Raw genomic sequence first — 103,931 nt, forward strand, 5'->3', positions numbered from 1 at the left:
TTACCAGAAAAGGTAAGCCTATCTTTGCAGAGAGTTTATTAAGCAGTGGTTAATGAACTCATCTGCACTGATATGCCTAGAGAAAAGGACACATTTGAGGGCGTTTCACACGCCCAATGCACTGTAGCAAGGCAGATTAAGGAAAAACTTATGGGGACAAACCAATGAAGAATTGTGGGGAACTTTTTGGGGAACTGTGGAGCTTTTGCTGAAGAACAGAGCGGCCGACTTTGTTTTTTTCTTATGTTGGATGAGAGCTGTGATGTACATGACACCACCCATATGCTCATCTTCTTACATGGTATAGGAGGAGTTGGAAGCCATGCAGCCGATAAAAAGGACAACGATCGATAATGACTTGTTCAGAGAAATAAGTCATGTTTTGACACGTTAGGACTGAAATTGGACAAGCTTGCTTGAGGTTTTCCAAATCTAATGGGGGAAACATGTCGGACTTTTAAAGAGAATGCAGGATAAAGCAAAAAAAATAACCTTGTGCAGAAATTGACATTTTAGCATTGTATCATACAGCAAAAAGTACTGTGTAAGACAGGGTTGAAAATGAAGCGTTGTTGATGTTGTAACTAAAACAATTGCATCGAAGCGAGAGCATTAAATCACAGGTAGTTTGTTGTTTTTAAAAAGAAAATGACTTTGAATATAGTGACATAAGTTATCACTGCGCTGTTAGGTGGCTCAGCTTTGGCAAGGTACTGAAAAGTGTCAGGGAGTTGAGAGACCAGATTCAGAAAGTTTGCGTTGAGAAAGGTCATGACATACCAGAACTTTCAGTAAGGAATGAGTGGCAAACCTCAGATTTGCTGTGGATGTGTGGTAGATATGAAAAGCCGAACGATTGAATGACTGATCAGACCGAATATTTTTGGGAGTTGCCCTCCTATGTGACTATTTAGGGATAAGTGCAACTCAAACTTCTGTAAATAAAGAGCTCAATGAATTCCGCAGAAACATTTTAGAGGCTGTTGTTTATTTTCGCGCCAGTGAAGCACGCTGTGAATAAAAATATTACATATTCAATCAAAGTATTTTGCTGTCACTAGTCCAGTCCGTACTTGCCTTACCTTTGACAGAAAAAAGAGAAATACCTGGTAGAAGCAAAATGTGTTTCATTTGTTCAATATTATTGTTAACCATTGGTGAACTAGTAGCTAATAACTATCCACTGATCAACACCTGGTCGGTCTGAAGAGGTTTGCCACTGGTGCAAGAGGGTGCCCTATTAGTGTTGACCCTACTTTTAATGTAGGAAACTTCTATGTTACTCCAATAACGTATAATAACTTATTTCTTAGAAACAGACAAGGCACCAATGTAATGTTTTGTGGTTCAACGCTCATACATTACCGTAAAACACAGTATAGTTATGGCAGTCTGATGGAATGCCTTTTAGTTTAGGCCCCAGAGCTCAGTTATTTGACAGCATTTGGTACTGATGGCAAGTCAGAGCTTATGAAAACTCAAGGGAATGCTTTCCCTGAAGCAAAAGCATTACGATGCTTTCTGCACACTCAAAAGAACATACAAGAAAAGTTGAAGTCTTTAGGCTCGAGCAGCATTTACCATCGGCTTGTTAACAGACTTAAAAGTATGTTGTTGTCCAATGACTTTAATGTGTTATTTAGAAATATGTTGATAGAGTATTATTCTATATATCTTGAACTGTATCTATATTTGAAAGAAAGGCAATCAGTAATCAATTACTATGTCCAAAATGGTCAATTATACTATACTAATGCATCTGAAAGTGTGAATTCTAAACTCAAAGCTTTCTTGGGTGGCAAACCCTTACCACTTATGGAATTTTTATCTAATGTACTCAGTTTCTTTGAACAAAAAGTAGGTAAAGCACTTGATGGTTTGATAGGTGATAGTCAAGTCTATCAGCTCAAAATGGAATACCGGCCTTATTTTAAAACAGAATCATGGTACTCGCTTTCAGAAACTGAAAAAAACTCCACTCCGAGTATATCAACAATGTTACTGTTGAAGAGGTCTCACAGGATAAGAAGATTGGTATTGTGACTAACTTCAGTGTTTTACCCGAAGCCTGTAATGTAAATGTTCCCTTAGACAATCTGAGGTTGATGTTAATGAAAGCATGCCAATTGATTCAAAATCTTGGTGTGATGCCAGCACAATCATGTGATGGTTTTCCAAATTATTCATGCGCTAGTGCAGAACCCAAGACTAATCATAATGTAGTGATTAGAGAGAGCGATTACCGAGTAGAATGCCCTTGCAAGGGGTATAAGATCTACCATATTTGCAGCCGTGCAATTGCTGTGGCACATGTAGACGGAACACTGTTGAATTACATACTATGGCTTGGACATAATAAAAAACAACGCCATTCTGTTACTCTTCTCTCTCAAAGTGTGAACACTTGTAGGTCTGGTCTGAAGCATAACCAAAAGGTTAGCCAAAAATGCACACAGATCATACTCACACCCTCATACGAGAAAACTTGTAGTTACCCTCAATAAAGAATGGAGTTATTACCATGTACCGTACTTTTCGGATTATTAGCCGCTGCTTTTTTCTGATGATTTGAGCTATGAGACTTATATTAGGGTGCGGCTAATCTGTAGCTTTTTCTTTCACCGCTAGGGCGCATTAACCAGAATCTCCAGTTAGTGTGCCTCTAGCGGTGAAAAAAAAACACAAAACAATGCCTAACGGTACTGTTCCGTTAGGCACTAGATTAAAAAGCGTTGGTTAATACAAAACAGTGCCGTTAGGCACTGTTCCGTTTTAAACAGCAAAGTTGCTGCCGCGTTAAAAAGCACAGTCCTGAGTTCTGCGGCCTATACAAAGGGGCGGAAAATAAAGCAGATGCGGTTTATATAGGGGTGCGGTTTATAGCCCGAAAAGTACGGTAAATAACAAATGTCTGCCAGCCTGCTCAGTTCATGTCTGCCCAGATGAGTTTGATAGTTTTCCAGAGGTGGATGATTTTCAAACAAAACAAGGTTTTTCAGCTGTCTAAGTCATCCATTGAGCTCTGCACTCTGCAGTAAATACTAACCGGCTCAATGGGATATGTGTTGATGCCTGGTCTCACACATGAAGTCAAGTTAGGGACCTAGGACTCATTTAGCAATTATTTTTATTTTAACAGCTTTGTCTAGAGTATCTGGATAAAATAAACTCTTCTCTGTGTCAAGTTGAACATCCTTGTCTGTATTGACATGATTTTTCTATTCAAATAATTTGTAGTAGGCTCTTTATAATTTTTCATATTAACAAAGATAATCAATTATATTAATAAATTGAAAACTACAGTTTTATAGTTGTCTTCATATTGATATTATTTCTTGTACTGGTGTAACTTGTTGATTTGGTGGAGACTGGACTGAGGGTATACAACTTTCTTTGAGAAGCTCTACTGTGCGAGTGATGCTCATGCTGAGCGTTCTTTGAATTCAGCTCAAATCCAGTGTAAGTTGTCTGCTCTTTGACCAGCCTTCCATACGAGAGGGCAACTCCCAAAACATATTCGGTCGATTCAGTCATTCAGTGCGTTTAGCTTTTTGTATCTAGTGTAGATGTGACTGCATTAATGAACGAACTAAATGTCAAAATGCAATGCAAGGATCTTTTCATCCGTGAGCGGTACAGTGTGGTAGACTTTCATGAGAACAGTGCAGCTACTCTCAAGCCAAGTGAAGGACAATATTTTGACCCACTTACTAACACTAAGCGAAGGTAAAAGACCAGGAGATCATGTCATAACTACACAACCATGTTAAAAGCCTTGCATGCAAATATTTCAAAGAGATTTCAAGATTTCAAAAACTCTTGAGTGTAAAATGCACATGGCTCTTCTCTATTCAACTGCAGTGTCGATGATACACCAAGTGAAGTCCAGATAAAACTGATTGATCCGCAGTCTGACACACTTTTAGCAGAGCACCTTAGATCAGTCTCACTGCTGGGTTTGTCTTCTTTCCTCAAAAAGAACTTTCTACACCAAAGGAGACATGCTAAAAAATCCTAGGTCTCTTTGGATCTGCCTATCACTGAACAAACATTCTTAGTGATGAAGTTTAACAAATCCAAACACAGATCCTCTTATGACTGAAGACCGCCTCACAACTTTGTTTAGGATAGCCACTTCAAACATGCAGCCAGATTTCAATGCCGTTGTTCAAGCCCGGAACAAAGTGGATTATTCGCACTAAAGAAGTAACAATTGGTGAAAAACATTACAAACTATTTTTGTTTTATTGGTGGATTTATGTAAATTTTTTCAATTGTTTGTTGTTTTTGAAGATTAACAAGTTAAAAATGAATTGCACTGATTCAGTAAATTTGCTTTGCTAACTTCACACAACCTAATGCAAATACAGAAATTTACAATTTAATCTCTGTACTATTAATTACTAAATAAACTTATTTTATCATAAAAAGCTATTTAAAATATTTAATTCAGAGCATTTTACAATGTAACAAAATGGGCATCCCTCTGACACAAGTCAGGTTTCTCACGTGGCCCCTGTTAAAAATAAATTGCCAACACCTGTTATACATTGCACGATGCACAGATAACTATACTGATGGTTCTCTCGTATAACCTTGACACTAAACGGCCTACATAATGGCACTTATTGTTTAACCAAACTTTTCGCATAGCTGTTTTGCCCTGCTTGTTGTTTCCATATTCAGTTGTTAGAATACACCTGAACAAGCTGCAAGACATGAAAATTCTCGAACCTTTTATTGCAACTAAATACTAAAGTACAACGAGGAGAGGGCAAGAAGTTGTACGTGCTTTCCCTTTTCTTAAAATGAGAAATTTTTGGCCAAAGATGAATTCTTTACAAATCTTTCTTAATGGAATGAAGAATTCCCTGATGGTTTTATAGAAAGTATATCCCTTTTAAATAGTACTTCAGTAAGAGGAGCTGCAGATCAAAACGGCTGCTACTAATTAGATCCCAGTTTAATTTTGCAAAAATACTTCCAAAACATGCTCACTAAGCTTCACTAACCACAAATGAGTAGATTTTAAAAAAGTGGTATAATCAAAGCAATAACCTCACCAAATATTAATTGGGTTGGGATAAAAGACCTAACAATTTTTGAATAAAAATGGTTCAGCCCCTGAGGTCAAGCCATTCTCATTCAAAAATGCTTACATTCTCAGTTTTTTAGATATTTGTTAGTCATTAAAAGTTACAGCAGCTTTTATGCCTAAAACAAAATAATGAAATTATGTTGTATTAAATAAAAACTAAGCGAATCATCAAATTAACAGAAAAACTATTTTGATGGCATATTAGAGCATAACCATAGAATCTTATTTGCATTGGTAATTATCAGTTCATTATAATGTTGATATACAGTGGAACCCCGGTTCTCGAACGCTTTGGTTCTTGATTAACTCAGTTTTCGACCAAAAAATTTGGAGATTTGTTTGTCTCGAATCTTGAACATAAACTCGGTTCTTGACTAAACAGGAGCACGCACATTGGAATTAAACATTGGGAACAGCTCTGACAACAGCATGGAAGCATCCGTTACCATGGCTCCAGAAACAAAGAAAGACAGGAAAAAAACAAAAAGTGGTTTGCAAAAATATTGAAGTTAAAAATGATTTCATAGCTAAATATGAATCTGTTGCGCGTGTATCTGTGTTGGCTAAAGAGTTTGGCAAGGTGAAATCGACCATAAGTACCATCGTAAAAAACAAAGACCATCTTAAAGCAAGTGATGTCGCTAAAGGAACTAGCATTTTTAGCAAACAAAGGCCGCAGGTATTGGAAGAAGTAGAAAAACTTTTGCCTATTTTTGTAAACGAGAAACAGTTACCAGGGTACACTCTGAGTGAAGATTACTTGTGCCAAAGCAAAGCTTTTGTATAAAGATTTGATAAAATAAGAACCTGCATTCGTTTTTGAAGGGTTTGATTTTAAAGCTAGTACAGGGTGGTTTGAAAAGTTTAAGAAAAGAAGCAATATACGCTTCGTTGTTCGTCATGAGAAGGCAGCAAGTTTGGACAAAAAGCTGCTGATGACCTCAAAGTGGAAATCAAGCAATATGTCAATGCCGAGCAATATGCTCCCCAACAAGTGCTCACTACAGATGAAACAGGACTTTTTTGGAAGAAAATGCCACGAAGAACGTACTTCATTAGCGAGATGTCGATGCCAGGCCACAAACTAATGAAGAATAGACTAACTCTCTTGTTGTGTGGGAATGCTAACGGTGACTTTAAAGTAAAGCCTCCTCTTATTCATCATTCCGAGATTCCAAATGCTTTCAAGGCTAACAATGTTATCAAAGGGAGATTGCCTGTTATGTGGAGGTCAAATACAAAGGCTTGGCTGACTAAGCAAATTTGTACTGAGTAGGTGGATAAGGTGTTTGGCCCCACCGTAAAAAAAATATTTGGTGGAAAAGAAATTACCACTTGTTATGCTGTTAGCTATATTGAATGTGTAGAGAAGACAGTGTTTGTGTAAAATATGTGTGTAAAGTTAGATAGCAAGACAACGACTGCACTTCAGTAATGTATAACACTCATGGGTATGGAGACATAATTAATCTACCAGAGCTACATTAAGACAGGCTGTGGTATGGGAACATCCTAACACCACTACGCTGCTGTTTTTTGAAGGATTATGCTCCTGCCCGCACTTCCAGGTATTCCTGCATTCCAGGTATACAGGAAGACGACAGAGGAATTTGATTTTATCAAGAAAGTTTCTCCCTGCAAATACCACACCTCTGATTCAACCTGTGAACCAGCAAATCATGACAAATTTTATAAAGTTGGACACTAAAGTCCTGTGTCAATGATGCTTCAGGGTGACTACTGACACAAACCTAAGGAAAAATCATTTCAATATTTATCACTGCGTCTCACTGCATCTCCCTCATTGATAAAGCGTGGAACCAAGTGTTGTACAAGACTATGAACTCGGCATAAGAAAATTGTGGCCTACTTGTGTGACTGGAACAAAGTTGGAAAGGCTAAACAGTGTTGCTGGTACCAGCACAGCTTATGACGTCGAAGAGGAACTGCGAGAAGGCATTCAACTGAATGATGAAATTGTCAGTATAAGCCAAAATCTTGGTTTAGAAATGGACAGTGGCGATGTCGAGGAGCTCCTCAACAAAAATCATGACGTGCCCGTCACCAAAGAGCTTGTGCACCTTCAAAAAGAAAAAAAGACGTTGACAGAAATGTCTTCTGATGATGATGATGTAGGAAGGATACCTCTACTGTGGATATGAAAGAAATTTGCGCAAGATGGAATGATCTGCAAAATTTTGTGAAACTTTACCATCTAGATAAAGCCGCAACCAGTAGGGGAAGGCGGGGCAAGTTGGGCTAGGTCTAATATCAAAAGTTGCTTTACCTCTTTGCTCTCTGTAATATTGTCACTAAGAATGTTTTAGGTCAAGGTCATTTTCCACCATTACTCAGAAATACAAAGTTGGCAGGTAAGAATTTTATTCAACTTTTCCTGTAATTTTGCTTTAAATGAAAATTTTAAAAATCATGTTGACTTAAGTTTTTAATATAGAAAGGGCAGTGTTAGAGTAATGTACTTTAGCATGATGGATGGCTGAAAGGTGTACTTTTATTTAATGGATTAAGTTTTGGCACTGTATAAAATAAAATAAAGCACATGCTAACTTTGTGATAAAATGGAGGACGGGGCAAGTTGGGCCAGTGGCCCAACTTGCCCCTCAGATCTAGGCGTATAATATTCTAATTCTAATGTTCTAAACCTACAATATTATAGTGGTTAGTCACAATATTGTTTTAGTATGGTGAGAAATAGATGCAGAAAAACGACAAAAGGGGTAGATCTTGATAAACTGAGACAAGCAGCCATTGAAATGAAGGAGCGTGATGTTTCAATTAACCAAGCAGCAATGGCCCTGGGCATACCAAGAACAACACTCCAACGGTATATGAAGGCATCTAGTCCTGCGAAGAAAAACTGAAAAGGGTATGGAAGTGTTGCAGATGCCCAAAGGACTTTCAGCCTGCTGCAGGAGAAAACATTAACCGATCACGTCAAACTGCTGGACAACATGTTTCATGGCCTCTCGGCTGAACATTGCAGACATCTTGCATATCGCTACGCTTCTGCAAATGGCGTGAATATCCCACCAATTTGGAAAGAAAAAAACTTAGCAGGTGAACAGGCTAATTTCTCTTATCTAAAGGGCGCAAATGGCAGGCTTATTTAGCTTTTGGGCGCATGTACTTTCTCATTTTTACCCATACCTATACATATACCTTCCAATGTGTATCTTTCTTGATGTAGGTACAGACTGGTTCGAAAACTTTCGAAAAAGAAATGGACTGGCAATAAGACAACCAGAAGCTACATCCCTAGCTCGGCAAATTGCCTTTAACCGTCCCGTGGTGTCAGAGTTCTACTTAAAGTTGGCTGATGTCTATTCCAGGTACCATACTAAAATGTTGTATTGTCATTCAAGCTGTGCACATCTCCCATTGGTATTGCATAGCAGAAGCTGGGATAAATTTAAGTAAAGGAACTCACAATCTTGCCTTTTATTGCTGTATTTTGGAACCAGCCTTTGCATTGCATTGGATGTAGCCTACATGTTTAGTTATAGTTATTATTAATTCTATTGCAGGTACAAGTTTACCCCACGGGATATTTACAACATGGATGAGAGCGAATTCACAACCGTACAAAACCCGGGAAAAGTTGTAAGTTCTAAAGGAAAGAAGCAGGTGGGTGGCACAGTATCACAGGAGCGCGGGAAACTTACCACAACGGCTTGCACCGTGAATGCGCAAGGGAATGTTCTACCCCATTCAGAAGGGTTAGATACAGGGTACATATGGGTACATATATAGGGGTACATAATCAGAAGGGTTAGATGGAATGATGCTTTCCTTAATGGTGCTCCCCATGGATCTACAGGCACAGCAAACAAATCGGCATAGATGACAGTAGATATATTTTCTCAGGGCTACCTGCCTTTCTTCATCCAGCAAACTAAATGCTCTCCCGAACACCCTGTTCTACTTATTCTTGATAATCATTGCTCTCATGTCTCGATAGAGGCTGTTCAACTTGCCAAAAGCTCTGGAGTAATTCTCCTCACCATACCACCTCATACATCACACCGCCTACAGCCCCTCGACACAACAATCTTTGGTCCGATAAAAATCTATTTTAATAGGGCTCTAGATGACTTTATGAGAACCTATCCAGGCCGAAGTGTCACCATCTATGATATCGGCAGGCTCACTGAGCGATCATTTGCTCAAGGAATGACAGTAGCCAATATCACATCTGGCTTTCGGTGTACTGGTACATACCCCTTGGATGCTAATATATTTTCCGATGCAGACTATCAGCCCTCAGATGTGACAAATCGCCCAGTAGCAGAAGCATCAGAGCAGACCGGCCTGAATGATCCTCAGCACAGTAGTATGATCCCTCATCTTGCAGAAGATGAACCCCAGTCAAGCACTTCTAGCGGTAAACTGAGTTTACCAGTATGTTCGCCACAATCTGCCAGTGAAGTCAGCATGACCTATACACCAGCAGATCTACATCTATTGCCGAAAGCAGCACCCAGAACATCAAAGGGCAAATGAAGGAGGGCTAAGACTGCCATACTTACTGACACACCAGAGAAGCAGCAGCTGGAAGAGTTTGCTAAATCAAAGGTGCGCAATCTGCATAGGAAGAAGCGGCGTGCAGTGTCCCTATCCTCTTCAGATAATGAGGAATTGGTAGTTGGCATGATAGACTCTGACAGCGATGCTCCAACAGAGAATGAAGAGATGAGTCATGATGGAGAGGAGCCTATTGAGGTTGGAAAGTTTTATGCTAGTGAAATTTGCCGGTAAGCGCAAAACCTTTGGCTATGTTGGGCTGGTTACTGCCAATCAGGGATCGAACTGGCTAGTTGAGTTTTACAAGTGCAACCCACAAGGGGCCTATGTTAAACCTGAGAAGGATGACATATCTATTGTTGAGCCAAGTCAAATTGTAAAAGTATTGGGAGCACCGGTGTCTACTGGCATCACTGCCAGAACGCTAGGAAGTATCGGCTTCGGTGAAAAGTTGGCTTTGGAAAACAGTTCGCTGGAATTGCGCTAATTTAATGACATTGTCACCATTGGTTGAGGATATTCACATCTACAAACTTGTATTATAGTAGTCTTTATAAAACTGTTATTTCTCAAACGATTCTCAACTTCATAATAATATTCATATAGAATTCAGTTAAAACGAAAAGTACCTTTCCGCAGCATATACATATTAATTAGTGCATTTCCATAATAAGGCCTATACACATTTAAATAATACAATTTTCATTGTACATAATGTAATAGTACTGTATATCATGGTAATTAATAGTTATACAATAAATTAATATGCTACAGAAAATGCAACATATGTAGATATATAACTTCTAGAAATTTTTTACACTGTTTTATGTTGGCCCAACTTGCCCCAGTCACTGGCCCAACCTGCCCCGTTGGTGGGGTAAGTTGGGCCAGAAGACAAGACATTTTGAGACAGAAATATTTTGATAGTGACTGAAGGTACATCAATGTGACTTTCTGTTGGTATAGAACACACATCAAAGTATTGCTACAAAAAGTCTTGAGAACATAGAGCTTGTCAGCTTTCCATAATAGGTCAACATGCGATTTTTGGCCCAACTTGTCCCGCCTTCCCCTAGAGCTGTTTATACGATTAACGACGTTGTTATGAGCAACATTCGAGAGGTTTTCAAATGAAGGGAGAAGCAAGTTACGCTTCATAAATTCTTTACAAAAACGAAGGAACCATCTGGGACGACATCTCCTATTTGGGACGACATCTCCTCTACCAAAAACATTTGCTAAGGAGACAACTCCATCAGTCGAGTTACCCTAAATTGTTTTGGAAGAGGATTCTCCTTCAAAGATGTGAAGTAAACGTCATTGTTGTTTATATTTTATTTTTCACACGATTTTTGATGCAACTGATATGTTTGCATTTTTTGCTGTTTCTTTATCAATTTATGCAGTTTTCGATATTGTAGCTTAACCTTCAATGTTTTCGATGTTTTCGATGTTTTAAGAGCAAAACATACGAAATGCTTGCTTTTTGTTTTTTTCCATCATGATAGATAAAAAATCTTTTATTAAAATTAAACACAATCTATATCTACCTGTTTTTATTTATAGTATGCGGTATACAGTATAGTTTATGGTGTAAAATGTTTAATAAATACTTTACCAAAGTTGTTTACTCGACTCGAAGCAGATTAAAATTTACATACATTAATTCTAATGGGAAACATTGTTTCGGATCTCAAACAGCTCGGTTTTCATGCAACCTTCTAAAACAGATTATGTTCGAGGACCGAGGTTCCCCTGTAAACAAAGGTTCCAGCTTTTGGTTCTCGTCGGCGGTGCCAGCCTTCGGTCTATGTCAACCAGCCAGTTTTCCATCAATGTTCACAGCGCCAATATTCGGTCCAAATAAGGTAAGTCAGCTTTTGGTTATGTATAACTGTGCATGTATATACAGTCATTACTTTTGTAAGCTAGGTAGGCTGTGCTTTTTATCACTCATGTTCTTTCTCTCCAATGACTAATTTTATCACACATAACCAATAATTAGTTTACAATCACTGTCCATATTTGGGCTCTGCTCATCTCCTATATAAGTTGATGTCAGGCTTTAGATAGTTCAGAACTCTACCAACTATTTTCTTCAAATAACCTTGTCCACGGGTTGCACCAGTAGATTGTAATGCACCAGCATTTGTGCATATAATGGTGAGCTAGCCAGTTTCTTCATGCACCAGCAGTTGACCAAGATATTAGCTGATTGCACCAATCAACCCTGTTGCACGAGCACAGCAGCATTACTTGCACCTTATAGCCAGGCTAAATGCCATTAATTATTATCTCCTGCCACACCCTAGATCAGGGGTCTCAAACACGCGGCCCGCAAAGGCATTTCATGCGGCCCGCGACATATTTCTGTTGTGGGTGTTTGAACTCTTGCAAAAGCGCCATCTTAACCAGGAGAAAATCTTACCTACTTATTTATTCGTAGTCTTTCCATTGATTTCCGTGTAGCGCTTAAAGCATACATCCGGTTTATTATCGCTCACTGTTGATTGCATCGTATAAATTTGATTTTACTATATTTTTTAAAACAAGTGCCCATGTCTTCTGTTTCGAAAAAAAGAAAACTCGCAGATGAAAAGAGAGTTTTTCAAGTCAGATGGGAGGATTTATATTTTGTGACTGAAGTCAGCGATAAAATTCATTGTCTCGTTTGTCAGCAAACGATAGCGGTTCCGAAGGAGTTCAATGTGCGTCGACACTACGAAACAATGCACCGTGTGAAATATGACGCGTACACCGGCAAAGTCAGACAGGATAAAGTTATTCAACTTGAATCAGCATTATGCAAACAAAGAAGTTTCTTCACCAAAATTAACCAGTCCATCAAGGATTCTGTGAGAGTAAGTTTTGCATTAAGTGAGATGATAGCGAAGTCATCACGACCCTTTACAGAGGGTTCTTTTATAAAAGAATGTCTTTTAACTGCAAGTGACATTTTATGTCCGAATCAAAAGAAACTGTTTGAAGGCATAAGCTTGTCAGCCAATGTAGTAGCCAGCAGGATTACAGATTTAGCAGCAAATGTGGAGATGCAATTATCTGAGACAGCTATGGACTTTGAAGCATTTTCAATTGCTCTCGACGAGAGCACAGATGCTTCAGATGCCGCACAATGTGCTGTGTTTATCAGAGGTGTGGACCGCAATTTAAATGTGACAAGAATTTCTGGAACTATTACCATTGAAGGGTACTACAACTGGACGTGATTTATTTCAAGCCCTGGAAAAATGCATTGAGAAGTATAACTTGCCATGGGATAAACTTGTATCTTTGGCCACAGATGGTGCACCGTCAATGTATTCTCAAAATGTAGGTGTTGTTGGATTGGTGAAAAACAAATTAAACAGCCTTGAAACAGCAGGAATCAATTTCACTAGTATACACTGCATTTTGCATCAAGAAGCCCTTTGTAGGAAAAGCCTACAGATGAAAGAGGTGATGGATGTAGTAATTAAAACAGTCAACTATATACTGTACGTTCTTGGGGGCTGAATCACAGGAAGTTCACTTCATTTCTTGCAGATATGGAATCTGAGTATGGTGAACTTATTTATCACACTGAAGTAAGATGGCTAAGTCGTGGAAAAGTTTTGAGGCGTTTCTTTGCACTTAGACATGAAATCGCTTCATTCATGACAATGAAAAATAAGGCAGTTCCTTTACTGACTGATTCTACATTTCAATGCAACCTTGCTTTTCTACCTGATATTACGGATCACTTGAATACACTGAACATAAAGCTTCAAGGTAAACAACAGATTATTACACAGATGTACGACAGTGTGAAATCCTTCAGAGTTCAACTACGTTTGTGGATGAAGCAACTTAGTGAGGGCAATTTGGCCCATTTCTCAACTCTGAATTCCTTAGGCAAAGTTTAGACCAAATGCTTGAAAGAATATGCAGACTTGATGTCTGAGTTACTTAAACAGTTTGATGTGCGTTTTGCAGACTTTAAGTTACTGGAGCCACAATTTCAACTTTTTTCGACGCCGCTTGCTGTAGAAATTGACGCTATTGCAGAGGAATTGCAAATGGAGTTGGTGGAACTCCAGTGTGATACTATCTTGAAACAAAAATATGCAGAAGTAGGGATACCCGAATTCTACACATTTCTTTCACGAAAAAGATTTCCAAGGTTACTCTCTGCTACTGCAAGGATTCTTGCAATGTTTGGCAGTACGTTTGCATGTGAACAATTTTTCTCATCCATGAAAGTTAACAAGTCTGTACTGAGGTCACAGCTCACTAATGAAGATTTGCAAGCAACACTGAGATTGGTTTCTTCTCATAAAATCAAGCCTAATATTGATGCCCTTGTTGACGCAAAACGCTGCCAGGTCAGCAGTCAGTACAGAAAGTGACTGAAACCTAAGTTAACCAAATACAGATACGCCAAATACGGTACTTAAATTGACTACACTACATTTGCAATAAATGGATTTTAGAAAGTTTGTAAAGCACTACGTTCTTATTATGTTGTCTTGTTTATTAACTTTTTATAATTTTAAACAATTTCTGGCTATGCGGCCCTCGAGGTACTTTAGAAGTCATCACTTGGCCCCCGGAGCAATTCAAGAACAAATAACTTCCAACTAAATGATATCACACTTATTTCAGTAGTCTCTTCAATCTTGGAACATAATGATAAATAAATTGTGAATATTGTTTGTGGTGAACGAATAAATGACTAACGTAAATTGATCATAAGATAGTTCAATAACAAAATATAAAATTTAGATGCTACTTTTTGACAACTTTAATGTGTACTAGAACAACTGTAACTACAAGATTCGTAAATACTTTTCAGTAGTATCGACATAAATGTTAGACAATTCAAACTTGGATCAACATACATTCAACCTGAGAACACAAAAAAAATGAGAAACTGCCCTCGAACAAATCAGCAAAGCAAGAGTAGGGGTGCCTAATCTCAACTCAAATGCACAGAACTAGCTAGACTAGGAGACTTCAATGCAAAGCACCCAGTTTGGAATGACTGCAAAACAAATGCACTTGCCCAACTGCTTTTTAACTAATGCAATAACTAAAACTTTGAATTGATAGACAATCACAAAAATTTAACTTTCCTCTGCAGTAACGGCGAAAGTGTTGTAGACTTAATCACAACAACTAAAGATACAGCTAGGATAATAAACAACCAATACACAGATGACTCCAATGAACTTTTTCTGGAGCACTAACATGAGACTACACTCTGGTCTGGACAACATTCACAACACAAAAATGAAAATGGAGCTGAAAATCTCACACTCTTGGAAGAGATATCAGTGGTCTAAATACTAGGCAATTAGAGATACTTTTAGTGGAAAGAATCCCAGAGATTGAAACAGAAACAAATCTAGGAATTAAATGGAACAAAATTCTCACCAACCTTGTCTGCTTAAAAGAGTCAAATCTTCCAAAAATTTAGCTTTCAGAACACTGCAAACCTTATTAGACCGAAGAATTATCAACTCTGTCAAAAGCACTGGGACAAGCTGAAGCAAAATGCAATACAGCTCTTTTGAGAACGGTGATACACTAGAATTGTCGACACAAAAATTCAAAAAGCACTAGAAGATGCAAAAACTTTTTTGGAAACAAAAGAAGGCACGCACAGCCGCAGTGACAGCCATGAAAAATTTTAAGCAAACCTTTTATGACACTACTAATGCTAAGCACGAGTGATTTAAATCAATGATATACAGCCCAAAAGGATAGCCGACGGCTATCATATGGGCGGGGTTTAGGGATGGAGCTCTATTAGGATTGTGCTAGCCTGGGTTTCAAAGCAAACACAACTCTCGCGGGGCGGTCGCGTTGCCTTGTTAGGTTTTAGAAAACACGAATCGCTGTTATCGTTTCATTAGCTTATTCAGCCAGTAGACCCCGCGGGTCACAATAGCAAACATTGAATTTCTGCAATGTAGGGGTAATACCTAACCAAAATAATGTATCTATTCAAAATAAAACATTTCAAATTACCTACTTTTAGTAATTTTAAAATTAGTAAAGGTCGTAGTATATGCCTAAAGTTGAATATAATTACCCGAACAACGGCATTTTTTTCCTAGTTTTTGATTAATATTTTGCCACCCCTAATATAAAATGACAAAGTCTTTCATCGGTTTCACATTGTTTTACCTTGCCAATAAGATGGGACAGCAGGCAAAGCTGTGCAGTGTAGTTTTCATACTCAAAATCTAAATGCAAAACCGAATTTGAGCTATTTTACGATTGTGACTATTAATATCACGAATGCTTGTGAATGGCAACTGACTGATCATAACGGTGACAATATTGGGATACTATATTTATTTGACAACAAAATGAATTCAACAGATAAGTAAAATAACCACTATAGTTCGTAATATTCGTAAATTTACAAGGTGCTTTATTCAGCATATTTGTTTGTTCGGGTGCCGTGTTCGGGTTAATCCCAACAGAGCTTCATCATTAAACCCCGCCCATATGAGCGCCGTCGGCTATCCTTGGGGGCTGTAAATCATTGTTTAAATACTGACGACACAATTGTAACCATGGATTCAAGTCAACCAGAACTCTTTTATGAAAACATATTCAAAGGCAAACACCTCAACATCAACTTATTATCACACTGCGACCCAAGATTAGCATATAAGCAAGAGTCGCAGAGGTATTGCAATACGAAACAAGATTCTCACACTTGACCGCACCAGTAACAATGAAAAATAACAAAATCCATACAGTAAATTAACACCAGAAAAAAAGGACCAGACTATGATGGAATACATCTCCTTATGATAAAAACTGGAAGTTTTCTGTTTCAAATCACACTCAAAACCTTATTTGACCGTATTCTCACTTCAGCCAAATGGCCATTTTCTAAAGATGTAGTTATTTTTATGAGATAGCCTGGAAGAAAATACTACACTGCAACAAGCAAATATTACTCAATCACATTAACCTCTATACGTGGCAGAATTCTAAAAAAAATTTGAGCAAAGACTTTGAATTCGAACAGAATCATAGGGCTGGATATCAGAATAGCAACATGGATTCCATTAAAACAGATCTACTTCTATGTACCTATGAAGGTAGGAATTTAACACAAGCAACCATATAAAAACGAACTCGTGGGCATCTTCATATACCTGCAAAAAGCATTTAACAGTGTATGGCACCTAGGAATGTTGTTTAGACTCACTGATAAGGGACTAAATGGGTCCTTGCATTAACTAATATCTTATTTTCCCACACAACGAACGTGGTCAGAATTAAAATCAATAACCATCTTTCACAACCAAAACAACGTGAGCTAGGGACACCAAAAGGTACAATCCTATCCCCTCTACTTTTTGTAGAGGGGATAGGATTTTACACAGGAGACTTGCTGAGCTCATGGAATAGAACTCAGCTCCAATATGCCGATGATTGTTCAGCCATCTGCTCAAAACCAACTGAACATTTATTATATAAAACAATGGAAAATAACCGCATGATTTCTAAACACTGGTTAAAACGATGGCGCATGAGAGCAAACTGTTCCAAGACAGATACAACTTAGTTCAACTGCAATCCAAAACAAATTCAAATCAGCGGAGAAAACTTGACCGCTACAAATTCAAAAAGTCTTAGGTCTAACTATAGACTCGGTCATCATTCAACTTACAAGGAAAAGTAAAAGCCAATTAAATCAAGAAATGGAGGCTGTGTCTTTCTTTCATTAATGCAGAATTAAAACCATGTTGTTCTAAAAAGATTCTAGATACATTCAAAATACCCAGTGCTTCAAGACGGTTATATATGGAACCAAAACATTGACATCTCCCTCCACTGCTCAAATTTTCTGCAGACGGAATATATCAAGTTTTGACAATAATTATGCAACATTCCTATGACACCTCAACAGTTCCCTTTGACTTGTGAAATGCTCGGGTAGTGCCTATTTTTAAAAATAAAGGTAGTAGAGAGTGTCCATTGAACTACAGACCCATTTCTTTGACCTCAATAACCTCAAAATTAATAGAACACATTATCGCACATGACATTCGTAGATATCGAGAGTCCAATAAAATTTTGTCAGAAAGACAGCATGGATTTAGACCAAAACACAGCTGCGACTCGCAGCTCCTTAAAACAAAATCCGAATTGAAGAGGCTAGTGCTAAAAGTGCTCAAGTCACAAATTCAAAAAATTTGAGTTGTCATCTTTTGTAAATTTTTCTTGGTGTAATCAACATAGAAATCAATCACTTGTTTTGTATGAAAAAAGTGCCTAAGTCCCTGTTTAAAGCAGTGAGATTATGAGGGGTGGATCCCACTCCTAGTTAAAAGTACTTAAGTCCAAGGATTGTATGCTATAAGTTCATAAGTCCATAGTTGGCCAATCATGTGTATTGTTGAAGCCATGTGACTCATTGTTGATTCTCAAAATGGCTGACAATGTTAATATAAATGAGAATAGAGAGAATGAGCAGCCAAAGTCAGCTAAGAAGAGACAATATACCTCAAGCATGTGGAAAAGAAATGAAATAAAAACAGCCAAGACTGCAGGTAATTTGATAACAATACAGCCAATGGCTATTTCAAAGCTTTTACCAACCTTTTTGAAACTAGCAATCTGCCTTGTCAGTGTGATGTGAGTGTGATTCACTCATGGGCAAGCAAACAAGCTGACTCTAGTTCATCTATCATTCATTACAGCTTTATTTCAGTGAATAGAAGGATGGATTATATGGAGGCTATGATAACGAGCCTTAAAATAAAACCTTTACTACTAATACTATTATATAATTCTGGATAAATTTTATAATCAATCCTGCAGCTTCCTGTGTCACTGTAACTGTCAGTGCACCTAGTGGAGTGCAGTGTCTGCTTTGTGATTTTTGTGTCAAGTTCATGTTGTTTATATTAGGATTTGTGACCCCGGCCGTCAGATTGTACAATCGTGCGGTAATCGCATTGTCCACAATGGCGCGCTAAGCGTGCTTTACGCTATTATATGACTCACCGTCACTATTTTAGTGAACAATGGTTTATAGCGCATTCAACCCTGCTCTTTCACATGGTCTTGTTTATTTTTGTGTCTAACCAATCATAAAGCCAGAATTGCCATTTAACTATACCCATATCGGGGGTTGCTATGGAATTTTTCATAACCCAAGATCGTAAATATAGGCTCTAACTGCGGGTGCACGCATGTATGAAGCTATTTCCTGTTTTAATGCTTCAGGCTAGAACAAAATAAAACCGTCGCAAAAATTACGGCTAGTTGATGCTAGATGAGTATTTCTACTTAGAATCTGAGTCAGCTGCCTCAGATCATAGTGAAAGCGATGATGAGGATTGTAATAAAAGGGCAACCTTAGAAATACAGCTGCTTACGCAATATGTGGCTGCTAACGATAATGCAAATGAATTAAATCAAATTACAGAGAATGACGATCAGCCTATCACTGCTGATAACATTCCCATTCTAGCTGTTGACATCAAACTAATAAGTGGGTGCAAATGTAGGGAATTATTCACTAGTTTTAAGTCATCTGAACAATTAACCCTCATTAGAACTGTGTATCAAGGATTACCGAAGGAAACATTGGATATGGTTGTGTTGGGACAAATTGCCACTAGCATAACAAACAAACCCCTCCAATACGCTACAATAAATCTCTCCACCGTACTCGTGATACTCTGTGTGAGTATTAAACTATAAAAAGAGCTCTATATTGAATGGTCACTTGATGAGTTGGGTTGATATTTCCGCATCTTGATGCCCTCTGTTGTCACTTTTCGTTGACCTCACACGACCTTCTGTAGGCCTATAGGTGGACAATTCTGAATACATTTCCAACTCTTTGTTAAGTTGTTGGACTGTCATTATATGCAGTCATAGCGATATAGCTTGATAAGAAGTGTCCAGTTTGTAGCATACCCTTTTAATGAATATCTCCAGGATGGTGAGCTTTTAGCCACATACAGTCAAACATGGATAACTCGTCCACAGATAGCTCGAACACATGGTTAATTCGAACATTTCCTTTGGTCCGTTCCCACGTAATGATAAATTGCTATAGATAACTCGAACTCAACACTGTTAATTCGAACTGTTTTTTTGCCCAACGGCTACCGAAACGGTTGTTAACGCTTTAGAAAATCACTTTATTCAAAGCCATAAAGGTAAACTTCATCTTTTCGTAATTCATAAGCGTCGTTATTACCACCATCGGCAAAATATTGTTGTCAACGACTTTTCTAAAAGTTTAGTGAAATTTGATTTATACTGCGATACGATGAATAGCACGGGCTAGCCGGGTCACGCGCGTAAGAATTTTCGCCACGCACATACAAAACAAAAATCGCATGTTGTTTTGTATGTGCGTGGCGAAATTCCTTGAGTGCGTGACCCGGCTAGCCCGTGATGAATAGTTTTCCGACGTTGATTCCGTGTTGAATCAACGTCGGAATGTTGAATGTTTAAAACGTCTTAAAATTGTTGTAATACGTTGTCTGAGCTACAAAAAACTATTCATCGTTTGACCTAAACACAGAATACGTGTGTACATTCAATAAGTATCTATTAAAAAAACGTGAGTGATATAGAATGTACCGTAAAACCTCGTAAAACTTCTAATTGAACTGCCTCGGAGTGTTGCTCTTAACGAATCCCAGGTAAAGTAAGGTAATCTGCATAAACTTCAAGAAAAAACGGCAAAATTGATCGTGGGTAAAACCCCAAAAGAAAAAAGTGTCTTTTCTTTTGAGCATTTCAACGACGATCAAGTTTTGCCGATGTCAATCTGAAAAACGTCCTGGCAATAACATCACCTCAAACAACAAACCAATCTCAAGTGATCGAAAAATCTCTATACTTTTTCATGAAAACGTTTTAAACTTTACATTAGAAGCATTTAATTTGAAACAAGCCATTTGTGCTTTTGATTTATATTATAGTTTGTATATGTACATGTATCTACTAATAAATAAGTAAATATATGGACTTGTGACAGTGCTCTGATAACTTGAACGCTCTGATAATTCGAACACTTTTGCTCGGTCCCTTGAAGTTCGAGTTATCCATGTTTGACTGTATATTGTTAATCTTACCATGACCTTTGGGAGGTCAACCGTCAATCGAATTAGAATAAAAATGCAACGATCATCTTTTTCAGGGTGTTATAGTAGAGAATGCCAGGTTTCATCAATATAGGTTGAGATTAAGTGGTTGGTTGCTATGGCATTTTGATTTGTGAACAAATACCATGATTTACAGTTCATGAACCACAAACTTTATCTTGCTTAAACTCAAAACAACAGTTTTAGTTCATCACGAGACCTTCTCTACTAAATCTTGCATAACCTGGGCATAAATAACCTAATTTAAAAATTTTTAAATGCATTAAAATCCTCAGAATTTGCTGATTTTAAATCTTTAAATAACTCAAAAATGTGGTTTTAGCACGATTGTACATTCTGATTGCCTGGGTCACATTTCTTATATCTGTTCTAGGGAAGCAGCATGTATCTTATGGAGGCAGAGCGGTGGCTGAAAGAGTCCAGGTGCTGGTGCAGTGTCGCTGCAAGTGTAACACTAAGTTTTCGCCAGCTGAACTGTCTAAAATCCTTGAAGACTTCAATGCTTTACCAGATCACAATGGACAAAATATATATCTAAGTGGCTGCATACCAGTGACACCTGATGCCCAGATTAGAAGAAGACCACGTAAAGATGACGCCAAGAAGCGCACTAGTTACACGTACTCTATCCCATTACCAACACGTACAGAAGATGTCTGCAAGTCAGCTTTTTGTGGCACACTTGGCATCAAAGAGTCACGGTTGAAGAAAAAGGTTGTCGACTTTGCAATAGACCTCAAAGATGAACGTGGCAATCATGGAAACCATCCAAAGATTGCAGAAGATATTCGAGATAAGATAAGATGTCATATCAGGCAGTTTCCAGCACGTGAGAGTCATTATAGTCGCTCAAAAAATGAGAATAAAAGCTACCTTGATGCCGAACTCAGCATTGCTGAAATGCACCGGCTATTTATACGAGATACGCCAGAGTGTAACGATGTCAAATACTGGCTGTACCACAATATATTTAACTTTGAGTTTAACATAGCATTCGGATATCCCCGCAGTGATATTTGTGACAAATGTGAAAAGTTCACCGCAGATATTACAGCTGCCGAGGCGGGTGGGGATCCTGGGAAAACTAGAGAGCTGACGGCACAACACGAGCTCCACATTCGAAAGGCAGACGTCTTCAATGTCCAAATGAAAGAAGATTCGGAAGCAGCGAAACTGGCTGGAAATACAGATGTGATATGTATGGACTATGAAAAGAACTTACCACTCCCATTAACTGGAATTGGCCAAGAATATTACAAGCGGCAGCTATGGATACACAACCTATGTATACACAGCATGATTACCGATCAGCCCTACATGTACTTATATGCGGAACATTATGCTGGGAAGGGCCCTAATGATGTAATTTCAATCCTTGACGATTACATATCTAAGCTTCCGGGCAATATTACTAAGCTGACCATCTTTGCTGACAACTGCTTCTCGCAAAATAAGAACAGGTTAGTATACGTCATGACAGTGTTAGTTACACATATCTCATTTTAAAGCGTTGTACTGTTATATTTCTAGTATGAAAATGATAGGCTTATGCATGTGTTCTATTTTTTTCAGATACATCTACACCTATCTCTGTGGCCTAGTCAACAAGGCTGGATGCACACTCAAGGAGATCGAAGTAAAGTACCCTTTACCAGAACATAGTCGTATGCCTTGTGACCGGTGAGTAGATGTTATTACTGGTTATGTGATTCTAAGTTCACGTTATTACGAGAAAAAATATATTGCAATCTTGTAATCTTACACGTTCACCAACGTGAGGTGTTTATTATACAGCGGCTTTGGCCGCATCGAGAAAAGAAGAAAGAAAAAGGACCGTGTGACTTTACCGTCAGAGTGGGTCAACCTAATAAAGACGACAGACCAACAGAAACCATTCCAGATAGCCTTTGTTGAACACCCGTTGACAGATGATATGCTACCAGATGACACACCAGTTATAACTGTCATGAACTATAAAGATGCTTACGAGCCTGTTGTAAAAGCAGTAACTGGTATTGCGGCATTTCGGGGGGTTCGATTCCAACTTGGAAAAACGGTGACAAGCCCAACTGCCATGACAGCTGACTGTACCACTCCAGTTATCATCTTGAAAAGAGGAATGAAGATGGTGAATCTCACTAACCCTACCAATCTTTGCCAGGCCTACCCACCAGGAAACTTCCTCGCGATCAAAGAGGCTAAATACAACGATGTGAAGGCGCTTCTCGCCCACGTACATCTAGATGCGAGGGTCACTTTTTATGACAAACTTAAACCATACAGTGCTGCCATTGCAGATCTAGATGATGATGATGATAGGGAGTAGAACGCAGAACTTTTACTTTATTACATAGTTTCGTTTTATTATTTTAGTCACATTATACTCTCCAGGTCGCCCCTTTTAGCATTAATTATCTCAATATTTTAGTCTCATATTCCAGTCATGTATCATATTATCATAATATAACCTCATTATATATTCTGATCATACATTATATTGCACAGTCTCGTATTATGTCGGATACTAGCATTTTAGCGGATTGTATTAGGCCACAGCGATATGTCGCGGTGCAAGAAGTACTCAAGTCCGGAATTTGAGTGAAAAATACCCAAGTCCATAATCAATTTTTTTGCTCATCCGCCTACCGTTTTTAAAAAAACCTCGTAACTCATGTCAAATTAACACAGTAGTCAAGGAAGGTGTGAAAGATGTTTCAAAAAAGCTATTAGTATGATTTACCATAAACTTTAAATCTTTAATGCGCTGCTGATGGAATTGGACATTGTGTGACTTAGGCACTTTTAGCGCTAGGCTCTTCAATTGGTCAACAACTATAACAACAATGAACAAACAGACTTGATAGTGTTGGACTTTTCAAAGGCGTTCGATGTTGTCCCTTTTGCTAAATTGCTTTAAAAACTAAAAATAGTAGGAATTAATGACAAGACTATCTATTGGATAGCAAACTGGCTTTATGATAGGCATATGTCTGTGGTTGTTGAGGGTGTTGACTCAGACCCACGCCTTGTAACATCAGGAGTTCCTCAGGGTTCTGTGTTGGGGCCTCTTCTCTTTTTATATACATTAATGACATGCCTAATGTAATCAAATATGCCCAACTTAGATTGTTTGCTGATGACTCATTACTTTATCACAAAATTAAAAGTAAGCAAGATCAGTTACATCTTCAAGAAGATTTTAAAAACTTGGAGAAATGGTCAAAAGACTGGCAGATGAACTTTAATGTCAGTAAATGTGAGCACTTGTCTATAGCAAGAACTAATCCCATTGTTGCAGTCTATTCATTAAATGAGAAAGACGTACAACAAGTAACATCAATAAGATACTTGGGTACTAATATAGACCAAAAACTAAATAATGATGAACAGGTTCAGTATGTAGCTAAAAAGTTAACCTCTAATTTATATATGTTAATGCGGGCACTAAACAGAGCATCTAGCGAAACAAGGTCACAAGCTTTTAAATCTATCTGTAGGCCCATAATAGAATATGCTTCATGCTCATGGTCTCCTCATCAAGCAAGGCATATTCAAAACATGGAGAGCATTAATAGAAAATCTTTCTGATGGGCATATAAGATCAAACGGAAAGACTCAATTTCATTGAAAATGAAAGTTTTAAACTGGCATACTTTAGGAGACCGAAGATCAGAAATAGATAGAAATAAGCTCAATATAATTTTTAGTAATAACATAGCCATTGGTATAAAGAACCATGTACTACATAACAAAATGAGTGGAACTCGAGGAGAGGTAACTAGAAAAGCAATATCTTTTGATGTGGCCAAATATTGGTACTTCAATCGTATTTTGGCATTGATTGGATCTGAGCCCAATGCCTTGTCAGCAAGCACAGTCTCAGAGTAAAACTCTGATGATAATATTCTATTTACTATTTATTTGTTGGTTCTCTTGTCGCCTTGTAGAATTTGGTCGTCTTGTCATGATATCAATAGCATAACAATAATAACAATAACATAAATATTTGTAAATAAAAACAAATAAATAAAAGAAAAAAAACAGCATTGACATTTACTTTATTCATTTTGTTCTTACTCCTTTGATCAAAGATCCTAATTTTAACATCCACAATATAACAATTAACTAAAAAAGGGAAAAAATGAACGAGCTGATATCTCTATAACGCACCCACACGGGAGCGAATGAGATGATCAAGTAGACTAGACATAGCTGTATGTAAATATAAATCTATTTTACAAATCATATGTAATATCAGGCTTGCAAATATAGGCAATTTATTTATTTTTTCTTGTTTATGATTTAAAATAAAGAATTAACTAACAGCTTTCATACGCAGGGCCCGTAAGTTCTATTTCAATCGCAAATTTTGGCAAGTATGTCAGCGATTTTGATGGCAAATTTTGGTGTTTCAGTTTGGTAGTATTGTCAACTTACGTATATAGTCGACTGATTTTTCGTACAACTATTTTTGGATTGACCAATTTTCTTTTAAAACTCGCGGATCGTGCATACGGAGCAACAGCAAATGCCTATACAGTGCAGTAGTCGCATAGCCTTTAGTCTGCGTGGAACAGCTGTTACTGGGCGGTCAAGCAAACGTGCGCTTTTTCGTAATCTATCCTACTTTAACCTTTTAGAGTAAAGTCTTCAAGGACAACATTATGTAAGGGAACTCCGTACTAGCCCAATCAAAATGTATGCGGTATATATTTTCAGCTAGTATTCCATAAACTGCCAACACAAACTTTTGTTGTTTTGAGCTCTCACACAAATGGCGAGCGCGATGATAAATTGTTTTTTTATTTATTACGTAAAGTAGTGATGATAGTTTAATTTCTGAGACTCCCTAGTTTAGGCTCGTTTGGACCAATGAGTAAGGTGCCCCTTATTATCCTTTAGGTTGCATGGTTTGTTTCTCAGTCCTAAGTGAAACAAATAAAAGCAGTTTATATTGAATATTGGTAAAGGAATATCTAAGGGATTTATAAACTCCCACTGACATACCAACGGTATATAAGTGTTGGCCCACGAACGCAATTTAACGTAGGGTCCGTTTTAGCATTTAAACCTTAACAGTATCGAATTAAGAAAAAAAGGAAACGGGGCAAAACTGCTTCGTGAATATCTAATGAGAATGGTTATTGACCGGTCAAATCTTTTATTTTACTTCGCTAACTGTCCAGTTCATATGTTGTCGTTTTCATCGTGGTTTTTGTCGTGAAAGAATAAAAATATATGGTGGTATAGTTTAAAAACATCGTGAAACTAACCGAGTCATCGTATTTTAGGCTGCATAAAGAAGTTTGCAAATTATACTGTCAGATATGAACCCATTTTCAATGGTATTTCGGTATTTTAAAGGAGTCAGCTGGTGAACAGTTTATAACATTGATGCTGTTCATTGTTTACATAAAAATTTCGTTTTTTAAACAAAGTCGTCATTTAATTTGATCAAACAAGTTGCCTCAAAAAATGCTAGCGCTGTGACAAATTCTCATTTTGTAATATTGCACAAAAGCTTATTTGTTGCATTAAACATTTTTAGTTAATGGCAATGCAACCTCCAGAGTTTTCCTCTTTGCTGCAAACATAGTTAATGGAGTTATTCATAAACTTTGTCTCCATCTATTTTCGAATTCTCAATGGCTAAAAATTTTCAAAAAAAAAGCACCACAGCAAGTTTATGTGGTTAGTTGTAGAAAATATTTAGAAATAATCTATCAAAGGCAGCCTACACTTTAACTCTTCGAGCATTAACTCTACTATTTTCTGATCCTTAACACAGGCTATGATCACATGGACATTGATGATGTATATATTCGAACTGGGGAATTTGGAAGATTTCAGTGGCAAGCCTTTGCCGCCTGCTGCCTATACAGCATCTATGCTGGAACACAAATGGTTCAAAACATCTTTGCTGGCTTTATTCCCGACCATATGACATGCTCTGACAATACGCTGGAAGCGTGTGACAAGAGGTGCCCACTCATCGACTATTCTGAAGGAAATAGCATATCCTATGCCACAGAGGCAAGTATTAATGTTAGAAATGATAACAAACATTTCTGGCTTTGCTCCTTATCAGGTATTGGAGGTGTTTTAGCTAGTCAGATCATTTCTATTCTACCTATTGTAGTTTGCTGTCTCAATTACTTTAGGCATGAAGCATCGAATTATTTTATAGATAATGGAACTGTCTAAAAAGTTATTCATAATTCTTACTGCAAAAATTTCATCATATTTTGTTTTTTTCTACATTGTAGTGGAACATGACATGTGATGCGAGTACCACTAAGATTCAGAGTACGCAAGCATTCTTTATGGCAGGTGTCATGGTTGGGTCCTTCTTTATGGGTAGTCTAGGTGACAAATACGGCAGGTTGCGGGTGCTTTTATCATCTTACATTCTGAGCTGTATAACTGGTTTCTTCAGCTCCCTGGCTCCTTCTTGGATAATATACGTTGTTATTAGGTGAGTTTTTCCTTTTTAGACATGTACAACTTTTATACTTGTTGCTAGTAACGATAATGGCTTATTTAGAGCATAACTGGCAGTACGTGACCTAAATAACCTTTCAATAACCACTAATACCAAAACGTGTAGCTTTCTTTTAACTTTGAAGAATGTTCTCTAAACACTATATTGTAAAAGTTTCTCTAGTTAGCCCAAACCTATAGCCACAGCAGTTGAACCACTCGAGATCATTCAGCAACCTTTGAATTTGTAGGAGTTATCTGCTTAATATCTTTATTTTGACCCGCCAGAAAATTCATTAGTTCATTACAAGTAGGTTTTTTGATATTAGACGTTTAAGAAAACTATCTTAATTTTAATTGTATTGATTAATTTGATTTGTATTCATTTGATTGTATAAAGAAGAATAGTTTTCTCTTTTGCAGAAGTTTAACTGGGTTCTTTCTTAGTGGAGTTCTCCTAGTCGGGTTTGTTCTAACTTCTGAACTTGTTGGTCCGAGTAAACGTGGTGTCATCGGTACCATACCTGCAGGTGCCTTTGCCATTGGTATCGCTCTTCTCTCATTGGCTGACTGGTACATTCAGAGTTGGAGGATTATGACAGGCGTGCTCGGTGCCTTTGGCTTTGTCCTAATTCCTTTCTTATTCTGGTAGGTCTATCTCATCATTTTTATTATTTGCATTTCAAAGGTTTTTGTGAAAACTTGTCTTGTTTTTAACAAGCGCACATCATTTCATAAAAGAACCAGAACTGAATTTGCTAGTCACATTTCTTTTCGAGTTTAGAATTATATGCTTACCAAAAGTTTTTGCACCTGTTCAAGTTTTGCTATTTCCAGGGAATTTGTTATATTCATGTGGAAATTTCGATTGGCAGTTCGTTTTAAAATTACCTTAATTTGTTGAAAAGCTGGCTTGTCTCACTAAATAGCTGTTTGGCTCAAAAGCTAATAGAGAAAGCTGAAAAACAATTGAATCTAGCCACTCAAGATATCTTTCCCTGTAGTTTACCTGGTTAGTTAAGCATTTGGAAACTTATTTTGTGTTATGTATATTTTATCACAATTTACCACTTTTAAGATTTTGATATTATTTCTTAGCTTGTTTACACTGGTTTGTTATTGTATGTTTCTATTTGCTCAAAACACAAAAGTTGCTCAAAGGCTCTGTGGTATTCTTTATCTAGTTGGAATAGTTGTTGACTGCCCACATGCATCTGTGAAACTGGTTACTCCTGGGCCCCTTGCTCTGATGTGTTATATAGTTGGAATAGTCATTGATTGTCCATCTGTATCGGTGATACTGGTTACTCCTGGTAGAAATATTTGGTTGGAAAATTGGCAATTGTTCGTTAGAAAATGGTGAAATTTCTAGAAAATTTCAATTGCTGTTGAGTTGTTTAGTTTTCCTTTGGGTATTGCGACAAGATTAGGCCAAAGGTTAAATTTTGCACCTCATTTGGTGCAAGGCTTGCGTATAAATGAGGTAGTCCATAGGCAGGCTTACATGGTTGGGTATGGCAAATGCAGGTGGTATGAGGAGAGCCCCCGTTGGCATCTGGGAAAAGGCAACATTGTTCAAAGCCAGGATGTACTGAAAAAAATAGCTCGCGTTAATGGGCATGAACTCAGCGATATCAATCTCAAGGTAAGCACATCTGAATACACAATACAGGCCACACTCATTGTTGTGATGATGCTCTAGGTTTATATTAACAATGTCACATTACAGTTACGTCTATAAAATATAGACAACTTGTTGCTTCAAGCTCGAAGATGTATTATTGAGCATAAAATGTTCATATTAAAGATCTGATGTGGTCTATTTATATGTTGCTATTTTGGCCAGATTTCAATTTTTAATGCTTCCACTATTTGAGGCCTTAAGTTTGATATCTAGGTTATTCCAACCTCAGCTGCTGCCAAAATAAGTTAAATGTGGTTTACTATTATCTTTAATGTTACCAATTATTAACATGATGTGTTTTTGTTCTGGCTGTATATGTCCCAGTTGTGGTAAGTTAGTACATTGATCATATGGTTTTATACAATAGCTGTTTTTGAGCTTGTAAATTTCAAATAAATTTGATTATATTTCAAAATAATAACTTAAAACCACTTGTAGCTCACTGTCATATCCTATAGCGTAAGGCTCAAATTATGTCTGATTCTAGAATGCCATAACTTTACAGGCATTGACAAGAATTAGCTGGTAAATATATCATGTTTGCTTGTGTATTTATAATAATACTTTGTTTAGAGTCGTATATTTAAGAGTTAACTGTTTAAGGTATTTGGACTAAATAGGAAATGGGTAGTGTCACAAAGATGTGTATTTCCTACTCGTACTACACTGGGTGCATGTAAAATCTATCACTCAAGGGATATGCAGTAATACCTATAAACTCTGTGTTTACTTACTCGTATGCATGTTTTTATTCAATATGGAATAAACACAGTAATTACTTTATCGACTAAAAAGTTGGCTCACTGTCAACAAAGTCCTTGCGACCTTGACATTGCTTATTATGATGTATCCAAGCCATCGCAAAAACTATTCATCATCCTTCTAAAATTGTAAGGGGTATGTGATGAGAATCTAAATTTACGATTGAGGTCAAATGAAATGTGGACATTTTACTTTTTTAGTTCACAAGATGTGATAGGAGTAGCGGTATTTTTGATACAATGCAGTGTTCTGCTGTAGACATGTTAGGCTGACAGTAGTGTGTCACCTGCCTACTCTTATTACATTTCAGCTTAGCGCAGCCGAAGGCAGTCATTCAAAACCCTCTCTCCTCTCTCTACTAACTAATTCGACCCTCCGTCGAATTACCTTCATACAAGTATTTTCTTGGTGAGTACCTTTTATTTTGTCCTGCTATTTTTAGTTTGGTCATTTGTCTTCGGCTTTTTCTTTTGGCGTTTCTTGTTTTTTGTTGCATTTAGTTAAACCAGTTTAATTCTTTTACAGATTCATTAATATTATGATACTCTTATTTGTAAATTTTTCAATAAAAAGACTTTTCTTTTCTATATGTGCCACAGAACCAAAAATATCTCCTGGTCGGATTTTCGATAGTGTTGTCATGTTTAGATGGCTAAACAAATACTGTTCCGATTGGAAGTTGTTGTCTCTCAGTGATCACTCGCTGCTGTAGGTTCAGTGTCAGCGCTGTTTACTACGGTCTAACTCTAGCTTCTGGGGATGTCGGTGACAGCAGACACCTCTCAGTAGTGCTTAATGCCATGGTAGAGATTCCTTCCAACTTTGCTATTCTCTACATTATGAACTTTCCAAGGTTAGTTATCCTATATTTAGCTTATATACTTTGCAGGATGAAAATATTCGATGGATTTAATAATTCGCAAGTTCGCATACAGTCAAATCCACAAATTATTAAAATCCGCGAGCAATTAGTTTTATTTTTAACACAAGGGAGAATAACTACTACCTCAAATTAAAGACTAGCCGCTAGGCAGGGTTACTAAACGTAGCCGAGTTCCAAACTCTTTTAAAATCTTCGCCGGGGCTTTAAGTTAAGCCCATCGCCAATGCATCAAATCTTTACAAAAATTTTCAAGGTTGTCGCAAGTTATTCGGAATTCGGCGCGATGTCATCGAAAAAAAGTCTCCTGCAGTTATGTTGAAAAAGCTCATAACTTAGCACAAGTTGTTGGTTCACCAAAGGAATCCAAATCGATGAACATTCATGAAAACCTCTGGATGCAGCTAAAAATTTATAACTTAGCATGATCGGCATAAAATTCTTAGCAAAACAGAAACCTAAACATGTGGTATACGCACAAGTAGGTTTTACTCTATTGCTAGCTGCTTTTTCGGATTAATTTATTCACAAATATGTTCATCCGCAAATAATTTGGTCCGCGAATATGCTTGAAAAGACAATTTTCGCGAAATTGAACTCCGCGAATAATTTCATCCTGTAAGGTATATCTCATTGTTTGTCTGTCCTCCGAATGTACAGTTAAAGCGATAACGTATTAGTAAAGAAAAATCACCTTTGCGCTGGATTTAAACTGGTTACATTCAAATCGCCAGTTTGCTAACAAGCGTTTGTAGCCACAAGGCTACGCTGTTCTTATCACACCCACCGCTCTTTCCATGTACACATACTGCTTATCCTTTTGGCGATCGCACAGGTTAAATTGTTAATTAATGCAGTGCGCCCTCAGGTTGCGAATTCCCTGTTATAAAATTTTTTGCCTCACTATATGGAACACAATGTTTTTTGTCCCCGCCATATGAGAATGAAAATTTTTTCGAGTTTTTTCCGTCATACGATATTAACAAACGGTTTTTTTTTTGGAAATTACAATTTAGCAGTCGGTGTGCTGATTACGACGAAATAACGTAAATGCCGATATGTTATTCGTCGAAAGCACTCCCACAACACCTGAAAAAGATACGATGCTCGCTCTTTCAGTTCAGCATTACTCGTTGTAAGTTATAGTAAAAACGAAACCCTAAACAAATAAGTGATAAAATTTTAGCCTATGACAAAGGTGAAGTTTAGTTTAGAAGAGGACATACTAAAACTTCGCTTTATGTATGTAAATAAATAATACTTTAAGTAATACTTTCAATAGCTAAATTCATTTAAGTTAAATTCAATGCCTATCTTATACGTCTGTCTCGAAGATAGGAACTCCCCACGGTATGTAGTGCACATAGTACATTGTAATGTTACATTTTATTGCAGATCATAACCAACTAAGTACACTAAATTTACTGTAGGTAACTATAATTATTAAGGTTGATATACTATTTTGTTACTAACTTTTAATATGTACAGTACTTATATAAAAATTTGATGATTTTTACTAGAGGGTGTTTGCATTATATAATTACTATGGGTTTCTATACCACTCTATACGACATTTTCTATATACAATGCCGGCCCTGGAACAGATTAAAATCGTCTGGCGAGGGCACTGTAGTACGCTATGATGGCAATATGATCACGTGCATTTTATGCATGTCACGTGTAATTGAATTAATAGTATGGTTAGCGCCACTAGTACATATATATAGTACGCACCGATATATTAATACAAAGTAAAAGATGTTACCAAAGAAATGTCTGATTTACACATAAAAAGAGACGAATGTCTTACACTGCTTTTTTAATAAAGGTTATCAATCTCATTAAGCCTTTCGCTATCGAATAAATTTTTCAACAAGTCAATTAAGTACTCGATAAAACCAAATATTTGGCGCATATAACCATTGGCGCATATAACCAAATTAATGAACAAGTTAATTAGCACAAAAGTTTGCATCTGATGCCATGAAAAAACCACAAATGTGTTACAGAATGAGTTCGGACACTTTTTTCGTCTTCTTCATACTACCATGGTTGACAAGGTAAGTTTGTTCTAAGTCCGAAGATCTACCATTATTACGATAGCTTATGGCATCATTACCCTTGTTATAATAAATACTCAATATCGCTACTACTATAATTTGCCCTATAGATATTCATAAGAAGTCTATTGATCTACAATTCGTGAGTCCTACATAGCTGTAATGCTGTCTGATCATCGCGAAGAAGAAATGGCTATAAAAACGTTTTTGCCAAGCAAGACTAAGATCAGCATGAAGTGCAAATATGTTTTCCATTGGCTTAACACAAACGGATGATTGTTTCCTTTTGATTAAGCGGAGGTACGAACAGAAACAGAAACGTTTTGTACTAAGCCTACCAAATCCACTCTACTTCTACAACATTTTGCTTTGATAGGTACGTATTAGTGCTGCACGATATCTTTGCATGTACATTCGATTATTTGGTCTCAAAATATATCGAATATCAAAAAATGTCGAACATTGGAGTTGTCTTCTTTCGATATATAGTGTTAGGCTTTAACATGAACGATAATAAAAGATATTGGTTAGTATCCGTTTAAAAACAGGAGTTGTCACCTCGTTACAATAACGAGAATAGACAACTCCATTTTTGCAAAATAAAATAAGCCGATATTTCAATAAAATATCGGCTTCGGTATTCATATCGACTTGAAAACTGACCAAATATAAATTTATCCACTGAAATATTACGTCATATCGAATAATATCATGTTATCGTGTAGCACTAGTACGTATAGTGTGTTACGATTTATAAGGTCGACTTGTACGCGGATTCTTAAAAATTACCTGATTTCAGGGCTGTTTATCTAGGGCCGGCCTATATACGAGATAGGCTTATATGTGGGGACATTTGGCACATTAATGCAATTATGTTTAAAGACAGAATACTATTAGTAAAGAGTACATCTGGTAAAGTAACTTTTACACAGATATCAACATTATACCTGAAAAGGTGTTTATGACATTAGGTTTCGTATTTATGTATATTGTCCATGCAGCTGTTTGTTCTGACATCAATGTTTCCCTTGCCATTTACATAATGCAAATGTTAGTTCTGGCTCTGACTCAGTTCTGAAATTTTCCAACACTGAGTCATTACAGTGCCCTGTTGTTAAAGGTGAAGTCTAGCTCAGTATGAAACCTGGTTGGGTAGACGTAAGACAATTGTCATATGCATGCGTGGGTACATAACTTTTTGCAGTATAACTTGGATGTCGCTAAAATGGTTTCACTTATTAATCAGACTATCCTTCGTTTTTTCGTGACGTCATTGTATCGTTGTCAGCCATCTTTATAAACAATTTCATCGTTAAAGCTGAAGCGTTTCATCGAAGCTTCTGCAATGAATTTTTGAAAACAATACTTGACTTTGCAATTTCTTTATTATAATATCAAAACAACACCAAAAAGTACTGTTAAATAAAAGAAAAACGATCGTTTTCTACAAATATGGCGGCTTTTTCGTGAACGAGCGCATGTGCAAACGACTCGATGACGTCAAAAAAACGATGGATAGATAAGTAAAATCTATCATTTTGTGTGTGTCTGAGTTAGTATGAATGTTAAAAATACGTCGGCAGGCAGCGTTACTATGTGTTGAGCTATGCTGAATGACGATTTTTTTTTAATATCGACTTGAAGCCTTACGTCTCGAGAGAATTTTTAACAAGGTGCTTTTGTTTGAAAAAGTGTGAATTCTAGTTAAGTTGACAATAATTTTCAATGAAGCCACTTCTACTCGTGTCTGTATGTTTGTGCAGATGACTCCAAGTATTATTTGGAGTTATTTCTACTAATGTTTTTATTTTTTGTTGGCAGTTGTTTTTATAGTGTCAGTTAGTTTGCCCGTTGTTGTGGTGGTTTCTTTTAGTTGAGCTTTTAACGTCTTTCTTGTTCTTTAAGATGGGTAGATACATAAATAGAATAGTTAGCCATACGGCTACATCACTCTGTTATATATGTACAAACTATAGCCTGTGCTCACACCATTATGTATTGACTCTTTAGGTTTGGTCGAGTGAAGAGCTGTGTGATTGGAATGCTGGCAAGTTCTTTCTGCTGTTCCAGCATCTACTTCATGAAAGAACGTAAGTTGAGAAGGACTTTGATTATGTCATAGATGCACTCAGTCTGTAACAATTTTGGTCTGTTTTTTAACTACATTGCTGGGTTTTCACTAAAACAGCCCTCTATATTTGCTGAAGCTGTGATGTTGCCCACAGGTTATTGCTAAAAGTCAAAAGTCCACAGCTAGTACATTATGTATGTACAGTATTCATTCATGAAAACAGGTTTGTCTTCTAGTTGGCTAGTGACTAACGGTCTGATGAGCTAGTAACCAGTGGTCTAGCGAGCTAGTGGTCTGGTGGGTTAGTGCCCAGTAGTCTGGTGGGTTAGTGACCAGTGGTCTGGTGGGTTAGTGACCAGTGGTCTGGTGACCTTGTAACCAGTGTCTTGTAGGCTAGTAACCAGTGGTCTGGTGAGTTAGTGCCCAGTAGTGTAGCGAGCTAGTGCCCAGTGGTGTAGCGCGCAAGTGACCATTGGTCAGATGGGCTAGTGACCATTGATCAGATGGGCTAGTGATCTGGTGAGCTAGTGACATGTAGTCTGGTGAGCTAGTGACCAGTGATCTATTGAGCTAGTGCCCAGTGGTGTAGCAAGCTAGTGACCAGTGGTCTATTGAGCTAGTGACCTGTAGTCTGGTGAGCTAGTGACCAGTGATCTATTGAGCTCGTGCCCAGTGGTGTAGCAAGCTAGTGACCAGTGGTCTATTGAGCTAGTGACCTGTAGTCTGGTGAGCTAGTGACCGGTGGTTTAGTTGCTAGTAAAGGTATCCTATCAAGGTATCCAAAACCTAAAATACTATCACTCTGTAAGGTAGTACTTCAGAAGCCTCTTCTATTACTGTAAAGGCGAATCATTTCTACATAAATACTTTTATGTCATAGATAAACATCTTATATGATATATTTAACTGTTGCCAAGCTCTTTCCAACAACTTGTAGCCGGTTTCCTACAATATTAGTTCTCTCTTTCACTTCTCTTTTTTTCTTATGACCGTAAAACCTTGTCTAATCCAGGTACATAATTATTATAGTTGCTATGGGAACTATAAACGCACTCGTTATTATCTAAAGACTGTATGAACTGAATTCATATTTTTACAACTTTGCAGATGATCTGACAAGTTCATGCTAGTTGAATTACCCTTGGCAAAGACTTCCTCGCTAGTTGCTATGACTGATTGCTACTCAGTTGGGTGCCCTGCAACTCTCTTTTAGATTTGGTAGGATATTACTGTGGATTTTGATATTGTAGATGGAGGTAATGTGGTTACCCTTGCTTGTGCTGGTAAGTTCTTCATCGTAGGGTCATTCGCTATCATATATGTGCAAGGCGCAGAACTCTACCCTACTCCAGTCAGGTCTGTTTCATCACTCTTACATTCTTGTCTAAATTGACTGTCATTAAAGGAGTTGTCCTCTATTTACAAGATATTGGAAGGCAACTCATCATGGTGACTGCATTTTAGCTAAAACAAATTATTGTTAGCAGATATCCAAATGCTGTTCTTATATCAATCATATCAGCAGTTTGGGTTTCACTTTATAATTAAAGATTCCTTTAAATCGTTTTCAAACTGTAGGTTTAAATCTTTCACAACTCTATGAAAACTGATTGGTGTGAGCCAAAGGCTTGCATATTTATTTTGTAATCACTTTGGTCATTTAAAGTGTAGTTGAGAAATGTTTCACATTTGTTTGGATATTTCTAAGGTTGGCCTTTTTGTTTCAAATCACTGAAGAGGTATTTTAGTTTGACTTTTCTACTTATATGAGTGTCATATCTATTAATAGTACAGTGTCATACCTATTAATAGTACAGTGTCATACCTATTAATAGTACAGTGTCATACCTATTAATAGTACAGTGTCATACCTATTAATAGTACAGTTTCATACCTATTAATAGTACAGTGTCATACCTATTAATAGTACAGTGTCATACCTATTAATAGTACAGTGTCATACCTATTAATAGTACAGTGTCATATCTATTAATAGTACAGTGTCATACCTATTAATAGTACAGTGTCATATCTATTAATAGTACAGTGTCATATCTATTAATAGTACAGTGTCATATCTATTAATAGTACAGTGTCATATCTATTAATAGTACAGTGTCATACCTATTAATAGTACAGTGTCATATCTATTAATAGTACAGTGTCATATCTATTAATAGTACAGTGTCATATCTATTAATAGTACAGTGTCATATCTATTAATAGTACAGTGTCATACCTATTAATAGTACAGTGTCATACCTATTAATAGTACAGTGTCATACCTATTAATAGTACAGTGTCATACCTATTAATAGTACAGTGTCATACCTATTAATAGTACAGTGTCATACCTATTAATAGTACAGTGTCATACCTATTAATAGTACAGTGTCATACCTATTAATAGTACAGTGTCATACCTATTAATAGTACAGTGTCATACCTATTAATAGTACAGTGTCATACCTATTAATAGTACAGTGGAATCTTTATTATCTATTAATAGTACAGTGGAATCTTTATTATCTAGTAATGGTACAGTGGAATCTTTATTATCTAGTAATGGTACAGTGGAATCTTTATTATCTATTAATAGTACAGTGGAATCTTTATTATCTATTAATAGTACAGTGGAATCTTTATTATCTAGTAATAGTACAGTGGAATCTTTATTATCTAGTAATGGTACAGTGGAATCTTTATTATCTATTAATAGTACAGTGGAATCTTTATTATCTAGTAATGGTACAGTGGAATCTTTATTATCTATTAATAGTACAGTGGAATCTTTATTATCTAGTAATAGTACAGTGGAATCTTTATTATCTAGTAATGGTACAGTGGAATCTTTATTATCTATTAATAGTACAGTGGAATCTTTATTATCTAGTAATGGTACAGTGGAATCTTTATTATCTATTAATAGTACAGTGGAATCTTTATTATCTAGTAATAGTACAGTGGAATCTTTATTATCTAGTAATGGTACAGTGGAATCTTTATTATCTATTAATAGTACAGTGGAATCTTTATTATCTAGTAATGGTACAGTGGAATCTTTATTATCTATTAATAGTACAGTGGAATCTTTATTATCTATTAATAGTACAGTGGAATCTTTATTATCTAGTAATGGTACAGTGGAATCTTTATTATCTAGTAATGGTACAGTGGAATCTTTATTATCTAGTAATAGTACAGTGGAATCTTTATTATCTAGTAATGGTACAGTGGAATCTTTATTATCTAGTAATGGTACAGTGGAATCTTTATTATCTAGTAATAGTACAGTGGAATCTTTATTATCTAGTAATGGTACAGTGGAATCTTTATTATCTATTAATAGTACAGTGGAATCTTTATTATCTAGTAATAGTACAGTGGAATCTTTATTATCTATTAATAGTACAGTGGAATCTTTATTATCTAGTAATAGTACAGTGGAATCTTTATTATCTAGTAATGGTACAGTGGAATCTTTATTATCTAGTAATAGTACAGTGGAATCTTTATTATCTAGTAATGGTACAGTGGAATCTTTATTATCTATTAATAGTACAGTGGAATCTTTATTATCTAGTAATAGTACAGTGGAATCTTTATTATCTATTAATAGTACAGTGGAATCTTTATTATCTAGTAATAGTACAGTGGAATCTTTATTATCTAGTAATGGTACAGTGGAATCTTTATTATCTATTAATAGTACAGTGGAATCTTTATTATCTAGTAATGGTACAGTGGAATCTTTATTATCTATTAATAGTACAGTGGAATCTTTATTATCTAGTAATAGTACAGTGGAATCTTTATTATCTAGTAATGGTACAGTGGAATCTTTATTATCTATTAATAGTACAGTGGAATCTTTATTATCTAGTAATGGTACAGTGGAATCTTTATTATCTATTAATAGTACAGTGGAATCTTTATTATCTAGTAATGGTACAGTGGAATCTTTATTATCTAGTAATGGTACAGTGGAATCTTTATTATCTAGTAATGGTACAGTGGAATCTTTATTATCTAGTAATGGTACAGTGGAATCTTTATCATCTAGTAATAGTACAGTGGAATCTTTATTATCTAGTAATGGTACAGTGGAATCTTTATTATCTATTAATAGTACAGTGGAATCTTTATTATCTAGTAATGGTACAGTGGAATCTTTATTATCTAGTAATGGTACAGTGGAATCTTTATTATCTAGTAATGGTACAGTGGAATCTTTATTATCTAGTAATGGTACAGTGGAATCTTTATTATCTAGTAATGGTACAGTGGAATCTTTATTATCTATTAATAGTACAGTGGAATCTTTATTATCTAGTAATGGTACAGTGGAATCTTTATTATCTATTAATAGTACAGTGGAATCTTTATTATCTAGTAATGGTACAGTGGAATCTTTATTATCTAGTAATAGTACAGTGGAATCTTTATTATCTAGTAATGGTACAGTGGAATCTTTATTATCTAGTAATGGTACAGTGGAATCTTTATTATCTATTAATAGTACAGTGGAATCTTTATTATCTAGTAATAGTACAGTGGAATCTTTATTATCTAGTAATAGTACAGTGGAATCTTTATTATCTAGTAATGGTACAGTGGAATCTTTATTATCTATTAATAGTACAGTGGAATCTTTATTATCTAGTAATAGTACAGTGGAATCTTTATTATCTATTAATAGTACCGTGGAATCTTTATTATCTAGTAATGGTACAGTGGAATCTTTATTATCTAGTAATGGTACAGTGGAATCTTTATTATCTATTAATGGTACAGTGGAATCTTTATTATCTATTAATGGTACAGTGGAATCTTTATTATCTATTAATGGTACAGTGGAATCTTTATTATCTAGTAATGGTACAGTGGAATCTTTATTATCTAGTAATGGTACAGTGGAATCTTTATTATCTAGTAATGGTACAGTGGAATCTTTATTATCTATTAATAGTACAGTGGAATCTTTATTATCTATTAATAGTACAGTGGAATCTTTATTATCTATTAATGGTACAGTGGAATCTTTATTATCTAGTAATGGTACAGTGGAATCTTTATCATCTAGTAATGGTACAGTGGAATCTTTATTATCTATTAATGGTACAGTGAAATCTTTATTATCTAGTAATGGTACAGTGGAATCTTTATTATCTATTAATGGTACAGTGGAATCTTTATTATCTAGTAATAGTACAGTGGAATCTTTATTATCTATTAATGGTACAGTGGAATCTTTATTATCTAGTAATAGTACAGTGGAATCTTTATTATCTAGTAATGGTACAGTGGAATCTTTATTATCTATTAATGGTACAGTGAAATCTTTATTATCTAGTAATGGTACAGTGGAATCTTTATTATCTATTAATGGTACAGTGGAATCTTTATTATCTAGTAATGGTACAGTGGAATCTTTATTATCTAGTAATGGTACAGTGAAATCTTTATTATCTAGTAATGGTACAGTGGAATCTTTATCATCTAGTAATGGTACAGTGGAATCTTTATCATCTAGTAATGGTACAGTGGAATCTTTATCATCTAGTAATGGTACAGTGGAATCTTTATCATCTAGTAATGGTACAGTGGAATCTTTATTATCTAGTAATGGTACAGTGGAATCTTTATTATCTAGTAATGGTACAGTGAAATCTTTATTATCTAGTAATGGTACAGTGGAATCTTTATCATCTAGTAATGGTACAGTGGAATCTTTATCATCTAGTAATGGTACAGTGGAATCTTTATCATCTAGTAATGGTACAGTGGAATCTTTATTATCTAGTAATGGTACAGTGGAATCTTTATCATCTAGTAATGGTACAGTGGAATCTTTATTATCTAGTAATGGTACAGTGGAATCTTTATCATCTAGTAATGGTACAGTGGAATCTTTATTATCTAGTAATGGTACAGTGGAATCTTTATCATCTAGTAATGGTACAGTGGAATCTTTATCATCTAGTAATGGTGCAGTGGAATCTTTATTATCTAGTAATGGTACAGTGGAATCTTTATTATCTAGTAATGGTACAGTGGAATCTTTATTATCTAGTAATGGTACAGTGGAATCTTTATTATCTAGTAATGGTACAGTGGAATCTTTATTATCTAGTAATGGTACAGTGGAATCTTTATTATCTAGTAATGGTACAGTGGAATCTTTATCATCTAGTAATGGTACAGTGAAATCTTTATTATCTAGTAATGGTACAGTGGAATCTTTATTATCTAGTAATGGTACAGTGAAATCTTTATTATCTAGTAATGGTACAGTGGAATCTTTATCATCTAGTAATGGTACAGTGGAATCTTTATCATCTAGTAATGGTACAGTGGAATCTTTATCATCTAGTAATGGTACAGTGGAATCTTTATCATCTAGTAATGGTACAGTGGAATCTTTATTATCTAGTAATGGTACAGTGGAATCTTTATTATCTAGTAATGGTACAGTGAAATCTTTATTATCTAGTAATGGTACAGTGGAATCTTTATCATCTAGTAATGGTACAGTGGAATCTTTATCATCTAGTAATGGTACAGTGGAATCTTTATCATCTAGTAATGGTACAGTGGAATCTTTATTATCTAGTAATGGTACAGTGGAATCTTTATCATCTAGTAATGGTACAGTGGAATCTTTATTATCTAGTAATGGTACAGTGGAATCTTTATCATCTAGTAATGGTACAGTGGAATCTTTATTATCTAGTAATGGTACAGTGGAATCTTTATCATCTAGTAATGGTACAGTGGAATCTTTATCATCTAGTAATGGTGCAGTGGAATCTTTATTATCTAGTAATGGTACAGTGGAATCTTTATTATCTAGTAATGGTACAGTGGAATCTTTATTATCTAGTAATGGTACAGTGGAATCTTTATTATCTAGTAATGGTACAGTGGAATCTTTATTATCTAGTAATGGTACAGTGGAATCTTTATCATCTAGTAATGGTACAGTGGAATCTTTATTATCTAGTAATGGTACAGTGGAATCTTTATCATCTAGTAATGGTACAGTGGAATCTTTATCATCTAGTAATGGTACAGTGGAATCTTTATTATCTAGTAATGGTACAGTGGAATCTTTATTATCTAGTAATGGTACAGTGGAATCTTTATTATCTAGTAATGGTACAGTGGAATCTTTATTATCTAGTAATGGTACAGTGGAATCTTTATCATCTAGTAATGGTACAGTGGAATCTTTATCATCTAGTAATGGTACAGTGGAATCTTTATTATCTAGTAATGGTACAGTGGAATCTTTATCATCTAGTAATGGTACAGTGGAATCTTTATCATCTAGTAATGGTACAGTGGAATCTTTATCATCTAGTAATGGTACAGTGGAATCTTTATTATCTAGTAATGGTACAGTGGAATCTTTATCATCTAGTAATGGTACAGTGGAATCTTTATCATCTAGTAATGGTACAGTGGAATCTTTATCATCTAGTAATGGTACAGTGGAATCTTTATCATCTAGTAATGGTACAGTGGAATCTTTATTATCTAGTAATGGTACAGTGGAATCTTTATTTGCAAAAGACTGCATGCGAAATGTTCAAGTTACGAAACACCTTTTGGTCGAAATTTGGCTAAATTTGTTTTTTGAAAGATATTTCTAGATACAAAAGGTTGAAAGATCTTTCGTATTTTGGACCGTTTGTTAGTTTCGTATTTTGGCCCGTTTGTCAGTTTCGTATGTTGACCTGTTTGCTTTCCGTAGGTATGACTTAGTTTGTTTTGCTAGTAAATGTCAGTAAATATCAAGTGTTTTCATTTTGTTTGTTGTATAATTTGGAGTTGTCAAGTATCACCTACAGGGTAGGGCAAATTTTGCTTCTGGCATTTCAGCTTCTTTGTTTTCTGTATAATGGTTGTCTTTTCTAAAGAAATCTTTCTACTTAGTTTTTAAAAACATTTGTTTTAATTGAAACAAAACCGAGACAACAATACAACACTGACCTCTTCTGACCACCATCTACCAACCTCCCGTTGTTTTTTTGCCTCGTCTAAACGGCCCATGCAAACTGTAAACAAACTGTTCATAGTTTTTATTCATTGTTTCCCATCTTTAAGTTAACTAACGGATTTATATGGTAAAATCGGTTTCTACTCACAAAAGTTTCTACCTATGAAACGGCTTCTGGAAGGAATTACATTTGTAAGCAGAGGTTCCACTATGGTAGCAAATTACATGGCTGTGCCAGTGAAATATTTCGCAGTAAGCCCAAGCCCACAGTATAACATGACATCAAGGTATTTACCGCAGTTCACCTTTGATATAACTTTTATTTAATATACCTCGTCACAGAATTAATTTGCACAATATAAAAATATGTAAATAATTATATCTAACGTTTTGGTAATGATCAATTATCATAGGTCTGGTGAAGAATAAACAGAACTATTTATAATATTAAATATATTATGTAACACCAGTTTTCAAAAATTATTTGAATTGCTGGCTATCATTATCTAATGATGATAATAATAATTGTAAAGAAAAATCTTGAATCTAGAGTAACACAATACTTTTGGCACCGACAGCGTATGTTTTTGCTTCTTTATGCAAGAAGTGTGAACTTCTTTTGTATTCTCTGTATTTTCTATACTTGCTAAAACGATACGTAGCGTAAAGGGGTGGACAAATACTGACCAAAGTGAAGCTTCCGGCTAGGAACCTCCTCTTGGGAGAAGCTTGACATAATTAAAGCCCAAAAGCAACCGAATAACTTCTGTCATGCTCAATTCGTTTCCCATTTAGGGCTATTTTTGCCGTCAGCTCAACAAAAATTATTTTATTCGAACAAACTGAAGGTTTCAAATGCTAAACATAATTTAGAACACCTTGGTTTGAGTTAAAAATTTATATATTTGCTGTCTAAATGTTTAAAACTAGTACAGATCTGTAGCTGTGCTTCAATTAACTTTGAAAATGGAATTTGTTAGCTTGGCATTCAAAATGTGAAAGCATTGCTTTTCGCTCAGTAAGCAAATCAAATTGGTTATTAGTCTCATTGGCTTCTAATTGAGTAGTTACGTTACATGTATATAATCCATGTTAGCTTACAAATGACTGAAAATCCTTCATTTATGTCTGTAAGATTTTACAACCCTAGATCATATATACACTGTGTCAGTCTCCTTTGTCACAGCTTCGAAGAATAGTTACTTTCCATCATGAGATGGTTCGTGGTAGATTTGAACAAGGTAAAAACAGTACATATCTTAAGAAATTTTATTTTACTTCGTGGCTAAGCACTTTCTGTCACTCTTCGGTTTTGTCATAGTGGGGTACTACATGAAACCTGAGCTGAAGGGCTGTGGGTGATGTTAATCAGACTATGCGTAACTTCAGCACAATTTCATTAGTAATTCATCTACCGCAGTGTTGGTTATCAAAATGAGTAGTATAATAGATTATTGAAAGCTCCGTTAGGTATTTTACAATCTCTGTTTGGAAATATCACTCACTTTGGGTAAACTGGTTGATCATTCACTTCAAGTAAACTGGTTCACTGTTCACTAAAGGTAAACTGGTTGATTATTCGTTCGAGGTAAACTGATACCGCATGAAAGCTGCTGAAGTCCATAGGAGTTTTCCTGCTTTTGATTTAAGCTGTTGTTAGCCTGATTGAAATTACTATTCATTAGTACTTTGTCCTTCACTTGAGGGTTAAGGTCGTGATAGCCTGTCAGCTGTTACTTTCTGGCCTTTAGCTCTATTTGGAGTTTAAACATTTGTACAAATCCACAAACCCCAATTGTTTGAAGATGCAGGTGTCAGAATATGACAAGCTGCAATGACAGTCCAATAACTGTGGCCATAATAGTATTTTTATTAACTGTCCAAACAACAAAACTAGACTATATAAAAACTCTTAAACTGTATTCACATTTTTAGACTCTAAGTGATACTTCTAGCCAGCACTCAAGCCATATTCCGTAATAAAAAGTTATATCTATTAATCGCAGACCTAATCTAGATATTCAGATGAGAAATCCAAAGAGCTAAGCTGATTATTTATCATTATTGATGATTGATTATTACTTTTATTACTATCATTATCCTTTACTAATCAAATTCACCAGCTAGAAAACGTCATGTAAAAAAAACACATGTTCCACCAAGTTGAAGAAACTGCATAAAAATATCTATGCTTTCATCTTATATCATACGGGTGCGTAGATATTTTTTTGTTTTTTTGGAGATAAGAGATTGTCTTCAAATATACATGCTTGTGTCCAGCTGTGAGGTGAAGCTATTTGGGTGGACAGATGTCATCTCCAAATAGATTTGTGCGTACTGTTAGCTCTTGTCTACCTTCTCCTTGGCAGGAATGTCGGACTCGGAGTGTTGTCCGTCTTCTCAAGGGTTGGAGGAATCGTCGCTCCTCTCATAGTAAATCTCAATTCAAGATTCTTTAACTCACACTTCTTAGTCTTTGGGATACTAGGCTGCTTGTCGGGGTTTCTCTGCTTACTGCTGCCAGAGACTCTAGGTCGACCCTTACCTGACACCCCTGAGCAAATATATGGACAAACTGGAAACTCAGCGTCTGAAATAATGATTTTAAGAACTGCAGACCAGAAACAGCCTAATGGAGGTTTCGCTTCTCCTAAGCATCAAGCAACAATTAATCTCAGCTAGGATATTGTTCGATTGTTTTCTGATGGTCTACCAGACGGCAAACCACTTGGCTATAAACTTATAGAAATACTAGTTAATATGTATTTACGTGTCTTTAAAGTCCTTCTCATAAAGCACTCCTGGGCTTATGACATCGGTATAGTTGAACAAAATGTTATTTCATATTGAAGCCTACGCTTTAATGCTTGACTCTATATTTTCAAGATTAAAAAAATGTTGAAAATTGCTAAGTTAAGCTAGGTGGGTCCAAGCGAAATTCTGTGTTTTCACTGCATATATAATGTTTATGACATTTTCGTGGCGTGAAGTGGTTTCTAATTTATTAAACTTTTGCTTTTTTATTTAATTTGAATTTCAGCTAAATTGAAATAAGAAACAAAAAAGCAACTTCTGAAAGAATAGGTATTACATGGTTGTGTTTAATCATGGCAACTCCCTTGGCAATGCATTTTAAGTCACTGGTGCTATATGTATCAGATCTGAAACTTTAGACAGCTTCATGGCATAATCACTTCAATCTATTTTTCCTTTTTCGCTGTGTTTGAAATCTAGCATTCCAAAATTAATCATTTTAGCTTTTTTTTCAATTCTACTGAAATTTATTTGCTTCATTGATATTTTTAATAGCCTTCCTAATTTCTCAAACATTAGTTATAGAGACTAGAATTATTATGAGGGTTCATGTGGTCTAATACTCGCTCAATCATACTGTTCTCTTTGTAGCCAGCTTTATATGTTTTTTTTCAAAGATAGCTTTGCTGTTACAGAGCTCAATCGCAATATTTTGTGAACTCTCAGCTTCAGCTATATTGACTTTATTGTTTCCTGTTTGTCTTTTTCAATTGCAGCCTTTCTCTTTCATATTTTGTTGTAGTTTTGATAGAAAATGCAACTCTCTGATCCAACTCCAAAACCTGATTGCTTTTGGTGCTATCTCAGACCAACTCTTTATCAATTAGAATCGTATATTTCAGTGTGGAAGAATATCTCCAACTGCGATTTACACTTGTTATATGATTGAGCTGATATCTCTATAGTTCTCTAGAATTCATCTGAGCTATTTTTATCAACTCAGATGAATTCTCTCAACTTTTACCTTTGTGCTAATTAATAAAAAACATCCAATGCTAGTTAGTACAACTAGATGACTAGAGATATAAGTAGCAATTATGGGATCATTAACAGAAGATTTTTTCATCAAACTTTTTCATTTTAAAGCACATCAGAAAAAAGGTTGTACCCGAGACTACATGTTCTTTTTGTTACATTTTAATGAAAATCTTCTTTTCTTAATTCTGCACCCCTGTATTTGCTCAATCATAAAATATCCATAGATTTTTCACTGAGCATGTTTGTGCTAGCAGTGCTTTCAATGTTGAGAAATTTATAACAAAATTATCAGCATAGCGAGTCATGATACATACTCGTGCTGAGTCAAAACCTATTTACTAAAAATTTGAAAAGTCAAAGTGCTCTTGTTTGATTTGTCAGCGAGTCATTTAAAACGCATAATCCTATCAAGTTACGGCTGTTATACTCAGATGACTATTCTGTTATATCTGTTATACTCGGATTACTATACTGCTATATCTGTTATACTCAGATGACTATACTGCTATATATGTTATACACAGATGACTATACTGTTATATCTGTTATACTCGGATGACTATACTGCTATATATGTTATACTCGGATTACTATACTGCTATATATGTTATACTCAGATGACTATACTGCTATATCTGTTATACTCAGATGACTATACTGCTATATATGTTATACACAGATGACTATACTGCTATATATGTTATACACAGATGACTATACTGTTATATCTGTTATACTCAGATGACTATACTGCTATATCTGTTATACTCGGATTACTATACTGCTATATCTGTTATACTCAGATGACTATACTGCTATATATGTTATACTCAGATGACTATACTGCTATATCTGTTATACTCAGATGACTATACTGCTATATATGTTATACACAGATGACTATACTGCTATATCTGTTATACTCGGATTACTATACTGCTATATCTGTTATACTCAGATGACTATACTGCTATATCTGTTATACTCAGATGACTATACTGCTATATCTGTTATACTCAGATGACTATACTGTTATATCTGTTATACTCAGATGACTATACTGCTATATATGTTATACTCAGATGACTATACTGCTATATCTGTTATACTCGGATGACTATACTGTTATATCTGTTATACTCAGATGACTATACTGCTATATCTCTCATACTCAGATGACTATACTGCTATATCTGTTATACTTAGATGACTATACTGCTATATCTGTTATACTCAGATGACTATACTGCTATATCTGTTATACTCAGATGACTATACTGCTATATATGTTATACTCAAGTGACTTGCTCTGAACTCGACTTGAATAAATACAGTTAATGTTAATATTTAATTTATCTTGTTTGTACATGGAAAGGTAGCTGATAATAGATACAAGTTAAGTTGATATAAACATAGTCTTGTAGGCAATGTTGGGACTTGTCACCTCGGCACTTTATATTTTTCCTCATCATATTCTTGGAGCACCTTAATGGATCAAGACTCCAATTTTTTTAAGTTTTGTTGTTCATATATTTTACACCTTTGCAAATTGCTAGAAAGGTTTTTGCTATATTGTTTTGTTATTGACTTTGAGTTACCTTATCGTTAATCTCTAGATGGCTTGTACTTTTCCAATATTTGATCTGCTCATTTTAGTCATAAAGCAATGATATCTGCAATGTAGATTCTAATTAATCAAAAGCTCATCACACAGTAGAATAATGATTCAATACTATAGACAGCCACAGATAATAACGGACGCACACATATTTAGTTAGCATCCAAAAAACATGTTGGTAATGAATATAATCTTATGTTAGCATTCATCTGATTCGTCTTCAGTTAGAATAATACCAAATTCCTTCACAGTTCACAAAGCATACTTGCGTCCATTATGGAATTCTGTGCCAGTAAGGAATAAACATGTGGGTTGTAAAAATGAGGATAATCATCTATTGTGCATATCAGCACTCAATACTATATCAAATCTTAAATGATGGCTGTTATTAGTAAGCTTATAATTAAATTATTCTTCATTCCAGTATCTGCGTTAGTAAGCACCAAGCAAGTACTAAAAATACAGACTGATCTTCCATAGCATACCGACTCTACTGTATCAAAAACACCTTCCAGTGCTCAATAGAATACTAAGATAGCATCTAAAAATCATTTCAAGTCTTCATTATATTGTTCTAGCTTTTACTGTTCTGATATAATAGCTAATATTTTATGAAATTGGGTCAATCCCGCCCAGCTCACAAATATACAAATACTAAAATGTTGGACTTTTACAAAAATAAAGCCTTCTCAACTCGTAGTTTCTTGGGAGACAATATTTATCACATCTTTTTTTTCAATGTTTGAAAACTTTTATAACCTAAATTGGTTTTTTATCATTGATGTTATTTTATATTGACCATGACATTCTAACAAAATGTGCCATTTTGATACATGATAACCGCAGATTGTGATATTTTTATTTGTTAAACCTTTACGTTTTAGAACTCATAAATATGAATAATCAGAAGAGTTTAGTTCAACTCTCAGCAGCAAAGCATCACCTAAGCACATATTAGTGTTCACTTTAATATCATAGTACCAATCATAATATCATAATACCAATCTACCATTTTCAACTTTGTTATACCCAACAGAAATATGAGATCAACTTTTTATGTGCCTACATCATAAATGTGCAATACCATATATGGTTAAAATCTATTGCATTATTAGTTCTCTAGGTGGTTAGTATTAGATGTGACTATATAAATGATGTTTTCTGATTGACAGTATTTGTTTTGAGTCATGAAAAACAAGTCAGCAATCTGAAAGGAGCTACTGAAAAAATTATGAGCGCTTATGCTGGCACCTATCGGTACCATCAAGTGACCTATTTTATGTTGGAAATGTCGCAAACATCTTATTATGCACTTCATTTTCTTTCACCTGCATTTGCATGTCATCATTTGCATGTAAACGCATGAACCTATCAAGAGTAAAGAAACATTTGTCGGTGTGGTTTTGAAATCTGTGTTCAGTTGCTACAATATTGATGTGTGTAATATTTTTTGCATGGACCAAAATATATGTGATACAGTGCATCTCTCTTTTGCAAACTGAGATGCTTGTGATGTCAAAATAACATTTGAAATGTAAGGACATGTTTACTTGTTGGAACTAAGTTTTTACTGTTTTCAGTAGCGCAAAACTTCATCACAATATTTACAAGCTCCCACCTCACCAGTTCGTTAAAACTGGGTTTCGGGAGTATTTTAGAATTTGTTACACCAGATCGCAACTGTTAATTTTTTCTGTTTTAGTGCAAATATTGCAACGGAAGTGGCAAAGTGTTAAATTGCTAACGAGAGTAGAATGTGGTAATTCAACATCATTTTGTAAATAAAATCCATAACATCAGCATGAATGAAATAGTAGAAATGCAAATTATAAATACTTATCTGATAAATAAGTTGTATTGAGGTCTTTCATTTTTACTGCAAATTTTTTTATTTATAGATTTTATCAGTATTTCACATTTTAATGGAATGCTCATGAGGAATTGGCACAGTGCCATTGTGCATGTCAGTCTTATATCAAGGGTGACACTGAGCTGGCCACATAGTCTTCAGATAGTGTTTATTTTATTTTTTGTGAGCATATACATTTCTGTAGTTCATATGCTCTCACCTTTATTTCTCCTTAATCATATTGTACGCTGTTGATCTGAAAGAATTTGCCCTTCAGGAGGTATATGATAAGTTATTAACTGGTTATTGATCATTGCCAGTTCAACTTTCAACCAAAATAATTGTAAATCTGTTTTGAATCTATATTGATTGGTTCAATGTACTCAGCACTACTAATCCTTGCTTACTGGAAACTTACATGCCTGAATGTCTATGCAATGAGGGAAATATTTAGTAGTTTTTTTTTTCTCCTTAAACACGTGCCATTGTACATCTAGTCATTTTGCGTGCAGCAAAGTAACATGTTTTTGCCCTTGAGCCAACAGGCTCATCTCAAGAATTTTAACTGGCACTCATTGAACTTCAAATTTGCAGAAATTTATTTTATTTTATTATGATGCTTCATGGGTAACAGAAAGTTTTCAGCTCGTTTCTATTACTTAGTAGCTTGCCAGTTGGATATTATTAGCTGGTAAACTTTATTTGACATAGATTATTGGCTGGTAATGAGTTTGGAAAGCATATTATTGGTAATTGATGTTAAAGGCATGTTATTGGCTGATAATTAATGTTAAAGGCATGTTATTGTCTAATAATGGACAAAAAAGGCATATCATTAGCGGATGATTTTGACTTGGAATTATTAATATTTAGGTGGTCCCCTAGTTCTTTATCTTATCGATGAAGAAATACAAGTAATACTTGAAATGAAGCCCTCTCAACACATAGCTTCTTAGAAACAAGATTTATCACATCTTTATTTTTTCAACACTTGAAGACCTTCATCACCTAACTTGGTGTTCTGTCTTAAGTTTTAATTTTATGCGGAATGTGACATCACACAGTTATGATCTTTTGATTTTATTTAAATTCTTACGTTTTGTTGAAAATATTGATTCTTGACAGTCTCTAAAAATATCTCATAAAATGACTCGCACAAAAAACTTTAGAGCTAATAAAAGTTTAAAAATGGCTCGATTATGTTTTTTATAGTCCAGAGCAGGGATCGCTAAACATATTATGGAAATGTTTACTTTTCCATATCCATTTCCATAAACATAAATATTTCCATAATTTTATGGAAATGGATATGGAAATTTTATTTTAGAAATATGGAAATGTTATGGAAATGGAAATAATATGGAAATGAATTATGGAAATGTTATGGAAATGGAAAAAATATGGAAATGAATTATGGAAATGTTATGGAAATGGAAATAAATTATGGAAATGTTATGGAAATGGAAAAAACTATGGAAATGAATTATGGAAATGTTATGAAAATGGAAATAATATGAAAATAAATTATGAAAATGTTATGGAAATGGAAAAAAATATGGAAATGAATTATGGAAATGGAAATGAATTATGGAAATATTATGGAAATGGAAATAATATGGAAATAAATTATGAAAAGGGTATGGAAATGGAAATAATATGGAATTGAATTATGGAAATTGTAACATACACGTAATCCAAGATATAAACAGAGGGGAGTTATATTGTATAGACTAGGCTACATGAATAGACAATGGTAATACACAAACAGCTAACATCAGTGGTATTACAGAAACTATTAAAGGGGTCTGGAAGAAACTAACTCAAATTGTCTCTTGCTCGGCTACATGTATAGACAATGGTAACACACAAACCCAGCTAACATCCGTGGTATTACAGAAACTATTAAAGTGGTCTGGAAGAAATTAACTCAAATTGTCTCTGGACTTGGCTACATGTACGGACAATGGTAACACACAAACCCAGCTAACATCAGTGGTATTACAGAAACTATTAAGGGAGTCTGAAAGAAACTCTCAAAACATCTCAAATCGTCTCTGGCTTAGTTATAGGCAATGGTAGCATACAGTTTTGATGTTGCCTGGACCCTAAATAAAGTATATTAGCAAGCAAATATCATATTCATATTATGTATAAATTAATCACATATTCGGGAAGAGTTGACGATTGCACACACACACACACACGCTCATTTGACACGCAAGCGCGCACACATACGTACACACCAGGGATCGCTAAACATATTATGGAAATGTTTACTTTTCCATTTCCATAAACATAAATATTTCCATAATTTTTATGGAAATAGATATGGAAATTTTATTTTAGAAATATGGAAATGTTATGGAAATGGAAAAAATATGGAAATGAATTATGGAAATGTTATGGAAATGGAAAAAATATGGAAGTGAATTATGGAAATGTTATGGAAATGGAAATAATATGGAAAGGAATTATGGAAATATTATGGAAATGGAAATAATATGGAAATAAATTATGGAAATGTTATGGAAATGGAAATAATATGGAAATGAATTATGGAAATGTTATGGAAATGGAAATAATATGGAAATAAATTATGGAAATGTTATGGAAATGGAAATCATATGGAAATGAATTATGGAAATGTTATGGAAATGGAAATAATATGGAAATAAATTATGGAAATGTTATGGAAATGGAAATAATATGAAAATGAATTATGGAAATGTTATGGAAATGGAAATTGTGACAAACACGTAATCCCTGGTCCAGAGTAAGACAATTTTTAGTATTTTGATTATCTTTGTACCAGACAAATGATAAAACTATAAGACTACGTAATTGGATGTACTAACACTTTGTTAAATTTAGTGGGACAGATCTCTTAACTATATAAAAGCTCACATCACTTGTCAGTAGTGGGCCTACTGTACAGTATTTAAGATGCTGAAGGAAGGAAATGTTTTTTTTAAATAGAACATCAGAAAATTTAAAGAAATCACTGATATTGCTGGTATTTATTAGAATTGCTGGTAGTTACCTGGTAACTATCTGTGATGAAAAAGGTTTTGATTTTTTGTTTGTTCTACAACTAAATTCATTACATCATCCACCTCAATGGTCAAAATATATAGGTTGGCAGACATAGTTTCGTTTATAAATCCTGAACTAGTGTCAACAACAGTTCTCCAAGGCATAGCAGATAAGATATTGCTTTTGGCTTTTTCCATATTTTAGATGAGCTAATAAGGTCCAAGGTATAGCTCCATTTCTTCTACCATGGACATTGACGATGTCTACATTCGGACTGGAGAGTTTGGCAGATTTCAATGGAAGGTTTTCTTTGGCTGTCTCTTAGTGAATTTTTATTGTGGTACAGAGATGGTTCAGAACATGTTTGCTGGAGCTATTCCCAAGAACCAGACTTGCATGAGTGACCCTAGTCTAGAGGCCTGTGATGCGTTGTGTGACTCCATCGAATTTCATGATGACTTCATTTCGTATGCTACTGAGGTGAGACACAGGTTTATCACATTTCTCAGTGTGTACTTACGCCAATAACAGTGTTTTGTTGGTTTAGCTATTTAGAATGGCGTGATGAAAATTTCAAGTTATTAACAACTTAATCATTTGGGTTGATATTTTGGAGTTTCCCAATATGTTTCTGTCAGCAAATCAAGATGTACCACATTTTGTGAAAAAATATCTATGTGTGGTTCTCAGTGAGCATGAGGGCTAATTAGCATTGGCCTGTGATGTTGTTTTAAATCACTTCATTAGTGATTATTTTTTGTGGAAACAAGCCAATTTAAAGTTTTAGTGGATATCTTATCTGAGTTCAGGATTCACAATTTTTCAACCTTAATCCTTAGTATGAAACTAGTTGATAAGAAAAATAAGTAGCAGCTATGACACTTATAAATAAAAAAACTTTATTTTTGTCCAAATTGTCATTTTTTAGTAAAAAATATGTGTAGTAATGAAATAGGAAGGTGGGAGGTTCAGATGGTTTGTCGGCTTGTAGAAACTATTAATCATATGAAACGTATTACATTTCTAAATATGGTAATATATATAATTTGTAATCTGTTTAAAATCAGGTGTATGTGTATCTTTTAAATAGTTCTCAAATTTTAATAGTGTCAACCCATTTTCATTCCTTCTGCTGCTATTTGAATCAAGGAGCATTATTTGCAAAAAATTCAACTTATTGTGTTCTATCATAAAACACGATAAGTTTGTGCTTATGTTTGATTTTCTTCAATATTTTTATTCAATATTTCATTCGTATCTATATTTCATATATGTAACCGTCAGCATAATTTGTAAGCAAACACTTTAGATGCTTTTATATTATCTGACCAAATATCTCGAGTTGTTGCATTGTTTACCAACAACCTTAAATTGATCTTATGAAGTCTATTGTAGTGGGAGGTTACGTGTGGTGGCACTGTACAGACCACTCAGTCGATATACATGACAGGTGTCATGACAGGCTCCTTCTTCATGGGTGGGCTTGGTGACAAGTTTGGAAGGTTTCCTGTCCTTGTCGCCGCTCAAGGTTTATGCTCCTTATTAGCTCTGCTGAGCTCATTTCCTACCTCATGGATTTTATACGTGGTATTAAGGTATGAGTTTTGGGGTATTTTATCACTCTTTCTGAAGCCTCGTGTATGTATTACTTCTAACAAAATGCATAAATAATCCTATTCACACATGGATTTTATACGTTGTATTAAGGTATGAGTTATAGGGTATTTCATCTCTTCATATGAAGCCTTGTGTGTGTATTACTTTTGACAAAGTGCATAAATAATCCTATTCGCTCAAGAGATCACAACTTCAAATCTCATTTAGTTGGCTCACTGCCTGTTTAACTCCGGATGGCTTGTCATATAATTTTTTAGTCTATAATCAAAAGCACAAAAAATCACTATTGAAACTATGTTGGAGTTGTCTCCCTATTCCATGAAGGCGCAAATACAAAACTAAAATTATCCTAAATTTGCTTTTGTAAAGTTACTTCTATTTGCAATTGATTAATTATGACATGAACAAGTAAAATTATTTTGCATAATGTTTGTTCCATAAGATTACAACTGTGCTCTTCATCGCATTTTTTTATGAGGGAAATAGTTGTATTATACTATTTCTTAATAATCTATATAAATCGCAAAGTTTGTCATCTGTCCTTCGATATGTCCAGCTATAGTTATTCAAATCTTGGAATTAAAGTTTAGCGTTCTGCTGGAATCAAATTTATGAAGATTGCAACCACACATTACTAGCTCTTTACCACTGAGCTATATGAGCTTTATTAATCCAAGCCTTTATCATATATCATGTACCGTATGCACACGATAAATGATGCATTATTTGATCATGGATTGCACCAACGCGTTACGATGCCCTCGTGTGAAATATTTTTCGCCTAACTTTATGAAACGCTATTCTTTTTTGTTCAGGCAGTTTTTTTCTGCCACACGATATCCACAATAATTTCTCTCAAAATTAAAATTTGGCGATTTGATTACTGATTATATACGTCCTTAAGAGATATGCGTTGCTCGCCATAACGAGTCCGGTGTTATTCGTTATGATATAAACAGATAAAACGAAAATAGATAAGTGATAACATTTTAGTTAAAAGTTTGAAGTTTACTAAAATACATACTAAAACTTCCTTCAAGTGTGTGTTTAGTAAACTAAATTCATTTAAGTTAGATTCAGCGTTTATGTTACACGTCTGTCTTGCAGGTAAGAACTCTGCACACAGTACATTGTAATGTTATATTATCTTGCGGATCATAACCAGATCTATATACGTCTATGACCTACGGTATTTTTGCATTATGATGCTAACACGGAACCGAACTAAAATCATATAATCATTACCAAATAATTTGTTATTGTAATCATAGCAAAACAGACTATATTTAGCCATTGTATGCTAATGATTTCACATTCACATTTAAAGACCTTTACATTTTTAATTTTTTTCCTAATTTATTTCATCGAAACACTTCTTTCAAGTTATGAAATTTGACAGTTACAGTTGTTTTAAAACCTTTGCAGTTGTTTTATTTTTTGTCTTAATTCATTTGAACTGCAGAAAAATACTTTTCTCATGATATGAAATTAAAAATTTAGAATGGTAAATGTTATATATAAATAAATTTTATTTCCAAAGATGTGTTTATTACCAGGGCAGCGCCGGGTGTTCTCCTAACCTAATTTATATATAAATCTAAGTGTTTGTTTCTCATTTGTTGGTCTGTCTGTGTGTCCAGTTATAGCGATGAAGTTATAAGAACAAGAAAACTGTTTCACACTGGAATTGAACCCGGAAAAACGGTTCTGCAGACAAGCCGGCTATCCACTACACCACACTGCGTACTTGCGGAACTATAAAATAACACTTATAACTATACACGCACGCCTAAATAATTCTAGCACCCTTATAGATCATGGTTGCATGTGAGATCATGATTATACAATTATCAAAAATTAGTAAAATTATTACAATCCGTCGCAAGATTGATGCCGACCGCCGGGTATGCAGCATGTCAGTTATACTTTGCTGGTTAACTTCTTTGTGACCTTGACATTTTGTTTCAGATGTAAGTAACTGCACACTTTCGCCAATATTCATTTGTGTAACATCTACTGGTGGTATCACTTCAGGATGTTGATTATGACTGACACTCCATACATTCTGCAGGTTTTTTACTGGCTTCTTCCTCAGTGGAATTATAATCGTAAGCTTTGTACTGACTTCCGAACTTGTCGGTCCTAGCAAACGCGGGCTTATTGGAACCATGCCAGCTTTAGCCTTTTCCCTTGGCATTTCCTTGCTCGCCTTCACAGCCTGGGTTACACAGAACTGGAGAACTATGTCTATCGCTCTGGGCGTCCTTGGACTAATTATTACTCCAGCTGTTTATTTGTGAGAACCTTTATTTCTTATCATTACTGTTATGGGTCCTTGCTTTTTGGGTCTTACAGATTTTCATTAATACAAGCGAAAAATTTGTATGGATAAGTTGAATGCATGCAATTTTTTACTACAGTCATATTTCTGCATACGAGTGCCTCAACAAGCGAGAAACTCAAGATACGAGCTGACTTCCTAGCAAGTTTCTTCCTTGAGATACGAGTAATCTTTGAGATACGAGCCAGTTGTCAATGGCCACTATATGGTCAAGTATGCAAGAGGCTGTTTTCAAGAACAGCGTCGCTTGGTCTTTCTCCTCAAATCAATTTGAAAAAGGTTTTAAAAGGCTAGCTAAAAGTTATAGTGAACGCGAGGCAAAACGCGGCTAACCAGAGACGAATACTAAAAACGTAAGATGACAGAATTAATTTAAGTTTAGTGAAGTATTAAAACTTAGCTTTAAGTGGGTCTTTAGTAAGCTAAATTAATTTAAGTTGAATTCAAAGTTTCTGTTATGTAGGGTCACATAAGTTTAGTGTACCGAACTCGTTGCTCTCGAGTCTCTCTCAGACTGTAGTTATCAACTATGTCTGTCTCGAAGGTAAAAACTCCATAAAGTAGTGTACGTAATGACGTTGCATTTTATTGCAGATCATAACAAATAAATAAGTATTTTTTGCTTTTTAACGCATGTACTGAATTACAACAATCCAGTTTAGGTGTGTTTGACATACGGGTTCAGTCCCAGAATGCATTTAGCTTGTATGTCGAGGTATGACTGTATTCCATTTTGGGGTATGAGCCACGGGTATTACATGTTTGTACCCTATCTTATAACAAAAAAGTTGTTTTGGCTGGTATCATTACACGTGTTCATTAATTTTGCTTGGCTGTCTTTACTTTTTGATATCAAGCATCCAAGATCAAAGGAGATTACATTTATGTAATGAACAGTGCCCAGCAGGAATAGTCAGGAGATGACTACTCCAAACAAAGTGATAAAAGCTGTCTCTTGTTTGTTACACATTAAGTAGCATTAGAATCGCAAGAGGTTGTGCATTTACATGTACCAAAGGCTAATATATGTGTCTCCCTAGACTTGGCTATTCATTAGTTGTCAAATTTGTTTTTGTATCTATGATAGCCCTGAATTCTTGTGATTTTATATAGAATAAGAAGGGTGCTACATAGTAATGTTTCCTTACAAATTGTTATCATAAAATGATCTTCTTATGCCTATCTCTTTTTTGTTATTTGGTGTATTATCTGTTATAGTCTTTATGAAGAGAGTCCTCGGTGGTACCTGGGTAAGGGACATACAGATAAATGCAAGGCAATTCTACAGAAAATCTCTAAAACTAACAGACATGAAATAGGAGATATAGAGCTGAAGGTCAGTGGCACGGCAAAGGTCAAGTAGAATGATCTGTTACCTTAGTACTACAACAATGAGTCTGTACAAAATTTTAGTAGATCTTATCAGAAATTATTTTTATTTTTCTATAATTTCTGATTCTTTTGGTGTCTGAGGTGATCTGACTGCCAGGTCGTTTCTAGATTAACATCGACAAAACTTGATCGTGATTAAAACACTAAAACCGTTTAAGCTGTTAAAATCTATTAAAATTTTGTATGAGCTCATCTTAAGTAGATTTACTCTAGTAAGAAATACGTTCAGCAGCTTTTGCTGTTTATTCCACTATCATACACACTAGCTGCTCAATTGTGTGAGAAACATGGTTTCATAGAATTCAGGCGAGGAAGAATTGTTATAACTTTCTAACTTACGAGGAGATTACTGCTAATTTAAAAATTTATGCATGGAGATTATTTCTAAAACAGAAGCCATTTCATGTCAATAAAAACTGTCAAAGTTAAATATACCAGAGTAACACAATAAATGGTTTTTAGACACTTAATATCATGCACTAGTGTAATTATATTTATATTAAATGTGAGTAGAAGTAGTAGTAGTAGTAGTAATAATAGTATTAATAGTAGTAGTAACAGTAGTAGTAGCAGTAATAGTAATAATAATAGTAATAGCAGTGGTAGTAGTAGTAATAGTAGCCATAGTAGTAGTAGTAAGAATAGTAGTAATAGTGATAGTAATAGCAGTGGTAGTAGTAATAGTAGCCATAGTAGTAGTAGTAATAATAGTAGTAGTAGTGATAGTAAGAGTAGTAATAGTAGTAGTGATAGTTTTAGTAGTAGTAGTAACAGTAGTAATATCAGTAATAGTAGTAGTAATAGTTTTAGTAATAGTAGTAGTAATAGTAGTAGTAGTAGCAGTAAGAGTAGTAATAATAGTAATAGCAGTAGTAGTAATAGTAGTAGTATTAATAGTAGTAGTAACAGTAGTAGTGGTAATAGTAGTAGCAGTAGTGAAGTAAATTAAGATGTGCTATTTTATTGACAGGCCAAGCAGGTTGCTACACTGCATTCCATCGCTTTATTTCATGCAGTTTCTCTACATTATACAGTCAAACCTTGATTGACAACCTCCTTAACTTACAAAATCTTTTGACAAATGGCATAAAATGAAAGCAAATATTTGTCTCAACACACGAAGTACTCTCCAGTATACAAGGTCTGAGGTTTCTCAAACATTGCAGTATGTCAGTAAAATGTGGAAAGTGTCATAGCTGCTACATCTAACACCTGCTACTGGTTTCCGAATAATTTACAGTGTCACACTTTGTTAGCTTTCAATAGTGAGAGCTGTATTATTATGTTACTGCTAGAACTCTGGCAGTCCGGTACGATGTGAGCGATCATCAGGTGTGTCATTGAAGCACCAATAATAATTCTAAAATGCTTGAAGGCAAATGATTGGCGCATGTAGTAGGTAGCGTGCCCCGTGGCAAACTCAAATGTCATGAGATCAAATCCTGTATGAGGCAATAATTTTTTTCAAATCTGACCGTGGCCTCGGAGGGACACTGCTCTTATTATAGTACAGATTATGTCTGTAGAGTCAACACCAGTCATGTGTGTTTAACTCTGTAGATGCAATTTTTTAAATAGCTAAAGATTTAGTTGAATGAAGGCTGAGGCTAGCCTGTGTATTTTGTTGTTAAAACAAAGGAATCAGTTGCTGGACCAATTATATTACGCGATAGAGCTGAGTCATTGTTTAAAGTTCTGAAGCTACAAATGATGTGTTCACTCATAGCTTGCACTGAGTCATAGCCTCTCTGGTTCTCTACCGATTTACCAACCAGCATAAATAATTTTTGAAAAAACACAAGTTCTGACATTGGTTATTTTAATGTTTCATTTAACGAAATCATCATTAAAAACAGGCGCATTGAACCTTTATAATACGTAGAGAGATTGAGTATGGAATTGCCTTTTCTGAATAGTATGTAAGTAGGATAACTCCTCAGCATGTTCAGAAGCATTGTTTAACTTTTCAGGTAGCTCCCAGCAGTGGTGGAAAAAGTGAGACATCATTGCTGTCGTTGTTCCAGCATAGAATTCTCAGGAAGATCACCGTACTTCAGCTTATTACCTGGTAACTATTTTAATATCTAGATGTCAATATTTAAAATCATATTTATCTGCACACAACCCAACAAACAGTAATAATAGTTGCTGTGTAGCCTGTCTTGACAAGCTGTTGTTTTTGCGTAGTTGTCCCCCCGTCGAGCAACAACAGCTTATCACAAGACGTACTGCACCTGATGCATCAGCTGCACTTATAAGGAGTTGTTCTCTTCTGTCTATGCGGCTCGGCTGCGATGTTATTCTGGTCGCTCCATTGGTAATCATAACGGATTTCACGCAAAAATTTATGTAGAAAAATTAAGATAAGAACGTTTAACTGGCGACCCCTCTCTGCAGTAAACTTTATTAGAATTTGAGAACTTAGGCAACAACAGCGACTAAACATGCCGTTATTTGTGCGCTCAGTCAGTTTTATTTCTATTTTTGTATCAGTCAGTTTTATTTGTTCTTATGGATTTTATTTTGAGTTTATTTTATTCTTAAGTTCTACTAAAGTTTATCACAGAAACTGGTCTTTGGTTATACGTTGTATTCTTGTTTTTTTTCTACATAAATTTTGGCGTAAAATCCGTGATTACATGATACTCCATGATTACCAATGGAGCGACCGACATAACATCGCGGCCAAGCCGCGTAGACGGAAGAGAACAACTCCCTATAAGTGCAGCTGATGCATCAGGTGCAGTACGTCTTGTGACAAGCTGTTGTTGCTCGCCGCTCGACGGGGGGACAACTACGCAAAAACAACAGCTTGTCAAGACAGGCTAGTTGCTGTGATGCTCAACAAACATTAACAATATAATAGTAATGAGTAAACAGTAGTAATAATAACAGTAATTGTGAACAAAAATAGATATACAGTAGATGCCTCTGCAACGTAAATAATTCGTGCTGTAAACGTTTACGTTATAGGGTGTTTACATTATACGAAGCGTAAAATATGTGTAAACAGTCTAATATATTTACAAACTCACTAATTGAACTCTTCAGAATGAAAAAAAATTAATTTATCATCTTAATTTAATAACTGTACAGTAACACATACACTAAATCTAAGAAAGTTGATTTAATTTCTGTTTTTTAAAACTGTTTTGATTTTTTGTTTTTATTTCATATTTTTATTGGTCACTCTTTTTACCACATTGCTGAATGAACACCATCATCAGTAGATGGTCTTTTAAATTATTTACTCAAAAATACTTGCTTTTGATAGTTTATTAAAACTTTTCTAAGATGCTTAATGCAATCTTCTTCAAGGTATAAATCGTTTTCTCTCCCAAGTATGGCGAAAAAGAACTTTGGGCCTCATTATTGGACTGTAGTTATTCGAATCAAATTTAAGACTGACTTGATATTTTAGGTTATGTGGAATTTCTTCCGATATACGATGCAAAAACTTTGCATAAATTATTTATGTCAAGTGGAATTCACATAAAGGCAGGCTTGTGTTATGCATGATACTATTTTAAAAGTAACCATGGTGACTCATGAATGTTCCTAAAAAAACAAGCTTAGACACATCAACACGCAAAGCTAATTCAACGTAATAATACGGGTAAATCATTCTGTTTGTTTAAAGTTTAATAGTGGCTCCTGTCATGTACGATATTCTTGATTAGTGTCTCAGATAAAATCTCTTTGTTCGCCCCAACCATTTGGCATAGCAAGCGTGTGTAACAACACAGCATTGGCAGTCGGGTTGCTTTTTGACAGATTTTGAATGTGTGAAATCAACAAGCTTTTTCACCGTTAGTTTGTTGACATGATATTTGTCAATGTACTGCAGGTATACAGCGAGCACAGTATACTACGGCCTTACTATAGCTTCAGGGGACATGGGGGACAACAGATACGTCTCCGTTATATTTAATGCTCTGGTGGAAGTGCCAGCTAACCTCGTCATCCTCATTGTTATGAACCTGCCTAGGTGAGTAGGATTATCATTAAAGCTTCTTTCACTTTAGACTGAGCTTTATCTCTTCCGTGTTATTGTACGGGCAAGCTACGTTTATGTCTATTTATTGAGTGAGCCAGAGCATGGATTGGCTAAATCATAACCATATCAGCCTGCTTATATTACTTTACTGGCAATATGCCAATATTTATATGCTCAATATGCCATGTGGTGAGATAAGCCCACCTTAGAATTTTAGAGGTTTTCTCTGGCCAGCCCTTCAATATTTAGATTCTTTTTTACCTAACATGACAGCGAGGACAACATGGTCGCTTAATTTTCATTCTTAAATGCTGTCAAAAAATTTCAGAGATCATTTCAGAGAGTTTGCCACAGTTTCAGTGAACATGAAGTTCTATAGAGTTTAAAAAAGACAAAAGTTTACTAATATATTTCTATGGCTATTTGATGGGCAGTTTGTTAAGTTATTTCAATAACTGAGCTTATTCTTCAATTCCTCTGTCAACTGTGTTTTTATGAAGGCAGTAAAATCGCAGAGGTAATGGTTATATGTCATCTGACCTTTCACCTTACAGGGTTGGCAGGGTAAAAAGCATTTGCGGAGGAATGATCATTAGTTCTTTATTCTGTGGAAGCATTTGGTTGGTGCCAGTGACTTCAGGTAGGAGGCATGCAACTCTATAGAGTCTTGGCATGTAAAATGGAAGGTCTGTTTAGACAATCTAGTAACTCAGAATTTTCAGGGCATTCAACATGCAGTATGGTCGCAACTATGCTGACAGTGCCCATCGTCGCCTCATTTATGGCTGTCATCACGGGCTTAAAGTATTAAGAGATTTGGTAAAATTGTAGACAGAATAGTGGATACTTTATAGATAAAAAGTTAGCAGGTGGATACCTTGTAGATAAAATATTAGTAGGTGAATACCTAGTAGATGGAAAGTTAGTAGTTGGATACCTTGGAGATAGAATGTAAGTAGGTGAATACAGTGTAGATAGAATGTTAGTAGGCGGATACCTTGTAGATAGAATGTTAGTAGGTGGAGACCTTGTAGATAGAATGTTAGTAGGTGAATACCTTGTAGATAGAATGTTAGTAGGTGAATACCTTGTAGATAGAATGTTAGCAGGTGAATACCTTGTAGATAGAATGTTAGCAGGTGGATACCTCGTAGATAGAATGTAAGTAGGTGGAGACCTTGTAGATAGAATGTTAGCAGGTGAATACCTTGTAGATAGAATGTTAGCAGGTGGATACCTTGTAGATAGAATGTAAGTAGGTGGAGACCTTGTAGATAGAATGTTAGCAGGTGAATACCTTGTAGATAGAATGTTAGCAGGTGGAGATCTTGTAGATAGAATGCTAGTAGGTGGATCCCTTGTAGATAGAATGTTAGTAGGTGGATCCCTTGTAGATAGAATGTTAGCAGGTGGAGACCTTGTAGATAGAATGTTAGTAGGTAGATCCCTTGTAGATGGAATGTTAGCAGGTGGATACCTTGTAGATAGAATTTTAGTAGGTGGATACCTTGTCCCACGACCAAACAAGAGCGAAGCGATTGATTGGGAGATTTATGATAAATGCACATGTGCACACAACTCCCGAAAAATTATCCGTTAACGGCCATCACCAAACCCTTGCAAAGAAACCCTATCAACAATTTTAACTATTTTCAGTAAAGTCCTTTAAATATAATAATGATAGAAGACGCATATAAACCTGTTTAAATACGTTACCAAGCCTTTGAAAGGTTACCGCAAATTCCTAAAACTAACCCATCTGATCGGATTATACACAAATAGACCGATTAATTTGGACGAAAATTGCCACAAAACGCTTGAAAAGCTTGGTTTGATAAAAGTCAAGACCGGAAATTGAAACGCCGAGCGACAGAGAATGTTAGCAGGTGAACGATAAAGTCGTGCGCATTTCACGAAAAATTTACATTATACTCTGTCAATTCCTGCTGAGAACTACTTTTTCAACAGCCAACAGTACCCTTTCTTTTTTCCATTATTACTTTGGTCGTGGGCTGAATGACAGTGGAATTTCTAGTAGATAGAATGTTAGTAGGTGGATACCTTGTAGATAGAATGTTAGTAGGTGAATACCTTGTAGATAGAATGTTAGTAGGTGGATACCTTGTAGATAGAATGTTAGTAGGTGGAGACCTTGTAGATAGAATGTTAGCAGGTGGAGACCTTGTAGACAGAGTGTTAGTAGGTGGAGACCTTGTAGATAGAATGTTAGCAGGTGGATACCTTGTAGATAGAATTTTAGTAGGTGGATACCTTGTAGATAGAATGTTAGCAGGTGGAGACCTTGTAGATAGAATGTTAGCAGGTGGAGACCTTGTAGATAGAATGTTAGCAGGTGGATACCTTGTAGATGCAATGTTAGTAGGTGAATACCTTGTAGATAGAATGTTAGTAGGTGAGTACCTTGTAGATAGAATGTTAGTAGGTGGATACCTTGTAGATAGAATGTTAGTTGGTGGAGACTTTGTAGATAGAATGTTAGTAGGTGGATACCTTGTAGATAGAATGTTAGTAGGTGAACACCTTGTAGATAGAATGTTAACAGGTAGATTACCTTTTAGATAGAATGTTAGCAGGTGAATACCTTGTAGATAGAATGTTAGTAGGTGGATACCTCGTATATTTTTAACCAATCATTAAAACTTGAGACGAAGGCATTATCTAGAAGATTTAGTTTTGTTTTTAAGGATAATAGCTGGTTACTTCATTAGGCAGATGCTCCCTAATCCACATCATGGTAGTGAGAAAATTGTATCATTTCATATGAACCGCTTTTGACCATTGTACAATATAGGTTAGTACTCGTAGCTTTCGTAGCACCTGTTTTACTCTGTCATATCCTAGTCTGATCAACATGATTAGAAATGACCTCTTGCCACTGAGTAGCTAACAAGTCTTAGTTTATTCAAGTTGTCTGTAATTATTGCTTAGTAGTGTCTCTGTTAACAACTTGTTTACTATAAAAGGTAGCAAGGCTTTTATTATTTTCGTGTATAAAAAGTAAATGCTTCTACGGTAGTCGGTACAGTTAGAAAAAATTGGATTTACTGCAATCATTACTTTAATACATTATTAATGCTTTATTGACACAATACAGTCTCTCACAGCTCTTGCTAGCCTGGTCTATTATTTTACTATGTCGTATACTAATCACACTTCTACTAATTCATTTCATTTTGGGTTCATCAAAGGTGTTTCCCGGCTGCTAAGGACAAAGTTCAGACAAATTATCTTGCGTGTTGTCATTGCAGATGACTCTTCACAGATAATTGTGGCACTGACATGTGCCAGCAAGTTCTTCATGGTCATGGCCTTTTCTACTTGCTATGTCCAAGCAGGGGAGCTTTATCCTACTCCAGTTCGGTACGTATTCTATAGAGATGTCAGCAGATTCTTATTTTAGAATATGGCAGCGCACAAAAAAAATTGAGTCACGTCACTGCTCGACTCCACTCGCTGCTGTTTTCGCAGCAGGACTATCTAAGCCTTAAAGGATGTCTACAGGCAAACAAACCAAACCAACCTCGATGAGCAGAGTGGTCGCACTCTAAGCATCTGTACCTCTGCAAAAAAGCTATTTAGTAAAACAATACGAGAAAAATACATTTACCAATCATTAATTATCTAGTTAAACCTGAACAATAAACTTAGTCAACTCAATTTGTTGAAGGATTTTCACACAATTCCACGCTTAGTGTTTACACAGCTTTAGCTAATCGGAAATGAGGAAATAAAGTGACAATTGGAATCGCTAACAATATATTGTCAAATCAAACTCTAGCATCAGCTACGCTTGCCCGAACCAAACGGAGTATGATAATTGTTTGCCATACTCTTTTTCCATAGCTTATCACCTTGCTCTTTTTCTACTGAACAATTTTCTACTGAAGATTTTGATTTCGAAAACTTTTTGGATTGCAAGGAATTTTATTTAGCTGCCTGGAATGTTTGTTAACTGCGTAAATCTTTGGACTTAAAAACCTCTGCTGCTTTAAGCTCATTCAGGAGTCCTATTCAGACTCCTATATAATCGCTCACTTTTTTAACAAACAAATACACTTTAGTTACTTGGTAACAAGTCTGTTTGTTTCACTCGTGCAAGCAGTGTTTTTACTGTTCATGTTTTTAAAAGCTTTGCTGCCTGGTGGCTCAGGCAGCCTCGACAAGGTTTCTGCAGAGCAGCTGTTGTCTAGAAAACGTCAACTTCGAACAAGCGACGAAACAACAGGTCGGGGTTCAATTCTCAATAAAGGCCACTGTTGGTAACAGAAGTGACATCAAACATTACACCCAAAACTGGGTCACCTGAGTCGCCAGCTCAGCCGTCGTGATCGTCATGGGCCGTCTGAGCCATCGGACTGGATGACTACTCGACGATTAGAGACATACCCTGTTGCAGAGAGCAATTTAAGTTTGGATGAGATTCCTGTCACCACCAGTGGCCTTTTTAAAAATTCAACCCTAGTCTGTTGTTGCAGGCCAGGCACTCTAGATCACGACTCATCTCCAACAACCTGTTCATTTTGCTAGAATTATACTGATAGCTGTAGCATTATAGCTATGCTAAGTCAACTACCTGTTTGGTCTAAAAACTCTTTCCGCCTCAAATTCACTTATCGACAAAATTAATTGAATGGCCACTTTAATCCTTGTAAATAAGCTTGGCAGTCAAAGTACTATTTGTTAAATGATTACAGAAAATGATGTGAAACATTTTTGCATTGGTTTAGTTTCATGAATGCTGCCAAGTTTGTATGTTTTAAAGATGAACTTGGACAAAATTTTAGTAGATTTTATTATAAAGTATCGATATTTTTCTATCATTTGCGATTGTCTTTGATGTTTGGGGTTATCTTACTGCCAGGATGTTTCAACGTTAAAATTGACAAAACCTGATCACAGTTAAAACACTCAGATTCAAGCTAAAGTGCGATTATGACATCTAAAGTTGCAAAGAGACCGACAGAATGAAGACACATAATGCTTTAACTTGAACACAATGGCTGATATCAACTGTCATAATCATAACAACTAGTGACTTTAATTCACACATATTTTTCTTCTGAGCATTTCAACAACGATCAAGTTTTGTCGGTTTTAATCTTGAGACATCCTGGCAGTCAGATCATCTCAAACATCAAAAACAATCACTATGATAAAAATACTGATACTTTTTGAAAAAATCTACCAAATCTTTGTGTAAGTGCATCTTCAAGACCGATAAAATATTTCTCACAGCTCATTAATTTCTCGTCATTCGTGTTTTTACATTTTAGAAATGTCGGTCTCGGGGTTGTGTCAATATCAACAAGGATTGGTGGAATCATGGCTCCGCAGTTTGTAAATCTCAGTCAAGTCAACCATAATCTCCCATTTATAGTCTTCGGTATTCTCGGCTGCATCTCAGGCGTGCTCGTCATGTTTTTGCCTGAGTCTCTCGGTCGACCTCTTCCAGAGTCACCTGAAGATTTATATAAAGAAGTAAAGAGGTCTAGCGATGGCGCAGGGACGCAACTGCGGCTCAGCGACAAACAGAAGCTGCTCAGTGATATGACTGATGACGAGGAAGAAACTAGAGCTTGAAGTTCTTACTCACATGACCAGTCTTGTGACTAGTCATGTGACCAGTCATGTGACTAGAGATATATTTATTTTTTCTAGGGTTACTAAAGTACTAGTATTTGTTTGGCTAATGTGAAGGGGTGTTTACAAATATAAAAGCTCTGTAAATTTTCTAAAGAACCTAATTCTCTTTTTTCATAAATTATTGTAATTCATTTTATAGATTTAAAGTAACTGGTTGTTGCTTGTCTCTAAGTAATCAAGAACATGTGAACATGTTAGTATGTTAAATTGATGAATGACTAAAGGCTTTTGTAAAATGATAAATCTCATATTGTATCAGCTGTTTTTAGTTGGGTCAACAACCATTATAATAACTTATATTCTTCTGTGCAGATAGTAAATAATATGATGCAATTAGGGTGTAGAGTATTTAAAATTTAAAGTAAATAGCTTGTGCGATTTATTAAACTGTACATCTCTTATTAAATGGCTAAAAACATTCATAAAAAGGAACATATTCATGTCGGCTCATACAATAGCAGTAGTATCCTACACAATTGATAACTAGATCTCTGCCTTTCCTCACATTCCTCTTTTCATGCAAAGACAACTCCAGCTTGTCTATAATCCAATCGCTTTGCAGTCAAATTGCCAAAAGTTAAAAGGAACCTTCTTGAACACTAGCTGTGCTCACAGGCCTCACGTACCATTTGAGTCATATGATAATAGTTGCACGAATATCTACTGTAGGAAGAGAAGTACAATGGTAATGAATCGTGGCTAATCTCTGTGGGCCGACTTATGTTCATTCTCATAAACTGCTGCCATGGTAACATGTAAACATGGTAGCCATATTAATGTTAATTAATGTAGCCAGGTTAACATATAAACAAGATGTAACATCCAAGTATGTGAGTTCTTTTAATGCTGCCAGCAGACAGCTTTATATTGAGCGGAACCAGAAAGTGAGAAATGTTAGTAACAGTTCAGCAGGCTTTTACAATTACTAGATAAGATTATTGTTAAAAAATTTAATAATTTTCAGATTGTAGTATCGCTATTAGATCGTAGATTAGTAGTATCGCTAGTAGTTTCCTACATAATTAATAAATAGATCTCTGCCCTTCCTCACATTGATTTTTTCATGCAAAGGCAACTCCAGCTTGTCTATAATCCAATTGCTTTGCAGTCACATTGCCAAAAGCTGAAAGAAACTTTTTTGAACACTATCTGTGCTCACAGGCCTCAAGTACCATTTGAGTCATATGATGAGAGATGCTTGAATATCTACTGCAGAAAGAGAAGTACAATGGTAATGAATCCTGGCTAATTGTTGTGGGGCAACTCATGTTTATTCTTATAAACTCCTGTTATGGTAACTTGTAAACAATGTAGCCATAGTAACATGTAAACGAGATACAGGAACAGGAAGTATATAACATCTCAAGTATGTGAGTTCTTTCAACACTGCCAGCAGACAGCTTTATACTGAACAGAGCCAGAAGGTGAGAAATGCTAGTAACAGTGAAGAAGGCTTTTACAATTACTAAATAGGACTATCCTTGAAAGATTTAATAGCTTGTAGACTGTCATATCGCTATTAGTTAAACATTATTGATCATATTTCTTGCTGAATAATAATATTGTGGGCTAGATTTTTAGCCTATAGTTGACATGGGACATGATTATGTCAGCATACAGTCACGGCTAGCATTTCACTAACAGTTCATTAAACAACTATGATAAGATAAGCTATAAAGTTCTCTCTCAGTTATTGGCCTCACACGTTGGTTTGGCACCAATTCATTAGGTCAGACAAATCGGAGTGGTCAGAGTAGGCGCTATAGTCGTTTTAGTGTGACTAACAGTTTGAAAGCTGACTATTACAATAAATTACCATTTCTTCACAAGCTTTGTGTTTTTAGAAGGGTTTGGGTCCAGACGCAAGTCTCAAGTTGAGGTTAGTTTCATTAAATATCAGTAGAAACTTGTTGGCAGATTGTAAATATCAATTTGGCAATGACAGAGGTAGTGGTTAGCAGATGTGAATGTAAAAGTTCATATGGAATGCATAAACGCGTCAAGACTTAAGGTGTAATATTCATGTATGGGATAGTCTAATTAACAATGCTCTAAAGATATTGGATAGTCTAATTAACAATGCTCTAAAGATATTGGATAGTCTAATTAACAATGCTCTAAAGACTTAAGGTGTAATATTCATGTATGGGATAGTCTAATTAACAATGCTCTAAAGATATTGGATAGTCTAATTAACAATGCTCTAAAGATATTGGATAGTCTAATTAACAATGCTTTAAAGATATTGGATAGTCTAATTAACAATGCTTTAAAGATATTGGATAGTCTAATTAACAATGCTCTAAAGATATTGGATAGTCTAATTAACAATGCTCTAAAGATATTGGATAGTCTAATTAACAATGCTCTAAAGATATTGGATAGTCTAATTAACAATGCTCTAAAGATATTGGATAGTCTAATTAACAATGCTCTAAAGATATTGGATAGTCTAATTAACAATGCTTTAAAGATATTGGATAGTCTAATTAACAATGCTCTAAAGATATTGGATAGTCTAATTAACAATGCTCTAAAGATGGACTTACACAAAATTATAGTAGATTTTTATCGAAAGGTGTCCGCATTTCTTGCACATTTGTGATTGTTGTTGATGTCTGAGATGTTCTGACTGACAGGGTATTTAAAGATTGAAATCGAAAGACGTGATCACAGTCAAAACGGTACGAAAAAAAATATGAGCTGAAACAACATCACTAGTTGCTAGAGGACGTATAGATATGCATATGATGTATGTATGTGGACGCCATAATTACAATTTCTCTTGTTCTGAGTGTTTTAACCACGATCAAATTTTGTAGGTTTTAATCTTGAAATATTCGGAAGTCAGATCACCTCAAACAATCACATGATAGAAAAATGCCAGTACTTTTTGATGAAGTTTACTAAAACATTTCTGTAAGTTCATTCTCAAGTTTTACCATGTTGTTTTTATTGTTGGTGTCTCTTTCAGTATTGCTTATTCAGTAATGCTCAGAATAGGCAGAAGTTTTTGTCTCACGACCAAACATCAGCGAAGCGATTGTTTGGGAGCTTTATGATAAATGCATATGTGCACACAACTCACCAAAATTATTCAACATTGGCCGTAACCAAACCCTTGTACCGACATCCCATCAAAACATTTAACCATTTTTGTGCAGAGTCATCTAAGTGTAATAATGATACAAAACCTATTTGAATATGTTACCAAGTTTTTGAAAAGTTGAGATAATATTCTAAAACTTACCCATCTGAACAGATAATACATAACTAAACAGATTAATTTGGCCTAAAATCGCCATTAAAACCTGACAAGCCTTTTTCAATCAAAATTAAGACCGGCAAACAAAACGTCATTAAAGCCGTGCGACAGATAGTAGAACTATTAAGCCGTGCGCATGTCACGAGAAAAGCGTGCACATTTCACTAGTCTATGGCATTGTCCAAATGACGAAGGTTTCTGTAATTAACGTAAAAGTACTGAAAGGTAATCATTTCTTTTTTGATGATTTTATTATTCGATTTTATTATTAGATCTTATAAGATTATTATATGATTTGATTATAAGAATAATCATTCAAATTTACAAGATCAAGTATATAGTGACCGATCGTGTGCAATATGTTACTGTTATTATTTTTCTAAATATTTGTTGATGGTACTACGGCTGTGCCCAATATCGTGGTACTGCCAAGCCGTTTTAATATCTGCAAAATTAAGTAATAGGCTTACATGTTCTTATAAATATACATCTATTTCTATGACAACTAACTAAAATCTGTTTAGGTTTTTAAATTCAGCATAATTTTTGGATATAAAGTCAGAAATCTAAAAAAATATAGTTATAAAGTAAACAAAATTGTTTACATTTAATTGGTTTTTGTTTCTCAAACTTGAACACCAGTTTTCTCATAATTATGTTTTCGCACTAATGGTAAACATGCATTCAGTTTATTGACTATAAAATCTGCTATAATTTGGCTGGAATCAAATTTTTTTTCAAAATAACTGAGAATTTTTTCCTTCTGCTAGTGTAGATAACTCTAATTGTCACACACCCGACTTAACCATGGTTTCTGTGATCATGATCCATTTTTTTACTTTGGTTACAGATAGCTGTCAAAACCATTCTGCATTCAACACAACCAAATTTCAAACTGTGTATATTACACAGAAGCTTGCCATTTTACTTCTAATATTGCATTTCTCCTATTGCAGGGGAGAGATATAAACATATAATCTTTTCCTTTCATTATTGCTGCTTGTTGTACATAATAACACCCAGTAGATTACAGCTACCATTACAGTTTTCTTATTGCACTGCAGTGCCATAAAAATAAATAATACTAGCTGAAGGCCCAACATTGCTTGGATAATGAAGAGGTAGAGGCAAATAAGAGGTAATGTAAAAAACTGTTGAAACTTTTTTTTCTTTTAATTAAAAGCATTGCACAGGCTGACAACTTCCTTAACAATGTATAGCAGTGAAGTGCGTTAGAGTACTGTGTCTGTCGGAATGGAGAGAGAAAGTAGAGGCCATTCTAACTAAAGATAACACAATATAAAATTGGCCACATGAAAAGTCTTACCTTTTAGTTTTACTTTCTACCGATTGACATTACAGAGCAAAGAACCAAAAATTTAAAGCACTGCATAACGGTAAATTTGAAAAGTACAAATTAAAAAGAATTATTAGCGAATTTTGAACTAACTTTTGAAAATAAAATCAAAAGATAAATATGCAAAAGGTAATATATATTTTGTAATGGTTTTTTAAAAAGTTTTAAAAAAAACACAAACGCAAAGGTAATATTACTTACATGTAATAATGAAAAGTGTACACCTATTTAGTTTGTAACCTACAATCATAATAAAAGACCACAGGTAAAATAATGGTGTTGTTAAGAACTGCTTAACCTTGTGGTTAGGCGAGCGTGTTTGCAAAAGTCCTGCAAAAACATATGCGCGAGTTCAAATCCAGTGATAGAAGGTTTTTATATGCTAGATTTTAACTAGCTAGACTGTAACTAGACAGGGATAACAAAAAACTAAACACAGACAAAAAACAAGCTTTCAAATTTATATATAAAAATAGATGAAAGAGTCAGAAGTGATGGGAAACTTTCATCATAATATCTTACTCAATGATACTATTAAATATACTATGGATCTAATACTATCAAGGATAGTATTGGGTTTTCACCATAAATAATTGGAGTATTGTGTGCTTATGATCAATACGTTTTGTCTGTTTGAATGAACACAGGCTAGAATAATCTCTGAGACATGTAATAAAGCTAAGAAAAACAAAATTCATTCATATGGTGTTGTGAAAAACTGAACACAAACACACTGCTTCTAAAAGCGCTGGAGAGGGGTTTCTTATCTTAACAGGATCAGCTGTATCAGCAACTCTATCGAAGTGAAGAACGGTATAACATATAAATGTTCATGTCTGTGCTATTTGCTACAGAGTGGCTCTGAAGGAAGCTTACCAAGCTTATCAAAGCATTGGACATCGGAATAGAACATTGTCAAATCATGGCTGCGGAGTTGCAATACCTTGCCATAAATGTAGAGGCCTTAGCTATGACACCCAAACCGTCACGGGGTCGCACTGTAGAGGTTGCAGCCTACTCTACTAAATTGGCAGCTGAAAATGAAAAGCATTTGAATGAACATGTCCAAGATCCGGCTCCAGGTCACATGTACACTGTACAAGGAGAGTATCAAAGGAGACTGTGTGAAGATGATAGAGAAAACCTACTTACATGGATGGAGCGTGATTTACCGTATGACCTCAATGCAGGTTTTGAGGATCAAATAGCAAAAGAAGATGAAAACGAGTATATGAGCCTTTTGCTTGAGTCACTGGTTCGCAACAATTTAGTTGGTCAATCTGAGTTTGTGTGTTTCCGGAATCTTTTGACCAACCTTGGCTGCACACCGTACGACATCGGCGGGTACAATGACATTGGTATGATCATAGTAGTACAAAAGATTGGAACTGTTTTTTACATGCATGAGTTGCTGACAGAAGCAAATCGTGAACGACGGGCATCGCTGACAGAGAAAGGCCATCGAATGGTCTACTGGGGTTCTAAATTCAAATCTTATGTAACCAATCCTCTCCGCCAACCGGTTGTCTCACCTACCATGCCATTGAATTATAATTTAAATTTTTATTCAGTAGTTAAAACTCGTCTAGGAAAGCATTCAATAATTCTTCGCGGAGCAGTCGATGGCATAAAAGATGAAGAGTACTTCAAAGCAAAAACCAATAAACGAATCGAAAATGAATTTCGAGGAAAGTGTTTTCGTCGCAATAAGCTCATAAAATGGTGGCTTCAGTCATCTCTTATCGGGCTGCGAAAGGTGTTATGCGGTTTTCGTGACGAAAATGGCTTTGTAAAGACCATCAAATGGTACAACGTTCATGAGTTGCCTCTACAGATGATTGACAGAAAACCATCGACTTGTTTAGCATTCATAGACAGATTTCTCACTTTTGTAAAAGAGAATGTAACGGAGGAGCTGGTGCCGCATGTGCTCACTAGAAAGGTCGGTGAATCAAGGTTTGAGATGACATTAGATAGAGAGGGTCAGCGTGCATTTATCCCTCACTGGTTTTACCTGCGTAATCAGGAAGGTGCGCATTGACTGCTTTATTGGCTGACTGTTTGTATTGGGTATCCACAATGACATATCTACTGGAGTTATCTCGCCTCATGTACACGATCATGGTGTTGCTGTTTGCTTTGATTTTGTATTGGTGTTTATTTTTTAATTTCATGTGATTTAATAAAATGACAAAGAATGATATAAAAGCATTTGTTACATATAAATAAATTTTCATTTTACTGCCATAACAGTTTGAGATTTATACTATAATCTATTTATATAAATCTCACTGTTTGTGTGTCTGTTATTCTGTGATTCTGTGAATCAGTCTGTCCAACTATAGTTATTAAAACCTTGAAATAAAAAGCTCACGTCATGCTAGGTGATAACTCACAATATTGCCACGGAATGTTTGTAAACATATCATCTAACCACAAGTCTACGGAGGCTTTTGCAATATTACAATGCTCTCACTATATACTGTATGCTCTTTTCCCCGGATTCACGTGACAAATGACATATTAATTGATACATCGCTCTAACCGGTTACGATGCACCTGTTATAAAATGTTTTTTGCCTAACTCTATGAAACGTGATGCTTTTTTGTCCTCGCCATACTAATGCAAATTTTTTTTTCCGTCATACGATATCAACAAAAATTTCTCTCGAGATTAAAATTTGCCAATTTGTGTACTGATTATAAATGTTATTAAAAGATATACATTGCTCGCCATCTCAGTTCAACACTATCCGTTATAATAAAAACGAGTTTGCAAACCGATAAGCAATAAGATTTTACAATTTTTTAAAAGTTTGAAGTTTACTAAAATACATACTAAAGCTTCTTTTAAGTATGTGTTTAGTAAGCTAAATTCATTTGAGTTTAAATCAGTGTTTATGTTACATGTAAGTCTCGCAGGTAAAAACTCTCCAGTCTCCACAGTACGCAGATGAGAACCACAAAATTCACTGAAGTTACTGTAGGTAACTATAGTTACTAAGTTGAACATATTGTTTTGTTACCATTTTTCTAATTATAATGGCTTTGATGATTTTTACCAGATCTGTGCATTAGATAAGTACTACAGGTTTTTATACCACTCTATGTGATATTTTCACTTTTTGATGCCAACACTGAAACACACTAAAATCATATAATTGTATACCAAATAATTTGTTATTGTAATCGAAGCAAATATATTTTCACTTTATGATGCCAACACTGAAACACACTAAAATCATATAATTGTATACCAAATAATTTGTTATTGTAATCGAAGTAAATAAGAATATATTTTGTCATTACTTGCTAATAATTTCATATTTACATTTAAACACCTTTACAGTTTTATTTTTTTTCCTAATTTATTTTACCAAAACACTTCTTTCATTATATAAAATTGTAAAGTTACATTTGTTTGAAAAAGTCTGAAAACTTGTAAAGTTGTTTTATTTTTTCTCTCAATTTATTTGAACAGCACAAAAAGTACTTTTCCCATAGTATGGAGTTTAAAAGTTAGAATGGTAAATGTTGTATATGTTAAATCAATGATATACAGCCCCCACAAGGATAGGCGGCGGGCATCATGTGGGCAGGGCTTAATGATCGAGCTCTGTTGGGATGAACTCAAACACGGCACCCGAACAAACAAATATGCTGAATAAAGCCCCTTGTAAATTTACAAATATTATGCACAGTAGTGGTTATTTTACTGATCTGCTGGTTTCATTTTGTTGTCAAATAAATATAGTTGCCCAATATTGTCACGTTATGATCAGTCAGTTGCCATTCACAAGCATTCGCGATATTAATAGTCGCAGTCATAAAATAGTCCAAAATCGTTTTTATATTTAGATTTGAAGTATGAAAACTACACTCCACAGCTTTGCCTACTGTCCCATCTTATTGGCCAGGTAAAACAATGTGACAACGATGAAAGACTCTGTTGTTTTATATTAAGGGTGACAAAATATTAATTAAAAACTAGGAAAAAAAACCGTTGTTCGGGTGATTTTTGGTGAATTATATTCAACTTTAAGCATATACTACGACACCTACCAATTTCAAAATTAGTAAAAGTAGATAATTTGAAATGTTTTATTTTCCATGAATCCGTTTTTTTGATTAGGTGTTACCCCTACATTGTAGAAATTTAAGGTTTGCTATTGTGAACCACGGGGCCTACTGACTGAATAATCTAATGACACGATTACAGCGAGTCGTGTCTTCCAAAACTTAACAAGGCAATGTGGCCGCCTCGCCAGAATTGTGTTATCTTCGAAACCCAGACTAGCACAATCCTAACAGAACCCGATCATTAAACCCCGCCCATATGATAGCCGTCGCCTATCCTTGGCGGCTGTATATCATTGGTTAATTAAAAATAAACTTTATGTGCAAAGACTTTTTTATTACCCGGGCAACGCCGGGCATTCACCTAGTTTTTGCTATAATAAGAGTCAGGTCTGTCAGTCTGTCTGAAGCTACACTAAAAGCATTAGGAAAAATGATTAGATGGAATCAAACTCTGATAATCAGATTCCCAACTAAATGCACTAACATTTGCACTACTAGGGCACCTTTCCACAAATACCAATAGTTGCCCATATAGTTTGTAAATATGACAATCTCTCACAGCATATGAAATTCTCAGTACACTAGTAACTATAGTAGTAAAAACAAATAGATCAAAAGAAGAGTTTCATTTTAAAAAGAAAGCTCAAAGTCATACATATGTACAAAGTTGTAATCAGCAATCCTTTATGGAATCGTTAATCTAAATAGCTGCAGTGCTTTGTTGACTTTCCTGGATTGTGAGGGTGGGTATGCAACGCTCCTTAACACTTTGAAGCCTAAGCTCTAAATAACTGATAATACGCCCGTATATGTATATAGAGTACATAGAGGTACGCAGAATATATAATATAAAGTACACAGAGGTACACAGAACACATAAATGTATTTATAAAGTCCATAGAGGTACACAGAATACATAAATGTATATAGAGTCCATAGAGGTATTCAGAGTACATAAATGTATATAGAGTCCATAGAAGTACACAGAATACATAAATGTATATAGAGTACATCCGTAATAGAAACTTATGGCAATGCGTCCAAAATTCATCTTAGCAAAATATTACAGTTTCAAAAGAAAATTGTCAGAATCATTAACCGTAAGCCATTTGGATTTCCAACAAACGATTTATTTAAAACCTCTGATATTTTAACTATTGATAAATTGCATAAATATAAGTGCTGGATCACTCAAAATGTGATCCAGCACTACCATTTTATAATACTCGTCATCAATTACTTTCTCTTCCCGTACCTAATCATCTAACTTTAGCCGGTCAACGATCCTCAAACTTTGCAACACCTGCGCTGTGGAATCGACTACCTAATTCAATAAGATCAATAAAATGTCTCGGTAAATATAAGGTGGAACTGAGGCACCATCTCCAGTCTGGAGAGTGAGTGTTACGGTCTGGTTTTTGTGCTGCTGACTCGGGCTCGCGTACCACTGGCTTTGCCATTTCGCAATGGGCCCCATCATCATTTCTTACTTATTGTTATTTTTTCACGCATTGGTTAATTATATTTTGTCTCGAGTATTAATTCAATTGTGTAATCTTTAAAGGTGAAATAAAACACACACACACACACACACACACATAGAGGTACACAGAACACATAAATGTATTTATAAAGTCCATAGAGGTACACAGAATACATAAATGTATATAGAGTCCATAGAGGTATTCAGAGTACATAAATGTATATAGAGTCCATAGAAGTACACAGAATACATAAATGTATATAGAGTACATAGAGGTACACAGAATACATAAATGTATATAGAGTCCATAGAGGTACACAGAATGCATAAATGTATATAGAGTACATAGAGGTACACAGAATACATAAATGTATATAGAGTACATAGAGGTACACAGAATGCATAAATGTATATAGAGTACATAGAGGTACACAGATTACATAAATGTATATAGAGTACATAGAGGTACATAGAATACATAAATGTATACAGAGTCCATAGAGGTACACAGAATACATGAATGTATGCAGTGTCCAGTTAGGTACACAGAGCACACAGAGGTACATAAACGTATATAGAATACATAAATGTATATAGAGTACATAGAGGTACACAGAATACATGTATACAGAGTGCGGTATAGAGAATGATGTGCAAAGTTTTCTCGAGTTGGTTAGCTTTATAAATGCTACCCGAGTATGAATGAAATGAACTTACACATAATTTTAGTAGATTTTATCAGAAGGAATCAATATTTTTCTATCATTTGCGATTGTTTTTGATGCTTGAGGTGGTCTGACTACCAGGATGTTTCAAGATTAAACTCATCAAAACTTTATCACGGTTAAAAGGCTCATATTCAAGTGAAAGTGTAATTATGACATTTTCAGTTGCACAGACTAAAAGAACAGTGAACCACAATGCTGCAGCTTGAACACAATAGCCAATAGCAACTATCACAATGATAACAACTAGTGAAGTTAATCCGCACGAATTTTTTTCCTGAGAATTTTAACCGCAATCAAGTTTAGTCGGTTTTAATCGTGAAACATCTTGGCAGTCAGATCACCTCAAACAAAAAATAATCGCAAATGATAAAAAATTCAGACATTTTCTGATAAAATCTACTAAAATTTTGTGTAAGTGCTTCTTTAAGATAAAGTAAATATTTCTCATAGCTCATTAATTTCTCGTCATTCATCTTTTTATATTCCCACGACCAAACGAGCGGAGCAAAGTTTGAGAGTTTTTATAATAAATGCATGTGCACACAACTTACGAAAATTATTCATCAAAAACGTCGCAACCCCTTGGATCGAAATATCATCAACAAATTTAACCATTTTTTTGTAGAGTCGTTAAAGTATAATAATGATACAAAACACATATAAACCTATTTAAATATGTTACCAAGTCTTTGAAAGGTTACTGCAATATCTTAAAACTAACCCATCTGATCGGATTATACATAAATAGACAGATTAATTCGGCCAAAAATCACCACAAAACGATAATAATAATAATAATTGAATAATTTAATGAAACCTTTGGTAATTAGACAAAAAACATAGGCTAATAAACTGTGTACCACAATTTCGTACCTGTAAATCAGTCTACGCCTCAAACGGTCTACGTTTATTACAGAAACCTTTGGATAAATTTGATTACAAGTAAACAATGCCATAGACTGGTGAAATGAGCTCGCTTTTCTCGTGAAATACGCACTGCTAAATAGTTCTACTACCTGTCGCACTGCTTTATTGGCGTATCGTAGACCGGTCTTAACTATTATTAAACCAAGCTTTTCAAGCATTTTGTGGCGACTTTTGGCCAAATTAATCTGTCTATTTATGTATAATCCGATCAGATGGGTTAGTTTTAAGATATTGCGGTAACCTTACAAAGACTTGGTAACATATTTAAATAGGTTTATATGTGTTTTGTATCGTTATTATACTTTAACGACTCTACAAACAAATGGTTAAATTTGTTTATGAGATTTCGATCCAAGGATTTACGACGTTGTTGATGAATAATTTTCGTAAGTTGTGTGCACATGCATTTATCATAAAAACTCTCAAACTTTGCTCCGCTCGTTTGGTCATGAGATTATCCAAAACGTTAGCCAAAATTCTTTACAACTTATCAACTTATGTACAAGCTAGGGCCGAACTACAATGCTCCTTTATGACGAGAACATTGTTTTATTTTGCTCCAGTTTGCTGAAAACTTCCAGACATGTAAACGCTCATACTTGCTTTTTGTTAAAGATCGCTATCAAAACCATTCTACATTCAACACAACCAACTTTTAAACTGTGTATAGTACACAGTAGCTTGCCATTTTGCTTCTAATTTTGCATTTCAGAGTTATAATAAACATATCTCCTTATTGTTGTTGTTAAATTACATACATTACAGTAGGTTAGGCCTACAGCTTTAATCAATATTTATTTTATTGTTGTAAAACATAGGTTTGAGATAGTAGTAGATTAGGTGTAAAGTAGATTAAATCAAAACACGCTGGCCGCAATGCTCACTTGGCATCTTTTAATCTTGCATGCGGTCTTCAGCGCACTGGATTTCGCGAGTTATGCTTAGAGCAAATCTTTGGGTTGAGAAGGGATTAGTCAATGGTTCAATTGGTACTGTCTTGCGTATTATACACTGTGCAAATCAAGGTCCACCTGCATTACCTGCTTTCGTTGTCTGCATATTTCCAGATTATACTGGTCCAACGTTTCTTCCCAAACACCCCAACAGTTTTCCAGTTACACTTATCAAACGTACTGGGACTGCTGGCTATGCCACTCTTAGTCGCACAGGCATTCCTCTTGATCTAGCATGGGGTTTGACAATACACAAGAGTCAAGGTCTTACCATGGCTAAAGCTGTCATTGATATAGGACACCACGAAATGACCGCTGGAATATCGTTTGTTGCTCTCTCTCGAGTTCGAAACATTAATGACTTACTTGTTAACAACTTCATTAGGGAGCGCATCACTCGATTAGCTATCAATGACCAAATCCTACAACGTAAAAGAGAGAAGACTGGACTGCGCAACCTTTAACAGAACACTGAACTTATCTAACTTATCTACATGTATATTTGTTGAAATTGTTATTTGCTCCTTTTTGAAGTCGTGCTCTCTCAAATTTATTTTATGTCATCCCGAACAACTTTCATTTACACTATACTCTGCCAATTCCTGCTGACAACTACTTTTTCAACAACCAGCACTGCCATTTCTTTTTTCCATTATCACTTATTCCATTATCAGGTCGTGGGCTGTATGACAGGGGAATTTCTAGTTTAGAAAATTCGGTCTCGGGGTTGTGTCAGTATCAACAAGGATTGGTGGAATCATGGCTCCGCAGTTTGTAAATCTCAGTCAAATCAACCATAATCGCCTGTTTATAGTCTTCAGTATCCTCGGCTGCATCTCTGCCGTGGTAACATGTAAACAATGGAGCCATGGTACTTTAAAACAATGTAGCCGTGGTAACATGTAAACAAGATACAGAAAGTATGCAACATCGACAGTATTTGAGATCTTTCAACACTGCTAGCAGACAGCTTTATATTTAACAAAGCCAGAAAGTGAGAAATGCTAGTAACAGTTCAGCAGGCTGTTTATGAAAGTGTTCCTCATGTTTCTGCCTGAGTCTTTCGGTCAACCTCTTCCAGAGTCACCTGAAAATTTATATAAAGAAGTAAATAAAGAATTCTAACAACAGCACAGGGCATATGAGGCTCAGCGACAAACAGAAGCTGCTCAGTGATATGACTGATGATGAGGAAGAAACTAGAGCATGAAGTTCCTAGTCGCATGACTAGTCATGTGACCAGTCATGTGATCAGAAATATATTTATTTTCTTCTTAGGCTTACTAGAGTTTTGATTTTTTTATTTATTTTTAACAGTAATAATAATTTTAAACAAAAGAAAAAAGCTGGAAGAGGGACGGAGCCTTACACTAACGTGACGCAATGCTAAAGCGCATTAGTATAGCTAGTCGGGGCGTTAGGCTTGTTGTCATCGCGTAATCAAGATCAATTTTTATGAGTAATTGGGTTTTATTCACTTGCTAAAAGATGTAATTTAAGTTCATTTCTCGAAACTGGCCACCTTCTCTATGTTTTTATAGTCTTAGGGAATTGGTTCCAAAAAATGGCCTGTTGTTAATCCACCCTGTGAAAACCTGCACAGAAAGAAGATTGTGGGAGAATTAGACAGAAGTTTGAGAATCGAGTTTGATATATTGTGTGAGGGATGTAATTACAATAGAATTTATAATGGGCTAAAAGTATAATGCGGTATGAATATAGTGAACTGATAGGTAGTATGGATGATGATTTAAAAAGAGGTTAGGTGTGGGTGAGGCGGGGTTTGTTGTGAATGGTTCTTATTATGCGCTTTTGAAGTGTTGTTAAATTCGTAAGATGGGTGGGAGGCGTATTGCCCCATGTCTCAATGCAATATGAAAGTTTATAATTAATCATGGAATTGTATAATAAAAGCAGAGGTTTGTTGAAAATGAAAAAGGGTTGAGTGTTAGCTAGATGAAATTTATTTTGGGGGCTTTTTAGTAACATGAAGTTAGTCTTATCAGCATTTAAGGTGAGTTTGTTAGAAGTGCACCAGTTTTGAATAGCAAGAAGTTCATTATTTAAACAATCTATGTGCTCGTTGATGTTAGAGTATTCGAAAAAGAGATTAGTGTCATCGGCATAGAGCAAAGGTGTGAAAAGGTCGGCGACATGTGTTAAATCGTTTATGAAAGGGACCATCGAGTTGAAAGGGACCTTTTCGAACACTAGCTGTGCTCACAGGCCCCGCGTACTATTTGAGTCGTATGATAAGAGATGCATGAATATCTACTGCAGGAAAAAAAGTACATTGGTAATAATTTGTGGCCAATCTCTAAGGGGCAACCTATGTTCATTCTCATAAACTGCTGCCGTGGTAACATGTAAACAATGTAGTCATTGTACTGTAAAAGAATGTATTCATGGTAACATGCAAACAAGATACACAAAGCATGCAACATCGACAATATTTGAGATCTTTCAACACTGCCAGCAGACAGCTTTATATTTAACAAAGCCAGAAAGTGAAAAATGCTTATAACAGTTCAGCAGGCTGTTACAATTACAAAACAGGACTATTGTTGAAAAATTTAATAACATATAGATTGCAGTATCGCTAGTAGTCAAACATTACTGATCATATTGTTTGCAGCCTAATCATATTGTTTGCACCCTAATCATATTGTTTGCACTCTAATCATATTGTAGGATGATGTTTGACTATTTTTTTACCAATAATTATACTCTGATGCATTATTAGCAGATCTCTAGCAGTAAGTTCCATGCTGCTCGTTATTTCTTTCGTTTTTAATCTGATAATCCACAGGTGGGTGATTAGGGGGCTGGTTGTCAAGAGCCAGATAGAGTTTAGAAACCAAATATTTTTCACGACCTTGCAGAAGGCATGGAACATATGCGTGTGAAGTTTGGATGGAAACAACTACAAATTGTGGAAATGAACAGCCTTTACATAGACTAACAGACAGACAACAACAACATTGAATTTAATAATATAAATAACAAAAAAGCAACAGTAAATAATTATAAATTAAAAAGCATATAATTAAACAAAATGTGTAAATATACAGACTTATCTATTGTTCCTAATGATGCTATTTTTATAATCTAAATACTTGACAATTTACAACAACCATGTAAGAAGCTTTCTAAAAAAGAAAAACGATTATTTTATTGAAGTGCTGATTTTTTCTTCTGGTTAATCTATCAGTTTGGCTGAATTGTTTTTAATCATGTATCTAAATGCTGTACAAAAGTTGGAAATAGTGAACCGTAGGTAATATAGTTAGAATAATAAGATTATGAGGTATTAACAATAGAACTACTGCTTGCTTTTACTTATGACCTAACAAACCCCAGTGTGAAACTGTTAAAAGAAAACTGCTTAGAAAAATTGGTTCGGGAAAAACCCCTTTAGGTAAACAATGGCTAAATATCCTTCAGTGTGAAGTATTATTGATGCGGAACGTGATTGTCTGCACACAAAAGGGCTGGCATCTCGCTAGGAGTTTATAAAAACAATTGTAAGAGAAGCTTTAGAAACCTCTATCTCTGTTATTGAGCTAAGGCTATGGTTTGGCAGCAGATCGTTAGGTCAGACTATCGTACCACTCAAAGAGATCAAAGCAGGCGCTATACTCATTTGTTAGTTGAATTAACAGTTTGAAGGCTGACTATTGCAACAAGTTACCACTTCTTCACAAGTCTTGTGTTTGTAGGCGTGTTTGGGTCAAGACTCACGCCTGAAGTCAAGGTTAGTTTCACTAAATATCAGTTGAAACTTGTTGGCAGATTGTAAATATCAATTTGGCAATGACAAAGGTAGTGGTTAGCAGATGTGAATGTAAAAGTTCATATGGAATGTGTAAATGCATCAAGACTTATAGGTGTTATATTCATGTATGGGATAGTCTAATTAACAATGCTTTAAAGACTTAAGGTGTTATATTCATGTATGGGATAGTCTAATTAACAATGCTTTAAAGACTTAAGGTGTTATATTCATGTATGGGATAGTCTAATTAACAATGCTTTAAAGACTTAAGGTGTAATATTCATGTATGGGATAGTCTAATTAACAATGCTTTAAAGACTTAAGGTGTAATATTCATGTATGGAATAGTCTAATTAACAATGCTTTAAAGACTAACAATGCTTTAAAGATGGACTTACACAAAAGTTTAGTAGATTCTATCAAAAAGTATCAGCATTTCTTGCACATTTGTGATTGTTGTTGATGTCTGAGAAGATCTGACTGCCGGAAGGTTTCAAGATTAAAATCAACAAAACATGATCACGGTCAAAACGCTCAGAAGAGAAGTATGAGTAAAAATGACATCATTAACTGCTAGCGGACATATGAATACGCATATGACGGATTGTGGTGGCCGTAGCACACAGATATTGGCTACATTTTAAAAAACTTACACTTTATTTTAGTGATCTTCGGTAGCAGTAGTTGTCATATATGCATATCTATATTTAGCCGCTTATTATAGCATTGTGCATTGAATGATGTCTTACTACAACTTATGTAATTTCCATCACGAGTTTGACCGCTTGTTTCATGTAACACTTGTTGTTGCCGTAGGCCAACCATATAGAAGGCTGGCACTTTTTCTGAGATGGCAGAAGAGTGTTTGGCTGCGACTGTGCCTGTTATATGCAAATATACACTAAAGCCCTCTACTCCCATGCATGATTATTCCTGAGCCTGAAAAAGGGAAAATTAGCTAGTGTGCAATGCAAGACCGAGCAGCGTTGTTTACAGTTTTATTTGGAAGTCAGAATCGCACTTTCTCTTGATTTGAGCGTTTTAAACACGATCAAGTTTTATGACTTTAATCTTTAAATATCGTGAAAATCAGATCAGCTCAAACATCAACAACAATCACATGATAAAAGAGACTAATACTTTACAATACTTTCTAATAAAATCTACTAAAGATTTTGTGTAAGTTTTATCATGTTTATTGTTTCTATTGGTGGTGTCTCTTTTATTATTGCTTATTCAGTAACGCTCAGAATAGGCAGAAATTCTTGTAGATAGTATTGTTCAGTGTTTTGTATCATATTAAGTGTTTTAATAACATTACAATAATATAGTAGCTGTGACATCAGCTGTACTTTCAGATTATAGTTGCAACAACTAGTTAGTAAAACAATAAATTAATTAAATATGATACATAATAAAAAATAATAATTTAAAACCATTATACAGTTGTACCTCAATATACGAGCTTCCTGCTTTCTGAGGCTGAGCTCATATGTCAATTTACTCATGTCTCAAGGAATTATTTCCTATAGAAAGTTAATAAATACATATTAATCCGTTACCAAACTATGAAAAAACATATAAAACAGGATATTCTAGCGGAAAATGTGTTATAACTTAGTACCAATGTCGACAAGATAACAAATACATTTTTATCTGCATTAAAAAGTAACATTACCACTGTAAAATTTTACCTTCGAGACAGACGTAGAAGCAAACAGCAGTCAGAGAGAGACTTGGCAGCCGCTCAATTGGCACATGTAACTTTTGTGATGCTACGTAACAGAAACTTTAATTTAATTTAAGTAAACTTAACTTACTAAACACATATTTAAAGTTAAGTTTAAATCTTTTACTAAACTAATTTTAATTTTGTTGTCTTTTTTATTCTCTGTTTTCGGTTTGACGCTTTCTGCATCGCGTTTACTACAACTTTTAACAAACTTTGTAAAAACCTTTTTAAACTGATTCGAGAAGGAAGATCGAGCGATACTGTTGTTGAAGACAGAATTTCCCATACTTGGCCAAATAGTAGCCATTGAGAACCAGCTCGTATGTTTGTATCGCAAAGATTACTCGTATCTCAAAGAAGAAGTGTGCTCGGAATTCTGCTCGTTTCTCAACTTTCTCGTATGTTGCAGCATGTAAATTTCAAGATGTGACTGCATTATGTTTGTTACCTGTACCCCAATATTCTCTTTTTATACTTTACTAGAAGTCAGTGATTTTAGGTGAGTGAGATACCAAAAGATAAAAATATTGAGTCAAAAAAACATTGGAAAAGTTTCCTATATTTATCAAAAATTGGCAATAAAGAGAGAGATAAAGAGAGAGATAAAGAGAGAGATAAAAAGAGAGAATAGAGAGAGAGAATAGAGAGAATAGAGAGAATAGAGAGAACAGAGAGAATAGAGAAAATAGAAAGAACAGAAAGAATAGAAAGAATAGAGAAAATAGAGAGAATAGAGAGAATAGAGAGAATAGAGAGAAGAGAGAGAGAGAGAGAGAGAGAGAATAGAGAGAATAGAGAGAATAGAGAGAATAGAGAGAATAGAGAGAATAGAGAGAATAGAGAGAATAGAGAGAATAGAGAGAATAGAGAGAATAGAGAGAATAGAGAGAATAGAGAGAATAGAGAGAATAGAGAGAATAGAGAGAATATAGAGAATAGAGAGAATATAGAGAATAGAGAGAATAGAGAGAATAGAGAGAATAGAGAGAATAGAGAGAATAGAGAGAATAGAGAGAAAAGAGAGAATAGAGAGAATAGAGAGAGAATAGAGAGAGAATAGAGACAGAGTGAGAGAGAGATAGAAAGATAGAGAGATAAAGAGATAGAGAGAGATAGAGAGAGAAAGAGAGAGAAAGAGAGAGAAAGAAAGATAGACAGATAGAGAGATAGAGAGAGATAGAGAGAGAGATAGAGAGAGAGATAGAGAGAGAGATAGAGAGAGAGATAGAGAGATAAAGAGAGAAAGAGAGAGAAAGAGAGAGAAAGAGAGAGAGATAGAGAGAGAGAGATAGAAAGATAGAGAGAAAGAGAGATAGAGAGATAGAGAGATAGAGAGATAGAGAGATAGAGATATAGAGAGATAGAGAGTTAGAGAGTTAGAGAGAGAGAGAGAGTTAGAGAAAGATAGAGAGATAGAGAGATAGAGAGAGATAGAGAGAGAAAGAGAGAGAAAGAGAGATAGACAGATAGAGAGATAAAGAGATAGAGAGAGATAGAGAGAGAAAGAGAGAGAAAGAGAGAGAGATAGAGAGAGAGATAGAGATATAGAGAGATAGAGAGTTAGAGAGAGAGAGAGAGAGAGAGAGAGAGAGAGAGAGAGAGAGAGAGAGAGTTAGAGAGAGATAGAGAGATAGAGAGATAGAGAGATAGAGAGATAGAGAGATAGAGAGATAGAGAGATAGAGAGATAGAGAGATAGAGAGATAGAGAGATAGATAGGGAGAAAGAGAGATAGAGAGATAGAGAGATAAAGAGATAGAGAGATAGAGAGAGAGTGAGTGAGAGAAAGAATAAAGAGAGATAGAGAGAGAATAGAGAGAGAATAGAGAGAGGGAGAGAGAGGGAGAAAAGAGAGAAGGAGAATAGAAAGAGAGAGAATAGAGAGAGAATAGAGAGAGAAACAGACAGACAGACAGACAGACAGAAAGAAAATAAAGAAAAGAAAGAAAAGAGTGGAAAAGTAAGAGAGAAAAATTAGTTGGATGAAGGTAGGGTAAAGGAAAGAAACTTGCAGCTGTTCACAAGCTCCATCAGCACACTGTAAAAGACAGTTGGTAGCGAACTCCACCCAACTAGCATTCTGGCTAACATATTGTGGTTAACTTCCATTTACACTATGGTAAACCCTTAAACTTGTCTTGTAAAGGTAGGTAAGAAAAGCTTAAAATTTCAGAACCTCCCAGCCGATCTCTGAACACAGATGTGGCATATGTAAATAAGCTGAGTGTTTACAAGATAAAACTCTTCTTTAATGATTTTATATAGTAGGCTTTACACAGATATACAAAATATTAAATAATAAATAAATTTTAAAACTGTCAGCCACCAGCAATAGTAGGAGAGTCAAAAGAGATGGGAAATTTTCACCATAATATTTTACTCAATGATACTATCAATAACACTTACCTCCAACGACGCTATCAATGATAGTATTAAATTTTCACCATAAATAAATTGAGCGCCTGGGCAATTATGATCAACACTTTTTGTCTATCTAAATGAACGCAGTCTAGAACATTCTCTGAGGCATGTAATAAATCTAAGAAAAACAAAATTCATCCGCATGGGCTTTAAAAAAGTGAACAGAAACACACAAACAGTAAAAGCACTTGTGAGTGGCATCTCGTCTTAACGGGATTATCTGTGAGCCTTTTACGAGCGCTTATTGCAATGAAAGGCGGTATAACATATAATTGTCCGTGTCTGTGCTATTTGCTACAGAGTGGCTCTGAAGGAAGCTTACCAAGCCCGGAGTAGAACATTGTCAAAGCATGGCTGCGCAGTTGCCACACCTTACCATAGATGTAGAGGCCTTAGCAACAATGCCCAAACCCTCACGGGGTCCCACTGAAGAGGTTGCAGCTTACTCTACTAAATTGGCAGCTGAAAATGAAGAGCATCTGAATGAACATGTCCAAGATCCGGCTCCAGGTCACATGTACACTGTACAAGGAGAGTATCAAAGAAGACTGTGTGAGGATGATAGAGAAAACCAACTTATATGGATGGAGCGTGATTTACCGTATGACCTCAATGCAGGTTTTGAGGATCAAATAGCAAAGGAAGACGAAAATGAGTATATGAGCCTTTTGCTTGAGTCACTGGTTTGCAACAATTTAGTTGGTCAATCTGAATTTGTCTGTTTCCGGAATCTTCTGACCAACCTTGGCTGCACACCATACGACATCGGCGGGTACAATGAAATCGGTATGATCATAGTAGTACAAAAGATTGGAGATGTTTTCTATATGTATGAGTTACAGAGTGAAGTAAGTCGCAAGAAACAAGCAGCGCTGACAGAGAGGGACCATCGGATGGTTTACTGGGGTTCTAAATTGAAATCTTATGTAACCAATCCTCCCCACCAACCGGCAGTCTCACCTACAATGCCATTGAATTTTAATTCAGAATTTTTTTCAGTGGTTAAAACCAGTCTAGGAAAGCATTCAATAATTCTCCGTGGTGAAGTCGATGGCATAAAAGATGACGAATACTTCAAAGTAAAAACTCAAAAGCGAATCGAAAATGAATTTCGAGGAAAGTGTTTTCGTCGCGATAAGCTCATAAAATGGTGGCTTCAGTCATCTCTTCTCGGGCTGCGAAAGGTTTTATGCGGTTTTCGTGACGACAATGGCTTTGTAAAAACTACCAAATGGTACAACGTTCATGAGTTGCCTCGACAGATGATTGATCGACAACCATCGACTTGTTTAGCATTCATGGACAGATTCCTTACCTTTGTGAAAGAAAATGTGACAGAGGAACTGGTGCCGCATGTGCTCACTAGAAAGGTCGGGCAATCAAGGTTTGAGATGACATTAGATAGAGAGGGCCAACATGCATTTATTCCTTATTGGTTTTACCTGCGTAATCAGGAAGACGCACATTGACTGCCATATTGGCTGACTGTTTGTAGCCGGTATCCACAATGACATATCTACTGGAGTTTTCTCGTCTTACATACATGATCATAGTGTTGCTGTTTGCTGTGGTGCTATTTTCAATTTTACAAATGGCTGATTTGAATTTTGATTGGTTTTAATATTTTAACTTCATGTAATTTAATAAAAATACAAATAATGTTATGCAAGCATTTGTTACATATAAATATGATTGTATTTAACTGCTATAACAGTTTAAAATCTTTATTATAATTCTTACTATAATAAGAGTGTCTGTCTGATCTGTCAGTCTGTTTGAAGCTATGCAAAGAGCATTAGAAAATAAATTCACACCACACAGGAATCGAACTCAGCTGTTTGTATTCTTAGACAAGCTACCACCTGCTCCACCAGGGCAACTTTCCACATTTAAAAATAGTTGTGCATATAATTTGTAAACATGACGATCTCTCACAACATATTGAACTCTCAGTACACGAGTAACTCCCGTAATAAAGTACATTGGTTTATGTAAAACTTGAAAAAGGTTGCAAGTCGGTACAAATGATCAAAACACAAACAGTTGAAACGCCAAATTTCATTTTAAAATGAAAGTCAACAATCAATAGATTAAAAGAAGAATTTCATTTTAAAATGAAAGTCAACAATCAATAGATCAAAAGAAGAGTTTCATTTTTAAAAAAAACAGAAAATCATACAAGTGTGCAATTTTGTAGTCAGCAATGTTCTATGGAATTGTCAATATAAATAGCTGCAGTGCTTTATTGACGTTCCTGGATTGTGAAGGTGGGTGTGGAACTCTCCTTAACATTTTGAAGCCAGGCCAGAGATGACTCAGGAATATATTTTCCTCCTGAGATACACAAAACACATGAGCGTATATAGAGTGCATAGAGGTACACAGAATACATAAATGTATATAGAGTACATGGATGTACACAGAATACATAAATGTATATAGAGTACATAGAGGAACACAGAATGCATAAATGTACACAGAGTACATAGAGAAAACACAAAAGACATAAAAGTACATAGGGTACACACATGCTATCTACATTTTTGTATTTTGTGTGAAACACAGAATACATTAATGTGTATTCTGTGTGAATACATAAATAACAGAATGTATATAGAAGGAACATATAGATGCGTGTATGGCTTCTATGGTGGTGTTTTTTACTTGTTAATACAGGTATAGTTAATTGCGGTCTAAGTAATTTAACATGCATATTTAATATGCTGCCTGCCTATCAATTCATGTTATCACTTAGTTGCCTGAATTAAAAGTTGAGCATAGTTCAACAAGTCTTTAACCGACCATGATGATAACTAACCTTGAAAACAACCTTGAAGACAATTAACCTTTCCATCTTTATTTTGTCAGACAGACCTTTTAAATAACTTAGCCCTATTTTCTTTCAGTCACACTTTCAACCAACTTTTAACTTTACTATATTTGCTTGTTATGTTATTATTATTGTTATAACTTATAAACTTGCAGATTTATAACATATTATTTGATAGCACCTTGCAGTAATCTGATCTTACAATTGATCGACGCTCATTCCTCACACTCGTCTGCTATTACGCATAAAAGGCTAGTTTCGGCTGCAAACTGTAGCAAACATATCCTTTTTCTTTTTAAAACTAAATAAACTATATTTCTTTCAGTCATACCTTTAACTAACACAGTACATGTTTGTTATGTTTGCTTGTTACGTCATTGTATTAGGTTAAAACCAACTCTTATTTTATCTTCTCTGTTACACCCCCATCTAGTTGCATGGTTAATCCTGATTGCGCTATTAATATTGTTTATAACACAAATTTATAAGATTAATTATAATGATTCTATTATACTTTATAATAGGAAATACTATTATAATATCTCTCAAAAATCGTTACTCTGTGATCATTGCCATTTAATGTAATTATCATAGAAGTATCTTTAACATTGTGCCAGTACTTTTTAAATGACATCTCAATGAGTCCAACTTCCCATTTTCCTATTGATAGGTCAGTAGTCTAAAATAATTTAACTTTATTCTTAGTTATTACATTGTTTGAGAAGTATTTCAGAGAGGCATTACTTAGTAGCGTCTTGATTAAAATGAACGAATTATTTGAGAACATTAAGTCTATAGCCCTTAATCACTTCTGCATTTATAATATTATATCATACAAGGCCATCTATTGACCCTTTAAATCAATCGATGGTCTAGTATAATATAAGATGATAAATGTGATAAAATTCCTTGCACTTGATTACGAGATGAATATATAAAACAATTTGAGTAGAAGAGAAGAATTTACTTTCAGCAGCGTCCTTTTCGTGTTTCAAGCTTATTCCAATTTAAACACCGAGTAAACATGATGCTCTGTAGATATACAGCCATTTTATTAAATGGCTGTATCAGACAAAGACACTACAATCAGACAAAGACACTACAATATTTTATTTTTTACATAACATATCGTCGTACCAGTATCGTCGTATTCAGAGTTTTGATGGATGCTTGGTGGAACAGTTGGTGGAACAGTAACTTTTTATACACACACTTCTATGCAAGAATTATTATTAACTCAACATATTCACGAATGTTATTTTCTCAGTTCGTATTAATTGCATTATTACCAAACCATCTCATATTGTAATCGCAGCAAAACAGACTCAATTTAGCTATTACTTGCTAATTATTTCACTGTTACATCTAAACCATTGTATAGTCGTCTTATTCTTAAAATTTATTTGACCTGCACGAAACATTTTTCTCGTGATATGAAGTGTGAAAGTTACAGTTGTTTGACAAAGTTTGATAAACTTTACAGTTTTTTATTTTCTCTTTATTTCAACTACACAAAACACTTCTCATGATACGTTACCTATCATTTTTTCTCACGTTACCTATATAGTTTGAATGTTAGAATGACAAATGTTGTTATATATGTTAAATAGATTTTCTGTGTAATGACTTTTTTTATTACCCGGGTACAAGTACAGCTTATGGTGTAAAATGTTGAAAAAATACTTTACCGAAGTTGTTTTCTTGCCTTGGAGCGGATTAAAATTTACATTACGTATTTTATTTTAATGTGAAAAATTGTTTCGGATCTCGAACAACTCGCTTTTCGAACTAAATTCTGGAACTGATTATGTTTGAGAACTGAGGTTCTACTATCCGTTATCAAAAGATATAGGTCGCTGAAAGTTATGAAATTTTAAATTTACATTGGTTAGAAAACCTTTACAGTTGTTTTTATTTTTTCTCTTAATTTATTTCAACTACACAAAACACTTCTTTCATGATATGAAGTATGAAAGTTAGATTGGCAAATGTTGTTTTATGTTAAACACAAATCAATTTTCTGTGCAAAGACTTTTTTTACTACCCGGGCAACGCCAGGTAGCACAGCTAGGCTTGGGGCCGTGGCATCACTCGGGGATGTGCGGGAGACCTTTTTCGCCCCGAGTACAGCGAGAGTCTCCAGGCACGGCTTTCCGGATGAATGAGTTGGCGAGTGCGAGGCGATTGATTGCAAAGCGATTGAGTGCTAGGCGAATGGTTGTGAGACGATTGGTTGCGAGTGTAAGGTGAATGATTGGAAGGCGAGTGCGAGGTGATTGATTGCAAGGCGAGTGCGAGACGATTGATTGCGAAGAGAGTGCGAGGCAATTGATTGCAAGGAGGATGCGGGCCGATTGATTGCAAGGCGATTGATTATGAGTGCAAAGCGATTGATTGCGAGGCGAGTGCAAGAACGCAATTGTCAACTGCTTGACGGGTAAAGACTGGTCAGCCGAGGCGGGGGCTCAGCGGCAGAAGTGCGCGATCGTCAACTGCAAATATAGACGAGGGTAAACGGATGCATGAATCTAGACACATGAATCTAGAATATTTACTAGATTTTACACGCATCTAGCTGTAAGACACATTGCAGATTTCCATTGTTCTCCCTAACATTGACATGTATATGTGCATGCATTCTCTGATCAAGACAATTTCAGTAGACTGCATATTTGGAGTTGTTGTACAGTATGAAAGACAACTCTCAATAAACCTTATACTGCACGTCAATCTGTTCCTGTAGGGGAGTAATGCAGCTAGTATTGTTATAAAATGAAAATATACTTCAAATTTAAAATGAAATAAAAAATTAAAAGCTCTAACAAATTGTAAAGCAGAGCACAGGCTATAATATCATTGGAGGTTAATTGCAGGCAATAGATATCAACTAGTAAAGATACTTGGCATTGAAAAACACATCACCAGCCTCTATTTGAATGCCACCTCCATTTGACCACCACTATAGAGGAAGGGTAGAAAAATAAAGTGCCATGGGGTTGAAATAAAAGATTTACAGTATATATATATATATGTCTCACTACAACTTATGTAATTCCCATCACGAGTTTGACCGCTTGTTTTATGTAACACTTGTTGCTGCCGTAGGTCCACCATATAGAAGGCTGGCACTTTTTCTGAGATGGCAGAGGAGTGTTTGGCTGCAACTGTGCCTGTTATATGCAAATATACACTAAAGCACTCTACTCCCATGCGTGATTATTCCTGAGCCTGAAAAAGGGGAATATATATATATATTCCCCTTTTTCAGGGGAATATATATATATATATATATATATTTGAAAAAAATATTAAGACGAAAGTAAACTTTTAGTAATCGTTCTAAAGTCTGTTTCATGCAATGCACTCATCAGACGCGGTGGGACTAAAAAATATATATATATATTTATATATATATATCTTAGTACAAGTTTAGAGTATCTGTTCAGTCTGTGGAGCAGTCTTTTATTAGGTTAGTAGGTTCTTTTGGACCATCATTTGACGCATTACTAAAAACGGTTTCTGCTTGTCAGCCACGTCTGACTCAGTGAGAAGAAACGCGCCACATTTTAATCTGATTGATCTGACATGGTCTTATATGTACTTCTCGTAATTAACTCATTCCTCAGCCTTGCGCTGATGAAGTCTTTTCCAGCATCACTCCTTTCTATTGTGTAATTTTTAGTACCACTTTTGTGTTTGATCAGATAAACTTGGCCCTCTTTGGTAGCATGTACCTTTAAAAGGTCTAAGAATACCTTGAGTCTGGCAAGGCAGCGCCCTGTTTTATCGGTTTTCTTATCTACCAATTGTTTAAGGTCGGTTAGAGACTGTTTCTCAATGGCATCAACATACTTCCCTTTACCAGCTCCGTCAGTTTCTGTAATCCCAAGATAGATGGTCTCTATGTTGAGGAAGCAACACTGTAGCCACCATTTCAGTAACAGACCATGACGAGCTGTCTTGAACCCCTCCTTACAAGTTTTAAGCTTGACACGGTTTTCACCATCAAGACAATCAAGTTCTCCTGAAACGATTAGATCATGGCCTCCTAAGTTTACCTTGCACAGGGCTCCAAATTCTTTGTTTTGGTCTATTCCTTTTGAACGACAAGTTTTGGTTGTTGTCAATAGCTGCTCAAAGCGCAAGCCGTGATATCCATGTGCTGGAAATTTCTCAGTAGGATAGAGGTAAAGGTAGTAAGAGTTTTGAAGTTTAACAACTCCTATGCCTCGGCAAGCATCTGGAGAATGGGTTGCAATCACCAACAGCACTTTCTTTTTGCATACGAATGTCGCTTTACCCACTAGATCATGGTGAAGCAAACTTTGTAAAAGAATGTCGATGTTTTCTCCTTGCCATACATTGAGCATAGGGTGCCAACCTTCCGATAGGTTAAGCAGTTCACTTTTTGGTTTTAAAGGTTTTTTCAAAACTGGATAACAACTTTTATCGTTTGTGCTCTCCAAGTCAAGTTCTCTTTTACCACCTTCTCCCACAACTTTCTTCTTTCTTGTCATGTAGTAATAGTCTTCTTTTTTAACCTCGACCTCCACATTTTCTTGTCTCTGCATCAACTTCTCAGAGAGATCGTTTACCGCCAAGGTTTCATGTTGGTCGGCCATCGTAAGTCTTTATCTACATGTACATAACATATAGATAGGGGTTAAGGGTTATACCTTTTTATTTAAGGCTGTAATAAATCTCACAGATGACATAAATGAAAAACATCTTTATTGACTTTCACTGTATTATATTAGTATTTGAATGAGTACCCTAGCAGTCTAGTGTGGGAGATCGTGAGGTGTGTCAATAAGCAGAGAAAATAACTTGCGGCACAATTTAGAAATGCTTAAAGATGATCAATTCGTGTAAGTTTTAGAGTGTCAGTCTACCATTCCAACTGTAAGGAGTTTCATTGAAATCATTTTTTATCTCAACTACTAAACCTTGCTTTGGGACAGACAAACAGGCAGACACTGCTCTTATGATAGTGAATGTATAATTTTGTTTTAAAGCAGACAGAATAATTATCTGCAAGGTGGTGGATTGATGCAGATGTTAGAATCTTGGTCTGCCATGCTGAATGTCAAGAGTTTGTATCTAGCAAAGAATGGTATTTTATCCTAACCTCTAACCTTTAACCTCTAATCCTGGCTTTGGACAAATAGACTCTTCTTATAGTAATGGTTGGCTGCATGTTACAATCATTCATTCGTGTGATTTTAGGTTTTGACTTCTCAAACTGGTTGCTACTTACCCTACAGAAGGAAATTATTTGATGGATTTCATAATTCGCGAGTTCACGAACAGTCGTTTCCGTGAATTATTAAAATCCACAAATAAATAGTTTATTTTTAACACAAGGGAGAATAACTACTGCCTCAAACTAAAAACTAGTCGCTAGGCAGAAGTAGTAAACGTAGCTGAGTTCCAAACTTTTGAAATCATCACCGGGGCTTTGAATTAACACAATGCATCACGCTTCTTTACAAAATTATTCAAGGTTGTCACAAGTTCTTCGGCATGGCGTCATCGCAAAAATCTCTCCTACAGTTTTTTACATCGAATTCGACCACATCAACCTCTAATATTGAAGTTGAAAATGATAATGATTCTGATCTGGACATTATGGTATGTATCTTATTTGCAGTGCAGATACGTTTTTCCATAATTAACTGCGTTAGCTAACGTTAGTTCATTCTCTTGTTTAAAAACTGATCGCTTTCATTCAATACTTTACCTATTGTTTTTGTACTTAGTATCTGAGTACTGTCATTTTAGAAATCGTGAATATTTGTTCTTAAATGAAGAATCAGTTGAAGTAAATACAACACATGCAATTTAACACATGACTTCTTAATATTCCACTTCTCTTAATTTTCTTGCCAACAGGTAAGTACTCCTAATTTAGCTTGTGTGGTGCATGCCGAGCCATGACTTTCTGTGACACATGCTTCGTATTATATCTTGCATGTTATGTTTTGCTCTTTTTTGTATCGTTAATCACTTGTTTGTTGTCCTATATTGCTATTATGTATTGCTTTTGTTTATGTTGCATCAGAGCCGTATAGTTTCACAGAGTCCCGCGACCAACAGAAGCGTGTACGGGAGCTCGCTCGATTCCAAACAAACAGGCCGCGCCTACTATTTTTATATAAGTTATAATAGAGAAGCCGCAACATTAATCAACAAAAACTACTCTTATTAGCAGTCGCTTTAAAATTGATTGTTGTATCATGAACCATTTGAGAGAAAACAAAATTTCCTACAAAAGGCTGCTAATAACTTTTTTTGTAAAAACGTAAAGTAAATGCAAAAAAGAGCGGTATTGAGAGCGAGGTATGAATATTCCATTGGAAATCAGTATGTCGATCGGGTTTGTTTGGAATCGAACGTTTCTGTTTCCGGTTTTGGTTGCGTGACTTTTTAAAGCTATATGACTCTGCCAGTAAAAAGCTGTATAACTTCACCGAGTTTTGCTGCTAACGGATGCGCATGTCGGAGCTCGCACGGCTCCAAACAAACAAGCCACGCCCACTATTGTTTTATATAAGTTATAATGAAGAGGCCGCAACACTAACCAACAAAAATTACTCACATTGACAGTCGCTCTGAAATTGATTGTTGTATTATACACCATTTGAAAAAGGACAAAATTTCCTACAAGAAACTACAAATGATTTTTTGTAATAAAGTAAAGTAAATACAAAAGAGAGAGATGTTGAGAGCGAGGTAAGAATATTCCATTAGAGATCAGTATGTCGATCGGGTTTGTTTGGAATCAAGCGTTTTTGTTTTCGGCTTTTGGTCACGGGACTCTGTGAAACTATACGACACTGTGTTGCATCACTATTGTAACATTAGTGTAATTATAACCAGGTCAATGACTTAGCGATTCTATTTATTTCTATTCTATTGTTAGTCGGTTTTCCTTACTCGGTTCCACTATCCGGAACGGGTAGGTAATTGTATATAAAGGGAATGCGCTTGATAAGAGAGCAGGGCAGTAGTTGTAAGCTCCTCGACTAATGGATTTTCCTTCATAAATAAACAAACGAAAACCCATACCTATTCTCTCTGCTTTATGCAGCATTCTAGATCGTGTCTAAGTGAAGGCCGGGACATTCCTTTACATTTGTTAATATTTTTCATTTTTGTGTTTACTACAGATTGAGAATGAAACAGAAGCTACTCCAATTAGAAAAACTAGAGACAAGTATTCTAACTACACCCATAGTGAACGCCTTACAGTTTACAAATATGCGGATAACTATGGCACAGCATCTACTTTGTGAAAATTAGTTCAGGCCAATCATAATTTAACTGCAATTTGTTTTATAGATTCCAAAGAACATGACTGACTTTCTGCAGCCGTTAGACCTCTCAGTCAGTAAACCGTTTAAAGACTATCAAATTACAATTCTTGCAATGGTAAGCATATAAATTTAAAACGAGCCTGACTGTGCGGAGCCATAAAAAATTGACATGTAAACGAAGGCATTTTAAAGCCTCTGCAAATGCTCTCTAATTTGCCATGTTGAAGCATTGGATGCAAAACAAATAAGCTTGCAAAACCTGATTTGCATCAGTCTTAACTGTTTATAAAATGGCCGAATGTTTAATCTAAGCATAATTTTTTGATTCACAAGTACACATTTGAACGGCATTGACCAGTAATAATTAAGTTCAGATCTATCTATTCGTTTAGTTTTGTGCATATCCATAAAATTGGAGTTATCTTTCACTGCCACTTTCAGCAAATTGTGACTTGTATAACTCTATTAAAAAACTCTCAAATGTATACAATAAAACCTGTTTAGCGTTTAGAGAACTCATTTGTTATAAGGCAAGCATTCATTATCACAGCTCGTAGGCATCAAAAAATTTATCAAAACGTCGGGCCACTGTTTGTGCGGATGCATCACCAATGCTAACAGACACAAGCCAACTTAGTTATCAGTTGCGGTGGCCACTCCAATAACGCTCCAATTAACGTAAAAGTTTTGTCTTAATTTTTGCTTCGTATTACATAGAAACCTTCATATAAAGTACACCATCCAGTCCGTGCAAGTTCTCGAATTCGATTCGAATACGAGCGTCCCATAATTAACCTTAAAAACAACGTATAGCTTTTAAACTTTTCATGAATTAGGGAATGTACTCAAACTACTTTGCTAGCTTAAAACTTTCCAGGTGATCTGCCTTCTCCTCCAGTTCAGCGGCAAGGTTCTACCAAAATCAATTTTTTATTTTACTCAGTTGCACAATCCATATATATTTCCTTTATTGTGGCTATTTGTTTGTACCAACTCATTTGATGCCTCAGAGTGCTTTCGGGTTTTCTACACCCACTTTAAAGAGACACGGTATGCATGACAAAATATCCATAAAATAGCTATCAATGAATGGAGTACATGACAAGCATTTTATACCACCAACTCATGCTTCAGTTCTGCTTAGAAAGAAAGGTGTACAACCAAAAGGCCTATCACAATCACAACTGTAGACGTGCTGTGCTGTTTCCAACAAAGTCTCAGTGCTCCATAAGCGTCATAAGTTCATAGTTATTTTCACTCCTTCTATATTTGGGAAATCTTTTATATTTCAAATGTTTTACAACATTCTTTCTGTGCAACTAGTCCAAAAAAATAACACAATATGAACTTTTTAAGAGACGATGCTGTTTAATCAACAGTTAAAACCTCTACTCACAGTTATACTTTCAATTGCTGTCAAACTCCTCGCTAGTTCAGTGAATTGTGCAGAGCATATGCCTTTGCAACTGCGCGAGTCTAATATGAGGAAGCTGTGGCGGCCTAGTGTCTGTTTTCAGGGCCGTCACTCAAGCATTCTTGAACGTGTTATCTACATTGTAGATAATAGATATCTTATCTATACTGAATGCATATTGACAGCCATTACAAAAACAAGATTGTAAGCCATTTGCTTAATCACAAATAAAATTTTATGGAATACAAAGAGTGGGGAATTCCCTTTTAGATATCATATTAGCTTCATAAGCACACATAACAACTGTTATCTCAGACAACACTTAGCGACACTCCAGCCTATTCAGGTAAAAAGTTGGCTGTAAGTTTGTATATGCTAGGTTACGTGTGATCAAGAAGATAACTGCGCAACAACGAATCAGTCTGTGATGGTAAAGAAGTGGTTAAAAATGGCCGCTGTTAACTGCTTAACAATAAAAATTAGATATACAAGTGCCCTGGCCACCCAGTGCGCTGTGAGAGATCAGCAAGGAATCACTCGTGCAGCTGTAATAATGTCGGAACGCGAAGCAATTGTAATGAGTTCGACTCTTGTACAAAGGAACTTTTTTCGCAGTCTTCAACCGTGCTTTCGAATGGATGAAAAAACACAGTTTTCATTATAGTAGAGATCGGTTTGTTTGCAAATTTCCATCATTGAATAAACGCATTCACAAGTATTACATCCTGTGGTTAAAACCGTCGGTTTGAAGGGTTTTTGGGCAATTCATGTAGCTACATAAAAAGGCAAAAACATTTCTTTTTATAATGCTTTCCCGTATCCCTGCCTCAATTTCCCTTTGTATTAGTTTGCAGGCTGTTACTGTTAAGGTGCAAAGGGAACCCCTATCTACTATATAAACGGCAATCATTGTCTGTGTGTGTGCGCGGGCATGTGTATGCGTGCGTGTGTGTATGTGCGCATGTGTGTGCGCGTGCATATGTGTGCGCGCGTGTGCACGTGTGTGTGCGCGTGTGTGTGTGTGCGCGCGTTTGTGTGTTCGCGAGTGTGCATGGCGCATTAACGGAAATCTCCGATTAGTGCGCCTCTATACATAACCTATTCATCGATTTTACACAAAAATCACGAGATATTTGGTTAGCGCGCCTCTTTACAGTGCCCAACGGCACTGTTCCGTTTCAAACAGCAAAGTTTCTGCCGTGTTAGAAAACACAGTCCTAATTTCTGCAGCCTATACAAAGGTCCCTATACAGCTATACAAATGTACTAATCATTAAATAAAATAAATTAATGAGTAGTAATTTACATGTAATTAATATTCACTGCCAACGTGTACCGAGAAAGTCATGTGAACATTTGTTTCTTGGGGCCACTGGAAAAAAACCGCTTTTCTCACTTGCTAAATTTATACATCAAAAAGGTGAGTACTTCTCATTCAATGTTGTATTGTCTATGAATCGCCACACCTCCACTACATAACCCTTTCACTTGCGTCCATGCACAAATTTAGCTATCGGCCTATTGCTAGCCATTTAGCCTATACTGCTTCATGATATTTTTTCAATTGGAAACTCCATCTAGAATGTTTGTTTTGGTTATATCGTAGATTGTGCCAACATGTTAACAAACACTGCTATACAAAAAATTCATTTTATCTATACTTTGTGCATAGCCTCACATACTAAAGCGATGTGAGGCCGCAAAGCTAAAACGATCCTCTACAATGTTCCTTATTCTTACAAAACCAACACTTCACCACCATCAGAATCAGTGCTGCTATTGCTATTCTATTTATCTGTGTAATCACAAAATATAAATCTGAATCGGCTATAATGTCATCAGCATAAGTAATTGTTTTCTAACTCGGTGGCGTTTTCAAAACTTACACAAAGAACGGTGTTTTTTTAGTTAGAAATTCTCAAACAAAGATTTAAAATTAAATTTTTGGCTAATTATATAGAGAAATCTTTGGACAACACTGTCACTACCATAAAAGTCTTAAAGATCGTTGGTTATGTTATCAACGAATAATAAAATTTAGTTATTAGCAATTGCTGGGAAAGTCGTAAAAATGTGTCTACGGCGGTCAACCATAAAAAACGCATGAATGAGTCTACTTCAGTGAAAGGTTTGAAAACGTTGGATTTGCCACTGTTTGTGATAGTAAACCTGTTCATTTTCTTCCGCAGCTGAGTTACTTTTCCTTTTTTCCAGCTACGAGTGCTACAGAACTACAGCTACTACAGAACTTGCGCGAGTACTGCTACTGCGTTTTACCTACTAAATTTCTACATCGAAAAGGTTAGTCCTTTTTATTCGATGTTCTATTTTCTATGAATTGCCACACCTCCACTACTTAAAACGTTGGTTTTGCAACTGTTTGTGATATTAAGCACATTCATTCCTTCCGCAGCTGACTTACTTTTACTTTTTTTTCCAGCTACGAGTACTACAGAACTACAGCTACTACAGAACTTGCACGGGCACTCCAAGCGTTGTGATAGGCGACGGTGAGAAGAAAGCGAGCAGCGTATATTACAAAAAAGTACATTGGAAAGGCGAAAGGCTATGTATGTAGTTTATATAGTAGATTTTATTGATAATAAATTTTATCAACACAACCACATTACTGCTGCACAGTTTGTATATACCATGTCAAAACAAAGGCTATAGACGAAGAACTGGTGGGTCAATATTAGTGTTTTAAGCATGTAAAAGTCTCAATTCAATAAATGCTGGCGATAGCTTAGCAGTGCAAAAACAAAATATTTTCTAGAATTTCCTAAAATGTGTAAAACTTTTTAATACTGCCAGTTTGAAGAACTTCAGTTTGCCTAGCAATGTCAATTTCATTATCAGTTCTGTATACAAAATTAGGACAACTCCGATTTGAGTGGTTCGAGACTGATGCACTGTAGACTAGCTGTAGAACACATTGCATATTCCCATTGGTCTTTCTAACATTATTGACATGTACGACTGCATATGTGTATGCAGTCTGATCAGCACAAAAATTTCAGTAGATTGCATATTTGTAGTTGTTTTGCAGTATGAAAGACAACTCTCAATAAAACTATTGGGTTACGTAAATCTGTTCCCGAACGCGGGTAATGCAGCTAGTGTTCTATAAAAAGATTAGATAATCCATTGTAATATAATCAATAATAATTAACGAATAGTAATTAAAGTAATATATTTCGTAAAATCCTCATAACAACTGCCTCTTAACGTAGTCACGGCGTTTTGTATCAAAATGTGCAGCATCCAGCATTTTACTATTTATTACTCAGAATAAATCAGCTGTCGGTAGTCATTTATACAATGCTGCGGTATAGACAAAAACTTCTATTATTTGTATAAAACAGGTAAAACACAATTTTATGAATTTATTTAATTTATTCAAGTCTAGCAAAATATTTGGTTTTAGAAAAATGTTTCTCTAAAAAATTCAACAAGCACACATCTCTACAAAACAATTCTAGAACGAACGAGCACACAACTGTTGAACCTTTCTCCACAGTATCTTGTTTTGGTAGCTTGGGTTTTAGTAGAATTGCGACAAAGCAGAGCGGCACAGCATTTATTCAAATAGTTGTCAGATATTTATTTACCATTTATTCCATAAAGCTGC

At 35.4% G+C, this 103,931-nt stretch overlaps 2 protein-coding genes across 2 annotated transcripts; one reads left to right on the plus strand and one right to left on the minus strand.

Annotated features, from left to right (window-relative positions):
- The first annotated feature begins 25,534 nt into the window (after positions 1–25,534).
- Positions 25,535–68,423, plus strand: LOC137394247 (uncharacterized). Its single transcript, XM_068080969.1, has 20 exons — positions 25,535–25,654; positions 26,567–26,811; positions 27,045–27,253; positions 27,682–27,906; positions 28,786–28,903; positions 30,015–30,112; positions 30,417–30,557; positions 34,655–34,734; positions 35,966–36,071; positions 45,087–45,394; positions 49,300–49,384; positions 53,240–53,489; positions 54,405–54,604; positions 56,698–56,922; positions 58,186–58,303; positions 60,330–60,427; positions 62,207–62,347; positions 62,911–62,996; positions 65,626–65,737; positions 67,651–68,423. The coding sequence occupies exons 1-20, from the start codon at positions 25,651–25,653 to the stop codon at positions 67,955–67,957; spliced, it is 3,156 nt and encodes a 1,051-aa protein (XP_067937070.1). The 5' UTR covers positions 25,535–25,650; the 3' UTR covers positions 67,958–68,423.
- A 26,713-nt stretch (positions 68,424–95,136) lies between these two features.
- Positions 95,137–95,940, minus strand: LOC137394248 (decapping and exoribonuclease protein-like). The gene has a single exon (XM_068080970.1). The coding sequence runs from the start codon at positions 95,938–95,940 to the stop codon at positions 95,137–95,139; it is 804 nt and encodes a 267-aa protein (XP_067937071.1).
- Between the last annotated feature and the right edge of the window lie 7,991 nt (positions 95,941–103,931).

This window comes from Watersipora subatra, chromosome 4 (genome assembly GCF_963576615.1).
Source record: "Watersipora subatra chromosome 4, tzWatSuba1.1, whole genome shotgun sequence".
Lineage (NCBI taxonomy): Eukaryota > Metazoa > Bryozoa > Gymnolaemata > Cheilostomatida > Watersiporidae > Watersipora > Watersipora subatra.

What these genes read in the sequence shown, in the direction of transcription:
- LOC137394247 (XM_068080969.1), top strand. An exon ending in TTCATACAAGTATTTTCTTG is followed by an intron (nt 30,113 to 30,416) that starts GTGAGTACCTTT and finishes TCGCTGCTGTAG; the next exon opens with GTTCAGTGTCAGCGCTGTTT. An exon ending in TCATTTCGTATGCTACTGAG is followed by an intron (nt 53,490 to 54,404) that starts GTGAGACACAGG and finishes AGTCTATTGTAG; the next exon opens with TGGGAGGTTACGTGTGGTGG.
- LOC137394248 (XM_068080970.1), bottom strand. Translation starts at nt 95,940, where the DNA reads ATGCTCAATGTATGGCAAGGAGAAAACATCGACATTCTTTTACAAAGT.